The sequence below is a fragment of the Camponotus floridanus genome, unplaced genomic scaffold (genome assembly GCF_003227725.1).
Source record: "Camponotus floridanus strain SB8 unplaced genomic scaffold, Cflo_v7.5 scaffold26, whole genome shotgun sequence".
In the NCBI taxonomy this organism is placed as follows: Eukaryota; Metazoa; Arthropoda; class Insecta; order Hymenoptera; family Formicidae; genus Camponotus; species Camponotus floridanus.
The window spans coordinates 1,922,994-2,058,644 of NW_020229392.1; the positions used below are offsets into that span (position 1 = coordinate 1,922,994).

General features: G+C 29.0%; 16 protein-coding genes across 41 annotated transcripts in view; 4 read left to right on the top strand and 12 right to left on the bottom strand.

The window, feature by feature from the left end:
• The window catches only part of LOC112638189, a 10,355-nt gene extending 4,642 nt beyond the window's left edge, over nt 1-5,713 (bottom strand). The window contains exons 1-6 of the mRNA XM_025409344.1: nt 5,637-5,713; nt 4,990-5,557; nt 2,099-2,136; nt 1,734-1,957; nt 1,334-1,577; nt 811-1,066 (exon numbers count right to left, since the gene is read on the bottom strand). Coding sequence (XP_025265129.1) covers nt 811-1,066; nt 1,334-1,577; nt 1,734-1,957; nt 2,099-2,136; nt 4,990-5,557; nt 5,637-5,670 — 1,364 coding nt within the window. The 5' untranslated portion in view covers nt 5,671-5,713. The remainder of the gene's footprint in view (nt 1-810; nt 1,067-1,333; nt 1,578-1,733; nt 1,958-2,098; nt 2,137-4,989; nt 5,558-5,636) is intronic.
• A 3,271-nt stretch (nt 5,714-8,984) lies between these two features.
• Nucleotides 8,985-11,396, bottom strand: LOC112638195. 3 transcript variants are annotated; one of them, XM_025409382.1, is made up of 3 exons: nt 10,748-11,396; nt 10,351-10,632; nt 8,991-9,792 (listed from the first exon to the last, which is right to left on the bottom strand). In XM_025409382.1, the coding sequence occupies exons 1-3, from the start codon at nt 10,803-10,805 to the stop codon at nt 9,089-9,091; spliced, it is 1,044 nt and encodes a 347-aa protein (XP_025265167.1). In that variant the 5' UTR covers nt 10,806-11,396; the 3' UTR covers nt 8,991-9,088. The 3 variants fall into 3 exon arrangements, with proteins under 3 accessions (XP_025265166.1, XP_025265165.1, XP_025265167.1); XM_025409381.1 differs by having other exon boundaries at nt 8,985-10,629; XM_025409380.1 differs by having other exon boundaries at nt 8,988-10,632.
• Nucleotides 11,397-12,536: 1,140 nt separating this feature from the next.
• LOC105252792 (protein KBP homolog) lies at nt 12,537-14,758 on the bottom strand. The gene is made up of 2 exons (XM_011260367.3): nt 14,285-14,758; nt 12,537-14,183 (listed from the first exon to the last, which is right to left on the bottom strand). Exons 1-2 carry the CDS (start codon nt 14,340-14,342, stop codon nt 12,655-12,657), a joined length of 1,587 nt encoding a protein of 528 aa, XP_011258669.2. The 5' UTR covers nt 14,343-14,758; the 3' UTR covers nt 12,537-12,654.
• Nucleotides 14,759-16,237: 1,479 nt separating this feature from the next.
• Nucleotides 16,238-18,361, bottom strand: LOC105252793. 2 transcript variants are annotated; one of them, XM_025409379.1, is made up of 3 exons: nt 18,312-18,361; nt 17,923-18,127; nt 16,238-17,815 (listed from the first exon to the last, which is right to left on the bottom strand). In XM_025409379.1, exons 2-3 carry the CDS (start codon nt 17,978-17,980, stop codon nt 16,272-16,274), a joined length of 1,602 nt encoding a protein of 533 aa, XP_025265164.1. In that variant the 5' UTR covers nt 17,981-18,127; nt 18,312-18,361; the 3' UTR covers nt 16,238-16,271. The 2 variants fall into 2 exon arrangements, with proteins under 2 accessions (XP_025265164.1, XP_019883569.2); XM_020028010.2 differs by having other exon boundaries at nt 16,238-17,812; nt 17,923-18,360.
• A 4,834-nt stretch (nt 18,362-23,195) lies between these two features.
• On the bottom strand, nt 23,196-24,424 carry LOC112638190 (the record flags this gene model as incomplete). The annotated part of the gene is made up of 2 exons (XM_025409345.1): nt 24,355-24,424; nt 23,196-24,265 (listed from the first exon to the last, which is right to left on the bottom strand). Coding segments are annotated over exons 1-2 (1,128 nt in total), but the record flags the coding sequence as incomplete, so codon positions are not given.
• A 1,960-nt stretch (nt 24,425-26,384) lies between these two features.
• LOC105255230 (UDP-xylose and UDP-N-acetylglucosamine transporter) lies at nt 26,385-29,497 on the top strand. 3 transcript variants are annotated; one of them, XM_011264427.3, is made up of 6 exons: nt 26,385-26,534; nt 26,653-26,801; nt 27,918-28,134; nt 28,210-28,524; nt 28,611-28,762; nt 28,868-29,496. In XM_011264427.3, the coding sequence occupies exons 2-6, from the start codon at nt 26,725-26,727 to the stop codon at nt 29,112-29,114; spliced, it is 1,008 nt and encodes a 335-aa protein (XP_011262729.1). In that variant the 5' UTR covers nt 26,385-26,534; nt 26,653-26,724; the 3' UTR covers nt 29,115-29,496. The 3 variants fall into 3 exon arrangements, with proteins under 3 accessions (XP_011262729.1, XP_011262810.1, XP_019884560.1); XM_011264508.3 differs by having other exon boundaries at nt 26,388-26,534; nt 26,660-26,801; XM_020029001.2 differs by lacking the exon at nt 26,385-26,534 and having other exon boundaries at nt 26,695-26,801; nt 28,868-29,497.
• Nucleotides 29,498-29,740: 243 nt separating this feature from the next.
• On the bottom strand, nt 29,741-58,260 carry LOC105255354 (AMP deaminase 2). 12 transcript variants are annotated; one of them, XM_011264628.3, is made up of 15 exons: nt 57,237-57,327; nt 54,917-55,056; nt 52,493-52,697; nt 42,398-42,572; nt 35,449-35,602; nt 34,478-34,664; nt 33,974-34,063; nt 33,396-33,745; nt 32,725-32,922; nt 32,341-32,636; nt 32,141-32,267; nt 31,884-32,047; nt 31,503-31,797; nt 31,242-31,352; nt 29,741-31,049 (listed from the first exon to the last, which is right to left on the bottom strand). In XM_011264628.3, the coding sequence occupies exons 2-15, from the start codon at nt 54,986-54,988 to the stop codon at nt 30,879-30,881; spliced, it is 2,595 nt and encodes an 864-aa protein (XP_011262930.1). In that variant the 5' UTR covers nt 54,989-55,056; nt 57,237-57,327; the 3' UTR covers nt 29,741-30,878. The 12 variants fall into 12 exon arrangements, with proteins under 12 accessions (XP_011262930.1, XP_025265174.1, XP_025265171.1 ...); XM_025409389.1 differs by lacking the exons at nt 52,493-52,697; nt 57,237-57,327 and adding an exon at nt 58,172-58,260; XM_025409386.1 differs by lacking the exon at nt 52,493-52,697 and having other exon boundaries at nt 57,237-57,326.
• A 1,482-nt stretch (nt 58,261-59,742) lies between these two features.
• LOC105255913 lies at nt 59,743-66,608 on the bottom strand. 3 transcript variants are annotated; one of them, XM_025409347.1, is made up of 6 exons: nt 66,139-66,608; nt 65,695-65,729; nt 65,396-65,602; nt 65,253-65,315; nt 63,713-63,875; nt 59,743-63,153 (listed from the first exon to the last, which is right to left on the bottom strand). In XM_025409347.1, the coding sequence occupies exons 3-6, from the start codon at nt 65,476-65,478 to the stop codon at nt 60,232-60,234; spliced, it is 3,231 nt and encodes a 1,076-aa protein (XP_025265132.1). In that variant the 5' UTR covers nt 65,479-65,602; nt 65,695-65,729; nt 66,139-66,608; the 3' UTR covers nt 59,743-60,231. The 3 variants fall into 3 exon arrangements, with proteins under 3 accessions (XP_025265132.1, XP_011263800.2, XP_025265131.1); XM_011265498.3 differs by lacking the exon at nt 65,695-65,729; XM_025409346.1 differs by having other exon boundaries at nt 65,396-65,729.
• A 637-nt stretch (nt 66,609-67,245) lies between these two features.
• LOC105256186 (THAP domain-containing protein 4) lies at nt 67,246-68,229 on the bottom strand. The gene is made up of 2 exons (XM_011265383.3): nt 67,697-68,229; nt 67,246-67,614 (listed from the first exon to the last, which is right to left on the bottom strand). Exons 1-2 carry the CDS (start codon nt 68,090-68,092, stop codon nt 67,498-67,500), a joined length of 513 nt encoding a protein of 170 aa, XP_011263685.1. The 5' UTR covers nt 68,093-68,229; the 3' UTR covers nt 67,246-67,497.
• A 95-nt stretch (nt 68,230-68,324) lies between these two features.
• LOC112638191 (THAP domain-containing protein 4-like) lies at nt 68,325-69,425 on the bottom strand. Its single transcript, XM_025409362.1, has 2 exons — nt 68,915-69,425; nt 68,325-68,791 (listed from the first exon to the last, which is right to left on the bottom strand). The coding sequence occupies exons 1-2, from the start codon at nt 69,290-69,292 to the stop codon at nt 68,675-68,677; spliced, it is 495 nt and encodes a 164-aa protein (XP_025265147.1). The 5' UTR covers nt 69,293-69,425; the 3' UTR covers nt 68,325-68,674.
• Nucleotides 69,426-70,300: 875 nt separating this feature from the next.
• On the top strand, nt 70,301-71,742 carry LOC105256263 (DNA repair protein XRCC4). Its single transcript, XM_011266075.3, has 2 exons — nt 70,301-70,748; nt 70,933-71,742. Exons 1-2 carry the CDS (start codon nt 70,617-70,619, stop codon nt 71,692-71,694), a joined length of 894 nt encoding a protein of 297 aa, XP_011264377.1. The 5' UTR covers nt 70,301-70,616; the 3' UTR covers nt 71,695-71,742.
• A 773-nt stretch (nt 71,743-72,515) lies between these two features.
• LOC105256334 (aftiphilin) lies at nt 72,516-78,428 on the bottom strand. Of its 6 annotated transcripts, none has more exons than XM_011266357.3 (8): nt 78,040-78,422; nt 77,547-77,658; nt 75,557-77,430; nt 75,190-75,402; nt 74,960-75,109; nt 74,813-74,873; nt 74,423-74,554; nt 72,516-74,174 (listed from the first exon to the last, which is right to left on the bottom strand). In XM_011266357.3, the coding sequence occupies exons 2-8, from the start codon at nt 77,647-77,649 to the stop codon at nt 73,672-73,674; spliced, it is 3,036 nt and encodes a 1,011-aa protein (XP_011264659.1). In that variant the 5' UTR covers nt 77,650-77,658; nt 78,040-78,422; the 3' UTR covers nt 72,516-73,671. The 6 variants fall into 6 exon arrangements, with proteins under 6 accessions (XP_011264659.1, XP_011264742.1, XP_011264498.1 ...); XM_011266440.3 differs by having other exon boundaries at nt 77,547-77,661; XM_011266196.3 differs by having other exon boundaries at nt 78,088-78,421.
• A 403-nt stretch (nt 78,429-78,831) lies between these two features.
• Nucleotides 78,832-81,753, bottom strand: LOC105256571 (zinc finger protein 271). The gene is made up of 3 exons (XM_011266656.3): nt 81,602-81,753; nt 81,024-81,293; nt 78,832-80,892 (listed from the first exon to the last, which is right to left on the bottom strand). The coding sequence occupies exons 2-3, from the start codon at nt 81,282-81,284 to the stop codon at nt 78,982-78,984; spliced, it is 2,172 nt and encodes a 723-aa protein (XP_011264958.1). The 5' UTR covers nt 81,285-81,293; nt 81,602-81,753; the 3' UTR covers nt 78,832-78,981.
• Nucleotides 81,754-82,156: 403 nt separating this feature from the next.
• On the bottom strand, nt 82,157-84,004 carry LOC105256828 (spindle and kinetochore-associated protein 1). The gene is made up of 5 exons (XM_025409358.1): nt 83,952-84,004; nt 83,222-83,349; nt 83,006-83,127; nt 82,422-82,923; nt 82,157-82,311 (listed from the first exon to the last, which is right to left on the bottom strand). The coding sequence occupies exons 2-5, from the start codon at nt 83,307-83,309 to the stop codon at nt 82,157-82,159; spliced, it is 867 nt and encodes a 288-aa protein (XP_025265143.1). The 5' UTR covers nt 83,310-83,349; nt 83,952-84,004.
• Nucleotides 84,005-87,926: 3,922 nt separating this feature from the next.
• On the top strand, nt 87,927-95,902 carry LOC105256638 (facilitated trehalose transporter Tret1). 2 transcript variants are annotated; one of them, XM_025409357.1, is made up of 2 exons: nt 87,927-88,120; nt 94,412-95,902. In XM_025409357.1, exon 2 carries the CDS (start codon nt 94,454-94,456, stop codon nt 95,861-95,863), a length of 1,410 nt encoding a protein of 469 aa, XP_025265142.1. In that variant the 5' UTR covers nt 87,927-88,120; nt 94,412-94,453; the 3' UTR covers nt 95,864-95,902. The 2 variants fall into 2 exon arrangements, with proteins under 2 accessions (XP_025265142.1, XP_011265088.2); XM_011266786.3 differs by lacking the exon at nt 87,927-88,120 and adding an exon at nt 93,601-93,807.
• A 1,775-nt stretch (nt 95,903-97,677) lies between these two features.
• Nucleotides 97,678-119,267, top strand: LOC105252317. 2 transcript variants are annotated; one of them, XM_025409354.1, is made up of 2 exons: nt 97,678-98,260; nt 117,890-119,267. In XM_025409354.1, the coding sequence occupies exons 1-2, from the start codon at nt 98,223-98,225 to the stop codon at nt 118,533-118,535; spliced, it is 684 nt and encodes a 227-aa protein (XP_025265139.1). In that variant the 5' UTR covers nt 97,678-98,222; the 3' UTR covers nt 118,536-119,267. The 2 variants fall into 2 exon arrangements, with proteins under 2 accessions (XP_025265139.1, XP_025265140.1); XM_025409355.1 differs by lacking the exon at nt 97,678-98,260 and adding an exon at nt 112,684-112,878.
• The last annotated feature ends 16,384 nt before the right edge of the window (nt 119,268-135,651 follow it).

Sequence of the window (135,651 nt, forward strand, 5' to 3'; positions counted from 1 at the left end):
TTAAAGCAAATCCACGTTATATTTAATATCTCGAAAAATAATTATACGTTTTAAAATTTTTCTTTTGTTTAATTTTTTACAAATAGTAATAAACAAGTAAGTTATTTACCTCATGATTGCTCCATCTTTTGATGCCGTCTCAAGCCTTTCATTATATTCTCTAATTATATATAACAAGATGACATAAAATCATAAAACTTAACAAGCATTGCAATTCAAAAATAATATTTTATTTCGTTACTAGCATAATGAAAAATCTATTACATTATTAATGGAATACACACATAATAGATAGTATAAAAATAATTTGATTGTAGAAAAATCTTTATTTTTAAGTCTAAGTATTTTTCATTAAAAATAGTTTTATAAATATCTTATTTTTATGCCTTTTATTTGTAATATTTATTTTAGTTAGTCGCAAAAAGTTATCTAATTTTATATAAATTTATTACAAGTTAAATATATATTTAAAAAATAAATTTTGCATAATATGAATTGTTTTTCATCATATTTTTAACAACGAAAACACAATACATATGATATAATATTACAAATAAAGTGCCTAAAAGTTTCAGAAAAGAAATCAAAAATTTTAAATATATATAAAGACTCAAATTTTTTAAAGTATATTAATAAAGTACTTATATATATATATATATATATATATATATATATATATATATGTATATGTATATAAAGACTAAAATTTAAACATTATTTAGACATAAATTGAAATTCTGTATAATATTTTCCACTAATCGCTTAGTTTCCATTTCGTCAATAATTTTCTCAATTTCATTTAATTCAGACGTCACATTCAAGAGCGTGGAATAGGTAATTGCTAGTTCAAAGTATAGATGTTTATAATATTGATATTCTTGTAATGTACTATATTTTGAAGATAATGCACTAATATAATTCTTCAACATTTCTGTTTGTTGTTTAATTACTTTTACCTGTTTACTTTTATTTCCTTCAAAATATGCATAATATTTGTAAGCTTTGGAAATATAAAGTATTGTTTGCACTTGAGACAGAAACCGATCTCCGAAAAAATACTGATTTTCTTTACAAAATATGTATATTACATTAAGCCATCTTAAAACATTTACAAAAATTATTTTTATATCCTTGAGATTTGACACATATGTATCTGTGATATGATAATTATCAATATTTTCTAGCTCTTTTTCTAAGTCAACAAATGTTAGAGGTTTCATTAATTCTTTCTCTGACTTTGGATGAGATTCTGATTCTACGTTATTTGCTTTACAACATTTATTACTTTTACACTGTATTAATCTTTCTCTTAATGAACGTAAAAACATAATACCATATATTACCCAAACTTCAATGGTAGATGTACGAGAGAATTGCAGAATATCCTCACAAGTTTCTGAATAATCTTGATCTGTTAAAATTGATGCATACATCATTGTCATATAATTTGCAGCAGCAAGATGAATTTTGGCTTCCATAAAACGATCATAATATAAAAAGTAAAGAGCTAAATTAGTTGAGGCATCAGCCCATAATATAAACATGTGGTTTTCAATTGAGTTTTTCATTATTTTCAGCTGTTTGTTCAATAAATTATGAACATATATTACAAATTTATGCATATTTATGGGTTCACGAAAATACAGGTCATTCATATACTCTAAAGTCAATATATGTTGTTTAATTAGAAGAATTTTGGAGTTTTTAATGTCATCTTTAGGATAATAAAAAACATCTATATTGAAAGGATCTGGATATTCACTTTCATCTTTTGTATAATTTAAATATAGCTCTAATGCTTCATCTAACAATGGATAACAATTCTCTAACTGTTTTAATTGCATATAAACCCTATTTAAGACAATACGTGCTTGAATAGCTGTCAAAATAACTTTATAGTGCAACTCTTCTCCTTCCAATAATTCTATACATTTAATAAGATGATATTTAGCAGCTTCTAAATTATTTTGTTTGTAAATATATATTTCACCTAAATTAAAATAAGCTTTTGCAAGAACTAAAATATCATCAAGTGGAATTTCCATTGAATTAATTACATAATTTTCAAATAAATTATTCATCTTGAATTTCCCCTTACTGATCATTTTCTTAATCCTTTTGGAAATTTTATTATCCCTATCGAATTTTTCATACAGAAATTTTAGCTCAAACGTTGAATTTAGAATTTTTGAGTATTCTTCATTACCAAAAAGAACATCGTTATTTTTACTTGCATTTGTTTCTTTCGTTTTTGTTGTTTCTGTTAAAAGTCGAAGTTAAAAAATTATTCAATGGAATACATATATATATATATATATATATATATATATATATATATATATATATATGATAGATCGTTTTGAATACATTATTCTTATTTACATTACCAGATTTGAGTATCTGTTCGATGCGTTGTTCCAAGACTTTATAAATAAAATCCAACATTGCTTACAATAAATATGACACGAAAATTCCTCTTATTAACTCGTAAAATCGTGTTATGCAAGATTGTCATATACGTTGAAAACTTAATAAAAGATTCCCAGATAACTTGTTCGTTACTAATTTCCAACAAACGTTCAAAATACTTGAGATACAACAAAATAAACAGTTTTGCTTCATCCCTTTCTTCCGCGAAAAAGACTTAACGGAAAAAAGTGAAACTAGTAAAATTAGTTTTGTGCTTTTTATTCGTTTTTCCTAACTTTCCAACAAGAAAACAGTAAATAGATATTCAATTGGTTATCGAATAGAGAACTTCTAAAGTTCGAAGGAATTTCTCTATTTGATACCTAATCAGAACACGAGATTATATTATTGGGTATATATGAGTATCTTTTGCCGCAGTATATAAAATACATAGACGGAACATCAATATTGAAACAATAAGAAGAAAACAAAGATTTAGAAATAACATCGACATGATATTAAAGACGATTAGCCATAGGTAAATTTTCGTTATGATCAAATAATTATATAATGTTATATTGTAGATATAATTTCTTTTTAACAAAATGTCAAGTAGTATTAAAATTTATTATTTATTTTTTTATTTTTCACCAATTATGTTGCGCAAATATTTAAAGATGAAGAAATATAAAGCAATAAATAGAAATAACAGGAGTAGAAACAGGATACGTTTCGCGATTGCATCTTGAAAATTAATGTAACGTTTAACATTGTTGACCTACTTATTCGACTATTATCGCGCGAACGACGAGATCTCATAAATAATACATCGCATGTTGCTATATGTCGAATTTACGCTACAGAACCGCGAAAAATTATTAAAATACGATTTCAATTATTACTTACTCATCAATTAAATGTGTCGCGCTTTAAAACTGATCCATCTGATGCTCATATTACTTCGATACCGACTCCAGAGTGAGATCAAAAGCGATGATTAGAACGAAAAAATATAATTTATATACATCGCATCGACTATATAATATAAAATATAAATTATCGATAATATTTGAGTTTCATTTAAAGAATGACTTTACTTTTTTAGCTTTTACATCGAAATTAAAAATTTAATTATCTCATTTAATTTATCTCCTTGATGACTACTGAATTTTCTCATAAATGTTATACATATCATAAGAATATAATTATAACAAGATGGTATAAAATCATAAAACTTCACAAGCATTACAATTCAAAAAACTCTAATATTTTATTACATCGCTAACATAATAAAAAATTTATTCTACTATTAATAGAGTACACATATAGTATAAGAATAATTTGTATAAAAATTTTTATTTTTAAGTCTGAATATTTTTCTTTAAAGAATTAGTTTTAAACCCTTTTTTGTGTCTTTTATTTGTAACATTTATTTTGGTTTGTCTTCAAAGAAATTATCAATTCTTATATATTTAATTACATGTTGAGTATATATAAAATGAAGAAAGTTTGCATAATGAATTGTGTTCTTTATTATATTTATTTATAATAAAGCATAATACATATGATATAATATTACAAATAGAACGCATGTGTAAAAGTTTCAAGAAAGAAATCTAAAAATTCAAATATATAAAAAGAGCTAAAATTTAAAAATACTTATAAATAAAAACAAAAATTATGTATAATATTTCTCACTAATCGCTTAGTTTCCATTTTCATTTCGCCAGTAATTTTCTCAATTTCATTTAATTCAGACATCAAGAGCGTGGAATAGGTAATTGCTAGTTCAAAGTATAGATGTTTATAATATTGATATTCTTGTAATGTATTATATTTTGAAGATAATGCACTAATATAATTCTCTAACATTTTTGTTTGTTGTTTAATTACTTTTATCTGTTTATTTTTACTTCCTTCAAAATATGCATATTTGTAAGCTTTGGATATGCGAAGTATTATTTGCATTTGAGGTATAAATTTATTTATTCCTTTAAAATGCATGTATATTATATTAAGCCATCTTAAAATATTTGCAAAAATTATTTTTACATCTTTGAGATTAGACACATATGTATTTGTGATATGATAATTATCAATGTTTTCTAGATCTCTTTCTAAGTCAACAAATGTTAGAAGTTTCATTAATTCTTTCTCTGACTTCGAATAAGATTTTGATTCTATGTTATTTGCCTCGCAAAATCTATTACCTTCAAACTGTAGTAATTTTTCTTTTGATAAATGTAAAAACATAATACAATACACTGCCCAAAGTTGAGTGATGAATGTATAAACTAGATTATATTTATTATTATTTGTACGAGAGTTTGCATCCTGATCTATTATAATCAGTACATAATATCTCAATGTCATATATTCTGTAGCAGCAAGATGAATTTTGGCTTCTATAAAGCGATCATAATATAAAAAATAAATAGATAAGTCAGTTGAAGCTTTAGCCCAATATATGAACATATCATTTTCAGTAGAATTTTCTATTGATTTCAGTTGCTTATTCAATAAATTATGAACGTATATTGCATATTTCTAGGTTGAAAGTAATATAATTGTATCATATACTTTAAAGTTAATGTATGCAATGTAGTTAGTTGAATTTTTGAGTTTATTATTTCTTTACTACGATATAAGGCATCTATATGAAAAGGATCGGGATATTCATCTTCGTTCTTTGTATAATTTAAATATAGTTCTAATGCTTCATTTAACAATGGATAACATTTCTCTAACTGTTGTGATTTTATATAAACTATATTTAAGTCAATATGTGCTTGGATAGCTGTCAAAATAACTTTACAGTGCAGCTCTTGTCCCTTCAATAATTCTATATATTTCATAAGATAATCTTCAGCAGTTTTTAAATTAACTTCTTTGTGAGTATAAATATTACCTAAATTAAAATAAGCTACTGCAAGAGCTACAATATCATCAAATCCAATTTCTGTTGAAGTAGTTAAAAAATTTTCAAATAAATTATTTAATTTGACTTCTATCTCATTGAACATTTCCTTAGTCATTTTGGGAACTTTACATTTTTCATACAGAAATTTTACTTCCAACGATGAAATTAGAACTTCCAGATATTTTTCACTAACAATGAAAGCATCTGCATTCTTGCTTGTATTTGTTTCTGTTAAAAGTCAACGTTAAAATTATTCAATAGAATATATGATAGATCATCACGAATAGATTATTCTTATTTACATTACCAGATTTGCGTATTTGTATGATGCGATGATCCATTTTTAAAAATAAATTCAAACATTGCTTACAATATATTTGATTTAAAAAATCTTGTTATTAATTCGTCAAATTAATTATGGATAAAGGAATTCCTAATAAGATAAAGATAACCTATTCGTTACTAATTTTCAACACACACAACATCCAAAATATTCAAAATACAAAAACAATAAACAGTTTTGCATCATCTTCTTTTTTCCTTGAAAGAAATTTAACGAAAAAATAGGGCTAGCCAGAATTAGAATTAGAATTTTGCGCTCTTTATTCGTTGTTTCCATTCCTTTCCAACAAGAAAACACAATTAAACATTGTGTCAATTGGTTATTGATTAGAAAATTCAATGTTGGAAGAAATTTCTTTATTCAATACCTGATCATAGCGAAAGGTTATGTAATTGGATTATGTTTATACATCTTTGCCACAGCACATAAAATACATGAACGGAACATTAGCCATTAATATTGGAGCAATGGGAATGGACAAGGCGAAAGATAGAGACCCTAAAGGTGCAATTTCATTGACGCTAGAAACCAGCGGCAAATTAAAATCACTAGACTTTCTCTAGATATGGCGTCAATAAAATAAAGTTCAAACAGTTTCAACTTTTTCAGTGTGTAAAGCGGCCTTTTCATTGATGCTATTTTTTAGCGTCAATGAAATTGCACCTTAACAGTTGGCAGCCCTACGAGATAGGCTGTGCAGCACTGCGCGTATATAAAATAAATTTGAAATCGCTTCTAGCCTAACCAGCTTCACGCGATCGACTTTATTTGAATTGCACGGCATCGCATCGAATTATGATGCGGCGCCAATTTGTTCGAACGTAATTCGGGACATCACGATGCTGTATAAGCGTCGAATGAGCACGAATTGTCACGCAAATATGATAAATCACATCTACTCACCGTTCACCGGCTGCATCCACAGGCCGCTCCACTCGCTCGCCTCGGGACGTCCCATTCCGATCTTGATGCACACAAACTCACACGATATCATCAACGCGAACGCGCGACACTTTATTCGGCACTCCCGATATTCGCTCGCATCCGATAATCATCATCAAGGGCGCAAATAACGCGACGCGACTTCGCTCCATCTTCGCGATCGCGCTATCACTGAACTGTAAAAAATAGCTGTCGCGCATTTTCACCGACATATTATGAAAGTCGTGCGATCATCCTTGGACACTTTCGACGCTCTTTCACTCGCGATATTCGTTTAAAAACGGTTAAAAGACGCGAAAAATGCGAACGTACGACGATCCGTGTAACTGCGTATGACTCCGACTTCACGTATGATGCGTATGACGTAGCAGTGACGCGTATGACGTAGCAATCACGCGCTAACATGGCGGCCGAACCAGTGCGCAGAAACGAATGCGCACTGGTTCGGCCGCCATGTTAGCGCGTGATTGCTACGTCATACGCGTCACTGCTACGTCATACGCATCATACGTGAATCGGAGTCATATGCAGTTACACGGATCATCGTACGTCCGCATTTTTCGCGTCTTTTAGCCGTTTTTAAACGAATATCGCGAGTGAAAGAGCGTCGAAAGTGTCCAAGGATGATCGCGCGACTTTCATAATATGTCGGTGAAAATGCACGACAGCTATTTTTCACAGTTCAGTGATAGCGCGATCGCGAAGATGGAGCGAAGTCGCGTCGCGTTATTTGCGCCCTTGATGATGATTATCGGATGCGAGCGAATATCGGGAGTGCCGAATAAAGTGTCGCGCGTTCGCGTTGATGATATCGTGTGAGTTTGTGTGCATCAAGATCGGAATGGGACGTCCCGAGGCGAGCGAGTGGAGCGGCCTGTGGACGCAGCCGGTGAACGGTGAGTAGATGTGATTTATCATATTTGCGTGACAATTCGTGCTCATTTGACGCTTATACAGCATCGTGATGTCCCGAATTACGTTCGAACAAATTGGCGCCGCATCATAATTCGATGCGATGCCGTGCAATTCAAATAAAGTCGATCGCGTGAAGCTGGTTAGGCTAGAAGCGATTTCAAATTTATTTTATATACGCGCAGTGCTGCACAGCCTATCTCGTAGGGCTGCCAACTGTTAAGGTGCAATTTCATTGACGCTATAAAGTAGCATCAATGAAAAGGCCGCTTTACACACTGAAAAAGTTGAAACTGTTTGAACTTTATTTTATTGACGCCATATCTAGAGAAAGTCTAGTGATTTTAATTTGCCACTGGTTTCTAGCGTCAATGAAATTGCACCTTAATAAGAGACTGGCTATTAGGAGATCGCTTTTAATTGGTTCGCCATTTTTCCTTAATTCCCGCTCATATTCAAATTTTAATTACTTCATTTTCACCGTAAATGATATTAAATAATAAAAATTAAATAATAAATATTATAAATTACAATAGTAAATATTATTGATTGTAATAATAAATTTTATAGTATTTCTATAATAAAATAAATATTACAAAAGTTCTGAAAAATTTTAATTTCAAACTAAATTAGCAAAAAGCGAAAACTCAAATACTTCATGTATAGTATCGTTTTTATATGAATTACTTGAATCATTATGATTTACATGAATAATTACGTAAATTACGTACATTTTTCAATAAAATTTAATAAATTATGATATTTTATAGATGAGATAAAATTTTTATATTTTAAAATAAGAGTGATATACATATATTTATATGATTTTTTCGGAATATATTTAACGCTAGTTCTTTCTTTATATATATATATATATATATATATGTGCGTGTGTGTGTGTGTATATATATATATATATATATATGCGTGTGTGTGTGTGTGTGTGTGTATATATATATATATATATATATATATATATATATATATATATACACACATATATATGTACATGCAAATTATCTTAAAATAATCGATTGTTGTTTAACAAATTTGTGAAGTCGTATTGTGAATATAATTTCCTTTTAATAAAATCGTCCAGTAGTATTAAAATAAAATTATTTATTTTTTTATTTTTCATCAGCAGTTATGGTACACAAATATTTTTAGAAATGAAGGAATATATAGATACATAGATTGTATAAAAATGACAAAATTATACGAATAAAATATAAAATTATATAATAAATTGTATAAAACTTTTTATACAAAATTTTTAAGTCTGAGTTCTTTTCTTTAAAAATACTTTAATAAAAATCTTTTACTTATGCCCTTTATTTGTAACATTTATTTCGGTTTGTTTCTAAAAAAAATCATCTATTTTTATATGCATTAATTACGTGTTAAATATATGATAAAATAGAAAAATTTTGCATAATGAATTGTGTTGTTTTAATATATTCATACAAAGAAAGTACAAATGTAATATAAGATTATAAGTAAAAGACAAAAAAGTTTCAGAAAAGAAATCTAAAAATTCAAATATGTAAAATGAGATCTAAAATTTAAGATAAATTTGTAAATAAATTAAATTTATGTATAACATTTGTCACTAATTGTTTCATTTCTATTCTCGTTTCATCAGTAATTTCCTCAATTTCATCTAATTCTTCAGACATCAAATCCAAGAGTGTGGAATAAGTAACTGCTAGTTCAAAATTAAGTTTTTTAAAATAATGATATTCTGGTACTGTAGTATATTTTGAAGCTATTGTACTAGTAACACCTTCCAATATTTCTATTTGTTGTTTAATTACATTTATCTGTTTACTTTTACTTCCTTCAAAATACGCATAATATTTGTACGCTTTGGATGTGCAAAGTACTACTTGCACTTGAGGTATAAATTGATTCCTTTTATTAAAATACATATATATTTCATTCAGCCATTTTAACACATTCTGAAAAATTATCTTAACATCATCAAGATTAGATACATATGTATCTGTGATGTGATATCTAATAATGTTTTTTAATCTTTTTTCTAATTCAACAAATGTTAGAGGTTTCATTATTTCTTTCTCTGACTTCGAATGAGATTTCGATTCTATGTTATTTGCCTCACAAGAATTATTACTTTCATGCTGTAGTAATCTTTCTTTTGATGAACGTAAAAGCATAATACCATACATTGCCCAAAGTTGATTGATGAATATATCGACTATACTATACGAATCAATTTTTTCTTGAGATTTTGCAACATCTGGATCTGTTAATATCAATGTATAATATATCATTGTCATATATTCTGCAGCAGCAATATGAATCTTAGCTTCCATAAGGCGATTAGAATATAAAAAGTAAATAGATAAATCAGCTGATGCTTCAGCCCAATATATAAACATGTGATTTTCAGTCGAGTCTTTTATTGTTTTCAGTTGCTCGTTCAATAAATTATGAATATATATTACAAATTTGTGCATATTTGTAGGTTGAAAGCAATACAATTCTTCCATATATGTTAAAGTTAATATATGACATTTAATCAGATTAATTTTAGAGTTTTCTTTGTTAGGTAAAAAGAGATGTACATTAAGAGGATCTGGATAATCATCTTCCTTTGTATAATTTAAATATAGTTCTAATGCTTTATCTAATAATGAATAATTCTGTAATGAACAATTGTCTAACTGTTGTAATTTTTTCCAAATCTCATGTAGGTAAATATGTGCATAGATAGCTGTCAAAATAAATTTATAGTGCTGCTCTTTTCCCTCCAATAATGCCAAGCAATTAATAAGATAATCTTTAGCAACAGTTAAATTACCTTCTTTGAAAAGATATATTCGACCTAAATTAATATGAGCCATTGTAAGAACTAGAATATCATCACATTTGATTTCTGAAGCAATTACAAAATTTTCAAATAAATTATTCATCTTGACTTCCAGCTGATTCATCATTTTCTTAACTTTTTTAGGAATTTTACTTTTTTCATAGAGCAAATTTATTTCTCCCAATATATTTTGAATTTCTTGGTATTTTTCACTAACAATGAAAGCATCGGTATTCTTGCTTGTGCATGTTTCTTTCTTTTTTGTTGTTTCTGCTGAAAATTAAAGTTTAGAAAAATGTTTTTAATAAATAAAAAGTTTTTAGTAAGTAAAAGATAATTCAATGGAATATATTATAGATCGTTTTAAATAGATTCATATCCACATTACCAGATTTGTGTATCTGTTCGATGCGATCTTCCATGATTTTTTTAACAAAGGCCAACATTGCTTACAATTATATATATTACAATTATATGTATTTGATTTAAAAATTCCTCTTATCAACTCGTAAAATCGCGTTGCACAAAATTGTGATATATGTTCAAAATTGATTACGGATAAAGGATCCTCAAATCTGTTACTAACTTCCAATACAAACGTCCAAAATATTCAAAGTACGAAAATAAAAAATACAAAGAAACCTAATGAAAAAAACGGTGCTATATGTTTTGCACTTTTTATTCGTTGCTTCTATTGTTTTCCAACAAGAAAACACAATTAAACACTGTGTCAATAGGTTATTGATTAGAAAATTCCTAACGTTTGGAAGAAATTTCTTTATTTAATATTACTGTTTAATACCTTCTTCTTCTTCTTCTAAGTTTAATGACAAAAGATTATTGTAATTAGATTTATATTTCTTGCCACAGCACATAAAATACATAGACGGAACATTAGTCACTAATAGTGGAGCAATGACAAGGCAACCGATAAAGACCCTTTAATAAGGGATTGACTCCTGGGATTGGCTATCAGCAGATCGCTTTTATTGATTCGCCATTTTTCCTTACTCTCTCATATTTAAATTGTAATTACTTTATTTTGACCGTAAATGATATTAAATAATAAATATTGTAAATTACAATAAGTATTAGAGATTTTAATAATAAATTTTATAGTAATTTCTATAATAAAATAAATATTACAAAAATTCTGAAAATTCCTCTTATCAACTCGTAAAATCGCGTTGCACAAAATTGTGATATATGTTCAAAATTGATTACGGATAAAGGATCTCAAATCTGTTACTAACTTCCAATACAAACGTCCAAAATATTCAAAGTACGAAAATAAGTATTAGAGATTTTATTTCAATTTTATTTTAATTTCAAACGGAACTAGCAAAAAGCGAAAACTCAAATACTTCATGTACAGTATCGTTTTTTATTTATATATGTATAAATTATTTGAATTATTATGATTTACATGAATAATTATGTGAATTTTTTAATACAATTTAATAAATTGATATTTTATTATCCATAAAATATTAGATATATAAATATAAATAAAATTTTTATATTTTAAAATAAGATTGATATACATGTATTTATATGACTTTTTCGGAATATATTTAACCATGCTTTCTTTCTGTACATATATATATATATATATATATATATATATATATATATATATATATATATATACATGCAGATTATCTTAAAATAATAGATTGTTGTTATTGAAATTTGTAAAGTTATGTATTGTGGATATAATTTTTTTTAACAAAAATATCAAGTAGTATTGAAATAAAATTATTTATTTTGTTTAATTATTTATTTAAATTGTTTATTTTGTTATAATTATTTATTTTTTATCCGCAGTTGTGATACGGAAATATTTAGAAATGAATGAATATACATAGATTGTACAATTTGATAAAATTATACAATTAAAATATAAAAATTATACAGTAAATTGTATAAAGCTGTAAAAAAATTTTATTTTTAAATCCGAGTATTTCATTCCTTTCAAATACTTTAATAAACATTTATTTATGCCTTCTATTTATAACATTTATATTGGTTTAAAAATACTTTAATAAACATTTATTTATGCCTTCTATTTATAACATTTATATTGGTTTGTCTCCAAAAGTCATCTATTCTTATATACATTAATTACATGTTAAGTATATAAAATAGAAAAATTGTGCATAATGAATTGTGTTTTTATTATATACATTTATAAAAAAAAAGCCCAATATGTGATATAAGATTACAAATAGAAGACGTACATAAAAGTTTCATAAAAGAAATCTAAACATTCAAATATGTAAAATGAGCTAAGATTTAAGATAAATTTGTAAATAAATTAAATTCCTGTATAACATTTGTCACTAATTGTTTCATTTCCATTCTCATTTCATCAGTAATTTCTTCAATTTCATCTAATTCTTCAGACCTCTTATCCAAAAGCGTGGAATAAGCAATTGCAAGTTCAAAATGAAGTTTTTTAATATAATGATATTCTGGTGATGCATTATATTTTGAAGATGCTCCACTAATAAAATTCTTTAATACTCCTATTTGTTGTTTAATTATTTTTATCTGTCTACTTTTAATTCCTTCAAAATATACGTAATATTTGTATGCTTTGGATATGCCAAACATTGTTTGCACTTCAGATATAAATTGATTTCTTGTACTATAATATACGAATACTTCATCAAACCATCTTAACACATTCCCAAAAATTATCTTAATATCATCAAGATTAGATACATAGGTATCTGTGATGTAATATTTAATAACATTTTTTAAACGTTTTTCTAAGTCAACAAATGTTAGAGGTTTTGTTATTTCTTCTTCTGACTTCGAATGAGATTCTGATTCTATATTATTAGCCTCACAAGATTTATTATTTTCATACTGTAGTAATCTTTCTTTCGATGAATGTAAAAGCATAATACCATACATTGCCCAAAGTTTAGTGATGAATATACGGACTGTACCATATGTATTCATTTTTTCTGGAGATTTTACATTATCTGTTAATATCGATACATAACACATCATTATCATATAATCCGCAGAAGCAAGATGAATTTTAGCTTCCATAAAGCGATTAGACTCTAAAAAGAAAATAGATAAACTAGCTGAGGCATCAGCCCAACATGAAAACATGTGATTTTCAGGCGAGTCTTTTATTGTTTTCAGCTGCTCGTTCAATAAATTATGAACATATATTACAAATTTATGCATATTTGTAGGTTGTAAGAAATACAATTCTATCATACCCTGTAATGTTATCATATGAACATTAATCAGATAAATTTTAGTATTTTCTTTGTAGTGGAAAAAGATATCTGCAAAAGGTTCTGGATAATCATCTTCCTTTGTATAACTTAAATATAGTTCTAGTGCTTTATCTAATAATGAATAACAATTCTCTAACTGTTGTAACTCTTTCCAAATCCCATGTAAAAAGTTAAGTACATAAATAGCAACCACAATAAATTTATAGTGCAGCTCTTTTCCCTTCAATAATTCGATGCATTTCATATAATAATCTTTAGCAGTATTATAATTATCTTCTTTGTAAAAATATATGTAACCCAAATTAATATGAGCCAACACAAGAACTAGAATATCATCACATTTGATTTCTGTTGAAGCAATTAGAAAATTATTAAATAAATTATTCGTCTTGACTTCCAACTGATTAATCATTTTCCTAACAGTTTTGGGAATTGTATCTAGGTCCTCCAGCAAACTATTTATTTCTGCTAATAAAATTAGAACTTCTCGATATCTCTCACTAATATTGAAATCATTGATATTCATGCTTGTATTTGTTTCTTTCTCTTGTGTTGTTTCTGCTAAAAGTCAAAACAGAAAGTAGAAAGTTTTTAATTAGTTAAAGGTAATTCAATGGAATATATAACAGATCGTTTGAATAAACTATTCATGTCCACCTTACCAGATTTGTGTATTTGTTCGATGCGATGATTCATGACACTTTTAATAAATTCCAACATTGCTTACAATTAGATATATTACAATTTTATGTATTTGGTTAAAAAATTCCTCTTATCAAATTGTGAAATCGTGTTGCGCAAAATTGTCACATATGTCCAAAACTGATTATAGATAAAAGATTCCCAAATAATTTATCCGTTATTAACTTTCCATATAAACGTCCAAAATATGCAAAATACAAAAATAAAAAATAAAAAGGAACCTAATGAAAATAAGTAGGGTTATAAGTTTTGCGCTCGTTGCTTCTATTCCTTTCCAACAAGAAAACACAACTAAACACTCTGTGTCAATTGATTATTTATTAGAAAATTCTTAATGTTTGGAAGAAATTTCTTTATTTAATACCACTGTTTAATATCTAAAGGCAGCAAAAGATTATTGTATATGAATTAAGTTTATATTTCTTGCCACAGCACAAAAAATACATAGACGAAACATTAGTCATTAATATTGGAGATTGGAGGAACGTCGGGAGCGTCCCGTTTGACCACAGCCAATTATATCGACCTGTGCCTAGGGTAACCAACAACGATTAACCAATCAGAGAGTCCTATTTTGAATTGGCCAATTGGCGACGTGGTCAATCGGGTGCCACCCGGAACGTCAAGACGAAGGATAGAGGCCGGTATTTCGATTTTATATTTGAGATCGTCTTAAGTTCGAGCTTGAAATGCTACGCAGTCATTTGATTGGTTGAATGAGGTCTTAAGTCAACCTCGGACCAGACTTAAGACAATCTTAAAGAGAATATAAGATCGGACTATGAATATCGGCCAGAGACCCTTCAATACGAGGCTGACTATCAGGAAGTCGCTATCAATCGCCATTTTTCCGTAACTCTCTTTCATATTTAAATTTTAATTAATTTATTTTGACCGTAAATGATATTAAATAATATTGTAAATTACAATAATATAAGTATTAGAAATTGTAACAATAAATTTTATAGTATTTCTATAATAAAATAATTACAAAAATTCTAAAAAATTTTTATTTTAAACGGAAGTAGCAAAAAGCGATAATTCAAATACTTTATGTATTAGTATCGCTTTTATATATATATATATATATATATATATATATATATATAAATTACTTGAAATTATTATATAATGTAATAATTATGTGAACTTTTTATTATAATTTAAATTATGATGTGTGATTAAATTATGATGTGTTAGTGATAAAAGATGAGTAAAATTTTTATATATTAAAATAAGATTAATAAACATGTATTTATATGAATATTTTTCGGAATATATTTGACACTCCTGCTTACTTTATATATATATATATATATATATATATATATATATATGTATATATACGCACACATTTAATCAGAAATATATATATATATACATACGTGCAAATTATCTTAAAATAATCGGTTATTGTTTACCAAATTTTTTTATTTTTCATCAGCAGTTATGGTATATAAATATGTAGAAATGAAGGAATATATAGATAATTATAAAGTATAAAAGTATAAAATAAAAGTATAAAATTATAAAAGTATAAAAATTATAAAAGTTAATTATAAAAGTATAAAAATGATAAAATTATACGAATAAAATATAAAATTATATAATAAATTGTATAAAAATTTTCATTTTGAAGTGAGTATTGATCTGAGTATTTTTTTCTTTAAAAATTCTTTAACAAACATTTTATGCCTTTTATTTATGCCTTTTATTTGTGCCTTTTATTTGTAACATTTATTTTGGTTTGTTTCCAAAAAAATAATCTATTCTTATATACATTAATTACATGTTAAGTATATATAAAATAGAGAAATTGTGCATAATGAACTGTGTTTTTATTATATACATTTGTAACAAAGAAAGCACAATATGTGATATAAGATTACAAATAGAAAATATACAGTTTCAGAACAGAAATCTAAAAATTCAAATATACAAAAAGATCTAAGATTTATTTGTAAGTAAATTAAAATAGTGTATAATAATTGTCATTAATTGTTTCATTTCGTTTCTCATTTCATCAGTAATTTCTTCAATTTCATCTAATTCTTCAGACATTAAACTCAAGAGTGTGGAATAAGCAATTGCAAGTTCAAAATTAAGTTTTTTAAGATAATGATATTCTAATGCATTATATTCTGAAGATAATGTATTAGTAAAACTATCTAACATTTTTATTTGTTGTTCAATTACTTTTATCTGTTTACTTTTACTTCCTTCAAAATATACATAATATTTGTATGCTTTGGACATGCAAAGTATTATTTGCATTTGAGGTATAAATTTATTTATTTCTTTAAAATGCATGTATACTACATTAAGCAATTTTATCACATTCGCAAAAATTATCTTTATATCATCAAGATCAGATACATATGTATCTGTGATGTGATATTTAATAATGGTTTTTAAATCTTTTTCTAAATCAACAAATGTTAGAGGTTTCATTTCTTCCTCTAATTTTAAATGACATTCTGATTCTATATTATTTGCCTCACAAGATTTATTACTTTTATGCTGTAGTAATTTTTCTTTTGATAAACGTAAAAGCATAATACCATATATTGCCCAAAGTTGATTAATGGACATATAGACTAGATGATAGTTATACATTTTCTCTTGAGATTTTGCATCATCTGGATCTGTTATCAACGATATATAATACATCACTGTCACATATTCCGCAGCAGCAATATGAATTTTAGCTTCCATAAGGCGATTAGAATACAAAAAGTAAATAGATAAATCAGCTGAGGTTTCAGCCCAATATAAAAACATATGATTTTCAGTCGAGTCTTTTATTGTTTTCAGCTGCTCATTCAATAAATTATGAATATATATTACAAATTTGTGCATATTTGTAGGTTGAAGGCAATATAATTCTTCCATATATTCCAATGTTAATATATGACTGTTAATCAGATTAATTTTAGAGTTTTTTTTGTTGAATAAAAAGATATCTACATTAAGAGGATCTGGGTAATCATCTTCCTTTGTATAACTTAAATATAGTTCTAATGCTTTATCTAATAATGAATAATTCTGTAATGAACAATTCTCTAACTGTTGTAATTTTTTCCAAATCTCATGTAGGTAGATATGTGCATAGATAGCTGTCAAAATAAATTTATAGTGCAGCTCTTTTCCCTTCAATAACTCTGTGCATTTAATAAGATAACCTTTAGCAACATTTAAATTATCTTCTTTGTAAAGATATATGTAACCCAAATTAATATGAGCCATTGCAAGAACTAGAATATCATCACATTTGATTTCTGTTGAAGCAATTACAAAATTTTCAAATAAATTATTCATCTTGACATCCAGCTGATTGTTCATTTTCTTAACTGTTTTGGGAATTTTACTTTCTTCATACAGCAAAATTACTTCTCTTGATAAATTTAGAACTTCTTCATATCTTTCACTAACAATGAGAAAAGTATCAGCATTCTTGCTTGTGTTTGTTTCTTCCTCTTTTGTTATTTCTGCTAAAAGTCAAAGTTTAGAAAATAATAAGTTTTTAGTAAGTAAAAGATAATGCAATGGAATATGAGACAGATTGTTTGAATAGATTATATCCACAAATCTACATTACCAGATTTGTGTATCTGTTCGATGCGATGTTCCATGATTTTTTCAATAAAGGTCAACATTGCTTACAATTATATGTATTTGATTAAAAAGTTCCTCTTATTAACTTGTAAAATTGTGTTGCGCAAAATTGTTACATATGTCCAAAACTGATTATGGATAAAAGATTCCCAAATAATTTATCCGTTACTAACTTTCAATATAAATGTCTAAAATATTCAAAATACAAAATTAAAAAATAAAAAGGAACCTAATGAAAATAAATAGGGCTATAAGTTTTGCGCTCTTTATTGGTTGTTTCTATTCCTTTCCAATAAGATAACATAATTAAACACTGCCAATTGATTATTCATTAGAAAATTCCTAATGTTTAAAAAGAAATTTATTTAGTACCACTATTTAATATCTAACGACAGCAAAAGGTTATTGTAATTGGATTCTTGCCACAGCACATAAAATACATAGACGGAACATCAGTCATTAATATTGGAGCAATGACAAGGCGAAGGATAGAGACCCTTTAATAAGGGACTGACTATCAGGAAATCGCTTTTAATCGGTTCGCCATTTTTCCTTAACTCTCGCTCATATTCAAATTTTAATTACTTTATTTTAAACGTAAATGATATTAAATAATAAATATTATAAATTACAATAATAAATATTATTGATTGTAATAATAAATTTTATAGTATTTCTATAATAAAATAAATATTACAAAAATTCTGAAAAACTTTAATTTCAAACGAAACTAGCAAAAAGCGAAAGCTCAAATACTTCATGTATAGTATCGTATTTATTTACATATATATAAATTACTTGAATCATTATGATTTACATGAATAATTACGTGAATTTTTTAATACAATTTAATAAATTATGATATTTTATTATCCATAATATATTAAATATATAAATATAAATAAAATTTTTATATTTTAAAATAAGATTGATATACATGTATTTATATGACTTTTTCGGAATATATTTAACGCTCGTTTTTTCTTTATATATATATATATATATATATATATATATATATATATGTACATGCAAATTATCTTAAAATAATCGATTGTTGTTTAACAAATTTGTGAAATCATAATGTGAGTATAATTTTCTTTTAACAAAAATGTTGAATAGTATTGAAATAAAATTATTTATTTTTATACTTTTTATCAGCAGTTGTGGTGCGTAAATATTTAGAAATATTTAGAAATATTTAGAAATGAAGAAATATATAGATACATATATAGAATGTATAAAAATGATAAAATTATACGAATAAAATATAAAATTATATAATAAATTTGTATAAAAATTTCCATTTTTAAGTCTAAGAGTATTTCTTTTCGTTTAAAATACTTTAATAAACACCTTTTATTTATACCTTTTATTTGTAACATTTATTTTGGTTTATCTCCAAAAAAAATCGTCTATTCTTATATATATTAATTACATGTAAAGTAATATATAAAATAGAAAAATTTTGCATAATGAATTGTGTTTTTCTTTATTATATTTATAATGAAGAAAGCACAATACAGGTGATATAAGATTACAAATAGAAGATATATATAAAAGTTTCAGAAAAGAAATCTAAAAATTCAAATATATAATAAAAGCTAAGATTTATTTGTAAGTAAATTAAAATTCTCTATAATAATTGTCACTAACTGTTGAATTTCCATTCTCATTTCGTCAGTAATATCCTCAATTTCATCTAATTTTTCAGACGTCATATCCAAAAGTGTGGAATAAGTAATTGCTAGTTCAAAATTAAGTTTTTTAAGATAATGATATTCTAATGATGTATTATATTCTGAAATTAATATATTAATAAAACTCTCTAACATTTCTGCTTGTTGTTCAATTACTTTTATCTGTTTAATTTTACTTTCTTCAAAATATACATAATATTTGTATGCTTTGGACATGCAAAGTATTATTTGCACTTGAGGTATAAATTGATTTATTCCTTTAAAATGCATGTATATTACATTAAGCCATTTTATCACATTCGTCAAAATTATATTTATATCATCAAGATCAGATACATATGCATCTGTGATGTGATATTTAATAATAGTTTTTAAATCTTTTTCTAAGTCAACAAATGTTAGAGGTTTCATTATTTCTTCCTTTAACTTTAAATGACATTCCGATTCTATATTATTTGGCTCACAAGATTTATTACTTTCATGCTGTAGTAATCTTTCTTTTGATGAACGTAAAAGCATAATACCATACATTGCCCAAAGTTGATTGATGAACATATAGATTAGATCATAGTTATAAATTTTCTCTTCAGATTTTGCATCATCCGGATCTGTTATTAATGATATATAATACATGATTATCATATAATCCGCAGCAGCAAGATGAATTTTAGCTTCCATAAAGCGATTAGAATATAAAAAGAAAATAGATAAATCAGCTGAGGCTTCAGCCCAATATAAAAACAAGTGATTTTCAGTCGAGTCTTTTATTGTTTTCAGCTGTTCGTTCAATAAATTATGAATATATATTACAAATTTGTACATATTTGTAGGTTGAAGGCAATACAATTCTTCCATATATCGTAATGTTAATAAATGACTGTTAATCAGATTAATTTTAGAGTTTTTTTTATTGGGTAAAAAGATATTTACGTTAAGAGGATCTGGGTAATCATCTTCTTTTGTATAACTTAAATATAGTTCTAATGCTTTATCTAATAATGAATAACAATTATCTAACTGTTGTAATTTTGCCCAAATCTCATGTAGGTAGATATGTGCATAGATAGCTATCAAAATAAATTTATAGTGCAGTTCTTTTCCCTTCAATAATTCTGTGCATTTAATAAGATAATCTTTAGCAACATTTAAATTATCTTCTATGTAAAGATATATGTAACCCAAATTAATATGAGCCATCGCAAGAACTAGAATATCATCACATTTGATTTCTGTTGAAATAAAATTTTGAAATAAATTATTCATCTTGACATCCAGCTGATTGATCTTTTTCTTAACTCTTTTGGAAATTTTATTTTGTTTATACAGAAGAATTATTTCTTTCGATAAATTTAGAACTTCTTCATATCTTTCACTAACAATAAAAGCATCAGCATTCTTGTTTGTGTTTGTTTCTTCCTCTTTTGTTGTTTCTGCTGAAAGTCAAAATTTAGAAAGTAAAATGTTTTTAGTAAGTAAAAGATAATTCAATGGAATATGTGACAGATTGTTTGAATAGATTATATTCACAAATCCACATTACCAGATTTGCATATCTGTTCAATGCGATGTTCCATGATTTTTTCAATAAAGGTCAACATTGCTTACAATTATATGTATTTGATTAAAAAATTCCTTTTATCAACTCGTGAAATCGTGTTGCACAAAATTGTTACATATGTCCAAAATTGATTACGGATAAAAGATCCTCAAATAACTTATCTGTTACTAACTTCCAACACAAACGTTCAAAATAATCAAAATACAAAAATAAAAAATACAAAAATAAACCTAATGAAAAAAGTAGGGCTATAAGTTTTGCGCTCTTTATTCGTTGCTTCTATTCCTTTCCAACAAGAAAACACAACTAAACACTCTGTGTCAATTGATTATTCATTAGAAAATTCTTAATTTGGAAGAAATTTCTTTATTTAATACCACTGTTTAATATCTAATGACAGCAAAAAGTTATTGTAATTGGATTAGGTTTATATTTCTTGCCACATAGCACATAAAATACATAGATGGAACATTAATATTGAAGCTATGACAAAGCGAAGGATAAAGACCCTTTAATAAGGGACTGACTATCATGAAACAGGAAATCGCTTTTAATCGACCCATTTTTCTTTAACTCTCGCTCATATTCAAATTTTAATTACTTTATTTTGACCGTAAATGATATTAAATAATAAATATTATAAATTACAACAATAAATATTATTGATTGTAATAATAAATTTTATAGTATTTCTATAATAAAATAAATATTACAAAAGTTCTGAAAAATTTTAATTTCAAACTAAATTAGCAAAAAGCGAAAACTCAAATACTTCATGTATAGTATCGTTTTTATTTAGATATGTATAAATTACTTGAATTATTATAATTTATGTGAATAATTACGTGAATTTTTTATTATAATTTAATAAATTATGATATTTCATAGATATCATATAGAAAGTTTTTATATTTTAAAATGAGAATGATATACATGCATTTATATGACTTTTTCGCAATATATTTAATGCTCATGCTTTCATTCTATATATATGTATATGCAGATTATCTTAGAATAATCGATTGTTTAACAAATTTGTAAAGTTATGTTGTGGATATAATTTCCTTTTAACTTCATCGAGTAGTATTGAAATAAAATTTATTTTTTTATTTTTCATCAGCAGTTATGGTACACAAATATTTAGAAATGAAGGAATATATGGATACATAGATTGTATAAAAATGATAAAATTATACGAATAAAATATAAACTTATAATTAATTGTATAAAAATTTTCATTTTGAAGTCTGAGTATTTCTTTTCTTTAAAAATACTTTAATAAACATCTTTTATTTATGCCTTTTATTTGTAACGTTTATTTTGGTTTGTTTCCAAAAAAAGTCATCTATTCTTATATGCATTAATTACGTGTTAAATATATGAATATAAAATAGAAAAATTTTACAAAATGAATTGTGTTTTTTTAATATATTTATATGAAAAAGCACAATACATGTAATATAAGTTTACAAGTAGAAGACATAAAAGTTTCAGAAAAGAAATCTAAACATTCAAATATGTAAAATGAGCTAAGATTTAAGATAAATTTGTAAATAAATTAAATTCGTGTATAACATTTGTCACTAACTGTTTCATTTTCATTCTCATTTCATCAGTAATTTCTTCAATTTCATGTAATTCTTCAAACATTATATTCAAGAGTGTGGAATAAGTAATTGCTAGTTCAAAATTAAGTTTTTTAAGATAATGATATTCTGGTAATGCATTATATTCTGAAGATAATGTATTAATATATTTCTTTAACATTTTTGTTTGTACTTCAATTACTTTTATCTGTTTACTTTTACTTCCTACAAAATATACATAATATTTATATGCTTTGGACATGCAAAGTATTATTTGCACTTGAGGTATAAATTGATTTGTTTCTTTAAAATGCATGAATACTTCATCAAGCCATTTTAATACATTCCCAAAAATTATCTTTATATCATCAAGATCAGATACATATATATCTGTGATGTGATATTTAATAATGCGTTTTAAATCTTTTTCTAAGTCAACAAACGTTAGAGGTTTCATTATTTCTTTCTCTAACTTTAAATGACATTCTGATTCTGTATTATTTACCTCACAAGATTTATTACTTTTATGCTGTAGTAATCTTTCTTTTGATGAACGTAAAAGCATAATACCATACATTGCCCAAAGTTGATTGATGAACATATAGACTAGATGATAGTTATACATTTTCTCTTCAGATTTTGCATCCAGATCTGTTATTAATGATATACGATACATCACTGTCATATATTCCGCAGCAGCAATATGAATTTTAGCTTCCATAAAGCGATTAGAATACAAAAAGTAAATAGATAATTCAGCTGAGGCTTCAGCCCAACATAAAAATATGTGATTTTCAGTCGAGTCTTTTATTGTTTTCAGTTGCTTGTTCAATAAATTATGAACATATATTACAAATTTGTGCATATTTGTAGGTTGAAGGCAATACAATTTTTTCATATAGTCTAATGTTAATATATGACTATTAATCAGATTAATTTTAGAGTTTCCTTTGTTCGGTAAAAAGATATCTATGTTAAAAGGATCTGGATAATCTTCTTCCTTTGTATAACTTAAATATAGTTCTAATGCTTTATCTAATAATGAATAACAATTCTCTAACTGTTGTAATTTTTCCCAAATCTCATATAAGTAGATACGTGCATAGATAGCTGTCAAAATAAATTTATAGTGCAGCTCTTTTCCATTCAATAACTCTGTGCATTTAATAAGATAATCTTTAGCAACATTTAAATTATCTTCTTTGTAAAGATATATGCGACCTAAATTAATATGAGCCATCGCAAGAACTAGAATATCATCACATTTGATTTCTGTTGAACCAATTGCAAAATTATTAAATAAATTATTCATCTTAATTTTCAGCCGATACATCATTTTCTTAACTCTTTTGGAAAGTTTACTTTTTTCATACAGCAAATTTATTTCTTTCGATAAATTTAGAACTTCTTCATATCTTTCACTAACAATAAAAGCATCAGCATTCTTGTTTGTGTTTGTTTCTTCCTCTTTTGTTGTTTCTGCTAAAAGTCAAAATTTAGAAAGTAAAAGATAATTCAATGAAATATGTGTCAGATTGTTTGAATAGATTATATCCATAAATCTACATTACCAGATTTGCGTATCTGTTCGATGAGATGTTCCAAGATTTTTTTAAGAAAGGTCAACATTGCTTACAATTATATATGTTACAATTATATATATTTGATTAAAAAATTCCTCTTATCAACTTGCAAAATCGTGTTGCACAAAATTGTCATATATGTCCAAAATTGATTACGGATAAAGGATCCTTAAATAACTTATCTGTTACTAAGTTTCAATACAAACGTCCAAAATGTTCAAAATATAAAAAAAATACAAAGAAACCTAATGAAAAAAGTGGGGCTAGCTAAAAGCTTAGCGCTCTTTAGTCATTGTTTTTATTGCTTTCCAACAGAGAAAACACAAATAGATACTGTAGCAACTGGTTGTCGAATAGAGAATTCTTAAAGTTCGGAAACAAATGTTTCTATTCGAGATCTAATCATATGAAATTATATCATTACTTCTTCTATACGTTACTTCTTCCATATAGTTGAATTAGGGATCGAACACAGGATGTTTACGATCATAGAATTATATAATAGACCGGCCCTTACCGTAAGAGGCAGGGTTGAAAGATCGGGAGCGTCCCGTTTGACCACATTGCGATTGACCACAGCCAATTATATCGACCTGTGCCTAGGGTAACCAGCAACGATTAACCAATCAGAGAGTCCTATTTTGAATTGGCCAATTGGCGACGTGGTCAATCGGGTGCCACCCGAAAGATCTAAAGGACAGAAAGATGATTCCGGGTATCTCTGTCCTTCTCTTTTGTTTTGTGGTGGGGACACTGTAGGAGTGAGGGGAAAGCAGTGTGCATGCTCGCTTCGTTTTCACCATAGACCTTACAGATATGGACTGGCAATTGCCTATAGTTTCTGTAGAGAAGCAGTGTCCGGAGGAGGTTAGAGAGAGAAACATACTTTTTAGTACTTCTCTTTCTACAAGTGTCCGAAAGTATGCATTGCACTTGTAGAAAGAGAAGTACCAAAAAGTATGTTTCTCTCTCTAACCTCCTCCGGACACAGTCTGATACGTATTGCCAGTCCATACTTATAAGGTCTATGGTTTTCACTCATCCCATCAGTGTCCCCACCACGAGACAAAAGAGAAGGACAGAGATACCCGGAATCATCTCTCTGTCCTTTAAGCGTCGTCTACAATGACAGTAGGATTAATGGATTAAAGCTGTAACTCAAGAAATTGACCAATCACAGTCGAGTATTCTTTTGATGCTTGACTGTGATTGGTCAATTTCTTAAGTTACTGTCCATTTAATCCATTAATCCTACTGCCATTGTAGACGACGTGTTAAGACCGCAGCACACACTTTTGCATAAGCGCATAATCATAAGCATAAAAAAATTGATTGGTTCATTTTCTTATGCATATACTTGGGGACCAATCAATTTCCTTATGCTTCTGATTATGCGCTTATGCAAAAGTGTGTGCTGCGGCCTTTAGGGCCTATCCAGACAAACTTGCATAGGTGCATAACATAAGACCATATGGATCAATGAGCATCAAGTATTAAATCGCTATATTGACTTACATAACATACTACTCGATGCTCATTGGTCCATATGGTCTTATGTTATGCATATGCACCTATGCAAGTTTGTCTGGATAGGCCCTTACGGTAGGGGCCGGTCTATTATATAAGTCTATGTTTACGATAATTAAGGTCTTTGCACATACAAAAATTTTAGTCGTAATCGTAAGGTCGTAAGAAAACTGACCAATCTCAGTTGATTATTCTTTTAGCGCAGGAAGAATACTCGACTATGATTTGTCAGTTTTCTTACGACCTTACGGTTACGACTAAAATTTTTGTATTTGCAAAGGCCTTTAATCGGATCTCTGATCGGACTGAGCAGTGATACTCAGCGATAGACTTCCTAAATTTGCCTAGACTAATTCGGATCAATAAGAATAAGGAATAAAAACTATTCACCAATAAATACGCGGAATAGAAAATATTCGCCAATAGGAGCAAAGATGGATCTTCTGTTCCTATTGCTTGTTGCCTGGTATTGTGAAAGAGCCTTTATAGAATAGGACCTTTAGAGGAACAGCTGATTCAGAATAGCGGAAACGTGGACAGGCGAGTGTGTGAAGTATTCTACTACCATCGCACAAATTTTATCATATGCCATAATATAATTATATACTGTGATATAATCATGTGATACATTACGTTATCTAGTAAGTGATTTCTTGACAATTTGCATTAACCTACATTTGATATCGGACACAGTATATAATGGATAGCCTGTCGAATGATGAGAGTGTGTGTATATAGTATGTATATAGTATGCTATAGTTTGTAGATTAAATCGCAATTCTGGAATTAACCCGTGATTGAATAAGAAGAAAAAGAAAGATCTCGAGCACGATGCGGGCGGCTATCGCGATATTTTGCGTCTTCCTCGGCTGCTGCACTAACGTCGTGTTCCTGGAACTGCTTGTAAAGTGAGTACCGATGACTCGGTCGACTTGATATATTGCATAACGTATAATAAATAGTATAATAAATAGTATAATATATATTGCATAACGTATAATAAATATGTATACGCATTGTAAGTATATGCATGTACATACGTGTACAATGCAATATACATATTTTGCCATTTATTAGGATCATTTATAGTTTCTTTTATTCAATTACATCTTAATGTCTAAATTTAATCTTAATTTCATCAAATTAAGATTTCATCTTAACTTAAAAGTGACGTGTTTATATATCTGCTGGTTTCGAACTTTAATAATAGTATTACTGTTTGTATATATAGCAATTGTTATTATAAAATACAAAATATATTAAAATTTATATTAAAATACAAAATATATTTAAATTAATAAGTAAATTATTGGCTTATATTCTTGAAAAAATCAAAATAGATATATTCGGGCCCCAATATTTTCTTACTCATCAATTTGCTTACTTTTCAAAATGTCTTACTTATCTTATCTATTTTACGTTCTGTCTTATCTCATAATTAATTCAACTACTTACAAACTATAACTACTTACAAACTCTTCTTGTTATCTTTGTATTTCTTAGGCCCGGTTGCACCAACGTTATTTTAACTTTAAGCGAAATTTAAATATATGTCTGTCTTTATTTATTTAGAAAGAAAGATAAAGATAGATATATATTTAAGTCTCGCTTAAAGCTAAAATAATGTTGATACAATCGGGCCTTATAAACACATTGTATCTCCTATATGTATATCATATTCTCTCTTTTCCTATATATTCCTAGAACTTTCATTTTCACTACAATTTTTCTGTTTCTCTCTTCAAATATATAATTCATTGATAATTCAGTATTTAACATCTATTTAATATCTGAATTTTTATGATTTCAAAACTTGCCATTTTAATAGTTCCAACTTTTTATCATTTATTAATTTTCTGCTAAAAAGAATTTAAATATAAGAATAAAGATTGAAGCTAGTTCCATTAATAAGAGGAAATTTTAAGATTATCAAGAATGTAGTATATTTTGAGTATTGAATTGCAATATTCGACCTTCTATTAAATTTGAATATGCTTGTTCAAATGTTAATTGTTTGATTTTAGGGATGATCCTGGTAGTGGAAATCTTATTACATTTTCACAATTTTTTATTATAGCCCTTGAAGGTTTTCTATTCACATCTAAATGCGGTACTGTCAAACCAGTTGTAAGCGTAAAGGATTATTTTATTTTAGTCATCATGTTTTTTGTTGCCAATGTTTGCAACAATTATGCATTTGACTTTAATATTCCTATGCCATTGCACATGATATTTAGGGCTGTAAGTACCGATAAATTCAATTTACATGATACAAATTATTAGCTTTTATCATATATGATAATCATATTATTTCAGGGTTCTCTCATAGCCAACATGATTATGGGTATTATTATTTTGAACAGAAAGTATGCATTTAGCAAATATTTATCAGTATTCATGATTACAACGGGAATAGCACTCTGCACGATTGTTAGCGGTCAAGAGATCAAATCCTTACAACAGAAGAATGCAGACTATGTGCCTACAACACCATGGGATGATTTTTTTTGGTGGATTCTGGGGATATCTCTACTTACAATCGCTTTGTTCATTTCTGCTAGAATGGGTATCTATCAAGAAGAGCTTCATAGCCGGTACGGTAAACATGCACGGGAGGCTTTGTATTATACGGTACAGTTTTTCATAATTTTTTGCCACATTAAATATCAACGTTATATAGTATAATTATTAATATAGTATTTAAAATATCTTTACAGCATTTTTTACCTCTGCCATTCTTCTTAACACTAGCACCCAACATTTACGATCATTGGAAATTCGCGCTCGCATCTGAGCCATTGAAATTACCTCTGATTGGTGTACACATGCCATCATTAATTGCATATTTAATTGGAAATGTTTTGACACAGTATCCTTTTCTAATTGCAGCTATATTATATGCAATATCATATATTTAATGAATGTACTATTATTAGATACGTTTCTGAAATATTCTCCTTAATCAAGTTTTCAGGTACATCTGCATCAGCTCTGTATTTACATTGACTACAGAGTGTAGCTCCCTTACAGTTACTTTGGTAATAACGCTGCGAAAGTTTCTATCTCTGTTATTTTCGATTATTTATTTCAAAAACCCGTTCACTATACATCATTGGATTGGTACACTACTAGTCTTTATAGGTACAATTATATTTACTGAAGTAATACCAAAGATTATGCAAAGTTTACAAAATGTACCTAAGACGAAAAAAGTGGAATAGAGGTACATTAATATATAAAAAAATGAGGCAAGCAAAGCACTCATCTTTTATCTCTATCGAGTATATGATAAAATTCCAAAAACGAATTCTTTAAAATATTTTATATAATAATGACATTAAATATAGAAAATTGCATGTTTTTCAAACCTAATATCGAGAAGATAATTAGCCGTCCATTGTTTACTATAAATTTATATGCTTCTCTAAAATAGATAATAACATTCGAAATGTAGTTCTTACTACCTCAATAATATATTTTCATATAATTCAAATAATAAATAAAAAGGAGAATCGTATTTTTATTTTCAATTACTACAAATGTACCTGATCATTTGTTGATGTTGATGTTGATGTAAATTAAATTATTGTTAGCGCATATTATTAATAATTTTACAAATTTGGTTTTAAGACAGGTATATTTCTGTTAAATTATTGTTAGTGCATATTATTAATAATTTTGCAAATTTGTTTTTAAGACAGGTATATTTCTGTTTTTTGTAATATATATATTTTTTACAATAAATATATTTTTTCTTTATCTAGCAACAGTATAATTTAAATTCGATATGAGAGCACAGTAATTTCGAGTAATTTTATAGTCGAGTAGTTTATATATCGCTTAATTAGGCTCGTTGTTTGAAAAGTTCTCACAGAAAATAGCTGAAAAACAGTAAGAAAGGCCACGTAATAATTAAAGTAAAAGGAGACAGCATATATATATATATATATACTGCTACTTGGCACGCAAATATATAATTTATAGAAAAAAATCTTTGTTATATGTCTAATTGAATTAAATTCCTATTTACACTATTTGAAAAAGAGAGAATATTATAGAATGTATACAATGGCACGAGTCAACTATCTGTGTACGAACTAGCTGTCTGAATACTTGTCGAAACACTGTCATACGATTTCATGATACAAATGTACAAAAATGTAAGAAAATAAAGCTAAAATCCAAGAAAGGGTACTGCTGTTGTCGGGCACAGCCAAGATATGAAAAACTGATTTATTCCGTCGCGAGAAAATATTAATATTAAAATATTAAAATATTAAAATATTAAAATATTGTATATAATTGTAAGATAAACGAACATATATTCGGTTCTAGCTTATTACAATACATATGCAATTATATTCTTAATATTGCAAAAACAATAGAAGATATACCTTCTAACAACTATTATTAAATTGGTCAACGTGTATATATAATTTCTGATTGATTTATCCTTATGATTAAAATCTCTATAAAAAAAAATTATAAGATGCATTATGGTGATTCACGTATTATTTCACCATTAATGTAAATTTTCGTTTCAAAACTGAATTCACAATTTATTACCGAATTACAACAATCGGTTAGATCACATTTATTTCCTTATAATCCCTAGTTTCGTATTTCTATACGTCATGTGGCATACATTACAATCTTAAGCTTGCTTTCATAATGTAGAGTATATGTATGACCACAATGAAAGATATACTTAAAATTATACTTTATTTAAAGTATAATTCGAGTGATTTCAAATTTCTGAATTATATACTCCTGATACATCAAGGAAAAGTTATATACCTTAAAAGAAATAATCCGTCGGAAAACTCACAAAATTATAGATATTTTGATCGATGTAGAAGAACTAAAAATCTCAAGAATCGTATGAGAATACAAATTATAAGAATTCTAATTTGTAATCTCTAAATCGAATGCCTTCATGTGTTAATTAATCGATCCATTTTGACATACCTCAAATAATAATCTTATTAAAATGGAAGGGATTCGGGTTTCTCTACGACTTTGAAGATATTAGATAATTCGTCGACCAATGTCTCATACCGATAAGCTACCCGTATATCCGGTACGTTGGTTCGCGTGATATCATTACCAGCAACTCCTTCTTTCGTATAATTAGGTCCCAACCAGTATTGTTTGCTCTGTAAAATAGAAATAATCGAATTACATGAAAGTTTATCGAATCGCGAGTCGAGGCATTAAACAAATTTATAAAATATAAAATCAAAAGATGTAGAATGAAGTACTTAATACGTTATCATTATAATAAAATAGGAAATGAAGCTTTCATATCATGTATATGAGAAAGCTAGAAAACTGATATAATAACTTACTTTGTGCGGAAAACCGCTCATGAGAACGGAATTGCGTGCCAACTCACACATGTCGCATGAACTAAGTTTCCACACTTGAGCAGCAATACTATATTCTTCCATCAGGGGTTCCTATAATTAATATATCATCATATTAAAAAAGCTCATAAAATATATTAAATATATAGGAATAATAATTTTTGAATATATAAATAAAATAAAAAAAATATATTTTAAATAATTTCTTTGTTACGTAAAAAATATAATTATTTTTTTATTTACCTTGGTAAAATGAAATTGAAGAGGATCGTCTGTGGACAAGCTTATACATAGTCCTCTAGCGAGATATTCCGGAAGCGGATTACGATGATAGTTTAGGAAAAGTGAATTGTTACTGAGCGGCGACATTGCAATACCGATTTGCGCCAGATAATACAAATATTGGAGCACGGGAACTTTTCTGAGCAGCAGACCATGTGAAATATTTTCCGCCATCATATAGCCACACACTAAATGCTGAACGGGTCCGGCTTCGCCACAATGAGGTCTCAGGACGAATGTATTCAAGCCTTGTTCGCTATAAAAAATTTCATATATTCAGGCTGTTTTATGATATAATTATTTTAAATAGTATATAGAAGAATTTTGTAACAAGCAACATACGCTCTAAAGTAATTGAGAACTATCATATTCGCATAAGTGTAGTACTGATAATATCCGTAAGGAGGATTTTCTATGTCATCCCATTCTGCAGGTGGACAAACATCTTTGTCAAAAAGAGGATTTTCTGGCTTACTTTCGTCATCCACAGAATCGAAACCGATTACCTATAATGACAATAAAATAGCAAATATATATTTAAAACAGTATAATAAGCGGATTAGAAAAGAATAGTATAAGAAATACATAGAAGAACGTACATATTGTAAGAATTTATGTAGCTCCGGATGAGAATGAGGATCATTGGTCACTTCGAAGAGCGGCAGGAAGATATTGTTGATGATCTCTTGGAAGTTTGTCATAAGCTTATTCAGCTTAAAGATATCACTATAAAAAAAATGCGAACAATGAAAATTTGTCGAGTTTATGTTTTGTGCTCGTATATATCATATAGACTTACTATAATCTAGGAATTTGTATGAGCCAACGCACGTTGTCTGAATAAACGTCACCCTGAATTGCCCATTTAGCCAGCTTATCCCATTCCTCTGGACTTTTACCGTAGATCGAAAGGCGCAGTTCTGCATTCTGATACTTGGACTCTTCAAGATCACTTGCTACCTCTTTGATTATTCTCGCAAAATATGTGCCGTTTAGATAATTGTCTGTTTTTAGAAAAACTTCACGCAGACGGCTCTCACCGATTGGATTGTACTTTGCGTTGAATTTATCGAATCTGTGAAATGTGTTTCTATCCTGTAAAAAAAAGAATTATGCACTTTAATACTTCTTCTCTCGAAAAAGCTCATCTTTAATATATTTTAACGGTGAGAAGGATATTTACTGCGTGTACATCCAACATATCAACGCTTAGATCGTAGGTCGTCAGGTTCATAGACTGAAAAACTTCCCGGAGTGTCATGGTTTCCCCGTTCTTGGAACAAGTAACCACTTCGTCTGCGTGGTTCTTCAACGTTTTCTTGATAAACCTAAGCAGATGCTTTTGATTCATGCATGAAGCCGCATGTATGTGAGTGTCAACCTATAAGTATTAGTAAATTGTACAACACATAATTTGACGGTACATTGATGTATAGCAAATGAAAAGAGTTAATTTAAGAAATAGAAATTGAATATCTTATTTGATTTTTCTTGTTCAAGTTATCAATATAATAAACTTTTTATTTAAAAAACTTTATAAGCTATAAAGTATTCATCATCAAATTGATGTGCAAGGTTCATCGTTTCTCTATATTAAGTTCTGCTTTAAACAAATTTTTAAAAAATTGTTTTTCAAAAGGATTATGTTGAAATTAAAATGAAATAAATGTGATCACATCATTTTAACTTCAAACATTTTTACATTCTAAACATTTTTATTTAAAATGAATTCTAGAAGCTGCATTTTAGAACCTTATCGATTTTCTCATCGTATATACCGTTTCATCTTTAAGAATGGATCTTTACAAATTATGATTTCAATATACTCGCACTCCAAACTATTCGCTTACAGACCTTTCTAATATTGTAGAAGTCTCTATGCGGCACCGCCTTCTGACTCGCTAGCTCTCTGAGTTCATTCAACAGTACGTGCAACTGATATTTGGAGGAAAGATAACTCAGTCTTCGGTAGCAGAATGATTTCAAGGGTCCATCAGCTATCATGGTGCACAACAGATTCATGTCTTGGACGAAGGTCGCCAGATCTGGATAAGAGTACGGGAGTGGCTTGCCGTTAGCCAGGTCCTCATCGTTGGCGAACACATTGAATACGCCGTTGACGGGTACAATCTTGTAATTCTTCGTCGGTGGAAATTCGCACTCCCATGGATCGCCCCGAGACGCGGGCGCATGTACCGGATGATCTGATAATAATCGATCAAACATGTATTAGCATAATTTAATGTTAATTAACTATTTTTTGCCGCAGCGCTGTTTCTTTTTTTTAATATAAAAAGATTATTTCGCGCAAGAGAGAAAGAGATAGATAGATAGATAGAGAGAGAGAAATTCTATCATATTTAGTAACTAATCTGATTTAAAACAGCGTGCAACAGGATATTTAAGGCAAGGATAATAGGCATTAGGAAGACCTGTCCAAAAGACGTCTTTGATCAGCGCGTCGATGTCCGCGTCAGACCGAGCTTCCCGGATTTCACTCACGATATCCAGCAGCCCTTTCCCTTAAGAAATATATAATAAAACTAATATCGTATATTTCTCATTAGCTCATATATATGCAAAGGATTTGATAACGCAAAAATAAAATTGTGTTTTATGATGTTTCACTAGAGAGCTGCGTGATTGGCACATCGCGTATCGTTGCATTGCGACGAAAAAAAAAAGAAAAAAAATTACACAACACACAAACGATAGCTTGACGTCGATCGATTGCTATCGACATTGAAGCGCTAAACAATAATATATTAAATGCGTTATAATGTTTCATGAAAATCAAGTATTATTTGTTCTTTCTTGGTGTCACGACGGCACGAGGAAGAAACGGGGACACGTAGGGCAAGGATGTAGACCATCAATTTGGATTCCTCACATGTAACTTTGAGATTCGAATTCGTTCCTTGATTAACAATAATTACCTGCGATGGCCTTCCGATCATCATGATGGACCTCATCGTTCGTAGTGAGTGGCTTTTTGTCGACACTACGTAAAAATCTAGATGTAATCGAAGGGAAGCTCTGCTTGGAATTGATCATATATTTCTCGCGTATCGCCAATGCCTGGACCAGCATTTTTGACGCCCTTTGAAGATCTTCCAGAGGCACCTGCAATTCAGTACAATTTTTAAAAGAAAATATGATACATATAATTATATATAAAACAAATATTTATAATTGAATCATCTATAATTGAAACAATTACATTTTTGGATACATGAAGCCGTGAAATAATATTTTAAGAAATTTCTTATCATAATCGCTTCATGTGTAATAAATTCATAGAAATATATATATAATTCAATTGTAATATTATTAATTATATATATGTAGAATTAAAAATATAAAATAAAATTCCAATATATTTAATAAATCAAGGTCATTGAGTAGAGAAACTCGATTTTTTAGACATTAGAGCGTCTCTTAGATTAATATGAACATGAAGGATAAAGGAGCGAGAGAGACAACTAGATGACCAAAGGTTTCTTGCCTAAGTCTCCGCAGTCCCAAGGTTTCAACTTCACATAAAATCTTTAAAGAGACACGTCGTACATAATATAGCATCCGTGAAACTATAAAGCTAAAGTTACGTTTCTAGATATCTCGATATAAATAATATATCGTTGTTTCTCGAAAAATATTCTATAAATAACTCATTTTCTATATTTCATGATTAATAACTTTAATAATTTAAATATTCGCTACAAGCATGATGCAATAATTGATAATTTACATTTGTAAATCATTAATTATAGTTAATTAATCCTTCTAATTAAAATGATAATTAATACAACAATTACATAATTCGAAAAAATCGGTCGCAGAAAAATTTTACGGAGCATTTATTAAAAAAAATCTGTCATATTAAAATTGTCAATATTCTGAGACTCACTCCGGAAGTGTCCTCGCCGGATATGGAAACCCGTTGGAAGTGTGGCACAAAGTCATTTTCTTCAATTTTAAAACTATGATCGATGTCATCGGGAACGCCTGGATGAAGCGATGGCTCGTAGTGACTGCGACGTTCCTCAAGATCTTTTGCAGCTCTGTCAAGAAAAAAAAACATTGATGAATCCATTTTATTTTAGATGAAAATTTAATTAAATTTAAAATAAAACCTTGCAATAAGGTTTATCTGTATATAAGATTATTCGCAATTATTATGCAAAATGTTAAAGTCAAATGTACTTATTTAAATTTAAAATGAAATTTAATAATTTAATAAAGTGGTATAATAAAGCGTAATTTATTACAACTTTTTCATTTTTAATATTAAATATTTCAATGTGTATATATGTATAATGAAATGTAACATTTACATTTTATTGTGTTTACTTACACAAAACTAAATAAATAATAAACAATAAACTTGCAATATTCTAAAAAAAGACCAACATTCGCGCTTTAACATTCTATAAATATAATTTTTGTTTCAGATTTAACTAAAGAATTGTATTTCATATTGACATACATTAACTGTGTGCTCTGCTCAGAATAATTTCTAAAATTATACAACGTCGATATGAGAGAATTTATAACGCAGTTAATTTACGAGTTGCAATGAAGACAAATAAAGTAATTTCATGATTGAGAAAGAAGGATTAAATTTGACGAGGTCGTGATAATCGCAATACTTCGCGCTCTTTCGACTCCAGGGTTATCGATAAATATCGTGTTGATACGCAGGCTTCTCTTTCTTTTAAACATGAAAAATTAAAAACAACTCTGAGAAACTGCTCTTTAATTATTGCATCATCCGAAATTCTATTGATATTCATCCGATATTGGCTTATTTTCTCACATGTCCATAATTTTATAATATTATTTTAAAAAATGAGATTTCCTATTGAAAAAAATATCTCCGATTGCGACGTAAATATTGAAGCTGTTTGCAAAAGACACGCATGTAATAAGAGATATTTGTTTGAAACAATTTTAGATGTAATGCACATTTAAGTATAAAAGAATAAAAAGTGATTAAGATAAATTAAAAATGAATAAAAATTAATATATCTTAATACTTATAATACATCCTACATATTATTACTTATAATATAATCTATTATGACATGTAAAAAATAGTAACATCAACATTATCAAAATTAATAATTTAATTATCTATGTAATATTTAGATTAATCGACACTTTCATTGCATTATTATCAAATATGATCACGTAACATAATAATAATTTACAATGTATATTGCATGATAGTAATAGCCTAAATTAATAATATAAAATTAATACACACAAGAGTGTATATATTCCAGTTTTCAGAATTAAAAAAAAATTAAATTAATCTATTGCATTCTTCGCTCATAGTTCATAAGTAAATCGTAAATTACCTCAGGAGAATCCTATTATCTCTCGTCCATCGTTTTGACTCGTTCGCGTCTGCGAACATGTTACGCGATCGATGCCACGTGTTGCAGATTGATCGCTCTTACGCGAGAAGTGGAAATTATGCGAGTCGAGTAAATAAGTTTGTGCTGCGCTTTGTTCTATTCTCATTGGGAGTCGTTCGTTTTACGAAAGTGCGAAAACAACGTTACAGAAATCCCAGGGCGCAAAATAGTTTTCGCTTGTAAAATAGCGTCTCGCTCGTAAGAAGACGAGGACGCAACGAATCGCGAATTCGTTTCGACCTAATAGCGTTTCTCGATCACGATCACGAGTCGGTTGCATCGTCCAATTTCCAGTTACATGATCGGAAAATTCCCATAATCTGTCATGATTAGTCGGCCGATATACCCGATAAGTTCCTTTTACAGATGCTAACAAGGCGCAATGGGAGCCACGTGGTCCTTTCCCGGTATTTTTCACAGTCTCACGCATATATTTCACTACACTGCTACATTTCGCATCACTAAACAGGTTAACATAACCGTTTGCTTTTATCATTAAACATTTGTCTCGATAATCATTGTTTGTCGCGAATGATTTCTTGCCTGGATATATATTTTGCAAAATATTATATATATTACGTAATATCGTTAAATTTAAAAATTCAAAAAGAATTAATATTTATTATACTTCAAATATTATTCATGTATGGAAAAGAAAATATAAAATAAAGAAACGTCAATCGCATCGTGATTATAGATAATTTCTATTATATAAATAATGTGTCAATTTTTTAACGCACATTATTATTTTGTATTCTTTATCGGTGTTTTATCATTTTATATCTCGCACTAGTGCGACCTAACTTAGACGATGAATAGTTGATGAAGTTACAGGATATAGTGAAAGAGTAACAAAATTCTGCAGTATAATATCATCCTATACGATGCTGCGGTAACACGTTTATCACATCTTTGCTCCTGCTTTCAACGCGACAAATCTTTTTAAGTCTACAACTAAGATTGTAAAATTGTTAAAATAGCAGAATTTCAGATAATAAATGCTATTTTAATCTATTTGATATTTTCATTGCTTTCAATGACAAAAAATTAATTGAAAATTTTAAAATTTTACACACACACAAATCTAGAACTTTAATCATTTTGTTCATATTTTGAAAATAATTTAGGTCCATTTCATAGAAATGTTTCAACATATATATTTTATAAGATTTTTAAATTTTAAATTTTAAACATTTTAAATTAAATTTTATTTTAAAATTTTAATTTTTATGATTCTATTATAACAATTCCTTGTTAATTTCTAATTCCTAATTAGATTTTCTAACTCCTAATTATATTTATAAAATTTGAATTATTATAAACATCTAATATATGTTATAAGGATAACACAAATATATACAAACAAGAATTTATAAGAAATACAAGATTAATAAATCATATTAATTAAAAACCACAAATTTAAATTGAATTCTTGAAGAATCCTTTCAATTAAGCTCCAGAATCGCGTCGTATTACATGTTCCTGCGTCACCCGATGCTGTTGACACGATATTTAAATGCTAGTGAGAGGCGTCCCTTTTCAATCAACTAGTATCCAACAATCTGATTTGATCTTGTCCAAATGTAATTCATATAAGGATTAATGCTGTTACATATGCAATATTATAACGAGAAATTTTTTAATTCATTATATCTACGCAGATTAAACACGTGATAATATCGTTGCATCACGCATTATACGTATTATATTTGCAAGTTCAAGTTCTGATATAACTGCATTGCAGCGAAAGACTTAAAAAATTATGTTCCAGATTTTAAAATGGATTAAATACAGAACTTTAATATAATCTAATCTTTTATATTATGTGTTTATTATGTTAGTGAATTAAATATCTTTTTAATATATAAACGATTTTCTATTGAATATGTAATTACCGAGAAATATTACCCATGTACATGTATCTTTATATTTATTATAAAAGATACATATTTTACACTTTCAATCTGAATTAATGAAAATGTTACTGATTAAAGCAATGACAAGATTTCACTGAAGATTAATGAATATTTTGCTTCTCTGTCGTATTTCACTGATTAAGGTACGATTTTACGAAAAATCCATACTACTTATTCTTTTCACAAACATGAGATTTCATTATTTGTTGAGTGCTTATAATTAAAATCACTGTTTATTAATGATAATATATTGATTTATTCATTTAAGAGAGCATTTTTAGAAAGTAATAATCATATGAGACGTACATATAAAATATATATATGTGTGGTTGCTACGCAATCTTAATTTTTTACGCGAATGACCTAAAACGCAGAATATGTTGCAATCAGCGATTGAACTTGATATAATTTCGGTGACGTAAAATTCCGGTGAGTGGAAACAATTTCCATAAATGATCAGAGCGACGATTTAGCGCAAAGTTCTATTTTTCCACGTCTATAATTCGCCAATTTATATTACTACCGGTTCGGCGATGCGACACGACACCGGACTTATTGTGCGAACGATCTCTAACTCTCCACGCGCATGCAATTCTCTCGTAGCGGAAGTCGCGTAATACACCGTCGAATATACGTCCTATAACAACGATGGTCGCACGAGCACTGAACGGGCGGTTGAGGAGGGTTGATCATGAACAACCCCTTCCTCCTATCCCTCTCTCTTTTCACCACTCTACCGCGTTTCACGAACTCTCTGATTGCATATAAAGACGGTTGATACATGGTTTCCGCTTATGAAACTTCTTTTTACATGCATCATATCTTTATACATATATTTAAATACATTGTTAACGTGTCATAATAAAAATAGCATATATATGCAGACATGTAAATTGCAATATTCTAACATATATTATTATAATACATAGATGAGTTTAGTAATTTACTGTTGCATCGTTATTGTAGATTGAATATTCAACAATATTGATACTTTTATTATAAGATATCGAGTAAAATCAATGATAGATAAAAAGTGCTTCGATATCGTTGAAATATCATGCGTATTTTCCAGTTATAGAGAAACAGAAACATGAACAAAAAACCGTTCTAAATAATCTCATCTTTGTTTCACGACGAAAACCAGCTACGATCGATTTTTGAGATGGAGGTCACCTCATATAGACTGTTTCGCAAGGTTTCACATGTATGTCCTTCCCAATAAATCGACGACGAAATCAATTTTTTTTTTAACTTTAATGTAATCATCTTTTGTCAAATCCTTTAATCGATTTTACTTACATCATAGAACTGTTCTTTAAACATCTATCAATGATTATGACACACATTCTGAATTGAATTATCGTATTACATTAAGCACCTCGAGGCCAGACAGGCATACATCCTGCGTTGAATTATTGATCGCAGCTTTATCGGTTGCAACGGCAGAATTCCGTTCACGACACGACGATGATTTTATCGGTGATCAACGATCCTGAATCAAGGTAATTCATGATTGCTCTCCGATTTTCATATAACTGATGAACGAAAATTTTGCAGCTGATGTAAATGCTGCGTTCTTCTCGCACACATATTTGTAATCAAACGCCATGTGTTTATGAATAAACTGTACGCGATTATCAGACAATATATTCATCACGATTAATAAAAAAATAATAATAAATATTAATAAATAAATGCCACTTTTCACTTTTTCTAACGTTTATATTATAAATAATGAAAACAAGAGAACCAAACATAAGATGAATTTTATTAGAATTATTTAAATATGAATGATAAATATCTCCTCGTTATTTATATATTGATAATTATACTTGTATCATGAATAATCTTAGTAATGCTAATTAATTGAACCGAATTAAATTAAAGCTTTATCGCATTTATTTATGTGATGTTAAAAATATACTTCCAATTAGATGAAAGTGTATTAAATACAAATCATTAAATAGAGAAATATATGCATGTATAAATTTAAGAGATATCTTTTTAAGAGATATAATGCAAAATAGTTTATGTAGTACAATCACTGCATTATTATATTATATAAAAACGTAATTATTTCAAAACGTGGCAAAAATATGACAAAAAGTAAGTAATAAAAATGACTTGGCTTACGCAAAACTTTCAAAATGTCCATCTCGATTTATTTCAATGAGGCATAAACGATATGAACTATCAATCTCTATCCTATTCACTTGTCCTTATTTAAATTTCGTATCTATATAATACATTACGGAAACAATAAGGATCTAGCAATAATTCCAAACTAGATCGCTCGACGAACGTTGACATTCTATCACAATGTATGCATAAAAATGTTTCTTATTGTTTCGTCACATCGCAGGAAATAGAACAACGCTAAGTATCGGTGCTCGATTGTTGAAAAATAGTGTCCCTTCTCTCTTTGATAAAAAAAATCATACTATATATCTCTAATCATAAAAAACTTATAAAAATAGATTTGTTTTTCAGATATATTAGAATTAAAATTTTTTAATTTTTCGTGTTTTTAAATTATTCGATTAATAAACTTTTTACTCGTCCTAATCTTTACAGACTTCGAATCTTAATTAAAAATTTAAGTGAGAATTATATATTTTTTTTAATGAAGCAATTCTGGTATTCTTTTAATGAAAAACTAGAAGAACAATTCTTAGAGATATTCTCATTACGTTTAAAGTATTATATCTCGCAATACTATTGATAATCTCGTGATAGTATATTGTGCAAAGAATAAGTGACTCTTTACTCGTTCCTTAATTTTCGTAAAAGCCCCTTAACGGATCATGATACAGTTGCTCAAGATGTACAATCGCTATCATGATATTTAGACATGCTATAGCATATTTGATCGTCTCGAAAATGTCAGAATGTTTAGATCAATATGGTATATAATACATATATAGATTGGCCTTTATTTAAAAAATATTTAATATAATATCTCTCTTTAAATGTAAATATTCGAAGCATGATTTATCTCTTTAAACATTCCGTCATCTTTCAGAAAATTTTATTTTTCGAGATATTTTTCAAGAATTTATACACTTATCGATTTTTACTAGGCTTTAATTTAGAATTTTTTGTTCCCTTAATAATAAGTGCTCGCATCGCAAACACCTTACATAAGATTTATGGCACTCGGTCTTACTAGGTACTCGATTGTGATAGTGTATCTATGAACACACACACCAGCACTTTACAAATACCTTTGATATACCTTCCACATAAACGTAAATATAACGCGATCATGATTTTATCGCTGCTTAGTTATTGATATCGCTTTTATTTCTCGAAATTAACTTCTTTTGGCAATAAAATATTCAATAAATATAAAAACATATATGAAAAAATATGAATATTTTTATAATTAACTTCTTTTGGTAAGAAAATATTCGATAAATATATATTAAACATTGCCTATATATAAAGTCTTTATCATGCTTGAACCGATCTGAATCACATGATTCGAAAAGGCATGCATTTTAGGATTAATCACACTTACTTGACGGTCAATTGTCGTTGAATCAGTAGCTTCTTCTCAATTTGCTCGATCGGAAATTGCGGCACTTCGTAGGGTGCCGAAATCTCGTTTGGTAACTCGGATGCAAGTCTTAAGCTATTGCTACCCCCAGTGCCGGTTCCGCCACCTTCGATGCCGAAGACTGGGCTCTCGCTTCCTGCAACGAGAAATAAAATAATTATGTTAAAATAGAATCGAAATCGACTATTATATAGGATATACATTAATTAATTTTTTTTTATTAATGAATCTTTTTTTTATTAGTATAAATACAATAAGGGATTTGCGATAAATTACTCGAAAAATCACAAACTTTCCATTTCGTTTAGAGACAAACATATATAACATAAAATAGACTGAAAAAGTTAAAGAGAGACCACAATTTTTATAATTATCGGAGGATTTACCATTGTTTACATAGTCTGTAATTTGTCCAGTTTTCTGCAACCACTCAGTAATAGAATTGCGCTTGTACACGGCAAGAATTTCATTCTCATTTCCCATTTCAAGAATTTCGATCGTTTTTTTATCAACGAACTCCTATCGTCTCTGTAAATATTTTTTTAGCTATATTTTGCTATACTTGCATTTACACGATATTCTTATTTGGAAAATTCGAAATGATCGATCGCCTTTCTAACTCGCCCATAAAGATAAAAAAACTGCAATTAATTTACTAAATGGATCATATGATGGAAAACAAATTAATGTCTTAATAAATATATAATTAAAAAATAGCAATATATTGTATCGAAAAATTACAAATATCAAATAATGATTGACTGTCAACTAGTTATATGCGTGGTTCACAATTTATGTTTATTCAATTTTCAAATTAAACGTATAATTTGTAATTTCAAAGTAATACATAAAAATGATAATTAATTATAAATTACTATTTATAATGTCTTTTTAATTAATATTTTTCATGCCAATTCTTGATTGTATCATTTTATCACAAGAGCATTCTAATTCAACGATGGCACCTCCGCGAGAGAAACACATAGTCCTACAATATGATCAATGAACCAACGAGCTCGTTGTGACCCTCGACTGTCGACAAATCTACAAAGAGCCGCGATGTCGGGTTATTAATAGAACGCAACGCGGCATTCGAGGACTGTTGTTTTCGTTCGACAAACCGACAACGAGCTTTCTCATCTCCGAAGCAATGATTCAACCACGAGAGCAAGGAGATGTCACACACATCAAATAAGACTACGATAAATAACAACTTATTTATAATGAAGCAGACTTTACAATCTTGCTAGGAAATTATGCGTAATAAACGGTAGTCTACAGAGTACGTGAATTGGGGTTGCGTCAGGGATGATTAAATTACGCCTATACACAGTTTCTGTACGTGTAATTTGCATGAAATTGACATGAACGTATTATTGTCAACTGTGTAAGCGAACTAGGAAATGAGCTAATTATTCTTTTATTATTTATTTATTTTTTAATTATTTCCAGAATATGCGTAGAAAAATATAAAATGTAAATTCATGAAAAGTAAATATCTTAAAAGAGAACAGAGAAAAAAATAATTACTATGTTGATTTTACGCGATTAAAATTTTTACATTAAAAAATTTGATAATAAAAACAAAGGCAAAATAAATATATTAAAGTAAACAAAGAATAACAAAAATATATAAAATAATTGATTTATACTTTATACACACACATACACACATACACACACACACAAACTACACAACTACACAACTATTTATATAAATTTTTTTCTTTTAAAAAACCGTTTATAGCTGTCTAAAAAAGCATTGCACAACAAAATGACAGGTTCAGTCGTTTCGACGTGAATTGATAACAAACAGTTGGCGTTTAAAATTTGCAACACAATATCAGTAGACGATTCTAACTAACTTTTCTTTCAAATAACAGTAATGGCAATTAAAAACATCGATTCACGTAATAAATAATTAATTCGAAAAAAAATTTATTCTCCCGGCTTTTCTGCACAAGGTCGGTATATTGTTTCTACCATTTTCAATATCGGTGTGATAACTCACACATTTACCGAGTCATCGAATTAACTGCAAATTACAAAATTCTACGAAGAACAGAAATTCTATGCAATACAAAACAATTATTAACAATGCGCCATTGTAGATTTGCACAAATTTGATTTAAACCACGTATACGAGACATGTGTTGTCATATTTGCAAAATTTTCATAAATAATCAAATATGGCAATTTGCTTAAAAATTTAACGGTTTCCCAGAAATTACCCGTTGCAAATTATTGATTATCACAACATTCATTCCAAATTAATTTCTAAAATACAAAGCAATATTGGTTCAAATTTATCAAACGTATCATTAATATTATTATTGGTTCAAATTTATATCAAACATTGTGATTATCATAGATATCATTAAATATGTTCAAAATTTCCTTTTAACTATTAAGGAAAAATAGATTTTATAAATATATAAAATAATTTTAGCTTATAAAAATATCTCTTTATGCAAATATACAAAAAAACTGAGTCTATGAAAATATATGTTGTAAAAACATCTCGCATAAATGATACGAATGATTTATGCGACAAGGTTGAATATATATATATATATATATATATATATATATATTTATATATATATATATATATTAAACTGTGCTCCAGTTCATCATTTCAATCGTCGATGAAATTGCCTGAGACTCAAACAGCCGGATACTTGAATAATAATCAGATATCTAGGTAATAATGTAGGATTTGATTCATATTGATAGTTCTAATCGGGCAGCACATAATTTAATTCCCTCATGTTATCTCTCCGTCTCGCGTTATCAAAATCGATACTCGAGAGATTTGCGCAAAACAGAAACGAGATATGAATTAAATTTCGCGTAGGATGTTGTGTTACTTATTATTCAGTAATATGTATATATGTCACATATAAATTTATGCAACTACGTTTGTCGAAACCGTTCTCACGCAATAAACTGACGATATATTTTATCAAAATGTTTTCGAAAAGGCAAAGAGTCCTGCATTAATTATTACGATTATTATTAATGCTCTCGGCGAAACGTTATTTATTTGGCAAGCAATATTTTCATCAGGCATCAGGCGATCAATACATTTCAAAAATCGTTGATGTTGCATCAACATTAATTATCGCTAATTCTGGTCAGCTGGGTCTTTTCGCGTGATTTATGACGTATAGCCTGTTTCTCACGAATGAAATTAAATAGATATTAGCGTTACTTTTTCCTATAAAATTTGAGCTAATTCTTTTATAGCAAAATTTAAAGCGATTATTATATGCTATGACTTTTAAAAAATTTGAATTTTAATCGTAAATTAAAAATTGTCTTAAAAGAAATTTTCTCAAGACTTAATTCGAAAAATATTATATTATATTAGCTTATATAAAATAAATATTAAAGAGATTGAAACATTTTTTATTTAATGATTTTTATTAATAATTTTTATCGATCTCTCTAATTTAATTTTTCTTCATAAATCATATTAGAGAGGTTGAAACATTTTGTGTAATGAATAATTTGTAATTTAATGTTTTTCTTCATAAATCAAACACAAGATCGATAATCATTCGATCGAAAATCATTTATAATATATTTTCTGTAAAACAAGAGATTATAAACATTTTAATATCTCGCTACTAAAACAAACAAGAAATAAAAAGTATTTCAACTATTCTAATGACAAACGGTTCAATAATTTATTACTCGCGCGAATCCCATGATACCAGAATTAAACAAATCAACGTGATTCGAATTTGACAGTTCCTTGAATAACACACAAAGTTACGATACAAGGCGTTTTCCGTGAGATGCTCGAGAATTGCTCAGTGTGCGATGTCTGTTTTATTTTCCTTCGTCGTGTGTAAAACTCCAGTAATTTTATTCTACAAGAAAACAAGCGCGACGCGCGCGAGATGCGAGTTCACTCTCGAGAGTCGCGAAAGAGAAACTATACCGCATATGTTTAGTCGACGACGCTTCGGAGGGCACTGACCATGCCAACTGGTCGTAAGTATCGAATAAACTGTGGTAGGATAAGGCAAAAGAGGGAGGGAAAAGAGGGGATACTTGGCAGAATCTTGGCAGAGTCGTATCGTGGGATCTGTGCGTAATAAATGCGCAAGACTCGCGCCACACGCGACAAAACACGCGTACGCGTGTAAATTAATAAGTTCTTGATTAATAAATTTTTAAAAAATAATTATTATGCAATTCTTACATAATTATATAATTATGTAATTATTTTATATAATTATATAATTAATTATGTAATTATATTATATTATATTATGTAATTTTTCGTCAAACAACATTCAACATCAAACATTGTGTTTTATGAAGACGTTCAGAGATTTCTCGATACCGATTATAAAATTAATAAATTGAATTTAGTAGAATTTCATGAATTAATAGAATTAATGAATTTAATGAATTGAAAATATTATAAATATCTCAGAAGAGGAAGATTATTTCAGAGAGTTCGAGCGATTTAAATCTCTCGAGTTGGTGAAATCTTGTTTGGCTGATAAGAATAAGGCTAATTTATAATTAATTAATTTCACAAGTGGATTTTAATATAATCTTAATACGAACTTTATCGCGTGATTTGTTTTAGTATTACATATCACGTAAAGTCAAAAATTATAATAAAATTATGCGTTCGCGTTACATGAAATTCACTAAGATTTTCGAAATTGCATTTATGCCATTTTTGCAAATCATCGATGTATTAATAGCCAACTTTATTCATGATGGGCACGCAAAACGATACCGAAAATTTGGCACAAACACGTTACAACGCGCGATACATGTATGTGTTTCGCTATTTTCGATAACACAGGTGAAACGTGTGTTTCACGACTTTCGATAACATATTCGCACTCGCGATCGCGAGTGCATGCTTATTCCTGGATGACCCACATATCGCGGTGTGACAAATATGTCCACGTGCGTGCGTAACTGCGTAGGTGTTTAAGTCAGCTTTCGCGCAAACGATGGAATGTTCGTTCATCGAACGAATATTCCATCGTTTAAAAAGTTATTGTTGACAATTGTATGGTTTATAATATTACAATACATTGGATTCTTTTAAATTCTCTTGTAAAACGCGTACAATGTTATACATAAAATATGTTAATAACAATATGTGAATCACTCACCTAATCGATATTTCCTCAAATCTCTTCCTTTGTTCCTGTTCATTCTTTGTTACTTCTTCATGACATTCTTTCACGAAAACATGCTTAATTACTTTCGCGCACACACTAATGACTAGAATGTCAAATTGCGCAGCACTTATTTATACAACACTCATTTTATTTTGTGTTTTTGTATTTTTTTGTATTTTGTATTTTTCGAGAAAAATGTTTCATGAAAATGTCAGTTAGCGAATTTATGGTATATTGACAGTAAAAATGCGATAATTAATTACTTGCTATCTGATTTTTAATTTGCAAGAAATAATCGTTTGGTATTTTTTACTCTACTTGTGATCATAGTTCGAGAAATAATATGATACAGAACGACGTGTTCCACCTTCGTTCGCGGTGCGAATAACAAAGTCATATGTAAATATCAGGGCATTGTGCGTCGCAAAATTCATAACAAATGTAACGTTACAAAAAACAATCATTGAATAAGCGATATTTTTAACCAAACAAAATATATTTACATATATATATATATATATATATATATATATATAATTAGACTCTTAATCAATTTGCGTATTATTATGTAATATCACGCAATATCAGAATAAAATTATCACATTATAACGTTATCTTCGAATTTCTTACTCCTTAATAAAACGAATACAGAATAAATTGATTCGAACGTCTAATTGCGTTTGTTATAATTATAATAAATAATTTTAATTTTAATATGTCTTTGTTATTAACTCCGTATTTATCAATTGCGTATTCCGTATTTATCATAAATACGATGATCATATGCATCAATTTCTTGAAACATTTTATGTCATTTATTCGAGCAAAATTAATCGTGATGACATATTCTTGAATTTTTATCGTACTCGAAAGATATACTACTTCGAAAGATAATACGACATACACAACGATCTCACGTCCCACTACCTTTCTATATGAATGTCGTCACGTGAATGATTACAAAACTATGACATGTAAACAACAGCGAACTAATATCGTGTCCTCTTCATGTCATAATAGAATGATAAGATGACGCGCTTTATATACTAGAAATATGTGAAAACACCTGATAAATTATTATTTTCAAGGAATTTTCCGTTCCTCCCATACTGAAAAAAATTATCGATATTCTACTGTAATAATTATATAACTTACTATTGCATAATATCAGAGTATATAATTGCCAATTATTTTCGAATTTCTCCAATCATTAACGAAATAATCATTAATTATATTATAATTAAACGGTTGAATTAATTTGAAGTGCATTCGATATCAATTCTGTATTTTATAATAATATATATATCGTATATATTATATGCAAATTCGACATTTACATACATCAATTATATGCAGTAATTGAAGCATTTTATATGATATTTGATCAAAATCAATCACGTAAATCGATGGATATATTCTTAGATATTTTGCATATCTCAAATTTTAATTTGTATACATTTATTTGTTTTCTCATAAGAGATAATAAGATTTAAAATAAAATACGTATGTATATAATTTTTTAGCAACAAAGATAGCATCGTATAAAAAACCATCCAATTTTCCAGTGCTGAACGAACCATAGTTTTGTACCATTTAATTCGAGTGTATTTCTATTGCAATGTAAAATAAAGTACGGTTCAAGTAAAGTGCTGCGCAATCATATTCTGCGATTAGTTCGCGATCGTAATTAACCATATTTTTGCGAATGCAAGAAGCAAGAAACAAACAAGACAGGAGAGAGAAAATTAAAGGATAAAATTAATAATCGCGATAAAGAAAAATAGAAAAAAATGGTTCATATGACGATACTAATTAGTTCCAATTAAAGTACAATAAAAAAATTGATGTATCTTTTTGATACGATTATATCGATTAATATTGTGCTTATGAAAAACAGAGAGAGAAAATCATAAAAAAATAAATTTAAAAAAAATTTATTAAAAATTTATTCAAGAGTAAAATATGACATGTGGGTATTTCGAAGTACAAAAAGTCGAGAACATAAAGAATGAACAATAACGCTTTCGCGTGTGCTATTTTTCACCATGATGCATCATGATACACGCGCACATTTTTCTGACAGACTCGTGAGCCGTTTCAGCGATGTGTAATATACCTAGTGATTTAATTACAGAACATTGTTTTTGTCGTGACAACGGTTTTCGCGTGCGCCGAACACAACGATTGCATTAATTGGTGCTCACAACCTCGGCCACGCGCGCGAAGAATTTCTGCAATTTCTGCAACCAGTGACACCGACAGCATGCAAATTTTATTACGAATCACACGATATATATTTCTCGAATGTAGAAATAATTTCACCGCACATGTTTCGTGATTGATTAGATTTTAAGGGGGCATTTTTGCAAATTAAACCTGACTTACAAATTCTCTGAAAAAAACTAATAATCATGCAAATTTCTTCATGTGTAACACTCATTTTTTTATATGTATTATAAATATAGACATATTTTTATACAGTGGTGAAAAATAACACGAATAAAAGAAAATGTGACTGATGACTTTGTGCAAAGTCTTTACTTTTCGTTGCTTTCAACGAAATTAACTACATAAAACTTATTATTTTGTAAAATCTCGTGGTTCTCTCTTGCTGTTATATAGCAAGATAATAATTATTGATTTTATCATGCGTACCTAGATACATTTTATCGATTTTATCATGCATATCTAGATACGTAACTTCCGACACTATAAAAGTGTTTATGTTACACGTGGACTAATTATAGAAAGACTTTGAAAACTGTATTAAAGAATTCATTGCAGAACTATTCTACAAACTCAAGGTTAAAACCAACGTTTTACCATAAATATTTTAATTAATATACAAATCTTTTAATGAAAATTTGCATAAACAAGACAAGAAAATCAAGAGTAATAAATAATCATGTAAAACATATGTGTGTGCATTTGTAGAAAGATATAAATTAGTTTTCGTAAAACTTTTGTAAAATTTTATCATTATAACATATACAGATAAACGCGAAATAAATAAGTATTTTTAATATATAATTAATAATATAATTAATTAAATCATCAGGAAAAAATTTAATATACAATACAGAAATTTAATTAATACTTCGACAAAAATATCTGATAACTATTTACCAATCATTTCTATGAATATTTGATGTTTGATTGAAATCAACTTCTTAACAATAAACTGCATTATGACGCAATCGTTTCTAATAATAAGTAGGCAGTGGAAATTTCCTCGAGGCGTCGAAGAACGCGATCGAATCCTATGGTTGGGTACAGTGTCTATTTACGGCAATCGCGTGAATTTGCGTGATTCAATTTCTGGCAGTAATACGGGGTTTGCGCGCGCCAAGAAAAGTGACATAGTGGCTAGACGTAGCCGCGGAAAGGATCAATACCACCTCTTGGCACAGTTACCGTGGATCTCTGCGAAGCTCGCCTCAATCTTTCCCATCGAGAACGCCGGCACTTCCTCGTCCTCGTCTGACGCATGAGGGGCTCGTACGAGAATGTATCATATAAATATATCGCGGAACAAAAATAAACCGGCGTCGGTATTTTCGATACCTATTGGCACGACATTAATGCCCAGGCTAAGAAAGATCATCCTGGCCGAAGTCTGCTGCGGTAAACGTGCATATAACATCTCAGAATTAAAGAGTTCGGTACAAAATTCAGTTCATGATTTGTGACATTCACTTTAAAAAATTTAATAATATGTACCAACGAAAAAGTATCGTGACTTTAAGCACGTACTTTGATTTTTATATATTTTCAGTTATGTAATATTATTTCCCCTAATATCGCATCAACGTCTTTATAAATATGATGCTATCATAACTTCCAGGCAATATATGAAATTCTGATCAAAGTTCTTAAGTTTTATAGAAGTTGCGAATATTTATAAAAATATTAATATACAATTATTATATAAAATATAAATTTATTATAAAAAATTGCAAAAATAAAATAATTCTCCTGAAAAATTTTATAATTATAATGCAATACTTTTTTGATTGGTAATGTAGAATTGTGCCTAATATGAAGCTTACAAATTATAGGTTTAAATTCCAAAATAAAAATGTTAAATAGAAGTTATTTTTAATCAATTTATACTTTATAATCTTGAAAAAAAAAGGATTTTTTAACATTTTTTAATAAAATATTTGATTCGATCATTTTAATTGTAAGATGCCAAAAAACTGTCCGACCGCATTAAAATTGCGCAACATTAGATAAATGTCATGATATATATATCAGCTTTAATTGTAAGCAATATGTGGAAATTATTCGAAATTTTTATAATTATGTTATATAAAAACTATCTCATTGTGATAATTTGAGTGAAATAATACCACAAATACCACTAATGCTAATGCTAATGTAAACAGAGTTACCTAAAACTAGAAGTCACTAAAATAGCATTTTAGGTGTAAATCAAGAGTAAAATGCTATTTTAATGATTTCTAGCGAGCAGCTTTGTTTACCACTGACGAGAGTTTGTACCTTGAGTAATTTGCAGTTTTAATGAAGAGCTTTAAATACGCTTAGGAAAGTACGCAATGAATCATGTCAGAAAATTCCAAGAAGACGCAATTATGTATCTATCTTTCTATAGAAACATGCATCTTGTAAACAATCTGATAATAAATTGTTTCACAATAAAAAGTAGGCTATTAGTTATGTTATTGACAAGACAAGAAACTAACGATTCGACAACGGACGTAAATTCGTCATCACTGTTATTCACATATACAAAGTGCACGACGGAGAAATGTCGCTATCTGAGACAGTTTAAAATAAAGTAAAATTGACACGTGTACGTTTTGCCAATTCGATTCCCCACATCAAGCGGTTAATATCGTTGCAGAATTCGAGCCCTCGCGCTCGTTTTTACCTTCGTAATATTCATCCGGATCGATCAGAAAATTTGGTAGACGCAAGGAACCAAGGAACGCCTCGTTCTCCGAAGTGGTCACACCCCTGATTGACATTTCTCCACCGAGGTCGTCTCGAGTCACGCGATTCTCGATGCGGAGTAAGTTGCAGTAGGGTCGAGACGATTCGACAGAAGATTTATTCGACCAACGAGCTTGTCTCTCCTAATAATCAAAAATTTTCTCTCGTGGAGAGACTCGTCAAGATGCTACAAATAAATTTTCTGCGATATATCGCGTTTTTATAACTTAAAAAAAATATATTCGACTACAAACGACAGGAAATGCGCGAACTCGATGCGGATAACATGACTTTTAATAGTGCGATATCGTAGCGTGTTTTTAGCTACGTCATAGGCATCGCACTAAGTAACGTGCTAATCGTTGTGCTCATCAAGTCTCGTGCCAATACTATGCTCGAAGGTCACGAAAGCAAACGAGGTAACTGAATGATTTCAAAACGCGTCAATTCAAAAACGCAAAACATGATCGCGAATTATTCAGCTCAAAACAATCATAAAACGCAAATATACTTGTTAAAATCTGACGTCAAATAAAATACGCGAGCGGAGTAAATATTTACTCCAGAAAGAATGATTCAACTAAAATCTCGCATTTCAAGATTTATAGAGAAATAATTTATTACAAAATTTTTAAGTCGAATTTAAGAAATTATTTTTATTGGATTTTCTTAATCTTGACAATAACTAATTTTCTAATTATTTAATGAAACTCCGTTATTCAAAATCACTAATTAAATGATGAATCATTTATTATCTAGAAAAAATAAATATTTGTTATTTGCGTCGTGAAAAGTATTTATAACTTACCTAATCAAATAAAGATTAAATTAAATCGAAATTGCAAGGTTCATGAGATTTTAGCTTTCACTAGCCATTTATTGACAGTCTTTGAATTGGCTGTGATAGTTCTTATCATGGAATTCTGCAAATTTCACATACACCACTTTCAAGATTTACAATTATCACTGAATGTCGAATTGATTATACAATTATTGCAAAAACTGTGTTTTCGAGATTCTTTAAATTTCACACATATGATATCTATTTTCAAAATTTACGACTATGCGTAACACAACTCAATGAAGGATATCGCGAAACTACTGTCGAATTGCGATCTCTTTCTACGTAGTTAATCTGCACGTTGTTGTCTTGCCTCTATTCTGAAAGTCTCGTTTCGTACTGACGAGACGAGAGACGGCACCATTGTAACGAGGGCCAAAATATTATCGGTCGTCTGCAAAGAGAAGTTCTTAGGCTAACTGCCAATTTCCAAAACCTTTGCTCGCGTCAATCAACAGAACGTCGTGTAAATCTATGTTAAAATTGATTTATATGATTATTGAGGACTTTTCAATATTAAAAATAGTTCAGAAACAACAATAGAAGATTCAACCTGCGAAAAATGTATTGTTTGAATAGAGAAATTTGATGATTAATAATGATAATAGCACAATATTAAAGCATATTGAAAAATATTATCTATTAAATAATTTCCCACAATTTCTCGTGTCTATCAATCTGTAAAAAATTGCTATTTTTCACAATTTCCGATATTTTATTTATGATATTTATTTATTTATCAGACTTGTAATAAAATCTTGTGTACTACGAGAATCAGCGAGTTCTAATTCATATAAAAGATCGATCAGACATTTATTTTCTTATCGTGGTTACTGTATGTATAATTCATATTGATCTTTACTGCCCTCATGAACTTTAATTAACTTCATCTTTCGTGCTGCCAGATAAAATGTTGTAGACATACACGAATCGTAGCTATTATAATACACCGTTTAGCGAAATGTTTTGTGTGCTCGCTTCATAATGTAATTCTATCAAAACGAAGGTGATTCGGCCGTCACGTCACATTTAAAAGAGATTATGAAAAGAAAACAACATTTAATCAAAATTTTTTACTAAGAAAAAAATTGACTCCCAAGTGATCAAAGAATGTAATTTTTCTTTATATTTTTTTATTATCTTAGAATCATCTCCATTAACAAAAAGAAATTACGCAATAATTTTTCTTCTTATTAAATATAATGAAAATAAATTTGTGACAATTTTATGATTTTAAAATCAGTCTCCAAGAAGCTTTAAAGAATAATTTTGATGCGAGTGACCATTTGTCTTAGACTAACTTGTTTTAAAGTCATACTTACTCAAGGAACTAAAAATATAACTTCAACGAATAAAAGCCCGTCATAGAATCTTATTATCTTGTCTCATAATTTTTGCATATCACTGTCTTGTATGATTGCATAACGCTTTTATATTCAATAATTGATTAGAGCTAGTGAGTAAGAATGAAAAAAAGAAGACAGAAAGAGATATTGAAATAAAAATTGATATAGCACTCACGATCGCGATGGTGATCCACGTTGTGACTTGGAGTTGTCGAGCTATCGGCATCACCTTCGCCATCCATTTCATAGTAAATCCTGTCCGCGCCGCCGTTCACCTCCTTCACTCCATTCACAGCCACTATGTCTTCCATACTTCTGCAAATGCATTCATCTTAATTCGTCACATTTAATTGTCCGCAATGGTTGCGTTATCAATCATAGATTTTTTGATAAACGATGCAATTATATAAAATAAATAAGATTATAAAGAAATATATATATATAATTTTTATAATCATATAAAAAAATAAGAAAACTAACTACTAATAAGAAATATAAATTTAGTAATTGTTATTTTTTTGGTAATTATTTTTTCCTTTAATTAAGCTAATATTAAAAAGCCTATATTAAAAATTATTAATATATTATAATCATAAATTTTATATATACATAAACAGAAAAAAAATAAATGTCAAATCAAAACTTATATACTTAAACTAACGCGTTCAATGTTTCGTATATACGCAATATTCTAGCAATTACATTTTTCTTTAATTAACACAATATAATTTCACTTCAAGATTTCCATGTTAAAACTAAATATATTTTCAAAACAAGAATGTTCTTCTTTTCTGTGTATATATAATAAATTATAAAAATATTAAAGATGCTATTAAATCATCTTTAGTATAAAGTCCAAATTTAAAAATAATTTTTTAAGTTATTTATGACATTGTTTTATCAAAAACGCCACTGTATTATATACTTTGTTTGTTTTATACATGTTATCTATATGGATATTGAATATTGGATTAATAAACATCTCCTTATCGAAATTGCATTTTGTGATAAAGAAACGCTAATTGAAATAAAACTGCACTGCACAAGTTTACTCATAACAAAAGAATACTTAATATAATTATTATTTAATTATAATTATAATTATTAATTTTGCATTAATAAAACCTATATATGCATAACTTATCACATGATTACTAATAAGAAATTATTGAAAAAGATCCGCAAATAAATTATCAATTAATCTGAATAAATATCAAATAAAGAATTACAAGATATTTTTATATAATTCGACTCTTGTGTATTATTAATCTCATCATTCTAATCTGATTAGTTTACAATACAATTGTAATTCTGTTAAGTATAAGTATTCACTAATTGAGAACTTAATTTGTGCTCATTTAACCAGGGATTAATGGTGCTATTAATAGTGCAATTAGCATGGACATTTTCTTCTTCATCGTTTTAAAAATAATGAATGTGCGTTTTGACAATCTGCAACAATTGCCGTTTGACAAACGCAGATTATCAAACGACAATTAACACACGTGTAGTAAATTCGAATATGTTCGATAATATATATAATAATGTTTGACTTTCATCACAGTACACACATTTAACAAAATCGATCATAATTTACATTTCAATCAATCTACAGTATGTGTACCAGCTAAACACACTGAATGCATTAATCTGAAGATATATATTTAAAAACAATATATGTGCAAGAATTTTTTATTCGCTTATTTATGAAGTAAATAACTTTTTATTGAATTATGTATTTTTCTAATCTATTAAAGTATCTTAATCAAATGCAATACTTGCAAAATCAATACTCTAGATTGATTGAATAAATATTATATCTTCATTTAAGATATCACACATGCTTATTATCCATAGCACTGAATATACTGAATTACTGCAATATTATTGCAATATTGTTGCAATATTGCTGCAATGTCCTGTATGGAATTTATCTTCACAGAAGGAATCCGAATTATTTCTCATAATATATATTTATCCATCATTGTTATATCAAATTTCCAGTTCTTTATTATCGATATACATATCAATATTAAAAAACTTTTCGAATTTAAGGTTAACACGCACTCAGCTGATAGCTGTGGAGTATCGTTACGATAGAAAGGTAAACGTTTTGCTCTTTAAAATCAACGAGGGAGGGAGAGAGAAAGCTCGTCCAAGTAAATATTTATATTACCACTTCATGTGTTGAAACCTACCGGTACGTGTACAGCGATAAACAAATGTAGATTTAAATAGGCCCGTGTATATATAGGATAAACGTGCACTTTGCTCGCTCACATGAATGAGTTCCCCGTCATTACGCCATTAGCGACTTTTGCGAGAGAACGAACACACGTGGGACGTGTCAACCGATTCAATCGATACGCTAAGGCTTTGCCGTACGCACCGTCGTGCTGCAGCGAATCGATTCGTGTTCGTTATCGACCGCCGTCTTGTCGCAACAATTATTTGCGAGTTATCGCGTTGTTTCGAACGACGCTCGTCACACTTACGTCTCACTCATTTCTGCCCTGCCCTGCGAACGGAGGAGGAGATGCGTCGCGCGCGCGGCTCCAGATGAACAGCTGGCCACGAAGGACGCGAGCGGTGACGCGGAGGTGACGCGCATGCGCGCGCGCGTCCGCGGCAACGCGGGCGATATAGCGTTCGCGCTCCTGTCACAGCGTTCGATTAAGGGGTTATACCTCAGCAAGTCGAAAAAAACGTATTTTTGGGGAATTTAAAAAAAAACTGTTAGGTATTTTTATTTCGATTCTTTATCATAATATATATCTATCAAAGAAGTCTTCATAATTTTTTCAGTTAAAAATATCGAGAGGTATAACTCCTTAATTCGAATTATGCGAATTCATTCAAGGTAAGGTAAACGCGATGTTTCACCGCGAAATGAACGTCGTGACTCGATTTCAAAGATGTGAATTCTCGCCCGATATATCGGAGAATTTTGTCGCGAAAAAATTCCATGCGTAACATGAAGAAAACGCACTTGTGTGAGTCATCCCTTGACGCATGCCGTGAGTGGCCTTCGATATATCGAAGTGACGTATGTATATACGCGGGAGCGTGAATATGTGTCACTTTTATTAAAACTGTTCGATGATACGCGAATAGAATTCGATTGATTTTCTTTTCAATATTTACCAAGCTTTCTTAGATTCAATACGTGCTGCAATCTAGAGAAAATTCGATACGTAATAAAACTTAAATAGGAGCGATTCTACTTTGCGGCGAGAGTCTCGATCATTCAATATTGGAGGATACTTCACGGAAATCTCGTTCAATTTCTTTCATTTATTGATAATATGTCGTGTCTTGCAAAACAGTTAATTCTACGGTGAATAATTCTATGTAATTTTGTCATTTTCAGAGAAGTGAAGAGAAAAAGAGAGAGAAAGAATAATTCCAGAAGAAAGTATGAGTTCTCTACCTTTCTCGAGTCGATCTACGGAGTGGACAAAGGAAGATCCTCTTCACCGGCAGCTCTTACGGCTCTGGTACTATAAGCGTGATTGGTCGAGAAGACCTCTACACAGCTGTGAAAATCGCACGAATGGCGCAGACTCGTTTCCGTCGATCCCATGAAAATCCATATCATGCGACTGACCGCCGCCATCGTACTGCGCTAATTATACGAAACTGCATATACGTATTTTACACATGCAAAAATGAAGACACTTAACAGTCTAATCAATCGATTCAATCGATTTCCCAATTGTAAACTTGCCCTCTTAACTGTTGAATTAAAATATTAAATTAAATTTCACATTATATAAAATTATATTCTTAAAAAGAGAACACAAATTTATATATCTTTATCATTACGTATTACGTATATGTTAAAGATAATAATGAAAGAAAGAAATACAGATAATATTTTTATAAATATAGATCTTGTCAAATATTACATTTGCTAATTTACTGCATCTCTATTGTCTAATATATATATATATATATATATATATATATATATATATATATATAATGTTTATACAGGGTGTCCCAGTTATCTTCCGTCATCTTTCAAAGACAGATTCCTGGGATCATCTGAAGATTTTTCCTCAACGAAAATGTCGAGGCACTAATAATTTTCCAATTATAAGTGATTGGAAATAAGACGTTTTTCGTAAACTAAACTTTGTAGAAATAAAAAATATTAACAAAATCACATTCTTTGATTAATTTTAAATAAAGTTTACTTTAATTGAGTTTTAATTTAAGACTTAATTGCAAAGATATATGATGACAAAAATCGGGAACATGCAAAAAATACTTTCATTGACATTTTCGCTGAGGAAAAATCGTCTTCAAATGATCCCAGGAATCTGTCTTTGAAAAATGACGGAAGATAACTTGGACACCCTGTATATATAATATTTATATAATATTTATATATATATATATATATATATATATATATATATATATAGAACATTTTTATAAATATAGATCTTGTCAAATATTACAGTTGCTAATTTGCTGCATCTCTATTGTCTAATATATATATATGTATTGAATACACGGAACAGAAAAATTCTGATTTCAAATGATTATCTAGAGAAATTTTATCAGTATTTATTCTACTCCGATATATTTATTTGGCGTGTTTGCTTTAAATTTAACTAAACAGAAGCTTTTAAATTTATGAAACAGAGAAATTATTAATATATATATAAAAGAATTCTCTTCATCTTTTAAAATCCTATAAAACTTTTTGAATTAATTAATCTTCTTCTATCTATGCGAAAAACTCTATTCCAATTTTTTTAGTTTTATGTCTTTAGTTTAAGGTCTTTAATAATCGATTCTTACAATGTAAATTGTTACAATTAGATCCGTGTCACTTTTAATGAGAATCTTTTGACGATTGTGACACGTTGACAGGTGCGCAGTTTCTTTTCACATATGCGTATTAGTTATATTCAAATTTTGCTATAAATTAATGAAAAATATATATAACAAAGTGTCCATGAAATAATATATATTTTCATTTTTGCATCTGATTTTATCATTTTATTCTGCTCCTACATATGTAAATATGATATTTAGATTTCAAGCAAAACTTCACGAAACAAAATTAATTATTTTTGCTACAATTTGTGGAATTTAATTAAAGCTCTAATTAAAATTAAATTCACATTCCTTGCATTTCTCACGAAATAAATATAAAATTCATATTGAAGTTCTTAGCACAGATTCAAAAGCATGTCCTTCTAAATTAAACTTTCTCATGAACAAGATTGCTGTACTTTTCTTCATTTATACTTAACTTAACTCGTTCTCGTCGACATTGCACATTTCAATTAAATTGCTGTTTATACTTGAGGCACTTTTCGTGAAATCGATGTTGAAACTCGGAGATTCAGTCACGTTCTTGTTTAATGCATATTTAAGTTTATTAAGAGAATCTTGTTATCACCTTTATCTCTTATTATTTACCTTCATCTCTTTATACAAATTTAATGTATTTCCGTTGCGTACTAACACATCTTAATTAAAATCAAAATCACTCTCCGTGTTAGAGATGTTTCTCTCGATTGTTGTATCTGTGTCAGAATCCAGTAAGGATTTGATCACATCCTTCTTCTTCTTCGTTCCATTAACAGCGTCTTGCTGCGACTCATCTTCAGCTTTGCTCGATTTGTGTTCCGATTCCGGATCTGCCTGTCCTCGAGAGATTTCTTTCGTTTCCGGTACCCCCTCGCGATTTTCGACGACGACATTATCAGGATTATGCTGGTCTTCCTTATACTCCTGTTCATATGTATTATCGTACGCCTGATTCGGATCGTAAGCAACTTGTTCGGTGTAATCGTATGCCTGATTACCAGAACTGTCCCCGTATCTTTGATCGGGGTCATACTGCTGATTAGGATCATCCCCGTATCCTTGATTGGGATCGTACTGCTGGTTAGGATCATTCCCGTATCCCTGATTGGGATCATAATTATAATCGTATGCTTGATTCGGGTCCTGCTCATATTGAGCGTTAGGATCGTGTTGATATTGTGGATTATTGGGATCTTCAGGATATTGCTCGTATTGACCATCCACGTACTCGACATATTCCTGTCCCTCTTGAGCGTATCCTTGCGCGACGTATCTCTCATACTCCTCGTTATTAACTCCCTCGTATGGCATACCTTGATCATAATGATATTGCTCATTTGAATTTTGTTCGTATTGTTGCTCCTGACTCGACTCCTCGATATATTCCTGCTCGACATTATTATCTCTTATCTTTTCGGATGGATCATCGATTCGAGGTTTTGTCGTTTTCTCATCATCCTGCTTGTTGTCGTTATTTTCCTTTGATTCGCCAAGTTTCTCATTTATCTGAGATGCGATCTCGGATTCGTCGGCCTTATGTTGATTCGAAATTTGAAAGGTCGCATCTTCAGCATCTTTGATAGAGAAACGTTTTTCGCTCGCGTCCAACTTTTTCGACTCCACCTCCGCTACCTGAGGAAGTGTATTTTGTTGGAGATGCGCGTTCTTCACTTCATCATCCGTGCCGCTTTGCTCGATGGACGATGACGAAACATGCGATTCGCTCGCAATTTCATCGACAATTCTGTTCTCCGTCTCTTCAGCATCCTTTTTCACTTCGTCAGAATCGTCCAAATGTAATTCTCGAACTTCCTTTTGCACGCTCGCAAGATTCCACGGCGCCAATTCTTCGGCGACATTGAACAGATCTTCGATATTCGATTCTTTGCCGGTAACAAGATCAAACTGTTCTTTTTCCGATGTGTTATTCCGATCGTCAATCTTTAATTCGTTATTCAAGGATACGGCTGTCTTTTCGTACATGTCATCTTTTTTCGTAGTAGCTATTTCCTGATCGCGTTCTCGCGACTCGGCTAAATCGCCCGCATTATTCCAGTCCTCTTTCGCAATCTCCGTATTTAAATGCGTTTGCTCTAATTCCGTTGAATGTGTCGCAATATCTTCTCTAATTTCGTTCTCTACCGAAATCCCGCGTCCTTCAGCCTCGCGTTTTCTTTTGAATTGTAGCGTATCGTTCGGTGTCACTTCACGGTGTCTAATTTCGTCCCCGATAACTTCCGCAGATAAGTTGTCATTGCCATTTTGCTCAGCTGTATTTGGCGCAACTTCCTTCGGCCCAGTTCTTTTAGACGCAAGATCGTTTGCCAACGCCAAAATCCTGTCCATCTCCTCGGACACTCGTTCCTTCCTCGTCCGATCTTCGGTCGGAAGCTCCGCTGCGTCCTCCGACAGACTGACATTCAGCAGATCACCGCTAGTGTTCTGTTCGTGATCTAGCTCCTCTAGACTTGGCACACCGTGTTCTCGATGAAGTTTCCGGATTTTGCCAATGTATCGGTCCAGTTCATTCTCCAGTATCGCTGTCCTGCCATTCTCGTCCAGATTAGCATTATGCAATCCCAAAACATCAATCGGCGATCGAGGAGTCTTAGTACCATCCGTGCTCCTCCGCAATAGATGCTCGTTGTACTTTATCAGATCATCCACATCATCGCTGGTAAGAGAATGAATGGATTCTTCGTCCTCGGACTTCTGCGGACTCGCCACGATATAGTCCATATATCCCGGCAACGGACCGACTTCATCCACGACACTTGTATTGGGATCTATTCGATACGTACTCGACTTCGCGGTCATTAAAGTAGGTCTTGAAATATTTGACGGATCGTATTTTCTTATCCGCGGACTAGGTGACATTATATCAGGGTCGAATTGTCGTGGAACAGCTTCGTTTTGCGACGTCTCTTCATATCGCGCTGTATTTCCAGCGGGAAATTGCATCGAGAGACCAGAAGTCGCGGCTTGCACTGATTCCACATGCTCTCTGAAGAATCGATTAACGGGAATAGTATCGGGTTGAATCTGATCCAAGGATGTCATCGGCAAAACCGGTGCTTTCGTAAACGAAGCGCGAAGGTTGGCGACATCTTCAAGATTACGAGATGCGCTTGCATCGTAATCGGAAATCGTTCGTGGATACTGACGGGTATTTGGCGAAGAAATTGACACTTGAGTGAACTGCTTGCTCGCTTGACCGACTGGTGAGACATAAATGTGCGGTTCAGGTAGAACGCGCGTTTGATGATAATCGGCGCCGAAGGGTGCACCTTGTGGCGTAGTTGGCGAAATCGGAGGATTATTTAATAAAGTACCATTTACAGCAGTTGGATCATGCAATTTGGATGTGGAGGTAGACCTTGGTTGATTCAATTGAGCAGATGGATGCACTCGCGGTGACGAAACGCTTCTCGTTTCCGCGGATGCTATATCAGGCTGCGCCATCACTATTACTTTTCTCGTATATTTATCTTCATTCTGACTGGCGATACCACTGTCCCCGGTGATGCTACCAGGTTGTCGACGATTGGCATAGACGCGAAGTAGATAAGCTTCATATTGTTTCTGGGAAGGAACCAAGATTTTTGCTTGTTAGAAGAATTGATACTTATTTGCTCGCAATAGCTATATCTCCTTGCAATTATAAGAGCAAAGTACATGCAATATAATATATAGACAAAATTTAAGATATTGAAATATTTTTTTTTGTTATGTAACCAGAACACGAATACTGGGAAAAGATTTAAAGAAATATTTCTTTTTTTTTATTTTCAATTTTCCATTTTTATTTTAAATCTTTGGAAGAAAAGATTATTTTGAATTCTTATAGATATGGACAAAATGAATTTTTCTCTCCAAGAAATTTTTCAAAGTTTATTTTACTGAAATCTTAAATAATGAAGAAATTAATTTCTATTTCTTTGATCAATCAATGAATCACTCTAAAGAAAAGAAAAAAGGAAATAAAATATATATAATTTTTGGAATACATTTCTGTCATTTCTTAATAATTGACAGTTTTACTTCTAATGAAATAATACTAATATTTTATTATGATAGACAAATAGTAAATTAATTTTTCTAAAATAATTATAAATCTCTGATTAAAATAATAGACACTTACCCTGAGAACATTGAGTCTGTCTTTTTTCGCGCTTATCAATGCAAGTTTATTCGTGACCTTGTCTAATGCTGCGAGAAGCTTATGATTCCTCTCATCTCTCGAACGTTGTTCCTCTAAATACTGTATGTATCTCATGCGCAACCGATTTATACAAGCATCGTGTCTGCAATTAGAAAATCATCGAGCTATGTGGAATGATAAGTTTAAATACTTCATAAGTACTCCCATTGAAGCCTTTACTTTTTCTCATTTGTATAATATATATTTAAAAATATCTATTCATAATATTAAATTTATTATAAATAAATTTATATAAATTTTAATTTGTAATTTACTCTTTTTAATTTAAATTTTATTATATAAATTTATTATTAAATTTATTATATAATATATATTTATTTATATTTTTACATTTAGAATATATATTTAAATATATATTACAAATGTTTCTTCAATGAGATATGCGCTTATAATATAATATATATTTATCAATTTTACAGGCATACAATGTTGTAAAATTAGAGTTAGAAATAAATAAAAATTATGCGTTATTTTTTTTAGTCGATTCTTTTCGATTATTTATCGATCAATTAAAAATTTAGTATAGCCTTTACAATCAAAAAACATTTCGTGATAATGCTTTGATAATGCAAGGTCGTGTTTCCGCTACAACATACATAGCTAACGCATCGCCTTAAAACGGAGACGCGCACTATCGTGTGGCATGAAATATGTGCGCGTTCTTATCCTGTCTTCGCGATCGATGAAGTTGGATGTCTCGGCCAGACACGAATCGGAACAGGTAAACAACGAGAGAATGGAATTCGCGAACGTGGAGATATGCCGGACAATGATAATGAGAATAAAATTATGTTCATAGTGTTATTGATCGTCACATCCCGTAAAACCGGGTTGGATCGATATCGAGTATTTTGGTAATTCCTTTACCATTGCTGCGCTAGATTAGAAATATAAACTAATTTATTTTAATTTTTGCATTTTAGACTTGAAAATTTATTTAACGCGTTATTAAAAAATAAATAGATTTTAAATAAATTTAGTTTATAGTTTATGAACAATATAAAATAAAAATCATGAAACAAAAATTAAAAAGCAATAGAAAATTAATTTTATCCTTATTCTTCAAAAACAAAATTGTCGAGATAATCAAACAATATGATTAATCACATTAATTAATCATACTGTTGTCATGTTAGTCATTTAGTATGATCATATTGCTGTGTGTCGTATTGTTAACAATAATATATGCAACAATAATAATTATTGGCGATATGGCAATAATTTTACAGATAATTAAAATATTATTTAAGGCTATTTAAGTTGTTTGAAAAACTTTAAATTGTATCAAAAGAATTATAACTTATTATAGATTTTATTATACAGTTCCATAATAGATTTTATGTGTCATAGATTTCATATAAAAACTATCAACTCTATTACAAGTTCAAGTTTCTCTACAGCATAAAAAATCAAGTTCAAGGAATTTTCGAATTTCAAATAAATCAAGACAATCGTTCACCTGTTATAAGATTCTCGCATAAGCACGTTGAATTGCTCCTCTAATCGTATCCTTTGCTCCTCACTGAAAAATTCGTAACAATATTTCCAGCTTTTTACGATGCATTCATATGCGATTATTTCATGAGAATTTGATACACTTGCCTCTTTCGCAGTTTCTCCTGAAGTTCAAACATCCTCTTGTAATGATCGTGACCATCATAAAGCGGTGCCATGCTACAGGGCATTCAAAAGTCAAAAAGTCTAAAGTCGATTGAGCGCATCGAGAAGTGATCTCGATCGATTCAATAATACAAGTTCAAGTTGCGCATAGGTCAAGTCGAAAGTAACATGATTCCAAACACAAGATATCTACAAGATATGTTTTATGTATTCATAATTTAGCGAGCATCTATTAAGAAAATTAATGAATCCAAATATTGCAATCTATATTTGAAACAAACGTTTTTCTCCACTTTCCATAGTTTTTTTTAACCACCTTAAATCAGATCAAAATATTATGTTAATTCTTTCAAAGAAATGTAAATTTTAAATAAAATATATTAAAGAAATACAAAACAAATTTTTATTTAAATTATATTAATTTTAATTTAATTATATTAAAATGAGCGATTAGAAAGAAAAAAATCCCAAATATTTATAATGAAAAAAACTTTTAGATAACACAGAAAATATATATTTAAAATAAAAGTAGAAATTCTTTTAATGAAAAAAAAATCGAAAATATATAGAATTGCCTCAAAATCAAAGATAGAAACAGCATTCAAAATGGTACAAAATTAACTCTACATGACGACTTAAATACGCTTATTCTCTAAACTTAAAAATGATGTCAAAATAATCTAGAGAGCGAATTGCAAAATAAATTCAAACAAAAAAAAACGCACGTATTTTAAGTGTCACAGAGATGCTTGAATCGCCTTGAATTAATAGCGGCATATGACGATGTAACGAACACTCGCGGTGTTATAACGCGAAGGATTCGGAGATCAATTCCGATATTCGTGTCCTCGGGGAGCTAGGGAACGTTCCTTCGTCATGCCGACGCAGCGAGCAACTGTCATGGTCGACATCGGTTCTACCGCGGTAGGTCGAGGCTGTTTCAGCGGGTAAACACGCAGGTGTTACATTCCCTACCCCCTTGGGTGCCGAGCGGATTCGTGCGACTAATGTAAGCAGCAGTGGTTATTTATTTCAGGTTTCGCGATATTACGAAACACGTAAATACGTACATAATACATTTCGATGAATTTAAATGCATTACAATTATCATTCCACACAATCGCAGATTGATATGAATTGCACGTTCTTTCTATTAAGAAAATCATTCAGGGTCTACGAAAAGTAAAATTATATATATATATATATATATATATATATATATATATATATATATTTTAATCCTCCAATTTCGCAGCTAATATTTTTCAATTTACTTTAATTCATTTTAATTTCAATTTACTTTCAGGGTCTACTGCGAAAAGTAAAATTATATATATATATATATATATATATATATATATATTTTTTTTTTAATCCTCCAATTTTGCAGCTAATAAATATTTTTCAATTTACTTTAATTTATTAATTTAACACAGAATTATTTTAAGAATCTTTGATTCTTAATTCTTTCACTTCTTCTATGATATATGATTTTGAGATGAATAAAATTAGATGATAAACTTTGTTGACACATTAAATATATAAAATATTATAAAAATATTATTTGACTTTTATATCAAATTTCATTTCACCATTTTCTATAATCATATGATTAAATGATAAAGATAAAATTAAAATTTTTGATATTTTGACATCATAATGTAGGTTGCAATGCAAATATATCACAATCAATAAAAGTCATACTGGCTATTAATGTAATAAAGTATAACTAAACTTCATCGATCAAATGAAAAAGGATACGCTTAAGGATGTAATCTGTGGCGCAGTTCTCTGTGCGGTCACGTCGCGTGCCAGTCGCGAATTTTCTCCTAGATATTATATGCGCCGACCTCCGACCTTTTATTTAGTTGATTTATCTTGGTAAAATTGAAGACAAAAAATGTGTATATAACTTTGTGCAAATTAATATTAGTATATTACGTTGCGTTAAAGTAGATCTACTTTTTGTTATACATTTATTAACTATATCGAAGAATGCGTTTACATTCCGCATCTTTCGAAAATTTTATATTCTCTACTTGTCAGATAATTACTACCAAACGTGAAAAGCATTAATTCGTGTCTTATTCGACTTTCTTATACTTCGCACGCAAATGTTCCGTCAGTTCTGGAGTTTTTGACGTTGCCATGTAAAAGATTAATTCCAAACTATCACCGTCGAATTTGAACACTCGACGCGTCTATCGAGAAAAGAACACATTAAACATTGTACTATTGAATATAAAAAAAAATTATTAACGATTATTTATACAAAAATTGTACCTGCGTTAAAGTTGGAAAAGTCGGTATCGCTGCATCTGTCGCTAATATATTGGTACTATTTAAATCAATTGTTTTCATATCATCCATCAGCTCACCCTGTTCGACTGTGAATAGACCTATATTATCAATCAAACTTAGAGCTATCTTGTTGGTCCCCGGTATAATCTGCAAGAAACCGGTCTCTCGATGCATCGGCGTTCCCGTTTCCGGATGCCAACTCTGCGCAATGTAATTAAACAACGGTTGGCCTATGGACGTGATATTTATCTCATCGTAATAATTGAACGATTTAATGGTCGGGTATATTCCAACTGCGGGCTCCTCCGTTATCCATATGCCCTCCAGCCAGGCCAGCGTATGTAACAACTGATGCAACGGTAATATCTTCATATTCATTTTTCGCAATAAATTTAAATAATACAAATTTAATGAAAGTGATAAAAAATATCTTGAGCCTGTATAATATGTATTCTCTATGTCCGAGCGCTCAATTGCAAGCTGAAATATCTACTGGGAGATCAGAGCACAACATTTTCAGTATTTATATCTTCCTGAAATCTTTCATTTATTATAATTATATGTTATCATGCAATTTTTTTTTACATCATAAACCATTTAATTTTTATTTCGCAACAGAAATTATTGTTGATGGTAAAATGACACATACTTCGTGTATTATGAAGTTATTATGTAATAGCGTAAACAATATTTTTTCTGGTAATTTCAAGGGATCTGAATGGTAGATAATGTTGAAACACGAATACATAATAGATTCATATCACGTAATATGCGCACAGATATCACTGATGCAGAGAAAATTAATGCCCAAAAATGGTTGGCATGCGTTTTACCTATTGTTCTAAGATTTTATTCATTCATAATACTTATATAAAAAATTGCAATAATAAATAGTGGAAATTATAATGCACATTTAATATGCACATTTAAAAGTTCATTTTTCCTTCATATTTTCTCCTTTTAGTTTACTTTTACATATTTTGCTCGCAAATGTTCAGTCAGTTCTGGAGTATTTGATGTTGCCATATAAAACACATGCTCTAAATTATTATCATCGAGTTTGAATATCCTGCGCATCTGAAAAAAATCATAAAGTTTAAACGATATAATTTGTATTTAATAAGTTATTAACATAATTTATATTTATATAAGTAAAAATTATGGTATTTTTAATTGAGTAAAAGTTAAAAATTGACACACCTGTGTTACTTGTGGTGGTTTTGCTCCTTTCATTCTTAATATATCAATACTGTCTAAGCAAACAACATTGTTAATTATTTCACCCTCTTCGATACTTGTTAAACCAAAATTGTGTGCCAAGATAAGAAATATTTTATTAGTTTTTGGATCCACCTTCAAGAAACCTGTTGATTGAGCCATTGGTTTTTTTGGTTCCGAGATAGAGTAGCTTCGAGCAGTATAATTGAACATGGGTTGTCCTATATATGTAAAACTTATTTCCTCGTAATATTTGAATTCTTTAATAGTTGGGTAGTTGCCACTACCACAGTCTGTTCGCCATGTTCCTTCAAGCCACGCTAATGGTTCTAATACTTTGGGTAATGGTGAACGTTCCATATTATCATATAATTTGCTTACTATCCTAATTTGCTCTATTTAATTCCAGATATAGTATAAATATATGTAGAATAAGTGATGAACAAGGTGTTTGAGCAAATTTCAATTTATATTTAAGAATTTCAAAATTTTAATAAAATATACTCTGTAAGTATAAATATATTTAGTGTTAGATATGATATAAAATGAAGTTTTTCGCTTATAAACTATCGATATAACAATGATTCTTACCTTATCAAAAATTTATTCCAAATAAAGATTCTCTATTAACATTCGAATTTATATTTTTTGTAAAAGTTAATAACGTTATTTTCTGTTAAACATTAATATTAATTAATTATAACATATTACATATATTCTAATATATTCTAACACCTGATTTGTGGAAGATGTCTCAATTTTTTTTATTGCATAGTACTTGAATATTTCCTTTTTTTTGTCGATTTAAAAATCGTAAAGGATAAAATCAGTTGTGGTATGTTAAAAACTATTATAAAAAGAAAAAAATAAATAACATTGGACAGTTTCAAATAATTTAAAAAAAAGTACTGTAATTCTCTTCTCGCAATAAATAATTTTTTATCTTTAAAACATTTCATTAAGTCATGTTATTCTTCGGTAATTTAATTATATCGTTTTTAATAGAAAGCAATATTGTTGCTAATAAAAATCAGAAAACTGTTATTAAGCATCCACATGTGTGTGATAATCACTTTAATGTTTCAAATATATCGTTTCATTTTTTTCGAATTTTTTAAACAATTACAATACTCACATCCATGCAGATACATTTGTTATGAGATTTTTGTTCTTTTTAGCTGCACTAGAGTTTATACAGTGCATCCAATTCAGCTAAAAAGAATAGACCTAGGCTAATATTACATGTCGTACGACAAATTTTTTGAACGCTTTGATTGGCTGCATTCTAGAGACTCAAGAAATTTTCTAAATGTAATATCGACCCTAAGTATTATTACTTTGTTACAAGCGCATGCGCGCGTCACTTGATGACAAGCGATGACATGTGAACATGTGACACATCGTAACATAACATGCTCCGACATGTTACTAACCTTATAATGTGCTCTCGTGCACAATTTCATCAATTTTATCAATTTTTAATTACATTAAAGTACAAGAGTATCGTTTCTCATCGACAGAATCTGCTTTTTATGCATCAAAATATATATTTTTTCTGATCAAATTTTTATAATTTTTACGATCAAATTTATTAAAAAATTTTATCAGATCATATATCAAATGTTTTTCGCGCAATTCCTCCGTTTTTTATTTATATTACATATACCTTTTTTAAATTATTGAAATGATTAACGTGAGCGTGAGTCAGCTCGTGAATGAAGTGGACAAAACCAATTTTACATTATATGCAGAATGGGAGGATACGCACTTTAAAATAATATTGTTAAAACCATGCACGATACCACTGAGTGGAGAGGTATAATCTGATTAATACTTATTTATTCGATTGTATATTACTTGGATATATCACAAAATTAGATACTAAAATTTTTAAAAACTCGAACAAATTTTTTATTTTTAAAACAAAATATTACTCTTGATAATTATCTTCTACTACATTTAATAAATATATACTTAATGTAATTATTTTTATTTTCTAGATGCACATAGAAAATGCCAATTACTTTCTAGATCATTTAGATGAATCTTTTGAAAAATACTTTGAGAAAACTAGACATGCCTTTTCTGGTAAAAATCCTGACATACAATTCTTTCTGCAGGATGATACATTTATATGGAAACAACAAAATATTCTTACTCGTGGAGAAATTGCAATATATCCTCTTTCAAATATATTAATTATTTCTGACACTTTGAAACAATTATTAGAGTTTTATCAAAAATGTCAAGAAAAGATACTAACATTGGAAAAAGAGAACAAATACTTAAATGAAAGCAATATAAAGCTAACTACAGATATAGAGCAAATGATAAATATAAAAGATAAAATGGAAAAGGATCTTTATGCAAAATTTCTCTTACTTCTGAATGCAAAGAAAAATAAGATCAGAGAGCTTCAGAAGGCTTTAGATAGCAACAAACAAACAATAAAATCAGTATATGATGAAACTACTGACGATGAAAGTCAAAAATCAGATGCAGAGAGCAAGAAGGGTACTGCATCATCTAATTTAAAAAAACGCAAAGTGGATTATAAAAGTGAAGCTACACCAAAGAGTAATAAGATAAATTTTAAGAGATGTACAAATTCTCCTTCTAGCAAAGATATAATTTCTGAGCCTTCTACTAGTAGAAACAAATTAACATTACATAATACAGATGTGTCTCACACAATAAAATCAAAACAGATCCTTAATATTTTAGAAGAAGAAGAATCTGAAGAGGATATATTTTCTGAATGATGAAAAATATCATATATTTATGCTTTTTTTCATAATTAAAAGATGAAATGGTGGTGCAATTGCAATTTACAAATTATATATATATATAGTTTTTAAAAAAAATTTCTATACTTATATAGAGTATTATTGTTTTAAATTGTGCGCGCGCGCGCACACACACACATACATGTATTCAATATATGTATAAATCATTATATATTTGAATTTAAAAAATCTAGTCTAAGAAAAAATTATAAAAGTTAAAATTATAAAAATCTAGTCTAAGAAAAAATTATAAAAGTTTTAAAAAGACTTAGATTGCATTATATGAAATAATTTGTGTGTGTGTAATATAATATATTTTAAAAAAATATTTAATTGTATTATTAATATTCTAAGTACATTATTTAAATATATTCTTTACAAATATATTCTAAGTACATGTTTTATTCTAATTGTGTTGTAAACATTATTAGCTATTACTGTTTAATGTGTGTGTATATATATATATATAATATATATATATTTTTATACATATTAATGATGAGAAAAAAACAAATTATGTTATTGAATGATGAATAATTTTTTAATAAAAGTATTTTAATAAAAAAAAGAATAACTATCATTTAGTTAGTCTTTTAAATGAATTTTTCTCTTATATTTAGTAAAATCAAAACTACGAATATTCAAAATATTGAATTGTTTATCGTTCTTTAACTCATATAATTAATAAAATCAAATATGACATATGTGTCTTTTGTAAATGATTAATTCAAGGATCGGGAAAAGATCGAGGACTTTTGCAAGATATAATTTGGTTAAGAAAAGTAACAACGATTCAATTGTCAAAGATTGCCTATGTGTTAATGTTATCCACAATATTTTACATAAAATATATATTACAATATTATCATTAATAAATAACGAATTCGATAATGGTAATATTATTTTAGCTTATCATCTCGCTCTAATAATCAATATGCAAATGCCTTTACATTTACATATAATTAAGTACATCACGTTCCATAGTAGAAATTCAAAATGTGCAATAAAAGCATCAAGCGAATTTGATATATGCGACATCACTCGACGATTTCATTACAGATATCAATCTTCTCGTCAATCTAATTGATAATTGACTTACGATTTAGTATATAGTTTTTATTTTGAATAGAGTTAAATATGTATGTGTATGTGTATTTTCTCTTCTCTATATTATGACTGGAAATATTTACGATTGCTTGAAATTGTAATAAGTAAATATCGTACAAAGTACGCGAAATATCTCGAATGTATATGATTAATATTCAGGTCTGCTCTCATCTAAGAGTAATCTCAGAAGAGTTAATAAATGAATTTAACGTACGAGATAAAAACGTGTAATATAATTTTTTTTTTGACTGCTTCACTGCTCGTAATTATCATTAAAAATATAAACCCCTTTAAATGAAAATCTTTCCTAACATATGATACATAAAACTTATTTGTTAAGAACTGTAGACTAGAACATGGCCGAATAGATGTGAATTCTTAAATCTATTTAATTTAGAGACGTAAAATGTTGCTATCTCCAGTGAGAATTATGCAACCGTTGAGCTAACAGAACAAACTTACATGCCGAAACGATCAGTGCAATATTAAATTATAATTGCATAACGAAGTAAAAGCTCCTTTAAAAGGATTCAATAACAATAATAGCGCTATAGAATCACAAAACAATGATGGATCGGAATGTCAAAGTGCCATTGCTCGGTGTAGCAAGTGAATAGATGAATAATACAGGAGTTTCACACGTACACACGTACGCGTCTAGTTATTCTTTTCAGACGCGGAAGAGCCAAGGTTGGATCAGAGGTTGGTCTGAACACAGGTTTGAAAGGTAGCAGAAGTACGTTTTGATTGTATGGGTCATTTAGAAACGTCCAATTCGCAACAGGTTCTCCGGGAGGTTTCCTCTCGCGTTTGCCCCTTTCAAACTCGCATTCAGACCGATGTTACTCAGCCGGGCATCTTCCGATTTATCATTGCGCCCAGATCCGGCACGATCTGCTTCTGCTCGCGATTGAACAACAGAGTTCTCGCGTTTAAGAACGACAGATCCGGTAACTGATTCAGAATCTTCGCGGTCTCGGCTTGCACGCTCATCGGTCGCCCATACCGATCAATGACCACGTGTTCAGCTTGAGTATTCTCTTTCCTACCTACCGATGTCTTTCTATGATAATCATGTACCTTGGAAATATTATTGCTTACCGGAAACGACTTATTGTTGGTCGGCGGAACATTTCTCAAAGGTTTATGCGACTGGTGGTTACTTTTCTGCTTCGTTCCGAGATCTTGTTCGACTTTCTTTTTCCATTCTACTGTACATGGTCCTGGCAATGGTTCTATTATCTTGGACGTCTGAGACGATTTTTGCTGTTTTAGCGGACTATTAGTAAATTCGGATAAATTTTGCGACTTTACAAGCTGACTGCTTGGTTCTTGTGTTTCCAATGGATCTGCATAATAATAAACAATAATTAACTATATAATAATTAATTATATGGTCAACTATAAATACAGAAAAATTACGAAGATGCTATAAAATTCAAAATCAAGCAGATAAGTGTAAATCTACTGAATATTTCATAATATATGAATGCATATGGAAAGGATTATTTTTTATTTGAAATAAAAATGATAAATAAGCGTGCACGCATACGTCATATCACATACACATCATAACACATATAGCTTCAGCACTTACAGTAATAAACGGAGTTCGTTGAGCAAGCTGACTGATGATAGGATTCAGAGTGTGTGGAGCAATGAGGTGTTAATAGAGGATCAAACGGACACAACAAATCCAGAGGTAGAAGAGCGGATAACCCACCACCACCTGTATTGTGTTATTTTTTGCAAGATTTAAGAAAAAACTCAACATGTTATGTGTTTACATGTTATATCACAACATATATTGCTTTTACGTGTAAAATAAATACTTGTTTAAAAAAAAAGATATTATTTTCTTTCTCTTTCGCTATATGTGAGTGTATTGATTCAGAAAGATTTATATAAGAGATATAACATCTTTTTTTTCAATGTAATAATTTAACTACCACACACATATATACACACGAGTACAATAAATACTTACTAGCATCTAGGGGGTTTACAAGACCAGAACTATTCCAATCAAATTGGGCGGCGGGTACTTCCTAATATAATGTTACAATTATTAATAATATAAACACGTAGATTGTACTCACACGTGTATCCTATTGAAATAAAAGCTTCAACTTACATCTGAACAAGCCGTGCCTTGCATCCTGTTTATGTTGGATGCAGATGGTTGCTGCTGACATTCAGCGGTAGCTTTAATCGGCTCCAGTGGAGTAAAGCCGAGATTTGCAGCAAACCTTGGTATATTCGGATTCCATCTTGGCCCGAAAAGCTTTAATTTTAAATATTTGTTGTCGAATAAATGTATGAAATATTTTCAGTTTTAAATACGTGGAATATATGCACACTTACGATGTTTCGGGAATCGATACCAAGAGCATTTAAAAGAACATTGTTACTACTGCTATTTGCCCATTGATAAGTGAGAGCATTAGTTTCTTCTACACTTTTCACATTCTGCCAAACTTTATCCGTTTTATCTATTAAAGATTTTAATTCAACTTCATGATGGTCAAGAATCATTGGAAACATATTTGTTATTATATCTTCTATCTTATTCGCGGCCTGAAATCATTTTGATCAAAATATATCAGAAAATATGTTGAGTTATATTATTTATATTTAATACAAAACTTGCACGAAATCTAAGCCAAAGCGATACATTTATTTCTCTAATAAACTACCAACTATATTGTATTACAAACATTCCTAAACTCACATTCTTGTTTTCTATCCGACATATAGACTCTTTCAAACTAAACTGCTGTGTCTCTACTACATTCATTGATGTTTCAAAATTGCTGAAGTCTCCGAAATCGTCATTATCCTCAGGTACCTTCATTTCTTTAGCATCATCATTTAATTTCGATTCTATTGTCGCACTCGAAAAATTAGTAAAATCACCAAAATCATCGTCCTCGTTATCTGCGCTTTCAAAGCCGGAATAATTATTTTCTTGTACTCTGGTTGCTATTGGCTCCATATTTCGTAAGTGGAAATCATAAAATTCGCCATCGCTAAAGTATACTACAGAATTTTCGCTTTTATATGTGGCACATTCGCTCGCAGTACTTGTAAAATTAACTTTATCTTTTAAGCAGTCAAGGGATGTATTAGTAGATGGCAGTGAAGCTTCTTCAATTGATGAAAATTTTTGCATAGATGTGTCGGAAGAAAATGCATGCAAATCATGAATTTGTACTGTTTTGCAATCACTATTAATGGATATCGGATTGTAATTACTTGTCAATTCCAATACACTGTCAAAATCTTTATGCTCCATAAATTCCGTAAAGTCGGAATTATCTGGCTTGTGTGCGTCATAATCATCATCTTCCGGAATGTGTCTGTTTATTTCTTCATTACTCAAGCTTTTTTCTTTATAAGCAGAAATTTTCTCAATTGTCCCATTCACACCTGTTTTTTGAACAATTTGATTTTTTGTTTCTACAACTACATTTTCATTTTCTTTTGATTGTGTAATACTTTCTATAGTGACTGTATCGCAGACGTTATTAGGAAAATTCTCGTCGCTCTTCATATTAGATTTTTTAACATAGATGTCTTCGGCATATATGGATGTACAATCTAAATTTGATTTCTCTCTTAGAGCATCATCAAAGGTAAAATCAAAATTGAAAGAATCATTTAAAGTTTTCGACTTGCTTGTTTCACCATTGGATATTACGTCGTCGTACATCTCTATATATTTTGGTTGAATACTGTATTCGCAGTCTGGCTGATTAAAAACATTAGTACTGTCTACATTAAGTTCTTGTGAGGTAACAAAATTGGAAATTGTCCTTTCATTATGAATGAAAGTAGATTTATCATTAATATGATTGACACAGACATCATTCTCACTATATGGCGTGTAAGTATTTTCTATTTCATCTGTTACATTACATTCTGTGTCTATAGAATTAGGCGTATTATCATAATCTGTTTGCAAAACTGCCACAGTCACATCTGTCTTTTTCTCACAAACAGTATCGTTCCACTCACTGGAATCTTTAAACTGTTCGTAATTGTAAAAATCGTCATCCAATTGTTGCAAAATATCCGGCGTACTCGTAGGATCCTCCAAATCCAAACTTGCAGGTTCTATTTCATCATTTGCCTCTAAACCATTTGACGATCCCTCTTGCTCACTGACTGTCTTTACACTATCAGCTAAACTACTATTGTTGCTACTAATTACATCTGTATCAACAAAATTTTCTTTAACTAAAACATTCTGAGTACAAACATGATCAATACTATTACTAGTCTCAACATTATGCGAATCGCCATTTCTAGGTACATCTAATACATTGTGTTCTGTTATACTAATATTTTCCAAATCGTTTTCCAATATGCTACTATTATCTGTTTTATCTTTCAATCTTATGTGGCTCACGTTGTCCTCTCCCTTCTCAACAATCAACAGGTCATCAATGACCCCACATTTCAAGGCTTTGTTTATTTTAGAGCGACTGTCTAATACTGATGACTCGTTAATACCATTTATCCTAGGAGATACATTCTGTGATGTTATTGGTGTTTGTATCGGAGTGATAAGTTTCTGTGGAGACTCTGATGAAACGGATAAGCCTACAACAAATCTATATTTTAGAAGATAACTGTGATAATGAAGATAATCAATGTTGATATCACGTTATTAATATGTGTGTATAATGTTTTATTAATGTATTCTATTATATAAATACCATCTATTCCGCCAGCTGTGAAGTCTCCGAATTCATCCTCGTCGGACTCTCCGAAGTTGTCCAAGGGCGGGGGTGTTGAGCTGACTAAAGGCGGGAAAGCCATGGTTCTCCTCTGCTTCATGGAACATCGACAAACGACAAGATCTTATATAACCTTTCGCAAACATCGACGAAATTAAAGAGCGCAATAACGAGGTAAAGAACAGACTCTCGGTCACAGATTCAACCTAAATAAGGGGCCAAACTGCCGCGCATAAATTTCGTAAAAAATTTTACACAAAATCGCTCGAATCGTCGTCGCGTTACTTTCCGTCACATCTCACCTCTTTGTTTACAATTACATCGTCCCACCCTCGTCACATGCGTACGCCCGTTACATGCATATGTCAAAACGCGTTAAGGTTAAGTCGCGCTCAAATACACAGATCAGGGACACATCGGGAGACATTTCCCCGAGCGACCCGGAAGATCGCGCGAAGGTTGCTCGACTTACTCTCGCGAAGGATCAACGATGACGTTCTTACTCTAGGCCACCACGTACCAGAATCAGCTCCGCAATCCCGGGAACACGATTCTACCTCGCCATCGTCACCTCGGCGACCATCACGGCGCGTATTCCGCGGACGCGACGAGCTCGGTGATTATCACAGTCAAGTGTGTCAGGTCGTCCGTCCAGCAGATCGTGCGCGACGATTAGATGTACGATGACGACGGTCATGAGACATTCTAGGCATGTAGCGCACACATCACCTGTTCTGCGATACGCGGACGCATGCGCGGGCGGACGCATGCGCGTGCGCGCGCACCTGTCATTCGTCGGGCGCGTTATCGCGGCTCTTTAAAATTACGTACGGAGTACACGAATTCCTTCACTGTTCTCTGTATACATGTTCTTCTTATACATTTGTAGCATAATGAAAAAATTAAGCGATATATATAATACATGATATAGACAAATAAATAATGAGAAATAAATGCATTATTGTATACTTTTTATAATGTACTTATATTATATAAATTGTTTTTTAATATGCCATCGTAATATATTATATTTATTATGATACTTATATATATTTTCTTTTTTTTATATTTTATATATTATATATTTATTATGATACTTATATTTTCTTTTTTTATATTCTATGCTATGTCTCATATGTAATATTTTAATATTTTTTTATAATTTTTATTCTTCCTCTCTCTTTTTCTCTTTGTGAAATACTTTATTAATTATGAAACAGATAAATTAATTTGTGTGAAACAGATAAATATAATTTGTGTGATTTTATATTCATTATACAATAGTATAATAGAATCATGTTGCACAAATAGATTATTATATACATATTTGTTAGTTATCGATGTAATGATAATTAAAATACAAAAATAACGAAAATAATTCACGCATTCATGCATTTGAAATACGAAAAAAGTTTCAAGATGTATCCTGTTTTGAATTATGTTGGGTGCGTCTATGTTTCCTCATGTCTCCTTTCTGTCTGAAGCATCTGCCGCACACATCGCACGCATGCGGCTTTTCCCCAGTGTGTATTTTAATGTGATTATTTAAAGCCTCTGTTCTGGTGAAGGCCTTTTCGCAGTAGTGGCATTTGTATCTACGATCACCACGGTGTATTAATCTATGCTGATAAAATACAGATCCGGTGAGAAAAGCCTTATTACAGACGTCGCACTTGAATGGTCTCTCCCTCGTATGCTTCTTTCTGGTGTGATCCGCCAAATCCGGCTTTATCGTGAAACGCTGATCGCAATACTCGCAAGCATAAGGCTTGACGCCCATGTGGAATCTCTTGTGAGTCCACATGTGACTGGACTGAGTGTAACTCTTTCCACAGATATTACAGACGTACGGTCGCAGTCCATTGTGCCGCCTTTTATGAGCATTCAACGAATTTGCCGTGGGCAGTAGATTGCCGCAGATATCACAGGGAAATTTGGAACACTGATCTCGTCCGTGAGCCTGTATATCCTCGCTTCTATCGAATATATTTCCGCATAGTTCGCACACGAACTTTGCATCACCGGATTCGGATAATCTGGCTGCATAATCGTGTCTCTTTTGCTTATGTTTATACAATAGAGATAATTCCTTCATGTCCTTGTTGCAAACATCGCATAAAAAGACGATGAGGACTTTGAATAATCTCTGGTGTTCCTTCCAATGTAAAATGGCCTCCGCAAATGATTTATACATAGTTTGGCATACGTTACACGTGTATGGTTTTTCAACAACGTGTCGATTTTGATGAGTCTTCAGGTTGTCCACGTCGGTAAAGTGACTATTACAGAATTCACAGTGGTATAATTTCGATATCGATAGTTCCTCGATCAATGTAATCTTATCCTCGTGTATCTTGTAATGAGCATCAGCGTCATCGCAAGAGATAAATACTTCGCCGCATTGAATGCATTTCCAAACTGTCTGGTTGTTTTCAATAACGATGCAGTGACTCGCGACATGTTTATTCAATCTTGACTTCTGAGTAAAGCTCTTCGAACATTGCGAGCACTTGTAAGGCTTCTCGGGCAGGTGTGTCACTATATGACGCTTCAAGGTATAGCCATCGGAAAAGCCTTTGTTACACACCTCGCAAATGTGTGGTCGATTCTTACCATCCACGCAAACGTGCACACGAAGCGTCTCCTGATTTTCGAATAATTTTCCACATTGCAGACACGAGATGCTAATATCCTTAGAATGGTATCTCTTGTAGTGATAGAATAGCTTCAATTCTTTACCGAAAGTTACTTTGCAGTTTTCACAATACAACGCTTTTGCGCCTCTGTGAAATTGCGTGTGGAAGTTCAAACGTTCCTCGAAACTAAACGTTGCGTCACACGTAAGACACTTGTATGGTTTCGTCGTGCTCTGCACATTGGGCTTACACTTGTGACCATCTAGAGTCTCCTTAGTATGATAGAGATTCATGCACGCGCCGCATTTCAAGTATTTCTGCCTATTTCCTAAACATTGTAACATAATAGAGCGATTTCCATTTTCCTTATCGACATTTACATTATTAAATATACTTTCCTCGTCGCTGCTTTCTAAGATTATATCGTTCTCGTCTAATTCTATATCTTTAACATGCTGAGACATGTTTTCACATGTATTCATGTAACCTTCTATGCATAAGGGACAGGACTGTCGGTCAGATAAAATTTGATTTTTGTGATTGGAAGTATTGAAAGATTGTCTCTCCTTTAACATTGTTAAAAGAATTTCTTCCGCTTTAATACACTGTGTGTCAAACCTGTCATAATAATTTACTTTCTCGATACAGGCCAAACAAAGCTGTTTTGGTAATGGATCTGTTTTTCTAATCTGCAATATAAATCATAATACATGTATTTATAAGAATTTATGTAATACATATATTGCATGACAATTAAAATATATGTATAATATATATTTATAAAAATAGAAGATATTTCTATATATATATATTTATATACCTTAATACTTAGACATGTATTTATTTTATGAGCCAATTTCATTGATTCTCCGAGTTTAGAATAGATAAATATTGGATTACTAGTTTGGCCAGCACATAATCGACAGAAAGCAAAATTATTTTCTCTCTCATCTTGAGTTGATAATTCTAATATTTCATTGGAAGAAAGTGGTTCTTCTTGGGACCATACAATAGAGCCATCCAAATCATCAATATCATCCTCATGATCACTTAATGTACTAATTGATTCTGCTTTGAACATATTTTATAACTGCAAATCATTCATAAAAATCTTTATAAATTCATTGCAAGCAGTTTTATGTATTAAATATATAAAAATCATAAAACATTATTAAAAATCCATCTAAGAAACTATGAATATGTAACTTCTTATCCATAATTTATTCATACAATATTTAATATAACTTAATATAATTTCATCATCTTTATAAATATTTGTGAGATATATGAAATATATAAAATAAAATGAATATACATATATTAAATTTATTTTACATATTATATATAGATTAGCAAAAAATACTCCAAGTGTTGCAATGAAAAAATGGAGCAGATTACCTTTTCCTTGAAAAAGAACACAAATATTCAAATATTGTTTCATGGCAAACTCAATATTCTTGAAATAAAAAATTTTTGTGCTATCATTCAGCTTCTTCAATGAGAAACAAATTGTCTGAATAACTAGAAATAATTGACTATCTCTTTTTTGTTTTGTCTTCTGATATTAATGTATACAAAAGAAAAAATAAGAAAATAGGTTACATATATGTATAAATGGAAGAATAAATTATATTATATTATGGAAGATTCATTATTTACACAAATAAGTGCTTAAACTTTCAAACTTTATACCATTACAATCAATAAGTAATATAAAAATAGCAAACATTTTATCTGTTAATTTGCATTTAATTTAGTGATTATTATATACTCTTCTAAATGTTAATTTGTTAACACCTTATATATGTTAATAATAATACTAATAAATTGAAACTTTGTCTCTATCGAAAGCTAATATTATTTAATTCACAAAAGTTATTAATTAATAGAAGATTAATTGATAGAAGATTATGAAATTATTGTATATCTATACAATATACAATAAAGATTATATTAATTAATTATAACATATCGCAGTTCATTATTTGTTCTGCATTCGCGTAAACGTTTGCAATGACGCAATACAATTATTAAATTTAATTTAGTCTTGTCCATTTTTTTCTTGGTGTGTCTATAATAATCTTCAGCTGTGAAGAAATATAAATATCCTGAAAATCATATTGATATAAATTACACACATATACAGTATTTTTTATATTTGTAACATATTATTAAAAAATATATATCTTAACAAAAATTGCTAAAATTGAGGACTTACCTTTTTCTTTTTTAATATCAAACTCTTGTTTTTTATATTGTAGATATAGATTAATTTCCCCTCTCTTTTGGGCAGCGGCCTTTCCCAATGATAAGATTGTATACTTTGTAATTAGTGTATTATTTATATCAGTTATCAAACTATTAATTGTCTCCAAAGTTTGTCTCCCAATCATATATTTAGGCACGTTATTAAATTCTTCTGTGCTGATAAATAGTATTGTTGGGTATACTTCCAGTTCATTGAAGAGTGTTCTTTTACAGTCTTTTATTATTTCTTGTTCAATACCACTATTGTACATATTTGCAGATATATTTTGCTCTATCAATTTATGTGCTGAATTTATAGTTTTTGTTATACTTTTTGTTATAACAGGAGAGATTTGATTTTGAATGCATTTTAGCTTATCAGCATTCTGATAACCTTGTATAAGTTCCTGTGGAACATTTTCTTTCTGGTGTAAAATTCTTTTATTCAAAATTTCAATCAACGACAATAATTCCTGTGTATAAATATAAAGTTCTAACTTTCTTTCAATTCTTTAATTAAAAAAACTTTAGGAATGAATAATTTAACAAACTTACTTTTAAATCTGTATTCTGTTTCTTCATTTGCTCCAAAATTTTCCTAGTATTATCAATGCCACATGAGATTTGCAATACTTCATTACGCATTTTATAAAGATCATCCTTTAGATTGTGTTTACCTATAAGAGATGAAACATGATTTTGCAATTATAAATTATTATTATATTGTTAAAATGATATAATATAAAATAAATAATATATTCTACCACATACCTTTTATAAATATTGTGGTTGTATTAAGTTGATGTAATCTTTTATAATGTTTATCAACTATTTCTTCTAAATTATCCTGCTTGTCCATATTGTTAGTTTATTGTACAAATAATATGAGATGATGTATTCTGCATATATAATTGTTTTTTCACAATGTGTCTCCAACGTATTTTAAATTATTTGAGATAAAACTTTTTTATGCATCACGGTTACAAACATCAAGGTTATATTTATGCGTCATGTGTATCACATATCATATCATATACTATTTCTAATAATTATTCTAAATATATTATTACAAATTATTATGAATTATTCATGTTTAAGAAATGAAACACATTAGCTTTTGAGGAAATTAGTTTTGTATCAATAACTTGTTCATTCACGTGATTCGTTTAAATTTGAATTTCCGTTAAGCGGCCTTTTCATTGACGCTACTTTTTAGCGTCAATGAAATTGCACCTTAAAGGTGCAATTTCATTGACGCTAGAAACCAGCGGCAAATTAAAATCACTAGACTTTCTCTAGATATGGCGTCAATAAAATAAATTTGAAATCGCTTCTAGCCTAACCATCTTCACGCGATCGACTTTATTTGAATTGCACGGCATCGCATCGAATTATGATACGGCGCCGATTTGTTCGAACGTAATTCGGGACATCGCGATGCTGTATAAGCGTCGAATGAGCACGAATTGTCACGCAAATATGATAAATCACATCTACTCACCGTTCACCGGCTGTTCCACAGGCCGCTCCACTCGCTCGCCTCGGGACGTCCCATTCCGATCTTGATGCACACAAACTCACACGATATCATCAACGCGAACGCGCGACACTTTATTCGGCACTCCCGATATTCGCTCGCATCCGATAATCATCATCAAGGGCGCAAATAACGCGACGCGACTTCGCTCCATCTTTGTGATCGCGCTATCACTGAACTGTGAAAAATAGCTGTCGCGCACTTTCACCGACATATTATGAAAGTCGCGCGATTATCCTTGGACACTTTCGACGCTCTTTCACTCGCGATATTCGTTTAAAAACGGTTAAAAGACGCGAAAAATGCGGACGTACGACAATCCGTGTAACTGCGTATGACTCCGATTCACGTATGACGCTATGACGTAGCAGTGACGCGTATGACGTAGCGATCACGCGCTAACATGGCGGCCGAACCAGTGCGCAGAAACGAATGCGCACTGGTTCGGCCGCCATGTTAGCGTGTGATCGCTACGTCATACGCGTCATACGTGAATCGGAGTCATACGCAGTTACACGGATCGTCGTACGTCCGCATTTTTCGCGTCTTTTAACCGTTTTTAAACGAATATCGCGAGTGAAAGAGCGTCGAAAGTGTCCAAGGATGATCGCGCGACTTTCATAATATGTCGGTGAAAGTGCGCGACAGCTATTTTTCACAGTTCAGTGATAGCGCGATCGCGAAGATGGAACGAAGTCGCGTCGCGTTATTTGTGCCCTTGATGATGATTATCGGATGCGAGCGAATATCGGGAGTGCCGAATAAAGTGTCGCGCGTTCGCGTTGATGATATCGTGTGCATCAAGATCGGAATGGGACGTCCCGAGGCGAGCGAGTGGAGCCTGTGGACGCAGCCGGTGAGCGGTGAGTAGATGTGATTTATCATATTTGCGTGACAATTCGTGCTCATTCGACGCTTATGCAGCATCGCGATGTCCCGAATTACGTTCGAACAAATCGGCGCCGCATCATAATTCGATGCGATGCCGTGCAATTCAAATAAAGTCGATCGCGTGAAGATGGTTAGGCTAGAAGCGATTTCAAATTTATTTTATATACGCGCAGTGCTGCACAGCCTATCTCGTAGGGCTGCCAACTGTTAAGGTGCAATTTCATTGACGCTAAAAAGTAGCGTCAACCATTGGTTGAACAAAGAAGCAACTACTTACTTCTTTGTTCAACCAATGGTTGACGCTACTTTTTAGCGTCAATGAAATTGCACCTTTAGTTTATTTCCCATCGTGAATGTCATGTTCCGAAATCGACTATTTTATTTCCTTTAGAATGTGTTCGAAAATTCTACACGAAGTGAGATAGAATTTAATCGACCAATCAGAAATAAGAGTGTTTTCTAGTAAGAAAATAGGTTGGCTATCTAATAGGGATTTTCTTCGTCCTCTAATAAAATTTAAATTGTGCAGGACAATTCAAATATTATAATATTTTTAGATATTTTCATATCGCGTATTGAATACAAGAAATAAATAAAAAATAAATTAATTATTACTTATATCATAAATATTTATTAAATAAATAGATATTACTTTCTATGTAGCACCAAGTAAATAATAAATATTTCCAAAATTGTTAACCATTTTACACTCTTCAAAATTATTATCTCAATTGAAAAAAATATTTAATAATTTGTGATAATTATAATAACTTGTAATATTTAAATTAGAAATATAAATTATATGACATTTTTTACATTAATTAGTATCTATAATGATATTACTGGGTAATGATATTTTCAGAAAAAAATTTGGAATATGTCATAATTAAATTAAAAAGTCAAGATTAAAGCATAAAGGTAAATTATTATCCATAAAATAATCCAACATTTAAATAAAATCACAAGCATACTTGCACATTTTGAACATGTTTATACATTTTGCTGGCATTTTCAACAATTATTAGATAATTACTTACACCTAAACTTCTCAAAAGTAAGATAAGTAGATAGTGGAAGTTATCAATTTTATCAGCTTTATCGAGCAAAGTTGTGTGTATTATCGTGTATTATAGTGTATAAAAACTATCGATAATGATATATAAATACCACGAATAGTAGACAACAAGAAAAAAAATTACTGCAAAAGCATTCTAGAAACATATTCTATATCACTATTATATTGCTATCATGTTATCTAAAAGTAACATACAAATAAATCAGAGTTACATATATCTACAAGAAAATTAGATTAATACTTGAAAGATAAGATTTTTTTATAGATTCAGATTTCTAATACAGATTTATATCGATAAATAGAAAGAGACAATAATTCTCCTTCAAATGAAAATTGCAAACGTTTTATAACAAAAATGTAGATATGCTTTTATATACTTTTTTCCGTCTATATGAAGTTTATGTTGTAAAAGATTCTTTTTTTAATTTAATAATTAGAGACTTGGCTCAAATAATCAGAAAATCAAAAAGAAAATGGCATAAGAGCCAATGTGCGATAGTTGCAGCGCAGAGAAGCAACAACACTTCTTTCTCTTCTCAATATCAGTTTATTAGAAACATATTATAATAACAAAAAGCGAACGTTTCGGATCATTTTTTGATCCTTCTTCAGCGCGATGTTAACAATATATATTACAATCCAGGAAGCAAGATGACGTCTTAATGATGTACAATGACGTACAATGACATTAAAACATTATTAAGATGTCATTTGACGTCACTCTGCTACCTGAAAAATAGTGACGCGTTACATTAAACGAATTTATTTTTATAATTTCTCGATTTAATTCACGCATAGTATATTAAATATACTATAATTACGCTACGCGACGTCACAGCAGATCAGATTCCGCGCTTTCTTACAATTAATAATATAGTATACCGCTGTGTGTCTCATGTTTATTCGAGACTCGATGACGGACTGTGTAATTCTTTTTTTATCTGCATACATTTAAATATTTTTTTGCGGTTAAATATCCAACGATACCGCAAAGCACGTGGTCTGAATATATAGCAATAGAAGAAATGTAAGTTCCCGCGAAAAACAGTTAAATATGATTTAAATATGATTCATATTGCTTATTTATATGAATTAAATTAAACTCTAATAAAAATCAAATGTTAAATTTAAAAGTAATTAAATTTAAATATGTTTTAATATGCATTGAAATTAAATTTAAATACGTTCTTGCTATTAGATTTAACTTGTCCAGGCATATATATAGATCATATTAATATTTAATAAGCATCTAACCAACCTGAATTTCTAATTTGATTTATATTTGGAACAAATAAGATTTTAATTAACACACAATCAGTATTAATTTAAATTAAATAAAATTCAAATGAACGTTTTATTAAGGTCTATATTAAGTTCATACTTAACTGTTTTTCGCGATTATTTTAACAGATTTGCAGATTTTCAGAAATTCTAAAGGAATAAGAAACAGGCTAAAAAAAAATTGAAAAGGAAAATATTTGATATTTTTATCAATTTTGATTTTATTAATGGAACTTTATTATCTCTGAGATTAGGCTTTGTCATATTTCTGAGAGTAAATACTTTTTCTAAAGACCCAAAACTTTGCGCGAAATATTTGTTTATTTATTTTTATATTTTATTTTAAAATACGCGATCTAGATACATACGAAGAATGATAAATCTGTATCTTTCCAGTTTCCGTGATGCTTTGCTCATCTTGCATCTTTAGCGCGATAATTTTGCGCTATTACACATAATTATCACACGTGACGCGCGGAATAAAATTCATTCCGCGAAAACATCAATCACGATCATTCGAATTGATTATGATGTTTCCGAACGTGCGGTAACATGCAACAAAATTACGTTGCGAAAAATTATTTCGCAAACGAGGAGCCCATTTGCACGACATCGACACAAACAGTCACGTCGATTAAATCAAGATACACATATATATTCGCGTTTCGACATACTGAATACTGCGGCTGATAAGAACTGAATTCTTGCCGGGGCGGTGATTAACGTTGCGAGCCTCTAGCGAGCATTATATACTCTGTCGTGCGTTATATACGCCACGACATCCGATTCCCGGTGTAAGGATTCAGATTCTATCTGGTTTGGAAGCTATCTCTTGCACGCAACATCGCCGTTGAGAAGAAGTCTCGCACTACGAAGAAACATCTCGGTGCGTAATCAATTTCGATTTAATAGTCAAATTATGTTATAACACAACAAGGTAATCGCATATATAAGAAATTCTTGTTGATAAAGATTCGTTTCTCTTTTCATTTCTTTATTTTTGCACTCTCTTTATTTTTCCGTTAGTTCTTTTTTCAATGCACTTATATTTATTCTCTTGGACGCGTGCAAAATAGTGCAAGTGAAAAGAAACAGATTTCATACTTTTTCATCACTCTTTACAATCGTTAGGCATTATCGATATTTTTTATTGACGCTTCGATTTTATTTGATAAACTCGAGAAATTTGGCCTTGACATATCTTAATTGATATATATATGTGTGTGTGTGTGTGTGTGTGTGTGTGTGTGTGTGTGTGTGTGTGTGTGTGTATGTGTACGTGTTTGATATGTTTGAGTGTTTCGAAATTTCTTTCGAATTTAAAAATAAAATAATTTTTTGAAAAATGATGTGTCAATGAAAAAATATGATATATTAATATGAATGGCAAAAATGTTTACACAAAAACATATTAATAATGTTCAGCAATAGCAAAAAGTATAGGTATAAAACGCACATTCTGTCCCTCTTATGTTAGTCCAACTTTAAAATAAAATTGAAGCAGTTGTATTATCCGTATACATGCATATATACATTTTTTATTTTTACACGTGTCTTTGTTTTATTTTAAAAGTTCCACGTAAGTACACGTGACGTGTTTTTTTGCGTCATTTATTAATGTTCATGAACCTTATCTCATTAAAAACTGGCATATCGCAAAGAGAACTATTGAATATATTCATATGTTATATATTCATACATTCATTTATGGTGTGGTATTTTTTGACATTTTTGATTTAAGTGAATGTGATATATCACGCATATAGAATGACGATATTCGATGATTTACGTTTCTTGATAACTAATTATATAAAAATATATAACAGATTAATAAATCTTCGGAATTTTTTGTAATTATTCAGTCAATATTTACACGAGCAAAATTTCCCATTCCTATTGACTGCTTTCGATTTAAATGCTATCGCAGCCATGAAATATTTGAGATAAGAAGAGGAAAAATTTAAACTGTCCAATTATTACGCTCGTTTAATTATTCGCGCTTTTGCCGTATTATAAAGTATTATTTCGACATGCGATTTATGCATTTTTTTGCGTAACACGAGCTCCCACTTTGACAATGATCGTTTCGACAGGCGGAAAAACACAACAAAACAAAAATTATGGATGGGACCGAACATACATATGTATTACCACTTACATAAGAAACCGCATATCGTTACATAAATCGTATTTGTACGATTGATGAGCTTTAACACTGAAATACAGATGCGCTATTTAAATACGGGCAAAAGTAAAAGATGTTTTTTTTATTACCTTTATTAAGTCTTTAATGAGTGCTGTGATTAATTATATTTTATCAATAAATTAATTATATTTTATCGATAAATATTATTGAGAACAATATTATAATACAAAAAGAATGTCAAAAGGATCTATATGTATGGAACTATAATGTCAGTCTCTCGATATTTATCATTTCAAATTAATATAAAAAGATATAAATAATATGTATAAGTATATAAATCTTTTAATATATTAATCTGTGAAATGACATTAATCTGAACTCTCGAGGGGTTGACATCGTAATTTCATATATGTTAAAAAAACATAAAACTTACTGTTAGAGAAATTTCATTTTCACAAATTAATTTGTTTTATACATAAATTTTTATGAAATTTATTTACTAATATATAAATAAAAATTTAACCAAACTGAATGCATAATAATCGAAACTTATTTTATATATATATATATATATATATGTGTGTGTGTGTGTGTGTGTGTGTGTGTGTGTGTGTGTGTGTGTGTGTGTGTGTGTGTGTGTGTGTGTGTGTGTGTAATAAGATTCGATTATCATACATCCTGTTTGCTTAAATTTTTGAAGTGGAGCTTATGTTATCTATTATGACACATCAATTCGAAAGTTGAAAAATTAGCTATAATATTTTAAAAATATAAATACAAATTTTTGAACGTACAAATTGATCGTACCCGTTGAAATTTATATGAATTATATGAAGAATATATCTTATGAATATAATCCATTTTACAATCAATTCATATAACTTTATTGTATCTAGGTAAGAAATAGTGGCAATAAAGTTTGTTAATACTTTATGGATTCGCGTTTAATCTTGATATTTTAAACTTGATACGCTTTTAATTCAAGAGTATCAAGTTTATATGCCACATTGTTTATATTCTATTGATGTCTATGACAATCTATATCAGACGATAACATTAAAATGAAATGATGATATATTAGTGTTTATACATATTTAATATACCTTGATATTAGTAATATCGTAATAAATATTTATATTTTATAAAAAATATATTATAACAAATTATAACATTAAATACGTATTATAACAATTTATATAAATACGTATTATAACATACGTGTTTATGTTGAATTTTCTTATCTTAAAACGATTACGTAGATATGACGAAATAATAGGAATATTTTTTTTATTCAAATCGAAGAGGCTCGACTTTTATAAAAATATTTATCTAGTTTGCAGCGATATCAGATAACAAGAATAAATACAGAGCCGAAAAAAGCAAATACTTCAATTTCATATCTTTACATGATAAACTTAAAAAGTGTAACAACGTAAGAGAATATTGACGTAACATATATTTCTCCTGATAAAATAATTGGTAACTGTGAAAAATTTCATTAATTTAAAATAAAAAATTAAATTGCGCATAAATTTATTTTCCATAGAAAAATAAATTTTCAGAAAATTATTTACACTTCTTATATACATATATAAAAAGAGAAGAAAAAATGAACTTTATGAATTATAAAGTCCAACTCGTGTCACATACAACATTGGATGATATTTCAATTATGGTACGATCGTTTATTTCATAACTTGCAGAATTGCAATATCAAAGAGCTTAGAAATTAAGCTTGCAGCAATAAAAAAGAAATTTATATGAAGTTTGATAAAGATTAATCATGCTATTTATGCAAAGGTGAAGGTTCGCGAACCTAGATAATAAAATGACATGAACTGATTATACATATATAAAAATTGTAATAAATCTTTACATTATTAATATCAAATTGTAAAATAGGTTATCAAAATTAATATTTTCATTGATAATGCCAAATATTACATACGTTGTGCGTGTTTGCAATTTAACTTTTATTTAATTTTATAATTTTTTGTATAGACAATTTTTTAAATCTTTAATAAATTAAGGAATATTTATACATATCTATAAATTGCATGTACTATATAAAGTATAAATAAATAATATACACTAAAAAAAATCGATTGCATCATGCATGATTTATGTAATTCACATTATCAAAATACCAGAAAGTAGTATTAAAGGAATTATATCTGTTCTTATCATTCGTTATATTTAAATTGCGACGTTTGCAGATATTAAAGTTTTTCGCAGCAGCTCCCGTTTTGAACAAATTCTTACTCAATACACATTTCGCCATCATTTCATAAACAAATTATAAAATTTTATCATATTATTATACTTGTGAAGAGACATGCAATAAGAATTTTTTTATTGCATCATATTTTTTTATCAAAAGTTAAAGTAAAACAAAAATAAAGAAACATTACTATTGTTACATAGATGTTAATTTTCTCTATCTCAATATTAATATAAATTTTAATGATCTGTAAATAAGAACAATAAAGAATTTGCAGTTTTCTAGTGATGTAGGAAGAGATATATATAACATTTACAATATAAACGTAACAATTTTATACGTCTCACAATATAATCTCTATTATCTATATTTCTTTTATCTACAATTCTTTTATCTATACAATTTTTCTTCGATTAATATCATGCTTGATGCAATAGATTAATAATATTGTAAAGTTTTCTGTATAGAATATATATCTTTTTTCTCGATTATAGATTATACATCACACATAATCTTATGCATACAATAAATAATGTATTGGCATAATTGTATTTCTTTGATTTTTACGCGATCATAATGTATGGCCGAAAAACGCTAAAATACAAAACTTGTAATAAATAAAATATAAATACATATTCATGTATAAAATAATATATATAATAAAGTTAATACATAATAAAATTATATATATATATATATATATATATATATATATATGATGTGTTAAATTCATCCATTTATAAAAATTTTGCATATTACTATTTAAAGCGAGAAATGATCTGATATGAATAAATTATCTTTTGTTAAATACTACGATTTAAATACACGAAAATACTAAATTTGAAGTGTTTTAAATGATTAATAACAATCAGTGTATCTTTCGAAATAAAAAATCACGATGATATAATCTATATTATATTGTACAAATGTCAGGTACGAGTATTACATTCTTGAATATTCAAGGAATAATATATAATATATTATATTATTATAAAATCTCTCGTATGTATGTGTATATTTGTATTTTTTCTATAAGAAAAGAATATATTAGAAATTATATATAGAATTTAAATAATATAGAATTTACAATAAATAAAAATTGTGACTTATATACAAACAATTCGAAAATCTAAATAATTAAATTTGTCTTTTATACTATTAAAAAAAGTTAAAAAGAATAATTAAAAAGTATTAAAATGTTTATGAATTTTATGATGTTTAAGAATTGAATTCATTATATGATGTATAAATGTAAATTCGTAATTTCAAATTCATCAATGTCAATATTTGCAGTTATAAGCTAATGCAATTATACATATATATATACTTTAATTTCGGTGAACACGTGCAGTGTTTTTGCATAAAGCTAAGACACGGAAATAACGTGCATGCGATTAAAAATACTGCAAGTATATTTATATACTTGTGCAAGAGTCTTTCATATTTATATAAAAATATATAAATAAAAACTAAAAGTATAATAATATAAATGCAACGAAATGGAAAAAAACCGATGATTCACGTTTTAAATGTAAATGTATCTTCAAATAAATACAATTTATTTATGCAGCTATTACACTTACAAAGTATAATATATCGTATTATCGCTTTCTGTAACTTCTTGTTTTAATATAAAAAACGAAAATTTTCATAAAAATTGAAAGGAAAAAATGGAAAAAATTTCACAATTGATAATCACGGAAGCTTTCCAACAAAAAAGCACACGTAAACAATATGCAATTGATTATCGAATAGCGATTTTTATTTAATTTTTTTATTTAAAAGAGTTATGTCATTGTGTATTTCTTGCTAGACGTTCTCTCTTCTCTTTATTTGTAATATCCCTAGATCTCCTAGGGACACTATTCATTTCCGATTCTCTTCTCGATATTTTTTTGCAGTGTAAAATTAATTTTTAGTTTCATCTGTAGATGTCAGGTGCGAGTATTTTCTAATATCGTATCGTGTTTCTATGTTGTGTTTCGTTCATGACATCACAGCTATATAGACAAAAAATACAATGGACACAAGTGGATCGTCCGCTGATCGACAAAAGAGTCACACGACATCACGATATATCAATTAAATTGTTGATTGATCTGCTGCATTTCCCTTTATAATTTATCAGAGTAGAGTGTAAAGCTCCCATAGCAAAATGGCATCGAATAATATATGGGATGCCGAAAATACGGCACCAATATGCAGTGTAAGCCTACATATTTTTTTTTACGATATATTCCTTCAATATGTCAGTATCATTATTTTTCAATTCTTCGCTTTATTCGATGAACATTTCTATTGTTACTGACGATATGATTATATGTATATTATAATTCCTGACAATAATCTTTTAAATATTGGACTACTTTCACACATTATATATTATCACGATTTTAATTTCAAATTATAAATGGAGAAAAATAAACATTGTAAAAAGTATATACACATATAAAGAATTATAAAAAATAGGAAAGAAAGGCAAAGTTTTGATACATATATAAGTAGTTTTGAACAACTATTTTTCTCAGATTATTTTTAAATAAAAATCTAAAAATATTTTCAGATACAAATTAAGTATTTGTAGAGTATCTTTTCTACTTATAATATGGTTTGAAAATAGGAACTTTTCAGTCAAAATTCATGAGAAAAATAATGTTCTTTAAAATAATTGCATTCAAAACTATTAAAGAATCTATGCGCAATCTATTGAGAAACAAATTTATAAACAGAGATATTAATATGTTATGTAATTCATTAATTAAATGTAATTGAATTTATTTTAAAACAATCATTAATATTTTTTTCTCCAGACCGACGAAACCACACCACTTCTGTCAGCAGATGGTCAAGCCATGTCAGAAAAAATTGGTATCTCGCAACAAACTTTGGTCTCCACCGATGGCCAAAAAGCTAAGAAATTGCCACAATACCTAGCAGGCATAGCAGCGACGCTCGGTGCTCTTGCTGCTGGTATGGTGCTAGGTTGGACATCACCTGCTGGTGGAGGTGGCAAGAATCTGGCAAAGGACTATGAGATACCCATTAGCATAAACGAATTCTCTTGGATAGGATCGCTAGCCACTCTTGGAGCAGGCGCGATATGCATTCCCATAGGTATACTGGCAGATATAATTGGCAGAAAGACCGCTATGCTGCTCATGGTGATTCCTTTCACCTTTGGTTGGCTACTTATCATCTGTTCGAACTCAGTGCTCATGTTCTACTTTGGTAGATTCATTACTGGTGCTAGCGGTGGTGCCTTTTGTGTGGCTGCTCCTCTATATACATCAGAGATAGCAGAAAGCGAAATCCGTGGCACCCTGGGTTCTTATTTTCAGTTGATGCTTACTATAGGCATTCTGATCTCGTACGTTCTCGGAACTGTTCTAGAAAACATGATGACACTGTCAATCATCTCGGGAATTATACCGCTGGTCTTCTTCGCAGTATTCTTCTTCATGCCAGAAACTCCAGTATACTATTTAAAGAAAGGAAATGAGGAAGCTGCTAGAAAGAGCTTGGTCAGACTTCGTGGCAGTGAGTATGACATTGAGCTTGAATTACAGGCACATCGTGAGGCACTTGAAGAGACCACTCGAAGCAACTTACCGTTTGTTGTCATGATTAAATCACGAGCCGTCGTAAAAGGCTTCATAATCGCTTATGGATTAATGCTCTTCCAACAAATGAGCGGCGTCAACTCTATTATTTTTTATTCTTCGGACATCTTCAACAAGGCTGGAAGTTCTTTACCGGCCAATGAGGCATCGATTATTGTGGGCGCGGTACAAATAATATCAGTTTTCGTTGGCACTTTGATCGTCGATAAATTGGGCAGAAGAATATTGCTGCTGGCATCGATCGTTGTTATGTTTTTAATGACTCTGATCATGGGAATTTACTTTTATTGTATCAATTATACTAGTGCTTTTGATAATCTCAAATGGTTCGCACTTATTCCACTATGCGTTTTTCTTGTAATGTTCTCTCTCGGCTTTGGCCCAATTCCGTGGATGATGATGCCAGAGATCTTTGCGCCAGAAGTGAAGGGAATCGCCGGAAGCAGCGCCTGCTTATTCAATTGGCTCACAGCTTTTATAGTCACCAAGTTTTATAGCGACATGGTTGAGGCTGTAAATTCCTATGGTACTTTCTGGATATTCTCTGCATTCTGCGCCGTTGGCATTATATTTGTCTATTTCTTAGTCCCAGAAACTAAAGGCAAGACGTTGGATCAAATCCAAAGAGAATTAAATAATTGAGTCAGAGAGAGTTCCTAAAATATAAATTGTAAATATATACATATATATATATATATATATATATATAATTGTACATATATAATAAGTTATAGTACTTAAACAAAATATGCATTGTAAATTGATAATGTTATGACAAACTTATATCATCATGTATTTTTATGACCATGTAATATTATTCAAAATTTTAGAGAAGATTGTTATTTTATAATGTATAATATCCTTACTGTCATCTTTATTCTATATTTTTATTATATTGTAATACTATCTTAATCCTCACCTCAAACCATCGGTGATATAAGAGAAAATATATACATATTATTTCCTTTCTTCTCAAGTTATAAAATTCATTATTATATTATTTTGAATAAATGCAAATTTCTCTGAAATTTTAATATGATTCATAAATATTGTTAGTTTATCTGCCATTTGAAATTAGCATCAGTATCCTAATGATACTTAGATTAAACATTTTATTGTATGATATACAATAAGATTGATTCTTTTATAAACTTTTATATAAAGTTTTAATTGATGTCATAATATTTTCATTATTATTTAAGATAATTAGAATTATAAGAATTATATTAACATTATGTGTAAATATTTGCTTGCTCTCACTGCAAATAAATTATTATTAAATATTTAAAATGTTGCAATTTTTTGCACTTTTTTGTTGAAAATTATAAATTAACACAAGTCTCTCCGAAGCTACTTTATCCTTCGTCAAAAATGTAGGAATCTGTTATTTTTATCTTTTTACTTTCCTTACCATTTATCACTAACCTTTGATGATTAATTTTGCATTTTTTTCATAGATGTCTACACTTTTAAATTTTGATCATATAATTTGTTTTTATTTATAACAGTCAGAAATATCGAAAGGGAGAGAGTCGAAGAAGTTTTTCAAAGTATTTAAGTATCTTTCAAAATATTTAATCTATCATATAAATATCATCATAATTATAAATATATTCAGATAATAATTTTATAATAATCTGTACGAGTTTCTTTAATAACAGAAATTTTAATACATACGAATCTACAATCTAAAATATATCTTTTCGTGGAAAAGCGCGATATTAAAAACATTTTTTTGTAATTTAAAAGAAATAGACCTCGTGATATCGAGTTATACGATTTGAAATAAAAATACTTCTGAAATAAATACACGATCAATTATAAGTACACACCTCTCGATTGAAAAACTTTAATGATAGACTTTACAGACATAAAAAGTCAGAATATTTTTAACGATATTTTTACTTATTATTAGAGATAAGAAAATCATACGTCAATATCTTTTCAGAGATATCATTCGTAAAACCTATTATACGAGACCGATATGCACCTCTTGATTCGCCAGGCGAGCCTATATCGCGTCTCTTAATACATTAAATTACACATATATCGTCGCCGGTCCAGGAGATCTATTATGTTATAATATTTTTAACATTTTTACAGAGATAAGAAAATCATACATCAATATCTTTTCAGAGATATCATTTGTAAAACCTATACGAGACTGACATACACCTCTTGATTCGCCAGGCGAGTCACTATATCGCGCTCTTAATACATCAAATTACACATATATCGTCGCCGGTCCAGGAGATCTATTTTACGATGGTGTGACCGTGCGTGACGGATCAGGCTATACACGCGGAATAGGAAGAAGAGGAAGAGGACGAGGATCGCGTCGATGCCGACAGAGAGGAGACGAGGTGCTCGCGTGGTTCGCGCCAGCCAATCGTGTTCGCGGATTGTGGTCCGACTCGAGCACATGGTGGGGAAAGCGGCCAGCTGTCAGCGCGGAGCGGCGCGGCGCCGCTCTCGTGCCATTGTCACCGCCTGGCTGCGTGATCCATCTCGACTGGTGTCCGCGTAGTGCGATCTCTGTGTATCCCGGTATCGCCCATCCCACCCGCGCGCTTATTAACCCATCAATACACGTGGCGCGCGATAAGAATCCGTGATCGCGACGGTCGGAGTTCGTCGAATCGTCTGTCGCTCACGACAAGAAAACGAAAGGTGAGGGAGAGAGAGAGATCCTTGCTAGTTTCCGCTCCGCGATGCTCCGTAGAAACGTGTTGCACTTCCCCGCTCTTCTTAGCTCGCTCGTCTTTTTAGTTTCGTCGTAACGCATCGTACGACATCGTAGCGTCGTTGGTTAATCTCGTATTTGACAACACGCGTCCCTCGCGCGAAGGTATAAAAGCGGCGAGCCGAACGAGGAACGTCGTCGTCTCCTCTCTGTTGGACTCGCGATCCGCCGTCTCTCTCTCGACGTTTCCTTTCTTCCCTCGGTGAGAGCGTAACTTGGTGCGCGTGCACTCGCAAGCCCGTCAACCGAGACAACAGGATGAATTACGGGGATTTGTCGAATGTCGATCCTGCCAGGTATAAGGTTTTTCTAGAATTCGTTACCTTGATACACGTACACGACTGACATATTTCACTTCTAACTCTTTCATCATTTCGCGTGACAAGCATCCGGCAAATTACATTCCGTCAAAATATTGCATTCTATTTATTTCGAATAATGCATTTATTATGTACGAAAGCTTCTAACGTAAGTTCTTGTTCCTTCGTAGAAACGGTTGCCCGCGCGAATGATTGGTCAATTTTTGAGCAACATGGACGAGCGAGATAATGAAATCGCATTTGATCGTTACAACATAATCCTGGCCGCGTATGGTGGGTTTAACGAGGCTTTTTCGCGTGAAAATCTATATGTGAAAAGTTGCCTTATCATTCGATAATCGAACGCGACTTTTAATCACGCGTGCTTAATCTTAAAATGTGTTGTTACTCGTGAAAATCACATTACGCTTTCTTTATGTTGAGAGAAAAATTTGCCTTGTTACACATATTTTACGCAATGTTTTTCCAGGTATATCATTTGTTTCGCGCGCCTTTTTTTCCCTCATGACCGGCGGAATTTTTGTTATGATCGAAATTCAGGAAGACGAAAAATTGACGAAAAAATATTAAGATAATTTTCTTGAAAAAATTTAATACAAAAATATTAAGATATTTTCTTTAAAAAAATTTTTAGGTAATTTTCTTTAACAAAAAGCTCCTCGAAGGACAAGCACATGTTTGTTCATGTTCACGATCTTTTTTCGCGATAATTAACTTGGGAATTTGTATAAGTCATATAGATTGCAAAGTGCAGTGATAAGTGTATGCATTGTAATTTGCGTGAATACGCGCGCCAAGAAACATTAAATATACCTAGGTGACTTCGTTATTACCCGGTTCATTAATGCCTTCTTCAAATTCCGGTTTAGGTTTTTCCGGGTTGAATGCATATAAATATCCATGACTCGTGTCAAAAATATATCTAATTGAATTTCGTCATCTTTTCGTGATAAATTTAACATTATATATGCAGTATGCTAATAAGAGATGCCAAATGTGTATACAAACGAAATAAATACACTCCACAGATTTATTTCGACAAGACAATATAAAACCAGATCGAGCTTCGAGTATAAGTGGTTTCGTGTAACATAGCGTGACCGTTATTATCTACACATATAATATCTGCACATATAAAGATGAGTCACCATATGTTTTACTGTGAAAAATCGATATCTTTATACTTATCTCTTAAAAATAAATTATATTTGCAATAGTAGAATACTAGTTTTTTTCCTAAAAGTCTGTTTTTTTTTAAAATAACAAATTGCGTCAATGGTATAGAATTACCAATTTGGATTTTTATCTCATGCAAAGCATTTTTATGCAAACATGTGTATAAAAACAAGCTGTAATGCGTTTATAATATATTAAGATCTCTTATCGATTTTTTTCAAATTTAATTGTTTTTATACGATCGCAGAACTCGCGACTTTGATTTACATTACATGCTATAAAATACTACAATCTGATACATTATGATCTGATTCAGCTCAAAAGATCTGTTATTAATTAGGTTAATAATACATATTGATACATATTGCATTAATATTTCGATATCATTTATTTTATTTTATTTTCTACCGCGTTATTTTCCAATAATTCAATTAATTTGAGCAGCAGATTCTTATTTGTTAACAATTTGTTAACAATTCTATAATTCTTGGACTTCGTATTTTAATTAAAAGTATCACAGTAACATTTTAGCATTTAAAAATATTTGTTATACAAGAGTGAGTAAATAATTAAAGCAAGAAATAATAAAACAGTGTTGAATAAAAATGTTATAGACGAAAATATTAAAACTCATATACTCATTATGTATGTGTATTTCATAGCTTTACTATTTGAAATGATTTAACGGCTTCAATTGCAATTGTTTAAAAGGAACTGGATAGTTACGTTGAAAGTTAATTAATCTAATACATTTCAATATTCATAAATTTGACATTGTGCAAAATATTTATAGTCTTTTAAAATATAAAATTAATAATTCATTTGTAAGTTACAATAAAGATTTGAATTAAAATTAAAAACTTGAAGATTGAAAGATTTGATGAATTACAATAAAGATTTGAATTAAAATTAAAGACTCCCAATTAAAATTTTTATTTTCATGAATTTTTGTATCATACAATTAAAATTATAGTAGTCCCTAAAAAATTAATTCAATATAAATTAATTAATTTATATCAATTAAAAATTATTTAAATTTCTTAATTTAAATTCAATTTAAATTAAAAATTTGATATTTAGATTTTGAAATTAAATTATATTATCTGCAAGATAATATAATTTAAGAAAGGCTTTGTTTTAACTCTTACAGATCAATTATTAATTTTATATTTGAAAAGTCTAAAAGTTGATTTTGTGCAATATTAAATTTATAAATCTCGCAATACGTTAGGTTGATTAATTCTTGACATAACTGATTCTGTTCCTCCTTAACGAAAGAAGCAATCGTGTGCGCCTCGATGCGCAAATTAGCACTCGGAGAAATGAATTTGGAAAGATTCGCGGCGCAATTTTATGCAAAGCACGTCCCGCCTTTCGGTCTTGGCCATCGTCTGTAGAAAGTCTAGCATTACGACGTCTGTGACTTTACCCGTGACACCATTGCCACGACTTAGCTACTACGAAATATTCTTGTAATATTGAAATCATAAACCATTGAATCCATTCGGATGAATCCAAGTCGAATAATCGGCAAATTATATTTACCAATCAGATCTGATTACATTAATAATATAATATAATTAGCATTAAAATTTCTGGTTTTTTCTTAATTGTATCGCACGTGTCGAAGCCCAAAATACACATAATTTCGAATGCTTGAAGTAATTAAGAACCTCTTGTTTCTTTTATTCCATGTTATACAGAATAATTGCGAAATAAAATTCTATATATGACTTTCTTTAAAATTGAAATACGAATTAAAATATTTTATCTTTATAACTGTATCTATATACAAGTCTATTGTTTCGAAATTTCACTAGAAATATTTAAATTATAATAGAATAGATTCTAGAATATATAAAATATATGTCTTTTAGAAGTCTACAGAAAAAAATCATTAATCAAATATTTATCGGGTAGAGACTTCTTTTCGATAGAATTAATACGAATCATATTTCTATTCATGTTTAATATCCTTTACATTTTTAACATAACATTATTTCAATATATTCTAGAAATCGTTTAATAAATTTTATATCATATGTATTTTACGAAAAACAACACTTCTTTCTTACGATACAATGCATAAAATATATCTTCCATAAATTCTTTTTTTTTAATTGAGATATCTACGTCTTCAGACTTAACATAAATTGATAGAAAGACGTAGTAACATTAAAAGATATATACATGAGAGATATATCATTTTTATTTGCTCGCGAAATTTAATAACAAAAAATACCGTTCGTTAATTTATCTATTAATAATAAACAAAAATATTTATGTGATATTTTTGTATTGGAACTGTCAGCTTCGGAAAGATCAAACCATCGCATTTGTTTCAACGAACTTGAAATACCGATGTTGTAATACCATAACTTCTTCGCTTGGAATGTCGCTCGTGCATTTGTCATAATACCTACGTAACGCTCGTCGTTTAATTTCAATGATGTTAAAAGACCTTGGTAAAAATTTTATTACTTTAAAATTTTATCAAATGTGCGGATATATAGCAACTAAAAGGAAAACGTGATATAATTTTGAATATATGTTTATTACATAATTCTAAGAAGTCACGTTTGATAAGATTATTCCTAAAAATTATCTCATCAAAAAATAGCATTCAATTTTTACGATTAGTTTTTGTTCTATATAGCTTCTATTGATTTTTTAAGAGGATTCTTAAAATTAATTTTGAATTTTTTTTCAAAAGGTTTAAAAAAACAAATAATGTATGCATTATAACAACAAAAAAGCATTTTTATCTTCCTCATATATTTTTATGACTGACATGACTGAGTTTATTGCAGAATTGTAATTGAATTTTTTGTTTACAATTACTTCGTTTACAATAAACATAGACTATCGAAGAAAAATTTGCATCTTTCTTTTTCATGCGTAATGTATTGTAGGAAATAAAATTCGCTGTTTTTTTGTATCTTATTCTTTATAAGATTTGTTTTTTACGCTTATAAATTATTTTTAATACCCTGAAAAATATAGATCATAAATTAAAATCATTAAGACAGGCATAGAGAGCTGGAGATCATTATTAGTCGCGAATTATACAGATTAAATAATAGTAAACATTAATAGGTTGAAAATTCAGTTTTAATAATACATAGATGTTCTTCGAAGAAGGAAGTAACAAACAGTTTTATAAAGTTTTTCCAGTGACAGATAAATTAATATAATTCGGACTCATCATGATATTTCTGACTATTGGTCTGCGGTTTGACAAACGTCCATTAGAACCACACAAAATTTAGGCCTATTAACCTAAACTTGTAAGGTCTGTTTCATTCATGGATATAACCGTAAGATGATCTCCCTACCGTTTTACTGCGAATTGAAATTCATTAAATATGTTTACTGCGTGCGTACAGCATCTGCTTACTTTCCGAGAATTAACATGCGCTGAAGATGACTTAAATATAAGTCGAAATGTCCGCTCTTAAATTGTCTAAACATCTATGTATTATTAAAACTGAATTTTCAACCTATTAATGTTTATTATTATTTAATCTGTATAATTCGCGACCAATAATGATCTCCAGCTCTCTATGCCTGTCTTAATGATTTTAATTTATTGATTAAGAGAGCTTTATTACTATTTAATAGATCATAAAATTGTGAAATTGCATCAGTACTTTCTGCACTGCTATTTTATTCACATAATAATATTTTAGATAATATTTTATTTCTCTTTATGCAGCAAAAATTACTGCTGTGACTTATATAAACTTGAACACTTTTTGTTTAATCAAGGAAAGAATTTAAAAATTAAGGCTATATTAAATTGAAATTAACATTTTTTATATGTAATTAAATGTAATTAACATTTTTTATATGTAATTATATGTAATTAAATGTTTTATATGTAATTTTTATATGTAATTAAAAGATCATTTAGTCATATGACGAATAGATAAGAGACCGTGTGTTTATATGTGTACATAATTTGATAAAATATTCGCAAGAAATCATACAAATATAATTTGTCAAGCCTTATACTTTTATATTTGCATTTGTCTAATTTTATATATAGACAATAAATCCCTAATATCTCGTAATTATACAAATATTTATCAAGACTTGGATGAAAATAAATTATACTTTACTTGGGTATAAATTATACTTTATGGGTTATCGTATAAAAGAAATTTTTTCTTAATAGAAAGTAGTACTTTTTCCATGAAAATCATATCTATTGAATTACGAAAGAAAAATAAAACAAGTTTATACGATACAACACATATTATATTTAACTTTAACGCGCGATTGCAACTATTTAGTTATTTCGTAACTATTGCGATACGTTCTACATCATTTGCGAGCGAAATGTTAGAAATGTGTAGCTTATCGAAAATATGAAATACGACTTGTTCGTAAAGATCAGTGATCATTTGTGGGGATAAACGATAATTAATTGATACATACTGCCCCTTGATCATTGATCCCATTGATCATAGCATGACTGATACCATCTTTGATTGAAAATTACTTATGAGCTGATCAATGCGTGCCTATCACGTGAGCGTAGCATGTCTCTGTCATAAAAAAAATTGGAGTCGCGACTAATTGTCTTCAAGTGGCGATTTATCATGGATGTCAAAAGGTTATTCCGATGACAAGTTCGTTGTCCTGATAAAAGCACGACAGTTTGTTTGGAACTTTTCCCAGCGAAGCGTGTAATTATGCAAGATACACATAGATTAGAGTCTTTCTCTTTTTCTCGCTGAATTATAAATATACGCAAAAATCAGGATACCTCTGAAACTTTTTTTTTTTAATTTAAGAAGTGAAATGAAAAAATATAACATGATAAAAGGTATAATTTTAGAAGAAAACAATTTCGATATTTTGCATATAACTGTTATTTTAAATCATATTTTTAAACAGAGTAAATTTCCTTATACAAGCATTGATAGTCTATGAATTCAATAACAAATTATTATACATGACTTGAAGATTTATTAACTTTATTTTAAATCAAAACTTAAAGAGAATAGAGATATTAATATTATTATTATTATTAATATTCTATTCGCGATTTTCTCAAAAACGAGATGTCTATGGAAATAATTTATTCTATCATCTAGATTATATTTTGAAACAGTCAATCCTTTCTTCTTAGTTGTACATTTATAATACATTTTTCAAATCATTCTTTATATGAAAAGATACTGTTTTATTTTGTCAGTAGAATATGTACGAAAATCTGTGATTAAAGATTTAACATTTAACAATTTAACAATTTATTTAACAATTTATAATTTATAACATATAATAATTATATAACATTGTTAAATAAAATATCGGCGAGAAAGAAATTATATTACAATAGTAAAAATTATATAAGTTTTTTTTATGTATACTTATGATAATTAAAAGAACAAAGACTTGTTTTTTACATCATTTGAAATTTTCCGCACTGTTGTCAAGGTATAAGATTCTCGAGACATACATTATTATATGTATTTTATTAAATATTTATTGCTGAATGACACATTAAAATAATATATAACGATGATCAAGATGGAATTATATAATTATGTATGTTTATAATTTTCCAGTATAATTTAAAAATGTTTAGACATTTTTTTTTACATCTTGTACTTTGCTATGAGAGTTACTTATGAAAAGGAAAAACTACATGCATATCAAGTAAAATTATTCATATTTATGCGTTATACGTATTATTATAATAATCGTCGAGATAAAGAATAATCGTTTAAGAATTGTTATTAAATGATATATTTTATGAAGTTTCTTACGTCATTCCTTCTCATTTCAAAGCATATTCTTTCGAAATATGCATGCAAATATTACTGCAAAAATTACATTTATGCGAGCATAACTTTTTGCTCTATAAAAATTGACTTCATAAAAAACGTTTTCATAGTCAATTTCGCTGTATAACATTACATAATCCAACTCACATGTTATATGTTTAGAAGTGCCGATAGTGTCGCTAATGTCATTACCATACCGATTCACTGTGGTGCCATTTTTGGTATTGGAATTCAAGGTTACTGACCGTGTACGTGCACAAAATTATAAACATATAGTTAAAATTTGTGAAGTAATTTATATGTGAAATGATCTTATCAAGTACTTCGATAAACTTCCTTGTAAAATAAATATATTTTGTTTTGAACATCTGAATGATTAAAATGTAGTAAATGAGCGATACTGCTCATTTGAAAGCTTCCGAATTTGTATTCGCGGAGATACGCAAAATTTTATAAAAATCCGCGTATAAAATAAATAATCTTGGCATTGAATTGCTAAAAGGAGAATAATACACAGAAAAAAGGACATTCTTGTTTTGAAAATATATTTAGTTTTAACATGGAAATCTTGAAATGAGATATTATATTGCGTTAATTAAAGAAAAATATAATTGCTTACTTGAACGAAGCCATTTTTATATAATTCAATCAAGAAAAATATATTCTTATGATTTAAGATTTAATTTTTTTGAATGGAAAAGAAACAATGTTGGATAGAAAATAATATTTTTAAATCAAAAATTATAGTTTTCTTAAAGTAGAATTATATATTCTTGAGATGACAATTACAATATTAAAATAAGACTATAATATTGTTAAAATTTAAAATTATTAAATTCTTCTAAGAAGAGGATAAATTGTTGAGTATATACGAAACAATGAACGCGTTTAAGTAGTTTAAGTATATAAGTTTTGATTTGACATTTTTATTTTTTTTCTGTGTATGCAGAAAATATAACATCGGTTTTCCCGGACGAAACTAAACCAAATCGTATCAAAAGTTTTGAGATTCATCGCGAAAAATTTTTCTTCCATATCGAGATACAAATAAAGAAATTTCAGAATCAGAAATGACAACGAGACATGTAATGCTTGACCTTCTGGAAAATTATTACTACTTTATACTTATCTGGATTGTTGTTTGCACAATTGTATGTTATAGCCTGTCTTTTATCGTTTGCATGATTTCTCCTTTTTAGTTTCGATGTGAATGATATGCATTAAACGCATTGTTCGTCACGAAAAATTACGTGCCATCTTAACTATCGGACTCTCGATCGCACGCGAACTTTTCTAGGATATTTTCATGCGAATTATTCGTGCGAATATACTTAATAATTAGAAGCGATTAACATTCACTGTGCGAATTTTCGAGATGATCAGCTCCTGAAATGAAATCATAAATAATATATTCGAGTGTCTGTATTCGAGTGTCATTCTTGATTCACGTATCGTGCCATATTTTCATCTCAATCTGTGCTAAAAATACGCGCTAGAAATGAGATCTTTTCATAAAATCATCATCACTACAATTCACGTTTACTATTAAATTGATGCAATGATGTTATATAATAGATATTTTGGACAAAAAGCCATAATTTTTCTTTGCTTGAATCGTTATTTTGTTAACATTTTTAATTTCTATTAAAATTATATTGTAAATACTGTAAAACAGCTTAATATAAATTTATATCAATCGATTATTCATTTATACGATATTTAGTTATATTATTTATTATTAATGATAGATTTTGCACATATATTTTTATACTGAAATCATCTATAAATTATCATCGATCTTTAATTAATATACAATTTTTTCATCAAAAATTAATTCGATAAAACATAAATTTACTCGGCAATTAATATTAATATGATTTTCTATTCTTTTTTAATGTTACACGAAATATAATTTTATAAAAATCTATCCATGTGTTTATTTTTAATCATTTGATAAAAACTTTAATTTCTTAGAGGCACAGTTTATATTTAATTATATTATAGAAAAGTGTAAAATGAGAACCGTATATAAAATCAATAATTATGTATATTGAACAGCTATTAACAGAAATATATTTACGAATTTTACGACATAATGTCGTAGAAAAAAATAGAAAAGAATAGAAAAAATCAAAGAATCGCGTTTCATCGATTCATTACTAATTAAAATTTCATTTATTACTAATTAAAAAATCAATACAATCTCGAAATGTTTCGTAGGAAAAAAAGGAAATATCTCATAAATATTTATAGTATCAAGACTCTTTAGAGCTCTTTATTTTTACATATATAAATTGTTTAAACTTTTAGCAAAAAAATTTAATCTTAAATGAATTTTTTACTTTGAATTCAATATTGGGAACATGACAAGTGTGATAATTACGGCAAGTAAAAGTACTTGTTTATAGCCAGATAAATTTATTTACAAGTCTTTTGTGTTTGTATAATTGTCGAGTTGTATGAAATAAAAAAAAAACACTTTTGCGATATTTTTTGCGTGTCTTAAAAATCATATTAAAAGGAAGAGATAAATTGAATTAGAGAGACTATACATCGGTTTACATAAGCATATCATTATGCAGATCAATGAATTTCATATTTTTTTTATTCGTATACATATTTATTTATGAATTTTGTGAATTTATTGCGCCGTATTCTATGAGACGCAATATGAATTCTGTTAAAAATATAAAAAATGTAAAAGTATAAAAACTCGAAGATAAATGCCGAATGATAATGCGACGAATGTATCAATGCATTTTACACAGTCTGATAATTACACAATTTGGCAATATTTCTTATAAATTTATTTAAATTTTTGTTATTAATTTTGTATGATTAATAACGAGATTTATATGTCTTTTTGAACTGTGCGAAGATAATAAATTATTTGAACAATGATAAAACAGACGATTTATAATATACGCATATATATTATTAATCTTACTATAACATATTAATAAATCTTATATTAATTGAATAGATTAATCTTTTATCAAGATAATAATATATATAATCTGAATTGATAAATGTAAATTTTGATTTAGATATAAAATTAAAATAATGATTAATTATTAGTTATTAATTTGTGTAAAATGTTGATATGTTTATTATGTCTCATATTTCAATATTCAGTATATATATATATATATAACAGTGTATATATGTGTATATATATATATATATATATATATATATATATATATAACATTTTCGTACGCATATATTGAATATTTATATCTAAATATATATATGGGCGCTTTTATATGCAATGTAATTCGATATTCAATGTAGATCTTGAGCATTTTCTCTCAAGTGTGCGTAAAATGTCTCGATGTACTTATTTATTCAAAGCATAATACGTTTCGTTTGGTGTTTTATCTCTTTATTCTATGCGTGAGAATTTACATGGTTTACGCAGTGCGTCACATTTTATTGTACATCTCTTCCTTTGTGCTAATCAATTTGTGTACATTGTCTTAATATTATTGCTCTTGCAATTCCAAAGAATATAATAGAAAAAAGTGTAAAGTGTATAAGATTTGAAAACTTGAAAAAAATTGAAGTTCGGAATTAAATTTAAGAAATGTTTAAATTTAAAAAAACCCATTCTATTTTTTAAGATTGACAAAAAAATATATCACATTTTTTTTATTTTCATCAAAAATCTTTCTAAGGAAATATAAATAATGTTTGTTTAAAAATTGATCATTGCCTTTCACAGACAAAGACACGTAATAAGAAATATTTGATCATGCTTTTGCACTTTTTTTTAGCTGGATTATATCTATAATTGATGACAAAGAGAAAGCTGTCGTAATGTGAAATGACAACGCAATAAATTTCTTGTGACTTGCGGAAATGAAAAACGAAGTCACATAATTTTCGTGAATAAAAATTTCATGTTTACATTCTTAAAACAAGATAATCGAAAATTCTTAACACATCCGATTGAGATGGCTCATGTATGATGACCAATCTGAGACATTATAAATAAGTATAATATATTGTTTATATTCTCTCAAATTTCTTCATTTGACATTTGTTCTTGCAGATAAATAAAACATAATTTTTTCTAGATATAGTAATACAATAGTGAACTTTTATTCCTAAGAAAAAAAATATGTAAAGGTTGTTATTTAAAAGATAAAATATATAAGCCTATTTAAATTACATATTATCAGGAAGATCAGAATAAATGAATTTGAAAATTATTAAAATTGAGTTATCTCAGTCATCTCATGTTATTTGAAAACAGAATTTAGTTTATCGATGAAATAATCGGAATACGCACTATTTGAATACTTCTAAAATAAGGAAAGTGAATAAGAGAGTTTATTTTAAATCTTGCATAAAAACATATTTAATTTGTTGTATTTAATTGCAAATTTAATTTCCTCAGTAAAATAAAATATAGATGATTTATATTATATAAATATATCATATACATGCACAATATATTTTTTCTTGTTGAAAAACTTTTGCTTAAAAGCAAAAACGTACGTTTATTATCAACTTAGTTATTTCAGTCATCGTAAATTTTGAACAGGTGAAACATGTGCGAATAGACATGCTGATTGGCGGAAAACTTGAATACTTGAACTTGAAACTGAAATATTTACGAAAAATTTGAAATTTGAATATTCGAATATATTCTGTATCTATTTCGATCGAATCACCTGCAACAGTCTATTGTCATCAAGTTTAATCCCTTCAATGAAATACATAGAGAAAAAGCTTACTTTCAGAACTAGCGAAAGCGAACGACTATATTTCTGTATTTTTGTTGCTCTCGCATAATTTTCCGGTAAGATGGTCATCAGATTCTTACAAAAACTCGCGGAAAACACACTGATATCTATTGCTATGACAAATTTGAATAAAATGAGTGTTACAATTAAATTCAATAATCTGTGTATAATTTATATGTGTGAAAAATTAATTAATTTTAATTTTTTTCAATTTTTATATAAACTGATGTTTTTGATAATACTTTTTTATATCTTCTCGTACTTATGCTTTTTTTAGATAGAATTTCAAAAAATACATTTAAATAAATTTTGCACCTTTTTTTAGAATTTTTTTGAAGAAATATATTTAAATAAATTTTCGATATGTAAATATTTCAAAAAGAATATAAGCCGATGCGAATACAATTACATAGATATGCATTGCAATCGCAAAGATACATTTTCTTTTTATGAACAATATTGATACATTTTTGCACGAAATAATTTGCACAGTACATGTGTTATCAACAACACATTACACTAACAGATATTAAATGAGATAATTGCCACAGTATCCTGTATATTCGGTTGTTACGTGTGGTTTCAGTAAATATAATTCTTTTTTTTTTTCGATGCATTCATACGTGATTTTAAACGTACGAATTCTAGATATCATCTGTCAACGACATCGCTTAAAAAAAAACTGCGCTTATACGTAACGTTGTGTTTGCGATTATTATTATTATTTATTTAATACATAACAACTACATATCGCTGGATAAAAATAAACGTCAAAGCAAGTATGTTAGTGGGGGAAATATATCGAACAGAGATAAAAATATTTAACTTTTATGCACATCGAGTCGTGAATTTTTCATAAGTAAGAAACCGTAAATTCTGAAAATATCTCAAATTTTTTTAAATAAAATGTACATAATATATGTGATACATATAATATATACAGAGAATTTTAGGAATAAGAATATTTATATAAGAATATATGAATTGAATCCTGAAATAAATATCTCAAAATTTTTTAAACATAATTTAAAAAATGCATAGTATATATAATATATACAGAGAATTATAGGAATAAGAAATATGAATTATATAAATATTCATATAAGAATATTTATATAATTCATATATTCATATAAGAATATTCACAAAAAGGACACATTTTTTTGATCAATGATTTATCGTATAAAATTCATTTTAGACAACAGAATTTATCAAAAGAATTGTTCAAAAAATTATGATTAATAATTTCACGATGTTAGCGCATTAAAAGTCAATTGGTTTTATATTTTGAATTAAAAGATTAATTTACTAATATTTAACATTAAAAATATTCGACTAGCGCGCATAAAGTGAAATCGCATTTCGCCAAAGAAATTCAACGCGCCTCTTTTTTTCTCGGTATCCTTCAATTGTGATGTAAAGGGTTGCATTTCCTACGCGAGTATTTCCTTCATGTGCACCGCGAGAGAAAGAAAGTGGCAAATGATAGAGGTGCGTAGTATGTTATGTACGTCAATCTTAGTCTTAGAAAGTTTACCGGTGCCAATAATAAAGCAGAAAGCGGATTATGACTTATAAAAGAATAATCATATCGCATCTTTTATCGACTCACGTTTTATTTAGAGAACGCATATGCAAAAAGGTCTCTTAGAATTTCGAGATTTTGTACACGTATGATAAAGACGTGATTTAACCGTAAGCCTTAAGTGTAAAAAAATACTTCTCTTGTAAAGTAGAATTTTTTCTACAAATATTTCGAAAATATGTCGTAGGAAAGAACGTTGTCGAATGCCATTGAAGCTTTTTTACACGAATACAGAATTGAGCAAATAAAACGACGATTGTGTGCCTAGGTACACATTCGGTTTTACGGTTTTACGGTTTAGACTTTCATCGTAGATTTTCAATGTATTAGCGAATAATCTCGGCGCTAAATTGTTTGTACTTCATTGAATATCAATATTATGTTGATATGAATCGTCAAGTCCGAAGTCTCTGGAATAATTCCGCTTGAAATTTTTTCTATCATTGTCATTAGCAAGTTAACGTCAAATTGCAAATATTCGCGATGAAAACAACGACGTACACGTTATGTGTGTTCCTAGTTAAAGACAAGAAAATTATCAGGAAATGGGATGTGTACTTTCGTGGGAAACATCATATTCTTTATGTTTGACGTAACCCACTTGATCTTTACTTTCCATTTTTTCCCCTCATTTTCACATTTAATAATATATTAGCATACATTTTTCTCTCTCTTTCTCTTTCTCTCTCTAATATATCGCACTAATAGATTCCACATCATTGTTATTAAACATTAGAATAATCGATAACTGGTAAACGTTACTTTTAGTTACTTGTAAAAAAGATCCATGACGATGATAACTGGTCACAAAGATATACCTCTGTCGATTGACGTCAGACTCGACCTGAGCAGTAATTTTTATCTTTGTTCGAAAAGAAACTTTGGCTCGCGAAATGAGGAATGTGGCTAGGATCGCTTCCTACGTTACTTTCGATAATCAATCAAAGGTAGCGATGAGAGGGAGAGTCAGCAGAATACCACAATAATGGAGGAGATCGGTCTCACCATTATCATATAATACGCATTTCCATCGCGAGGTCAGAGCGTAAAAGAGCTTTGCATAGCAAATACGCGCGAATATTCATCAGCGACCATCGGCTGGTCTTTACCTTTTTAACAGACGTCCGTCAAGTTTTGTCTTTCTGTCGGCGTCGATCAAGCCAGTTCGGTGTCTGGACTTGTCGGAGAATAAAATAGGCTGATTGCGACTTGGCTCCAAAATACGACGAAGTATTCATCGGCTCGTAGAGAGATATCGCACCGATACAGGATGTTGCATTCTAAGCGGTATGTATATAAGAGCCATCGAATAGCTCATTATCGCGCAATGATTATTTACGGCGTTGCTTCAGCATTCCCCGTGTTGTTTCTTCCGCTTCGTCGTCATTCCGACCCCGTGTTTATTAGTTATGCAATCCTCGTTACGAAACCATGCGACTTTGTTCCGTAATTTCCTCGTGAATACGCATGATGAGAGGATAGGGCCAAGATACGTTGCACTTGTGATAGGCGTTTCGTAAAGACGATTATTTCGATTAATCCTTTCACTCCTGCATAGGGATATATACATAGAAAAAAAAGGACATTCTTGTTTCGAAAATATATTTAGTTTCAACATGGAAATCTTGAAATGAGATTATATTGCGTTAATTAAAGAAAAATATAATTGCTTGAATAATTGCTTACTTGAATGAAGCCATTTTATATAGTTCAATTAAGAAAAATATATTCTTACGATTTAAGATTTAATTTTCTTGAAAAGAAACAATGTTAGATAGCAAATAATATTTTTAAATCAAAGATTATAATTTTCTTAAAGTAGAATTAAATAATTATATAATTATATATTATATTTTCTTAAAGTAGAATTAAATAATTATATATTATTGAGATGACAATTATAGTATTAAAATGAGACTATAATATTGTTGAAATTTAAAATTATTAAATTCTTCTAAGAAAATTATAAATTGTTGCGTATATATGAAGCAATGAACGCGTTAATTTAAGTATATAAGTTTTGGTTTAACATTTATTTTTTTTCTGTGTATGTCCCGGTGATATAATTAAATAAATTTTGTTCGTCTTGTACTTGTTAAATCTTTTCTCTCAATATCTAATCTATGGAATTATAAATTTCCACAAATACAAAATCAGGAGTGAAAGAGTTAAGACGAGCGATTAGAAATATGGAAATTTCTTCGATCTCTTGTAACATGTGCCAGGATCTTGGGGGGGAAATTGACGAGAAGCACAACGTACCTCGAGACCCCCCGAGGCTGCGGTTAGAGTTTTTACGATTTCAGTCGCGGAATTTAGCGTCTTCGGTGCCTTGGGCGATGGCTTACTTCGAGCATGTTCCTTTTTCGTTTTCCTAAAGAAGAGACGCCGCGTAAAAAGGAACAGTACCGCGAAACGGTATCTCGAGTAGAATCCTGTCGAAAAGTGGCACACAGACTTCTTCATGTGTTCCTCGGACTCTATGTGTAATCGAGACTTTAGGTAAAATGGTTCTTACGTTGAAACAGTCTTTCATTTCGCGCAATGTTTTGAAATCAAACTAAACTGTATAGTTGGTTTATACGCAATTATTATTGATAATTCGCATTTGCGAGAATTTTATACTTTCTCTATATTCAAAGAAGGCGTCTATATTCAAAGGTAATCTCTGTTTCACACAAATTGAGAAACGACTTAAATTGAAAAGAGAAAAATTAAATAATTTAATTGATAAAATCATAATTGATTAGAAATATTTATCCTCTTGTCAGAATAATAAATCCTTACACAAATTATAATAAAGTAAATAATACACTTTCTGAATTAACTTTCTGAGAAAAAAAGATCTATTTGAACTTTTGCTTCACAAGAGATTGAAATTAAAAATTAAATTAACTTTATTTTTGGTTGGCAATTTTGTGTTGGCATTGTTGCATTTTTAAATGATAAAATTTATTCTTTCTTTTAAAATTCAAGTACATTATGTATTTCACAATAATAAGCACGCCTTATCTTATGATTTTGTCATATATAGGACAAATTTTTCTTGAGAAATACATTACACGCCTAATTGTCAATACACAGAGAAATAAGATATTTTGTTTTAGAAAAGGATAAAAGAAAGTAATTAGAGAAATCTATTTTACATTACTTTACAATGAGTCAACAATACTGACAATGACTACAATATTAACAAATAGTCATTAATTTTCCTTCTTCACAAATAAACACAAAAATCATTCTCGTTTATTGTACCGAGATCTCAACCGAGATTATAATATTAAATTAAATTATATTACTAATAAGTGACATTAATATTTAGTAATTTATTTAGGATATCGAGAAAAACTTTTCAAATAACAATTTCAAAGCTTTTCATAATTTATTTAATTTATTTAATTTATTTAATAGATTATATAATTTATTTAATTTAACATAATTTATTTATTATATTAACATAATTTATTTATTATTTAATTTATAATATTATTATAATCTCGGTTAGTTGAGCTCTCGATATAATAGATCGAAATGATTCTTGTGTTTATTTGTGAATGATGAGAACCATCGACTCTTTGTCAATATATGGTATTGCAAAATAACGGTATTGTAAAATAAATATACGGCATTGTAAAATAAATTTTTCTGAAATATCAAGAATTGCATCCGTTGAAAGTATTTATCGAGCTGAGTTTCGAGAGTCAGAGACAACAGCGTGTTCTGATTTCTCCATTAACAAGAACACGAGAGAAAGATTGTCGATTTCGGATAAAGGTATTGCTAGACCGGGTCTTGCATACACAAGTGGGACAGAATAAGCCTATAGTTACATAAGTAGAACACTACGGCGATTATTTTTAGCGCGTCACCTCGCTTAATTTCGTTGGGCGCGCGTCCTTAATCAGTCGAGGATCGATTTAACGCTATAGAACGCCCGTTATTTTCTCCGATAAGCTCTTCTTCACTGTTAAAAAGGCGCATACATACGGGCCGAGTGTCGTGGAGGGGAATAAAAAAACTCACCGCGTTACGTTTATAAATAAAACATTATGCATAATGATATATTGCATTATTTAATACCAAAGAATATTCAAATAATGTACTATATAATTTATCCTTATATATGCACGCTCGCAGTGTAAAAAAATAATTTGCAATTCGAGCGGAAAGAGGATGAGTGACGACAATACAAAATGCACTTGCAAATTGATTAACGTAATAAAATTACATTTTGCATTTTGTCGTTTGTTGCTGAAAGTGAGAAGTGCCGATCGTCAGTTTACAATATTTCGCTCGTTAAAATCTTTACATAGGTTTTTTCGGCCCTCGATGGATTTATAGTAAATTTTTATTTCGTGCATGTACTTATTATATGCAGATACGGCGATTAATATAACAAAGTGATTTGATTAATTCGGCTGAAAATGCGTACTTGAATTATTCATGCGTCGATTTGGACTTTATTGCGAATTCTAGTGGTCGCCAATTTACCATGTAAAGCCGCCGTTTATCGCTGGTGAGATAAGTTTAATCGTGTTTTTCTTAATTAAGAAAACCATTTGATCAATCACATATACATGAAATGTGGGCTAATGAAGCGGAAACATTCGTTGATCTTTAATTTTTTTATCATGAGATTAAAGTGATAACGCAGATAATATATCACTGTTTAATAATAATATCAATAAATTCGCTAAACATGTAACGATTTCTTTGTAAAATAATTTTCATAATTAGAAAGAGATTTTATAATTTATTTAAAAATCTGTGTGCCACGTGTGTGGATAAATCAACAATTGCTCATTTATATAAAATTATTATTCATTATTAACTTTACAATTACGTTGTACACATGATTATGTAAACATTATTTAATTTTATGCATTTATTTACATGACAGAATGAAAATTCAAAACAGATATGTAGATGACATTTTTTTCATTACAATAATCGAATATCAATATAATTATATATGACTAAAAATATCGATAAATAGCAATAAATTTGCATTTAATTTCTTCAATTTATCAATATGTTGTATTATATATCAATAATGTAATTATATGCAACATTTTCTAAGAAGAATACAATAGTTAAAATAACATCAATTTGACATCATATGTTCCCTTTGAATGTGATTTTTTTTTGAATATGTTTACATTATTGCGAGAAAAAGCTTGAAGAAAAAATTCTGAAATATTTTCTCAATTTCTCAAACATCAATTTCAATTTTAAACAAGATGAAAATATGATATTACTGAAAATCGACTGAAAAATAAATTATTTATTTATCTTTGTAATATTCTTAAAATGTCAAATTTTTAATTTATATAATTTATATCTAAAGAAATGAAACATATATAATATCAATATTTAATTTCGAGATAAGGGCCACACATCTATATGTATCTATTTAATCAATTATATAGTGAATCTAAAATGTAATCGAATGAATTAATTTAGAATACCATAAATATTAAATCGATATTAATTATTGATAAAGGAGTATCAGTATTTTCCGGTGATAGCTTACTACGAAGTTGCAAATCGACGAAGATTGGGTTTCTCTTAAAGTATCATCATATGCTTCTGTGACACTACGTGCTTTAATGATATTGCGTCATATTCATTCATTACGCCACGATTGTGAAGTGCATACAAATCAATCATTTAGTAATCTTCGATTTTCCGCTGAAGCAAGATGTATTCGTGTAATCTCTTGTAATGTATTTTTTGACTATTGAATAACCGAGCAAAGATCAATCTAATCACTTTTGAATGTAAACATTATTAATCTCAATGAGGCTCAATGTTCACGATTAAACTATTCACAACTTTGTGGAGAAATTCCATCACAAAGTCGACCTTTCGATTATAAACAACTCATCATCTGATTAAAATAAATCATGATTTGTGAAAATAATAAATTATTATAGTTTAACTACGTTTATTAACGTTTTCGTTTCGAATCGAGTCTATTGTTCTAAGATATATTTGCATCTTAATGAAATTAATTCAATAATTAAAAATTCAATAATAAACTTTTATTTCTTATATCGTCTATTTCTAAATACTAGAAAATCTTAATAAAATATCACTGCTGATAAACACATTTTTAAAATGGCGTTTTGATAATAATTTTTTCTCTCACATAAATCGCAATTAATATACGTCTTTTTATTAATTAATCTACTATACAGAAGATTAAAGTGCAATTTTTTACACACACATGATTAGATAAGATATCATGTATTCTAAATGCATCGTATTAAAGTATGCTGAATAACTTTTATTACAGAAGCCTGCGGAGGATCGCCCGGCATGACGAACCAGAATTCAGCAATGCCAGCATCTTGAACAGCATGGAAAAATTCGTGCGTACCGTAAGCGAGATGGAGGACACTATCTTGATACCTAGTCGTCTGCTGGATTTATCGGTGGGTGACGCAGGCGATATGGTTTGCAAATTGAAGGGCAAGCGAGGCTACACGGTACAGGACACTCTGGCCAACACTGATCTATACCGCCTTTACAACATCATCAATCAGATGAAGATCGAACTACTGTGGTCGCAGGAGCCTACGCGAGGCACCGAGGCGGACGATCAGCTGATCAAGAGTCATCCAGTCGGTAGCCCATCCGAAATGCATCATTATCCGGTTGTAACCGGCGCCAGATTAGGCCACGTGCGTTGCCCCAGTACCACTTCGATGCAGAGCGTGCAGAGCGCATCCTCGATTACTTCCACCTCGGACTCAGACTCTGAGGTAGGCATCGAGATCGATAGCGGACTGGAGGGCGAGGAATGTGCCGATTTGGCGAGCATCGCCGCCCAGGACTTTAAACGTCATCTGCGTGGCCTTCATCGCAGTCTCGCCCGCATGACAGAGGCGGCCGAATATCTCACGCTGCGATATCAGGCAGACGTGGGCGGGCAAGTCTGATTCGCCATTGTCTGTTCGTTGATCGTCATCGCGGCAATTGGCATTAAGAGCAGATACCGTCTCGTCCTCGCCTCGTCGTCGTCAACTTCGTGGAAACTTCCATCACTTTGCTTAATTTTATAGAAACCAGCGAATTCTTAAGAAGCCAATTACGCGGGTTGCAAAATTTCCTTGGATTTTTTCGCCAGCAAAATTTGGAAATATTTTAATTATTCGTTATTTTATTTATGTAACTCGTCGCGGTTTAATAAGTATGCTGTTCATGTGCTGAAATGAAAATAAGTTACATTCTTCAATAATGTAAATTAAGACAATAAATCTTCGCTGGTTCTTGAGTGCAAATAAGTTATCAGTTTTCAAATAAACTTGATATCATGAGATAAGATGTCTATCATTCTTATGATATTGTAAAAAGACAATGTTTAATTTAGTTCTGTTCTACTTTTAATAACAGTTTTCACGCGACAGAGAAGCTATTTGAATAAAAATAGAATAACAAAGATTTCAGACGATATGATCATATATAGCGATGTAAACAATTCTTTCTTTATTCTGCCACACATGAAGCATACCGCGATTTTGAACACAGGGTTAGGTCTATTAGAAGATGTATGTTAGAAGATATAAAGGTGAATATAGAACAAAAATATTACGTAAAACACTTAAAAAAGACACGCAGTTATTTAGTTTAAATTATTTTTTTGCATTACATTAAATTACTATTCTGCATTACATTCTAAATTGCATTTTTTCCTAGAATTTTCTTTCAATAAAATAAAGATGTTGAGAATAATTTGTATTTTATTGTATTTTATGCTCTTTTCTTTTTGTTAAAAAAATAATGTTAACTCAATTGACGTATTTGTAAAATACAAAAATTAATTTAAAAATATAATTTTCTATCGATATGAAAACATTATCATAAAAATAGCTAAAACATGTATTAATTAATAGCAGATTCTACATTATGAATATATTTAGGAGATATAATCTCTAAAATTTGACGCGTTTGATAATTTATTGGTTTAATAGTTAAAATTAATTTAATAGCGTCTATATTTATTATAATTTTTTATTGATTTGAAAATTATTGCATACAGACTTGCATTAAATAAGCTTTAAGAATATCTCGACGTGATCGAGGATATAAAATATAAAAGTATCGTTATAAATTTGAACACTTTTAAGAGTTATTTGTAAATTACACTGAAAAAGAAACGTTAAAACACATCGAGAAATAATATATATCATTATTATGTGTTATTTTATGAAAAGATAAAAAAATAAAATTGTAATATAAATCATATATGACCAATGGTCTATAGTCGAATTACCGAATTACCTCTCAATTATTATATATATACTACTTCGAAAGAAAACGAATGCATTTTGGAGGTTGCAGCTAAGTAATTGTACAAATAATGAATCTTATAATTTGCGTGTAATTAAAAGTTGTATCAAATTCATCAGATATCTTTTCTTCTTTATTTGGATTTGCTTTCTTTTTCTTTTGCGAGTAAATTTTCGATATTATCGAATTGTATCTGCTATTGCGATGATCGACATTAACTTGTAAATATTGTATACGTAGTGATATGATTATTTATTTCTACGATTGTAAAGTTAATAAAAGATTGTTTAACTTAAGTTTTGCGAGTTGTGAATATAATAATATGACAAAATAATTAAGTATCTGATAAGAATTGTAAGGAAAACACTGATCAAACATATTTCTAAATTTGGAGTCTTGGGAATTCAATTTTTGTTTAAAATATGAATAGAGCCAGTATAGATGCTTTCCTGATGTGTCAATATAATATTGTAATTTTCTATATAATTATAAATTTTGTGTGTATCGGATTTATATACATAATATCTATAGTTAAGGGTTTCTTAAATGAATATTATAGCAAAAGAAAAGAAAAAAATATAACAAAAAATATAATATTTGTTTTTTCTACAAAAGAAAAATTATTTATCGAATTACTACAATGTAACGTACACAATATATAATTCTTAAGAGAGTACATTTTTCTATATTTTGATATATTGAATATTACATTTTGGTTCACATTCATAATTTGTATTGAAAATCTTTATACTTGAAACAAAAATGGCGCAAAGTATCATTTTCATTTTGTTTGTTCTTTTTGTACATATTATTTTATTATGTATGTACATATATATATATATATATATATATATATATATATATACACATAATAAAAATGCTTAGAGAAAGATATAAATTATAGTCATATTAAATGCACAGTGCCATATCTAAAATTTACATTTTGTTGCATTCATGTGATCCTTGCAACATTATGAAAATCTTAAATATCCAATAGAAGTAATATTTGCTAAGTAATCAATTTGAGCCAATGTATATTGCGCCATGTATGATTTAAAATTTTTCTTAGCCAACCAATTCCTTAATTAAATAAAGAAATATCTTTTCAAGACACAAGTTTTTAAAACTGAAATTTTTCATAATTATGCTATTAATACACTGCGCGTAAGCGATTTATTTACTATGATTTTATATTCATTCCATGTATTGCAAGTTGTATATATTTTTATGATTATTCTACGATACAGCACCTAGATCCTAGATCAAGGATTCTCAAGCAATTATATCATCATTATATGTTTGTTACTATTTAATGATATATATCTACTGACTCTTATTAAAGAAATTAAAGAATATTAAAAAAATGATTCTATTAAGAATCTATCTTTGCACTTATAATAGCAAAAGAATAATATTCGTTCATTGAATATATTAAATTGTGTAAAATATTAATACTTGAGAATCCTTGAACTTGTGTAAATTATGGTTACTAATGTGATTGCAATATCAACACGTGTGTCGTAATAATGTAATCGTTAGAATGCAAATGTTTAGGAATATAAATTGCAGTAACGATCCATTCTTTGTGTGGAATCGTGATTGTTATCAAAAATTAGATTAACTAAATCTTTCTAAGTAAGGAATAGATACGTAATTATGCAAAAAAAGAATGTACAAGTTTGGAATATAATCAAATTAATTTTTATTATTGTATGCTTGGCAAAATAAAATCTAGTTATTACTCTCATTGATTTAAAAAAAATGCATGCAGAACCGCTTTTTGATTTATTTAATACTGTGAAAAAGTTAATATAAATTTAATATTACTGTAAAAGTTATTTTTTTGTGATTTTACTTAATATTACAAAACAATATTGAGGATTTCATTCACAGAAGAACGTAAATTTAAATTTAAATTTTATACATAAGAAAATGCAATTTTCATATATTTTGAAGAAGAATGCATTAGGAACATAGATACATATTTAGATTTGCAAAATATTAATTTCTGATTTTGATATAATTTGGGATATTGAATCTGGAGATGCGCTCCTTTGTTATGAAAGCCTCGATATGTAATATTCCAAAAGAAGCTTTTTGCGTAATTGAATTTATTAATGAACAGTCGCAATTCTTATAGAACGATTAAATCTATTTGTCTAAAAACGAGATCAATTATTCTCATCTATTCTGGATCTTCAATTTCTATTCTTCGTAAATTCACAGGAAATGAATATATATAAACACAGAAGAGAAAGAAGAAAAGAATCTAGTTTATACAGAGATAATTATTTCAGAATAAAGAAAACCGATTGTATTAAAAATATTGCATATACTATTTTGCGCTTTTTTCATGCACTATGATGAAATGATTAGAAAAATTAAATAAAGTATAATTTTATTAAATCGTGTTTAATAATTATCTTTATATATTAAGATGTGTCTATCATCTTAATATCCTTTAGTTTTAATGAATTATTTTATGCTATCGTTTACGCTTTTGTATTCAAGTATATCCGACAATGGGAATAAATTTGTTGAAGTTGCAATCGAAGTAAATCTAATAATAATAATTCTTACCGATAATTTTCGAAATACATATATACTTCAATTTAAAAAATTAAAAAACTTATCTTCACCTTTGCATCAATGGAAACAGAGAGAAGACAAAGAGATGTCATGGCCTGCTTTTAAGTGATTCTTGAAAGTGATACTCCCTCTATGGACATTGAAAACGTGGACATGAACTACAAAGCCAATGTCCATGAATGTTCTCAGAGGGTATCATGTGCACAATTTCTGGTTTCGTTCCGTGCTATGTGCACGAAATGTCGGTAACACCAGAGTATAACAAGATACTCATGTATATAAATTGATAGTAAATAAATTATGCAATCGTGAAAGATACTGTAATCTTCTAATGTAATGTTCAAAGATGAAATAAATATTTTTCTATATTCATTGCCATGTTTATATATTTTTATTTACAAAACACGAAATGCCTGCTGTGGAATAAAAACATTTTTAACCGTTATTTCTATAAATCTTAATTAGCAATAAACTGATCTTTGATATTTATTAATCACTTTTTTAATTATTTAAAAAAGTTATTATATTATTAATTATTTACTTATTTATTTATTACTTATTTAATTATTAATACATGTATAGAATTTGTCAAATTAATCACTGATTGTTCTAAAGTTTTTATAATTAAGATTCGAAAAATATAGTTGCAAAATATTTTAAATATCTCTTCCTTTATATAAAATATAAAGAATTCATATATAAAGAATTCATATGTTCCATTCTAATGTAGTCAACATTATTTGTATACTTTTATAATTTTCTTACCAGCATAATATTTTTATACTTAATATTTTATATAATACAATGTACTAAATTATAAAATTTAATATAATTACAAAATAATTTATTACTATTAATTTATTACTATTAATAAATAGTTAATAGTAATAAATAAAAATAATTTATAGTAATAAATAAAAATAATTAATAGTAATAAATAAAAATAATTTATTACTATTAATAAATAGGTTATAGTAATAAATAAAAATAATTAATAGTAATAAATAAAAATAATTTATTACTATTAATAAATAGGTTGTATTCATACTGTCTTTTAATTTCTAATCATTTCCAATCATTATGCATTTCTATTATCTATTTCTATTATCTATTATTTTCTTCTTCGAGTTCTTGGATTATTATGGTTTATTGTATATTCCTTGGTGTTAAAATCATAGGGATTATCATCATTTGTCATGCTTATTCCTTCCTATGGAGTCCATCGAAATATTTTCTATGAACATTTGTTCTCTTGAGTATAGATATTCAAATCACTCAAAGAGAGAGAAAGAGAGAAAGAGGAGGAGAAAGGATTTGAGATATTCAAATCACTGTAGTTGTCTTTTTTCTATTTTCTCAATTACTGTCTCTTTTTCTTTTATTTTATTCAAAAATATTAATATAATTAAAAATAACATATATATATAATTTTGATATCTTTCTTAGTCTGACTCTTTCCCTTCGACTTGTCCGGCATAGGTAACCTTATCTAAAGCCAGAATTCATAATTCATTCTTATATTTAAGATCGTCTTAAGTAAGTTGGAAAATACAACTATTTTACTAACTGATCGGAATCTCAAGATGCGATCTAAAATCATACTTAAGATTATTTTAAATATAAAAATAGTCTATATATATGAATATCGGCGTATTATACGTTACTGCCGGCATAGCTCTTAGGTTCATTAGAGTACTCAAACCTCATCCGGCAAATGCCTCTGTAAGGTGGAGATACGAGGAAAAAATTTTTTTTTAATTTTATTTTTATTTTCTTTCAATACAGGGTTTAATACAAAAGTGAATGTAAAATATAATTTGAAACTTAATACAAAATAATTTTTAAATATTACATGGAATAATTTAATACACGAAAATGTCTCTAAAATATACGTATAATATAAAATTTACTAAAAATTTTTATATAATCCAGACAAGCCCGATTAGTGATGATTAATTATGCAACATTTATCATTAATAATCGATATGCGATAATAGAATTTAATAAGTTTTATGTAACGTAAATATATATAATCATGATTAAAAGAGTTATTAATAAAATTATTGATCATTTCTTTGATTGTAGAAGAAAATATTTGCATTACTAGCGCATTTTGTGTAGATTATCAAAGGAAATATTCAAAATATTCAAAATACGAAAAAATAAAATAAGCTTCAATGTAAATCAACAATTAAATTACAAAATAAATCGCGATTTAAAATTCGCGAGAAAACGCGAATAAATAAATCGATAATAATAGGAATATTCGATTACGAGAAATATACGTATAATTTTTATAATATGATAATCAAAACTATCAATAGATACGCGCGCGACATAATTATTATCACACAAATGATGATACACGAAGATATTTTGATAAACATTTGTGGTCCGCATTGTTTATGAACAATTATTACTTTAATATTTATAGAATAAAATATAATTCCCGCGACGCTTTATCTCGTTCTATTTTTCAATTATTTAACATTTAATTATTTAATTTAGAATCAAAACGCACAGCAAAACAATCGAATCATAAATCGAAATAATTAACATAATAAAAAGCTTTGCGATACATCAAATTAACAAATATTATTTAATTAATCCATGTAATCTAAAACTTTTAAACACTTTAACATTTCGTGTATATGTTAAAGTACGTAAAATATATCAGCAGTGAATGGATAATAACACGATCGGTCTTGACGGCGTATAACGCGCTGTGTTTACAGGTACGGTCTTGATATCATTCACACGGCAACATTCGAAGAGTAAGGTGCGAAATACTTCGTATATTATTAAATTTTTTCTCTAACGATAAAACACAATTATGACTAGTATTAAAACATAATTCATTATGATAATTATAAGTAGTGCTTGCGAAACTTTTAATTGTAATTACTACGCGATCGGGAATGCCGTGCAAAATGTCTCGCGATTTTTGCGTATACTAATATTAATTAACTAATTTTAATTAATCTTGTTTTCATGAGTGAAAGTGAGTGCAACGAAACAATAGCGAAGGAGAGGAAAAGCAAGTCTAGAAAGCACTGGGCCACGTACTAAGCAACATTATCCGGTAAATAGTTTATAAATTATTTATCATTTATATTTATCATTTATATTCAGATTATATATATATATATATATATATATATATATATATGTCATTTATATTCAGATCATATTATATATTGCATGTTTTCTCAATAACGATTCTCTCTCTTTCCCTCTCCCTCCATCTCTCTCTCTCTCTCTCTCTCTCTCATTGTAAATTATTTAAATTATTTAAGTTTTTAAATTATATTAGTATAACATATATATAAAATATTCTGGATTATCTTATTTTAATATACTTAAAATATCTATAATAAAATATTCTTATATTATTTAACACTTTTACATAGATAGTAATATTTCATAAACTGCTTCACAATAATATATTTAAATATTTTATGCATAAAGGATTCCATAATGAATAAATTGTTTAATAAATAATCAATTTTAATCAATCAATTAAAATACTTCTATAATTCAATATTCTACGCGTTTTATAGTACATAAAATATTTCGACAACGAATTATCAATAAAATCATGACTTTGGCAACAGTAGTGCGTTGTTTATATATTACAGTTTTGCTATCATTTGCTCGGTGATATTCAAGCAATAAATAATGATACGAAACGTTTCGTATATTAATTAATTGTTTAAATAATAAATAATCATTTAATTAATCTATAAATATAAAAACTTCTACAATTTAATATTTTGCGTTACAATCAAACAACTAAACTTCAAATTTTTCTAAAATGTGAACATAAATTAATCATTAATTAAATGACTGCTATCACAACTTTATTTATTATTTTAATATTTTCATTCTTATAATTCGTATATTATACAGCATATAATATGCGTATCAGTAGCATACGCATTGCTGTAGCAAGTAGCGAATGATTTTAATCTCGTGTAAAGGTCATGTTGCTCTTTTATCATTTAAGTACGTATATAAGTTTCGTATGATTATTTTGTATGATTATTGAGAGTCTCGTGCAAAGTGCGCTACGTATTTGATTAATTAAATCGTGTTTTCGTGAGTGAGTGAATGCCACAAAGAGAAATAACGAAAGATACGTAAGAGAAAAAAGGATGTTTGGAACGTACGGAGTAAAATGAAGTAACATGAAGTAAAACAATCGAATATTATATGCAAATAGTTAGCATAACGAAAGGCCTCGTGACAAATTGTTTAATAAATAATCAATTTTAATCCATAACTTTAAATGCTTCTATAATATAATATTTCACGTTAATGTATATTTTATAATATATAAAATATTTTGGTAACGAATTATCGATAACACGATGTTGGATTTTGGCAATGTAAAATATAAACAGTAGCGCGCTATATGTTACCGCTTTGTCATTATTCGCACGGTGGCTCTCGAGTAATAAAGTAGTGGTAAGGAACGCTTCGTATACTATAATTTTTTTACTAAACACAATTATGATTAGTATCGAAATATAATTTGCTATAAATAATAACAAAAATTAATTAATTAAAAATTAATTAACGACATGAAACTGTATCACAACGATAAATATTTATCGAATCGTAATCATTCATTACCGCGATTAAAAATTGAAAGAGGATATATAAAAGGGGATAAGAGAATTAAATATAATCTTCCGATCATCGATACTTATTATATTATTTCTTTAACAATATTACAATTAAATATATTTCGATCAATGCTTTAAATTTTCTCCTTGATAATTAAACAATATACAATTTAATCGAGAATCGATTAAATGATAGGAATCTAAGATATTAAATAATCACTTTGATGATTGCGATCTTCACGGACAATAATTATTATTTTATACTTAGAGTCACAAATATATTTCATCCGTGTCACTTTATCTTGACAATCTAAATATAATTTGGATTGTGAGAGAAAACGAAGTAAAACAATCGAATTATAGATGCAAATAATTAACATAACGAAAAGATTCGTGATAAATTGTTTAATAAATAATAAATTTTAATCAATAAATTAAAATACTTGCATAATTTAATATTCCGCGTTAATGTATATTTTATAATGTATAAAATATAAAAATATTTCAGCAACAAATTATCGATAACGCGGCGTTCGACTTTGGCAATATAAAATATAAACAGTAGCGCACTGTACGGCTTTGTCATCATTCGCACGGTGGCTTTCGAGTAATAAAGTAGTGGTAAGAAACGTTTCGTATACTATAATTTTTTTAATAAACACGATTACGATAAATATTAAAACATAATTTGCTATAAATATTAACAAAAATTAATTATTTAAAAATTAATTAACGACATGAAACTGTATCACAATGATAAAGCTTTATCGAATCGTTTATTACTGCAAATAAAAATTGAAACACGGGGTACGTAAAAGAGGATAAAAGATTTAATTATGTTATGATATCCATCATTGATTATTATAAAATTTCTTTAACAATACTTGAATTAACTATATTTCGACCAATGCTTTAAATTTTCTCAATCCTTATTGTTATAATTAAACAATATACAATTTAATCGAGAATCGAATGAATGATGATGTAAAATATTAAATCATCACTTAGATTGTTGCGATCTTTCCGAACAATAATTATTATTTTATTACTTAGAATCACAGATATATTTTATCCGTTTTACTTTATCGTTTTACTTAACAATCTAAATATAATTTGAGAAAAGGGGACTGTGAGAGAACACAAAGTAAAACAATTGAATTATAGATGCAAATAATTAGCATAACAAAAGCTTTGTGAATTGTATGATAAATAATCAATTTTATTCAATAAATAAAAATACTTGCATAATTAAATATTCCACGCTAATGTATATTTTATAATATAAAAATATTTCGACAATGAATTATCGATAACAAAGCGTTCGACTTTGGCAATATAAAATATAAACAGTAGCGCTTTATACGTTACCGCTTTGTTATCAGTTGCACGGTGACATTAGAGTAATAAAGTAGTGGTGAGAAACGCTTCGTATATTATAATTTTTCTTGTTAAACACGATTATGATTAGTCTTGAAATATAATTTGCTATGAATATTAATAAATGTTAATTAATTAAAAATTAATTAACGACATGAAACTATATTGCAACGATAAATCTTCAACGAGAAATCTTTATCGTATCGCTATTATTCATTAGTGCAATTAAAAATTGAAACAGGTTATACATAAAAGAGGATAAGAGATTATATTGCGATATTTCGATCATCAAAACTTATTACAATATTTCTTTATAATATTAGAATATAATATTAGAATTAAATATATTTCGACCAATGCTTTAAATTTTCTCAATCATTGTTAATTAAATACACAATTCAATCGAAAATTGATTAAATTATAGGGATTTGAAATATAAAATAATCATTTTGATAATTGCGATTTTTACGGACAATAATTATTATTTTAATATTTAGAATCGCAAATATATTTCGTCCGTATTATTTTATCGTTCTACCTGATAATCTAAATATAATTAGGATGTGAGAGAACGCGAAGTAAAACAATCGAATTATAGATACAAATAATTATCATAACGAAAGGATCCGTGATAAATTGTTTAATAAATAATCAATTTTAATCAATAAATTAAAATATTTCATTAACTTAAGATTCTGCGTTAATGTATATTTTAAAATTTATAAAATATTTCAGCAAATTATCGATAACACGGCGTTCAACTTTGGCAATATAAAATATAAACAGTAGCGCCCTATACGTTACCCCGCTTTGTCATCATTCGCACAGTGACTCTCGAGTAATAAAGTTGTGGTGAGATACGCTTCGTATATTATAATTTTTTTTGTTAAACACGATTATGATTAGTCTTGAAACATAATTTGCTAAGAATATTAATAAATGTTAATTAATTAAAAATTAATTAACGACATGAAACTGTATTGCGACGATAAATCTTTATCGTATCGCAATCATTCATTACTGGGAACAAAAATTGAAACAGGTTATACATAAAAGAGGATAAGAGATTATGTTGCGATATTTCGATCATCGAAACTTGTTACAATATTTCTATATAATATTAGAATATAATATTAGAATTAACTATATTTCGACCAATGCTTTAAATTTTCTCAATCATTGTTAATTAAATACACAATTTAATCAAAAGTTGATTAAATTATAGGGATCTGAAATATAAAATAATCACTTTTATAAGTGCGATTTTTACGGATAATAATTATTATTTTAATATTTAGAATCACAAATATATTTCGTCCGTGTTACTTTATCGTTCTGCTTGATAATCTAAATATAATTTAGAATGTGAGAGAACGCGAAGTAAAACAATCGAATTATAGATACAAATAATTAGCATAACATAAGGTTCCGTGATAAATTGTTTAATATATAATCAATTTTGATCAGTAAATTGAAATACTTCATTAACTTAATATTCTGCGTTAATGTATATTTTACAGTTTATAAAATATTTTAGCAAATTATCGATAACACGGCGTTCGACTTTGGTAATATAAAATATAAACAGTAGCGCTCTATACGTTACCGCTTTGTCATCATTCGCACAGTGACTCTCGAGTAATATAGTGTGGTGAGAAACGCTTCGTATATTGTAATTTTTTTGCTAAACACGATTACGATTAGTATCGAAACATAATTTATTATAAATTTTAATAAAAATTAATTAATTAGAAATTAATTAGCGACATGAAACGATATCTTTATCGAATCGCAATTATTCATTATTTCGATCAAAAATTGAAACATGGGATACGTAAAAGGGTATAGGAGAATTAATTATATTATGATATCGATCATTGATGCTTATTATAATATTTCTTTAATAATATTAGAATTAACTACATTTTGATCAATGCTTTAAATATTCTTTTTATTAATTAAATCTTTGTTAATTAAACAATAGTTATGTATGACAACATGTAATTATTTTGATCTTTTAATCTTACGATACATTAATATGTTAGATATATGAGATACATTAATATGTTAAAATATTTCAACAATGAACAACAACATAGTATCCTACATAAACAGTATCACCCTAGTGATTTTGTTTTACGGTCTTGTTATGTAAATTTAAGTTTATATACTATATACAAAATAAATTCCAAATTATATATATTATATTATATATAAAATTATATATAATATAACCCTCCCATAGGGTACACCTTGTCGCGGTGGGAGGGCTTAGTACTTGGATGGTGTCTTGAGATTTATCTTAAATTTTTCTATTTATGATAAATCTTAAAGTACCTGAAAGGGAAGCTAAGTACCCTTTCGCGTCGTCGGTGCCGTCAACGTGCCGCGGACGGTAAGCACTTCGTCAACGCGTCGCGTTAGGTATATATATATTAGGGAGTGCCGTTAAAGGTATATACATATTAAGTATATACATCGCGCGATCAAATATAAAATTTTTAATCGCATTTAATCGAAATAATGCGGGAGTGCCGTTCAGTATCGCGCGTAAAATAACGAAAATAGCGATATAAAAATATCGTTCGCGAGTGCGGGAGTGTCGTTGAAAGTATCGCGCGCCAACAACATGAGAGGAGGAGAAGGTCTGGTAGAGGCATCTTGCATCGGCGAAGCAACCTGATGGTGAATATTTATTATTTGTATATCAATTGTTATAAATCGTACGCATAATAATTCGTTCTTATAATTTAAAGGAATTAAAGAGAAAATTAGAGAGAAAGATTTTTATAAATATGAAAATTTCTATTTAAAAAATAATTTTAAAATTTATAAAATCTTCTCATACGTGTTTATATCTGCTTATTATTTTACACACCGGATATGAAATTCCGCAGCCTTGTTATAAATGAATTTTATATTTGTATGTTTCAGACGTAGTTTTAACAACAACAATAATAACGGATAACGATAACTCCGCTGCTGCACATTAATGCCATGGTGAGTGATAAAAACTTTTATTTAATTTTAAGGTAACGGTAGAGATTGTAGATAAATCTGTTGCCTTAAAATGGATGAGCTAGGATAGATTAAATAACTTTTAATAAATTCGTTTGAAATGTATTGCATTCATCGCGAAAATATTACAGTATATTAATCATAAAGAAAGAAGATCAGAAAAGATCATTCTTGTAATTTTATCTAATTTATTGAAAAGAACATTAAAAATTGTCCATCAGTTGTACATCTGATGCTAATTTATTCTTATAACACGTGTTTATCTTATTCACTTATCTTATTCTAATTTCTTATAGCTCGTCCATTATAAGATTTGTTGTAGATATAGTTTTTAAACTTAATGTAAAGCCAAATGATTAATTATTATAATGAAACTTGTAATATGATAAGTGTTATACACATATTAATTTTTTATAAATTTATTATTAACTCGCGCATCTGCAATCGAATATTCCGATTATTGTCGAATCATTTATTCGTCGCGTTTTCTCGCGAATTTTAAATCGCAATTTATTTAGTAATTTAATTGTTGGTTTCGAAGTTTATTCTATTCATTTTGAATATTTCCTTCGATAATTTACACAAAATGCGCCAGTAATCCAAATACTTTCTTTTACAGTCGAACAAACGATCAATAATTTTATTAATGATTCTTTTTCTTCTTTCACGATTATTTACGTTATATAAACTTATTAAATTCTATTGTTGCATACCTATTATTAATAATAAATGTCACGTAATTATCAACAGCGCGGCGTTCGACTTTGGCAATATGAAATATAAACAGTAGCGCGCTATACGTTACCGCTTTGTCATTATTCGCACGGTGGCTCTCGAGTAATAAAGTAGTGGTAAGGAACGCTTCGTATACTGTAATTTTTTTACTAAACACGATTATGATTAGTATCGAAATATAATTAGCAATAAATATTAACAAAAATTAATTAATGAAAAATTATTTAACGAATGAAACTGTATCACAACGATAAATATTTATTGAATTGTAATTATTCACTACCACGATTAAAAATTGAAAGGGGATATATAAATAATAATTAAAAATTAATTAACGACATGAAACTGTATTGCAACGATAAATCTTTATCGTATTGCAATCATTCATTACTGGGAACAAAAACAGATTATACATAAAAAAGGATAAGAGATTATGTTGCGATATTTCGATCATCAAAACTTGTCATCATTCATACGGTGACTCTCGAGTAATAAAGTAGTGGTAAGAAACGTTTTGTATACTATAATTTTTTTACTAAACTTGATAACAATTAGTATGGAAACACAATTTACTATAAATTTTAATAAAAATTACTTAACTAAAAATTAATTAGCGACATGAAACAGTATAGCAACGATCGAAATCTTTATCAAATCGCAATCATTGATTACCGCGATTAAAAATTGAAGCAGGTTATACATAAAAGAGTATAAAAGACTATGTTGTGATATTTCGATCATCGATACTTATTACAATAATTCTCTATAATATTAGAATATAATATTAGAATTAAATATATTTCGATTCAAAGCTTTAAGTTTTCTCAATCTTTCTAAATACACAATTTAATCGAAAATCGATGAAATTATAGGGATTTAAAATATTAAATAATCACTTCGATAATTGTGATTTTTACGGACAATAATTATTATTTTAATATTTAGAATTACAAATATATTTCATACGTTACTTTATCGTTCTAATTGATAATTTAAATATAACTTGGGATATGAGAGAACGCGAAGTAAGACAATCGAATTATAGACGCAAATAATTAGCATTACAAAAGATTGCGTGAATTGTTTGATAAATAATCAATTTTAATCAATAAATTCAATATTTTTATAATTTAATATTTTACGTTAATGTACATTCTGTAATATATAAAATATTTCGGTAACGAATTATCGATAACGATGTTTGATTTTGGCAATATAAAATATAAACAGTAGCGCGCTATACGGTGCCGCTTTGTCATCATTCGTACGGTGACTCTCGAGTAATAAAGTAGTAGTAAGAAACGCTTTGCATATTGTAATTTTTTTACTAAACATGATTACAATTAGTATAGAAACATAATTTACTATAAATTTTAATAAAAACTAATTAATTAAAAATTAATTAGCGACATGAAACAGTATCGCAACGATAAATCTTTATCAAATCGCAATTATTGATTACATCGATTAAAAATTGAAACAGGTTATACATAAAAGAGTATAAAAGATTATGTTGTGATATTTCGATCATCGATACTTATTACAATAATTCTCTATCTAATATCAGAATATAATATTAGAATTAAATATATTTCGATTCAATGCTTTAAGTTTTCTCAATCTTTCTAAATACACAATTTAATCGAAAATCGATGAATTTATAGGGATTTAAAACATTAAATAATCACTTCGATAATTGCGATTTTTACGGACAATAATTATTATTTTAATATTCAGAATTACAAATATATTTCATCCGTGTTACTTTATCGTTCTACTTGATAATTTAAATATAATTTGAAATGTGAGAAAACGCGAAGTAAAACAATCGAATTATAGATGCAATTAATTAGCATAACAAAAGACTGCGTGAATTGTTTGATAAATAATTAATTTTAATCAATAAATTAAATACTTTCATAATTTAATATTTTACGTTAATGTATATTTTAATAATATATAAAATATTTCGGTAACGAATTATCGATAACGATGTTTTTTTTGGCAATATGAAATATAAACAGTAGCGCGCTATACGGTGCCGCTTTGTCATCATTCGTACGGTGACTCTCGAGTAATAAAGTTAGTGGTAGAAACGCTTTGCATATTGTAATTTTTTACTAAACTTGATGACAATTAGTATGGAAACATAATTTACTATAAATTTAATAAAAATTACTTAACTAAAAATTAATTAGCGACATGTAACAGTATAGCAACGATCGAAATCTTTATCAAATCGCAATCATTGATTAACGCGATTAAAATTGAAGCAGGTTATACATAAAAGATATAAAAGAATTATGATGTGATATTCGATCATCGATACTTATTTATCATATTTCTCTATATAGAATATATATTAGAACTATATATTAGAATAAATATATTTCGATTCAATGCTTTAAGTTTTCTCAATCTTTCTAATACACAATTTAATCGAAAAATCGATGAAATTATAGGATTTAAAATATTAAATAATCACTTTGATAATTGCGATTTTTACAGGACAATAATTATTATTTAATATTTAGAATACAAATATATTTCATCGTGTTACTTTATCGTTCTACTTGATAATTAAATATAATTTGGGATATGAGAGAACGCGAAGTAAAACAATCGAATTATAGACGCAAATAATTAGCATAACAAAAGACTGCGTGAATTGTTTGATAAATAATAATTTAATCAATAAATTAAATACTTTCATAATTTAATATTTTACGTTAATGTATATTTTATAATATATAAAATATTTCGGTAACGAATTATCGATAACATGATGTTTGATTTTGGCAATATAAAAATATAAACAGTAGCGCCTATACGGTGCCGCTTTGTCATCATTCGTACGTGACTCTCGAGTAATAAAGTAGTGGTAAGAAACGCTTTGATATTGTAATTTTTTTACTAAACATGATTACAATTAGTATATGGAAACATAATTTACTATAAATTTTAATAAAAATTAATTAACTAAAAATTAATTAGCGACATGAAACAGTAAGCAACGATAATCTTTATCAAATCGCAATCATTGATTACCGCGATTAAAAATTGAACAGGTTATACATAAAAGAGTAAAAGATTATGTTGTGATATTTCGATCATCGATACTTATTAAATATTTCTTATATATTGAATATAATATTAGAATATAAATATAGAATAAATATATTTCGATTCAAGCTTTAAGTTTTCTCAATCTTTCTAAATACACAATTTAATCGAAATCGATGAAATTATAGAGGATTTAAATATTATAATCACTTCGATAATTGCGATTTTTACAGACAATAATTATATTTAATATTTAGAATTACAAATATATTTCATACGTTACTTTATCGTTCTACTTGATAATTTAAATATAATTTGGGATATGAAGAACGCGAAGTAAAACAATCGAATTTAT

Excerpts from the sequence above, each read along its gene's own strand:
- LOC112638195 (XM_025409380.1), bottom strand. The coding sequence starts at position 10,805 with ATGTTGGCCTTTGTTAAAAAAATCATGGAAGATCGCATCGAACAGATA. Across the intron at positions 10,633-10,747 it reads CGAACAGATACACAAATCTG|CAGAAACAACAAAAAAGAAA; the intron begins GTAATGTGGATA and ends TTTAATTTTCAG.
- LOC105252792 (XM_011260367.3), bottom strand. The coding sequence starts at position 14,342 with ATGTTGGAATTTATTAAAAGTGTCATGAATCATCGCATCGAACAAATA. Across the intron at positions 14,184-14,284 it reads CGAACAAATACACAAATCTG|CAGAAACAACACAAGAGAAA; the intron begins GTAAGGTGGACA and ends TTTGACTTTTAG.
- LOC105252793 (XM_025409379.1), bottom strand. The coding sequence starts at position 17,980 with ATGTTGACCTTTATTGAAAAAATCATGGAACATCGCATCGAACAGATA. Across the intron at positions 17,816-17,922 it reads CGAACAGATACACAAATCTG|CAGAAATAACAAAAGAGGAA; the intron begins GTAATGTAGATT and ends TTTGACTTTTAG.
- LOC105255230 (XM_011264427.3), top strand. The coding sequence starts at position 26,725 with ATGCGGGCGGCTATCGCGATATTTTGCGTCTTCCTCGGCTGCTGCACT. Across the intron at positions 26,802-27,917 it reads TTCCTGGAACTGCTTGTAAA|GGATGATCCTGGTAGTGGAA; the intron begins GTGAGTACCGAT and ends GTTTGATTTTAG. Across the intron at positions 28,135-28,209 it reads TGCACATGATATTTAGGGCT|GGTTCTCTCATAGCCAACAT; the intron begins GTAAGTACCGAT and ends ATATTATTTCAG.
- LOC105255354 (XM_011264628.3), bottom strand. The coding sequence starts at position 54,988 with ATGAAATGGATGGCGAAGGTGATGCCGATAGCTCGACAACTCCAAGTC. Across the intron at positions 42,573-52,492 it reads TCCGGATGAATATTACGAAG|GAAGCGAGAGCCCAGTCTTC; the intron begins GTAAAAACGAGC and ends TTCTCGTTGCAG. Across the intron at positions 31,353-31,502 it reads TTCAATTTCATTTTACCAAG|GAACCCCTGATGGAAGAATA; the intron begins GTAAATAAAAAA and ends TATTAATTATAG.
- LOC105255913 (XM_011265498.3), bottom strand. The coding sequence starts at position 65,478 with ATGCCCTGTAGCATGGCACCGCTTTATGATGGTCACGATCATTACAAG. Across the intron at positions 65,316-65,395 it reads CAGGAGAAACTGCGAAAGAG|TGAGGAGCAAAGGATACGAT; the intron begins GCAAGTGTATCA and ends CGAATTTTTCAG. Across the intron at positions 63,154-63,712 it reads ACAGACTCAATGTTCTCAGG|AAACAATATGAAGCTTATCT; the intron begins GTAAGTGTCTAT and ends GTTCCTTCCCAG.
- LOC105256186 (XM_011265383.3), bottom strand. The coding sequence starts at position 68,092 with ATGAATATGAAGATATTACCGTTGCATCAGTTGTTACATACGCTGGCC. Across the intron at positions 67,615-67,696 it reads CTTTTCCAACTTTAACGCAG|ACGCGTCGAGTGTTCAAATT; the intron begins GTACAATTTTTG and ends TTTTCTCGATAG.
- LOC112638191 (XM_025409362.1), bottom strand. The coding sequence starts at position 69,292 with ATGGAACGTTCACCATTACCCAAAGTATTAGAACCATTAGCGTGGCTT. Across the intron at positions 68,792-68,914 it reads AACCACCACAAGTAACACAG|ATGCGCAGGATATTCAAACT; the intron begins GTGTGTCAATTT and ends GATTTTTTTCAG.
- LOC105256263 (XM_011266075.3), top strand. The coding sequence starts at position 70,617 with ATGATTAACGTGAGCGTGAGTCAGCTCGTGAATGAAGTGGACAAAACC. Across the intron at positions 70,749-70,932 it reads CGATACCACTGAGTGGAGAG|ATGCACATAGAAAATGCCAA; the intron begins GTATAATCTGAT and ends TTTATTTTCTAG.
- LOC105256334 (XM_011266357.3), bottom strand. The coding sequence starts at position 77,649 with ATGGCTTTCCCGCCTTTAGTCAGCTCAACACCCCCGCCCTTGGACAAC. Across the intron at positions 77,431-77,546 it reads CACAGCTGGCGGAATAGATG|GCTTATCCGTTTCATCAGAG; the intron begins GTATTTATATAA and ends GATTTGTTGTAG. Across the intron at positions 74,874-74,959 it reads AAGGCACGGCTTGTTCAGAT|GAAGTACCCGCCGCCCAATT; the intron begins GTAAGTTGAAGC and ends ACATTATATTAG.
- LOC105256571 (XM_011266656.3), bottom strand. The coding sequence starts at position 81,284 with ATGTTCAAAGCAGAATCAATTAGTACATTAAGTGATCATGAGGATGAT. Across the intron at positions 80,893-81,023 it reads ATACATGTCTAAGTATTAAG|ATTAGAAAAACAGATCCATT; the intron begins GTATATAAATAT and ends TTTATATTGCAG.
- LOC105256828 (XM_025409358.1), bottom strand. The coding sequence starts at position 83,309 with ATGGACAAGCAGGATAATTTAGAAGAAATAGTTGATAAACATTATAAA. Across the intron at positions 83,128-83,221 it reads AACCACAATATTTATAAAAG|GTAAACACAATCTAAAGGAT; the intron begins GTATGTGGTAGA and ends CATCTCTTATAG. Across the intron at positions 82,312-82,421 it reads TGATATTAAAAAAGAAAAAG|GATATTTATATTTCTTCACA; the intron begins GTAAGTCCTCAA and ends TATGATTTTCAG.
- LOC105256638 (XM_011266786.3), top strand. The coding sequence starts at position 93,757 with ATGGCATCGAATAATATATGGGATGCCGAAAATACGGCACCAATATGC. Across the intron at positions 93,808-94,411 it reads ATACGGCACCAATATGCAGT|ACCGACGAAACCACACCACT; the intron begins GTAAGCCTACAT and ends TTTTTTCTCCAG.
- LOC105252317 (XM_025409354.1), top strand. The coding sequence starts at position 98,223 with ATGAATTACGGGGATTTGTCGAATGTCGATCCTGCCAG. Across the intron at positions 98,261-117,889 it reads TCGAATGTCGATCCTGCCAG|AAGCCTGCGGAGGATCGCCC; the intron begins GTATAAGGTTTT and ends CTTTTATTACAG.